The following is a 144,179-nucleotide window of genomic DNA, read 5'->3' as shown; positions in this document are numbered from 1 at the left end:
GAGCAGCCATGCAGCTGCAGCTCAACAGGTGGTCGAAAACTCATAACTAAAATGTCCAAATACTGGATTTACATTTTCACACCAATGGTTCAGTCAATTTATTTTATCTGTCACTTATGTCTTTATTGAATAAACTCTTGTACAACCACACCTGCCTATCATATCATGTTTTCTCAGTCTGTAAACAATTTTACACCTCAACAACAAACAAAATCTAAGAGCTACTCGTCTGGACACAACCATCAACTTGTATTGTATTTCCTTATTTATACACATGGCTGATAACACTTGCAACATAGCAAGTCATCTTAAAAAGAGCGCCCTGGTGATGTGATAGTAATTTCACAATTTTTTTTTTTATTTGGAGTGTGAAGCCAAAGACTTTACTGTACTAAAAACTTTTAAATGATGCAATATAAACAGCTTACAATAATGACATAATACAAAACAAAAATCTGTAAAGGGAATCTCTTTCCTCTCATTATATTTGATTAAAGGAAATGCTGGTGATATTTATATTATACATATATAGTTATCTATACATAAAATTTCATAGAAAGACCAAAACCAACAATGAATTGATCCTAGTAACAAGTATGGTAGCTAAAGTGTGAGATTGAGCACATCAGTGAGCCACACTGTTGCACTGGATGACATGTTCTTTTATTACCATGAACACACACACTGTAGTTTATTTTGAGTCAAGCTTTCATACACCGTCCTGCTTCTGCAAATACTGACAAGAGGACCAAATGTGTATTCATCCTCAGCTGAAAACAGTCACCACAAAAAACACTCAACAAAAACTAGTGTCCAGCTTTATGAAGATATTACTGAGCCTTTTCTTAAGTTTCTACAGAGGCCCTGAGAGGCAAGTGAGAAAAAAAAATTCTGGTGACCCATTTTCTAAGTCTTATCTAAATTGTTTTCTCTCCTGTATTTATGACTTGAGAAAATGTGAAAAAAGGTTTTGCCAGGATAAACCTGTTTTCACATATGAAAAAAAAAAGTTTTGACAGGCGAAAAATATTTTTTTGTGTTTTTTTTTCAAGTGTTTGTTGTTGTAATTCTCATTTCAGCCAGAAGAAGCTGAAGTGCACCACAACCCCAGTTTAGATAGGACTAAAAGCATTCATGTTTTTTTCCAGGCGATTTTTAATTTCTCCATTGCACTCGATTAAAGTTATGTACCATTACTGTCATATCTTTCTTTTAGCCAGAAATGTTTTTTAATTGGCAAAGGCATTATGCCAGAAATGCTCTCGGAAGTCAGGTGAGGTAGTATAAAGGGCAACAAAGTCCTCATATTGAGCAGGTCGTGGGGGATGAATAGGTTCAATACAGGAGACTGGGGTTCAAAGTCAAAAAATAAAACAGAGTTAGAAAACCAGTCTCCTGGATATGTGGACTTTGGCCCTTTTTATATTATCTCACCTGACTTCCTAAGGAGAAAAGAAAAGTAAATTAGAAAAATGATCCTGGTAAAAAAAAAGTTAACTTCAGAAAGATTATCCTTACAAAACCTTTTTTTCCCACGTGTTGTTAAGTCAAAAAAAAAAAAAAAGCAGAGAAAACAATTTAGATCAGACTTAGAAAATCGGTCAATGGAATTTTCTTTTCTCACTTGCCTATCAGGGCTTCTGTAGAAACTATTTATTTTTTACCTATATTTAAAAATTAAGTCCCTCTTAGGAACAAACGCTTGGTGTCACAGATAGTATAGGGAAGTCACAAAGACATGGAATACTGTATTGTTGGTATTTGGTCTTTTTATGAAATTTGTTTACAAAAAGAAAATTATAGAATTATACAGGATTTATCTTTTAAAATGATTAGGCTGCCTATAGTTAAACCTAAAACACATACATTTAAGACTGTAACTGATCAACTTGTGTATACTATGTATGGATTAAAAATTAAGTTTTTTTTTATACCAATTAAGAACAAAGATTACTTAATATAGCCAAATAATGTGAAATGCACACAGACACAGATAAATTAGCATACTGTATATAACATCACTGATCTTTATAATTATAGTTTTAAAAACTATGGTGGACAAATATCATGCAATCATTTGCCATTTTCTTTTTTTCTGTACCATGTTAATAAACCTGAGAAAAATTAAAATTGATTATTATTAAAATTCTATTTTGATAGCCATTTTTGTGTCATTTACCGAAAGCTAGCTGAAGTTAGTCATGTCAGTTCAAGATGCTTCACATCATAATAAAACAATAAAATAAAGACAAAAAAGGTCAAATGTGCACATACACACCGTACAATACATTCATAACATACACTCACATACACACATACAGGTATCTATATGTAAATACATATACACATACATATACATGCACATATACACACACATTTATATACATACATACAGACATACATACAAATATGTGTGTATTACTAGCTAGCTCACATAAGTTAGGCTTACATGAGCTAGGTAGGGAGAGCCAACAAGCTTCAGTTTCTCCAACATGGTAGCCTCTTGTTAAACCTGTATAGTCACACCACATAAAAATGAATCCAAAATTAGCTACTTTTTGTGTTAAATATGTGTAGAGGTTCATTAACAGGTGAAACAAACAGTGCTAGCTCAATTTAAAATGATTTGCCTGTACTAGTGTTAATACTGCCTTTTTACCTCTGCCAAGGAGGTTATGTTTTCACCTGTGTCTGTTTGTTGGTTTGTTTGTTGGTTTATTTGTCAGCAGGATTATGCAAAAAGTACTGAATCGACTTGCACCGAACTCAGTGGAGGGATGGAGCATGGGCCAGGTAAGAACCCATTAAATTTTGGGGCATAATTTTTTTCTCTGAAGTTTGGTGTATGTTGTTTGAAATTGGCGTTGGGAGAGGTATACTATCTACTGAGTGCCACAGGTAACTGCCAGCTGTGGTGGCTTTGCCATCAGATTTGTCATCAGATTTTGGACACAAAATTATTGCTCCTAAGCAGGAGATATCGTTGCTATCAGGAATTCCTGATATATCTGACTCTGATTTACAAATATGAGGCTGACATGAAAAGTTTATCCCACTTGGCATGATGCCTACAGGCAGCTTGGCCTTCTAGGAGAATATGTTGAATTTTCTTTTAGATGATTTTAATTGTATGCAAATTTGTACCTTACTGAATGTTGTGGCTATGATATTGCACTTTTCAGCAAGAGGGAAAGATTTGGCAACATGCTGTTTGTAAGTCACGGGTCTGAGTTTTAAAACACCAAATTCTTTTGTGGAGCATTTAAGCAAAGACCTATGCTACAGCAGCTGCTGCCATATAATGCAGAAGGCAAGGAGGACAGATGAAGGGTGGGATATTATATACTTTAACATGTGCAACCGCAATTAGTTTACAAAGTTAACGATGAAACATGACAGAGTTACTTTTACAAATACCATTTCCACATACTCCCAGCAACTGATGGACATGTTCTTAAAGCACGGTTGTTTCCTTCAGCCAGCACTCTGCTAAAGGAATAATAACAGAAAAGTGCCCACCACTCTGCTTTTCAGCTCACACTCTCAATGGCAGAAATTACATACAGGCCTGCTTCAGCTCTAGCTGTTGAGACTCAGCTGTAATGTGTACAGCCGCTTAGTCCCCCACCAAGGCCATTCGCCTCTGACTGAATTGGGAATGTGAGAGGGTAGTGAGGCAAGCTCAGGTGACCTCTTTTTAAACTCTTCCTTTGAGCATGGCCTCTTTTTCTTTGGGAAAAAATGGCAAAAAATAATTGTGTCCCTGTCTTCTTATCTTGTGCTGCTAACCTGAGTGAAGGGAAAGTTTGACCCTGTGGAGAGAATTGGGCATGTCCTGTTCATGATCAACACTCTCTCATGTTTGTTCACTGTTGTGCAACTGTTGCACACACACATAAATACACTCATAAACGCTATAGCCTCTGTTCTTATTTCTATCATGTTAAAGCCCAGTGAATGGGAAATACAAGAGAAAGTCAATAGCAGAAAAACAGAAAAAAACTGGGATGGGAAAATACTGAATTATAACTGTAATTGTGAAATGGCAATTTTCTGTTGTTTGCAGTGATCAAGAGAAAAGAATGGATAATTGAAAATTTTCACATTAGCCTACATAAGTATGTGCACACAAATGCAAAAGCAAAAACACACACGTACACCACAACCCACACACACACTGACATACAAGTGTACTGGCTGTTGCATTTTCACTATCCTTCCTTTCCCCCTGGTAACTCACATCTAAAATTATGCCTCACTTGAAGAAAATTGAAATTGAAAATGTGGGACATTTAGCAGGAGGGTTCCCTTATAACCAATTACACACAAGAACTAGAATATGGCTTCCCAAGGCTGAGGAATTATTTTCAGCTAAAATAAATAACAGGAGGTTTGAGAAAAGGTATATGATTAATTAAGAGACGTGTTTTTTTATGTGAGACTTAATTAAGCTTCACCAAAAAAAAAAAAGAAGATGCATGTACTGCTCACTCTTTTTTAACCAATCAGCAGTGGCATTTTTCATTCTTCTCACGACTTTTAAAGATTGATCATTTGACCAAATTATTCATGTTGAAATGACAAGGATAGAGACAAACAGTGGTGCAGCACAGTGTGTGTCAGCGTTTGTATGTCTGTGGTGTCCAGTGTGTATGTTTAACCTATGAACCTTTCTTGTGTGTAAATTATCCAAGTAACAGCACTTGTCTCTTATTCATGCTCTTGTCACACTTGGCCTGTGTCTCCCCACTTCATACACTGTCTGAAGGTAAATATATTCTGAGTGGTACCAAAGCTCTGGGCAGAAAACACATTTAAAATGCTGCTGGCTCAAATTTATAGTTGGATGTCAGTGAATGTGTCTTTTATCACATGCAGTTAAATATTTTTTCATAAACATGCCTTCTTCTTCAGCCAAGACACCAAAAGCGAATTATGAGATGTATTATACAAAAGCATGTATTGTAATTTATTTCTGTGTATTAATTCGTATGGATATGGGGATTTTTTTTTTTTTTTTTTTTTTTTACAGTAATAGTGCAAAATTGAAGGGCTGTTCAACCAATAATTTTCACTCACTCCCACACTCACATAAAGTGTGATGTGACAATAAGTATGTTTCTTTTAGATTTGATTTAATCCAGTAAGGTTTGATTTGATTCGATAGGGTCCAGAGCAGAAATGCCAAATGCCTCCTTCTTTATTTTAGAATGGGGTGGGTCCAAATCTCAATACTTGTATGCCATTTATAGGATTTTATTTGTTACAATTGAGGCTTTGTATTAAAACAAATAAAGAAGGGACTGCATCTCAGTAAAATCCTGTACAGAGCATACAAGTATTGAGATACATTAGTTCAAATTTGAGATACTTGTACCTGATGCCCATTTCATGCTACTTTATACTTACACTCCACTACCATTCAGATGGAAATATTGTACCTAATACTCTGCCGCATTTGTCTGACAGTTTTGCTCACTAGGTAGTACTAAGATTAAAAGTTTACATACAAAACATATGATCAGCTTATTAAATATAACGGATTCCCGTAGCTTACCTGACTATATGTAAAATACTTAAAATAAGTGGAAGCTCCACCAGTTACAACAGTAAAATGCAATTTACACATTAATACATCAGTAATAATAATCCAATAATATAATATGTAATAGTATAACACTCACAGGGCCATTGCATTTTGAGTCCTTTTAGTTTAGAAACTTTAAGTGCATTTTGCTAATTATACTTACATACATAAGTGATGTTTTTAAAGCAGGAGTTTTAGTGTAGTTTTTATATTCTATAATAATGTAGTGTATATTGCAGTATTTTTACTTTTCCTGAACTAAAGGATTTGAATGTTTCTTTCACCACTGTATAGAATGCATCAAATATTTAAATGTGAAAACACTTCAGTGGACTTCAAAATGGACAGTTGGGGTTTTTTTCTTGACACACATACACAAGACCTTGACGCTGTAACAGGAATATAAACATCGGAGGGTGTGACCAAGGGGTCTGCTGATCACTTAGGCCCCCGGGCCTTTACTGGGCTGGTCCAGGCATTAATCCATCTATGCAGGAGACAGACAAAGCTGCATCTTCCTCTCAACCTGTCTCTACCTGTCCACCTTTCTCACTGTCTGGTAGTTCTCACTTTGCAGCGCTGAGGAGACTGCAGCAAACTGGCCATAATGCATTTGTGATCACTGTAATTTCTCAGAAAAAAGCGGAAATCATTCACTGTCACAAAAGACACGAAAAGTTCAGCTACATAAGGATTGAAAAGTTACAGTGTTAAAATGTCCTATTGTACTCTGAAATTAGGCTGGATAGAAAAGTTAAAAGCTTTTGCTAAATGCCAAACACAAATGTCTGAGTAAAAAAGATGGAGGAAATGATAAAACAATGTATTTCTATTTGCTCTCCATGCTTTGAATAACCTTTTCTAAGTGCCTTTTATATAGGAGTTGTATCATGTCAATGAATTTGCTCTATACTTTTCATCCGGATGACCTTTAATGCAAATGCTCTTTTAGAAATTTCTGTTCGTTATAATGATGATAATAACAGCAATTGCAGACTTTGCGATCTGTTCAGCTCCATCAGTTACTGTTCCAAAACAGGGTGTTAGAGAGCCCTATACTCTTTCTCTCTCTGCATATTTTTTTCTTACATTTTCAATAATTGTCCAGTAGACTTGTTGCCACAGAAAGTCACTGCTTGCACTGGTTGCATTTTTTACCATTCTTTTTCCCTTGACCACTAAAAAGAGAACAATTTGAAGTTTTCAGGTAACTCCATTTTGGGGTAGGGTCATAGTGCCGAAAGCATGCAGTTAAGAGCAAAATTTCTGTGCTGTTTCACCTGGAGAAAGAGATGTGAACAAGAGCAAGAAGAATAGGCGCTGTCCACTTTGGGCTGTAAAAAGCCCAGAGGGATGAAAAAATGATCTTAAATAAGCACTGTGTCTTTGGGCCCATAGGCTAAAAAGTGTGTAAAAACACTCTGATGTACACTTTCCATCTCTTCTCTACTTCATGGGTTGATGCTAAAAGCTGAGGCGAGGGTCCTGTGTAGTGAGCGATTTATTAGAGGGAAAATAACAGAAGTAAAACTAGAGGATAGTACATAGTTTCTATTTTGAATTACTCCTGTGTAGGTTATTGTTGCAGCACACAAACACCTCTACGTGCTCACACATACATATACACATGCACAATTCTGAGGCAAAGGTTTGACACAAGAATACAGAAACCACTCAAACATATGCACTCATGCACACAAATATTACAAAGACACACACACACACACACACACACACACACACACACACACACACACACACACACACACACACACACACACACACACACACACACACACACACACACACACACACACACACACTTCTACATCATGAGGCACAGGTTTAATCAGACATAGTTGAAAAGGAAAATGCCATTAGATTTTAAAGTGGATAATTTCACATCCTTCTCTCCATTCATTTCTTCATTTTTCTTTTCAAACTGGCCTTTTATGCCTGCTACATGTGCTTTTATGGAAAATTACAACATTTAAACGACTCTTTGGTCAGGGATAATTGCACAAAGAACCATTAGCAGTCTTCCAAGACCAATGTACTGTAAGCATTTTTCTTTCTATAATGCTATTCTCAATCTGTAAGAACATGTCTCATAAGAAAGAGGACAATCATTATTTAACTAACTGTCATTATGGGGAGCAAAATGCTGGTCACCTTGGGTTCACTTATGCTGCATACTGTTATAAACAACTCAATTCAATGAAATAGGGTAAACAAACAAGATAGTTATATACACTGAGGGTAGAGTGGCCAAAGGTCTTTTGTTTTCCCCTGCCAATTTAGTTAAAGCAATTAGAATTACGTTCAATGTTTGCCGGAGCACTTGTGCTCCTCACCTGCAAACCCACCCACTGATCAGTAAATTGGCACCTCAGTGAAATCAGCAGGTGTACTTTTGGCTCATGTGTGGCCACCATAAGGGTTTCCTCAAATACAGTTTACTGCAATTACCTACTTAAAATTGTATTCAGCAAATTGGTACACTGAGATGCTCAAAAATATATTTATAGTATCTTATTTTCAATTACTTCTGGGGTACTAGTGTGAATAATAGAACACAACGGTTAGAAAACAATTTATAGTAACTGTATTATGACAAACTTTTAATTCTGTGAAGTTATTTCATTTCAATAATTTAAGTTTAAAAATTTCACAGTCTGTTGCTTCTAATGTATTGTGAGTAATCAAAAGGCATACATTAATCTATCTGAATACTCATGTAACATAAGTGCATGTGATTTTGGTAGCCTTTTCAGCTCTCACATCCATGTAGTTATTTGCTACAACTGATACAAACTTTGTATCATGTTGCAATACCATTTGTCACCTGAGGAGGGTGTGGAGGCGCTGTTTAAAACGACAGCATCTGTGCTCCACTTCAGTTCAACGTTGCTGTCTTCTTCTTCTGCGTTTCCTCCACGACTCAGTCACAACAAGAAGAGCTATTCTTGTATTCGATAATGCTTCAGGCGGTCCAATATCTGGAGAAAAGTGATAGGTTACAGTTACTTTCGCGCTTCGTGAAAAAAGTGAGGCTGGACGTTCCCGACAAACAAGAGGTACAACCTAACTTAAGTGGTGTTGCCACCACAAGCTGCTGAACTTGGAGTAACCAGAAAGCTTCCAGGTTGTGGGATAGTTGGGTTTTAATAGGAGCGAGTGAGTATCAGCATATTTTGTCAAATGTCTATTGATGTAACTGACGGTACCTGCTTTTCATTGTGGAGTTGGCTTATTGAGCTGGTGGTACACGTTTCAGATCAGGGGGACGGTTCTGTACTCTAGTTAAATCAAATCAGACTCATCTGGACAGAGCAGAAAAAAGTCCTGATGTGTCTGCAGCGCGTAGACTTACGTTAGCGCTTAAAGCTCACAAAGACTCCCACTGCTGTATGCTTCTGTCCTCTTAAAAGAATTTGGTTACCCCGCTGTATTATCTGTGTCTCGCTCAATGGCTTATAAAAAATGTGTGTGAGTGTCGTTTTAAGAGTACTTAGCAATGCTGAATTCACAAGGGCTGCATGAAAAAACTTGAATTACTGATGTACCTTTTAATTAGATTAAATTTACTCAATAATTGCATATAAATTTACAATTGTCAATATAATTTCTAGTTAGCAGAGCACAGACCCTCTGACTTAAAAGTACTACAGTAGCTTAGGCTGACCAGTAGCCACGAATCTCAAAATGTTTATTTTATTACAGTATTCAATGAAAAATGTACACATTTTTCATAAAATCCCTTCTTTGGTATCTGATTTTATTTACAGCCTGAAACTCACACATGCTCACAAATACAACTACAGTTTGGTGAATAATTAATGGAAAAACCAACATAAAGTGTCTTTGTAAGGTCTTGGGCCACCACAGAAAAACTTCCAGAACAACTTCAGTGTTCCTTGGCATCAGTGATGTGCAGAGCAGTTCTTTTCAATGTCCTGACTCACTAGAATCAGTTCATTAAAAAGATTTTATCACCAAATTGTAAAGTGCTTGACCAGAGCTCTGACTGCGTAGTCCAACCCACTGAACTGAAAGACAGCAGAACAGTGTATATTCCTAGTGATTTGTGGCCTCCAGAACAGGGAGGGCTGTGGCTTTGAAAAATATGCCAAACTCCATTTATAATTCTTGATTTTTAAAAGTTTCCTTGCTGACTATTGGAGTTGAAAGCTGGCTTTTAATGGCTTTAAGTCTTTTGAACTGATACAGTTCGACATTACTCTTGAACATGCTGGGCCTGATTCTGGCAGTTTGATCCACTATCACTCACAGCTCATGTTCACTGTGTTAGTAAGTTCAGTGAACAAATCACTGAGTGATAGTCAGCAGCTACTGAAACTTTATCAGATCCTTTTTACTGCGAGGGAACGGTGCATGTTCATTGATGTGCATTCAAAACAAAATGTTATAAATAAACAATTATTTTGCACTTGATTGTTATTACTTTTCATTTTTTTTTGCAGTTTTTTGCCCTGCTATTCATATTGTGTTCTGTCATTCATATATTAATTGACATGCATATATTTTACTGACGTATATTTATAATGAAATTACTTGAATCACTCATTCAGTGAGTGGCTGTACCCCGTGAACGAATCACGTTCGCTCGCAACTGATTGAGAGATCAACTGAACTGAGGAAGGAAGTGATTCAGTTCAGTTTGTTCACCCAAAAGTTATGTTCTTTTGAAGAAAATTATTCGCGAACAACACTACACTACTTGGCATAGATTCTACAAGTCTCTGGAACTCTAATGGAGGGATGGAACACCGTTCTTTGAAAAGATATAAGAGTAAGAAAAGATGGAGGTGGAGCGTGCTATGTAACAGATTTGTCCAAAATCTCCAATAGGTGTTCAATTGGGTTAAGATCTAGTGACTGTGAAGGCCATAGCATATGATTCACGTCATTTTTATACTCATTAAACCATTCAGTGCCCCCTTGCACCCAATGGATGGAGGCACTGTCATCCTGGAAGAGACCACTCCCATCCAGATAGAAATGTTTTATCATAGGATACAGGTGATCACTTGGAACAACTTTGTATTGATTTGCAGTGACCCTTTCCTCTAAGGGGGCAAGTGGACCCAAACCATGCCAACAAAATGCCCCCAACAGCATAACATAACTATCGGATCCTCTCACTCTTGGGGTCTAGCTTTCAAGCCTGTACCGTTCTCTTGGTGTACACCACACATGCACTCGCCCACTTGTGGAAAATATGGTGAAGAATGACTCATCTGACGATATCGCTTTTTTCGACATATCTGTAGACCGGTACTTATCGTTTTGCACCACTGGTCTATCAAATGTTCATTCATCTTTGTAATGAGGGGTTTATGCACTGTAACGCTACTATAATATCCTGCTCTGTGTAATTGTCAACAGACTTTTCTTGTTGACACAGTCTGATCATGTCCTGCATTGAGAGAGTTGCTCTTCTGTTTTTCCTTACATATCGCACTAATGCACAAGCATCAAAGTCATTAAATGGGTTCCTGTCGACCACAATTTCCAACCCTATTTAGAGTTCTCTTTCCCATAGATCTACTTGCAGATGTCACTTTAGTCACTGTTCCTATTGAAACACTAGCCAGCTGAGCAGTATTTGTGACTGAAGCTCCTGCCATCTGTGCCCCAACAATTAGCCCTATTTCAAAGGCACTTGGAACTTTTCCTCTTGCCATATTGATACAAAATCAAAATCGATATCTGTGTCTGTTGTTTGTTTTTTTTTGTTGTTGTTCATTACTTGTTTCCTATGTCCTCTTTACATTCTGCATTGACATTGAATTTACATTCATACTTGAATGTTTTCTTGATAGTCTCTTGTCCATGTAAATTTTAAAAAGTTAATTAATCGTCATTCAGTTGGATAATTGATTAAATTACTAATCATTTTATTACTGAAACCTGAAAATATTTCAATTTGAGCTTAGGTTTAGGGTGACGTACAACATTTGACTGAGCTCCCAAGAACAGACAATTGCTCATCTTTTCTTTCCCTTCTCACTTTTCCTTGAAAACACCAGGACTGTGCTTGTGATGTAGTCGTTTCACCATACTCACCGCCTGTTTAACTACCTACTGAGGAAGGGTTTGAGCTCATTCTCTGATCACAGCGATGGATGAGGACAGTCCAACGCTGAAACCTAGACGGATCCAGAATCAGAACGTTGTTCATCGTCTCGAGAGGCGCAGGATCTGCTCAGGCCGACCGGGCGCTCACTGGTACAGAGTGCGCTGCTTCCATCAGAACCTGTTCCCCAACTTCACTGTGGTCAATGTAGAGAAGCCCCCCTGCTTCCTTAGGAAGTTCTCACCAGATGGACGCTGCTTCATTGCCTTCTCCTCTGACCAGACTTCTCTGGAGGTAAGAGACACCTCACTTTTAACTTTGTGTCTTTTTCCCATATTTCCCCTCAAAACATTACAGTTGGACTCTTAAAATACCACATATTGTATGATTTTTATCTCCCATCTGTCAAAAGCACATGGCATAGACTGGAACAGACTTGGTTGATCTAACTACTCAGCTTACCCGAGACAAAAGGATGAAGGAAAAACTGTTCTCCAATTTTAATATTCCTCTTTCAGATATATGAATACCAAGGCTGCCAGGCAGCTCAGGACCTGCTGAGAGGACAAGAGGGAGAGACTCTTCTAACAGCCAATGACCAGCGCTCCCTTAACATTCGAGGACGTCTGTTTGAGCGATTTTTCTCCTTGCTCCATGTTACTAATGTGGCCTCAAATGGAGAACACCTAAACAGGGAATGCAGCCTCTTCACAGACGACTGCCGCTATGTCATTGTTGGGTCAGCTGTGTATGTCCCAGAGGAGCCGCCGCCTTACTTCTTTGAGGTAAAAACACCATCAAACTTACTAAAAATTTACAAGGGAACTCAAAGGAATTAAAACTACAAATTTACCTCTGTAGTTTGGCTCAGTCCTTAATCCATATTTTATCTCCCGCCAGGTGTATCGTAACAATGAATCTGTGACTCCCAATCCCCGGTCTCCTCTAGAAGACTACTCCCTCCACATTATTGACCTCCACACTGGCAGGCTGTGTGACACCAGGTCCTTCAAGTGTGACAAGATAATCCTGTCCCACAACCAGGGCCTCTACCTCTACAGGAATATCCTGGCTGTGCTGTCGGTCCAGCAGCAGACCATACACGTCTTTCAGGTGAGCAGACAGTGATTTCATGTGGATTTAAAATGTAAATCTACATGAAATCACTCTGCTGCTGTTGAAAAAACTGAGGAAAAATACCAGGTATCAACTTTTCATATCACCCCTAATCTCTTTTTTTCCCTCTCTCCTTTCCAACCAGGTGACTCCAGAGGGAACGTTTCTGGATGTGAGGACTATTGGGCGGTTCTGTTATGAGGACGACCTCCTGACTCTTTCAGCAGTTTACACGGAGGCCCAGGCTGAGAGCCAGCCCGGCTTCCCTCGCCTGTACACTGACAAAACCATCAACTCCCTGAAGCACAGGCTGCTGGTCTACCTGTGGAGGAGGGCCGAGCAGGATGGCAGTGCTACAGCCAAGAGGAGGTATGCAAGATTACTCTGCTCTTTTCATCTATTTTTTTTATTGCTGACTTACTTTGATCCATTCAGCCATTCTCTTCTGCTTATGCACTGGGATTCACTTACTTGCTAAACTTATTCCATGTTTCCCACAAGTTTGGAAATAACTACGGCATACTGTAGGACTGTATTGTCGGTTATTCATTAGTGGTGCTTTTACACATGTAGTTTGGTTCAATTGGTCTGGACCAGGATTTTTAAAAAATTGTTTCCTTTTAGTTCTGGTTGTGGTTCAGTTATTCCAAAGAAACTATGAGGAGCAGACAAGAATTCATACAGGGTAACAGGTAACTGTGACAGTTTTGGTGATCCTGAGTCATCAGCACTACATGGACCCACATTGGGAAATAAAATTCTGGTACCTGACAGCAGGTCATGCATCACTTTACTACACCTTATGCTGTATGTTAATTTCTCTTCTCCGGTGTCACAAAGAGTTCACAAGGAAATAACTGATGATTAGCATTATTGGTTGAAATAACAGCTTGGCTACGTATATCATAAATATTGACAAACTAGTGGTGACAGGACAAATAACAGGCATTTTGAGCTGTAATTTTATGAGAGTATAGTTGCTGTCTGGTCGCTTTGTTAAATTCGCTTTTTATTAAGGAACTGCTAAAATACACAAAAGTAGGACACAACACACCCCTTTTTAAACTGCTTTTCACTGTCTGACTCAAAAGTGAAAATTTCTGCACTCAAGTGGTGATGTGTATACCTGTAACCATGGTTACATAATGATCTTGTTTAAATATATGGTATAAATTGCTTGTACAGATCAGGAGATCACTTTCTCAGCAGTTCACAATCAGCAGATGAATGTAAGAGTAGTCCACCTTTTGACTTTATGCTAAAATCAAATATCTACATTCACACAGTCCTGTGGTTATTCAGTTTTGTTTTCACACCCAAATCAATCACACCACAGTCTGTTTGCAACCAGATATGGCAAATGCACCAGAGTTCAATTTAACGGAACCAAACAGGTTAGGTGTAAAAGCACCCTTAGAAATAACAGCAACTTGTATCAGTCATACCTTCAGATTCATCTCATACTCAAGCTAGCTGAACTGGGCTGTCTGTGTATGTCTGGAGAAGAGAGTTGAGCTGCAGCAATGTTGTTAATGTGAAGAGAACTTTTACTGCAGCTCAGTTTATTAAGTTTGGCCATTCATTATTTCACTCATTGTTAAAAGCAGGGAAAACTCATTAAGAGGTTTCTTTTTCTCTGTCTACGAGGCAGCTGTATCTGTCTCTATAAACAAAGCTACTCACACAGTGTGTTTATGAAAATGAAATAAATTGAAAATAAATGAGTTGGACTGTACACCATGTCGCTTCCCTACTTTAAAGGTCTTTCACTCCCATGAGGAAGTATTTTTAGCATGCTGTGAAATCATTAGAGTTGAAAGATATCACTATACATTAAATAATTTTCACAGTTGAATTCAATTTGTATATGCTTTTGTCTTATAAATAAAATTTGCTATGATACTTTGTAGTACTGAAAGTAATGATAATTTTCATATCAAACAGCAATGAAAATACCCAGTGTAATTTCCCCAATGATGAGTTTACTACCATTTAAACCACTACTAAATCCTCTAATCTGAGAAACTACAGCCAAGAGTTTTTACTCCTTTGGGTTGAAAAATGGTGATTAATCGATGATCAAATTAATTTTCTGTTAACTGACAAATCATTTTGTCTGTAATATTTTGTGTGAACTGTATTTTCTCTAAATTATTATTTTTTTTCACGTTTTGTTTGATTTAAATTAATTGTCGATTACCAAAGTCCGCTATTCAGTCCACTTCCACAAAGTCATGATGTTAGATATTCATGTATTGATCAGTTTAGTTCACCCAGCTATGGGTTTTAATTATATGATGCATGGTGTTGTCAGATTTTTCCAGTTTTTTGATCAGCTGAGGAGGCTGAGGATGTGGAAGATGCAGCTTCTGGATGAGCATCACCTCTTCATTAAATACACCAGTGAGGACGTGGTCACACTTAGAGTCACCGACCCCTCGCAGGTAGGAGCACACGCGTATGCACACACATCTGAATTCCTCCCCCTGTTCTCTTTGTTGCTGTCCCCTGCCTCTCTTGTGTCTTTTGTTGTTGATGCTGTATAAAAGGGATTCCTCTTTCGGGTCTCCAAGGACACGTTTCTCCTACAGATTCTGTTCAGTCCTGTGTCTCAATTAATGGTGACAACAAATAGATCTAATTAATGTTCATTTTATTTACATGAAATCTAAGTTCTCTGACATCCTTGCTGATTAGCTACTTTGATCTCAACAATAAAGAATGCACAATGTATAATTTTGTCATATTGGACCAACAGTGTATTAAACACATAGATGGAATCCAAAACCTGAAAATCCTAGTTAGAACAGATTAAATGTCTCAATTTCCTGACTGACCTTGGTTTTTTTTATTCTTGAAGACTAGGGAGGATTGTGTTATGGTTAGAGAAAACATACCCAGAAGAAGAAAATACTACAAAATATTTAGTCTTTGTTTTTTTTCTCCAAACCTTCACCGCACCCCCCTTTTCTCTCTCAGCCGTCGTTCTTTGTCGTGTACAACATGGTGTCTACAGAGGTGCTGGCTGTCTTTGAGAACACCTCCGACCAGCTGCTGGAACTGTTTGAGAATTTCTGCGACCTATTCAGAAATGCTACGCTACACAGCCAGGCCGTCCAGTTCCCCTGTTCCGCTTCATCCAACAACTACGCACGGCAGGTCCAGAGAAGGTACTGAGAGGAAAAACATGGGAGCGACATCCTGCGTACTGTAGATGAGTTTTATTGGATCAATATACCAAATATTTTCCTGCCAAAACTATATACAGTATATTCCGGTTCAACCATAATTGTGTTGGCAAACCACAAAGTAAGAGGTTGGTTTCTGAATGAAAGAAAAAACTGCACCTGATGTTGTAAAGCCAAATGTCAGGAAGGATTTGAAGAAGGTTGTTAGGAATAGGAAGCAGATAAGCAGTGATCACCTCGAGGAGGAGGAAGGAGGTTCAGGACTAAATCTAGATATAGAAGCAAGACATTAAGACAGTCAGCATGGCTGAAGGAGCTGTGATTGAATTTGGCATTTCAACTCACCAGAATAGGTAACAAAATCCTCAGTGTAGGGTGAGGAGGGAGGAGTGGAGAGAGGGGGGACTAAGGTAGGTCAAGAAGGATAGTTTGAGTGAGGAAAAGAGCTTAGAATTTGATTTTAGAGTGGGGAAAATTGATGAAGTAGGAGAGGAGAAACTGAAAGCTTGTGAGTATGTTCAGCAAACCAAATTCGTACCATTTACAGCTTCCTAAGAGTGAAGCCTTGTTCACAGAGAGAAAAAGGCAGGCCTATAAGACTGGAGATATTGTAGCACAGAACAAGATAAGAGGCCATTTGAAAAATATGGATGTAGAGTGTAAAGGACTGAAAAGTTAAGGGAGAACAGAGGCGGAAAAGTGAGATCATTGAGTCACTAATAAGTAATGGAAATGCGTAGTGAGACTTGAGAGACTATAATTTAGCCAGGATTTTCTCACAAAGGTTGCTTTGAACAAAACACAAATGTATTTTTCAGCTATTTTTAGATATCTATTAAAATTGAGGTTTTGAGCTTTACTCTCCACAGCAATCAGCTATAGTAGAAACTAGGCTTTTCACCCCTTTTTAGAATTTCAAATAAAACTAAGAGGAGTAATATTTTAGGATCATAGAAGCACTTTTGTGGGAAGTCTTGTAGCTTTATGAAAGCCACACTGCCAAATGAAATTGATTAGTCTCTAATGAGGATTCCTGTTGCTTTTTAATTTTGTTTTGCTGATATCCCCCTTGTCTGTCTGTGTGTCAGATTTAAGGACACCATAGTGAATGCCAAATATGGCGGCCATACTGAGGCAGTGCGGCGGCTGCTGGGTCAGCTGCCCATCAGTGCGCAGTCCTACAGCAGCAGCCCTTACCTCGACCTCTCCCTCTTCAGTTATGATGACAAGTGGGTGTCAGTAATGGAGAGGCCGAAGACCTGCGGAGACCACCCCATCAGGTATGGACGCCACCAAGGTGAATGAGCTTCTTAACCCTAGCAAATAATATAACAGAATCTCATTAAAAGTCCACGATTATGCTACTGACAGTACAATATGAGATGAGACTAGTAAATGTTTGCCAGTGTTTGGTGCCAATTTAGTCAGTCACCAGTATTGTTGTCCATTCATCTTCACATGATTGACTATTAACTAACACTGTAATTGGAGTAGCTAATGTAGCTTGCTGCTTTCAAAAGTCTCGTAACGGTAAAAGTTACAGACTTAAAGTTGTTGACAGATTAATCAGTAATGGAAATGTTTATTATTTGTTGCCTGAGTTTCATCTGTAGATATTTCTGACATCCACAGTCATGTAGCAACATCAACCACTTTCTCCTCAGGCAGGATAAAAGAATAGTAACATGGATATCTGTCAAAAAGCAGCCAAGGGCAATGTAGAGTTTAATTCAATTACTCTATCTATTTCTCTCTCACCCACCAGGTTCTATGCACGTGACTCTGGCCTGCTTAAGTTTAAGATCCAGGCAGGCCTGCTGGGACGGCCGGTAAATCACGCTGTACGACGCCTGGTTGCCTTCACCTTCCACCCCTTCGAACCCTTTGCCATTTCTGTCCAGCGCACCAATGCAGAGTATGTGGTCAACTTCCACATGAGGCACGTCTGTCCATGAGGACCTTGTGTGTGTGTCTGTGTGTGTCTGTGTGTGCGTGTGTGTGTGCGTGTGTGTGTGTGTGCGAGTGTGTGTGCGTGTGCATATGCGTGCATAGACAGCAGAGCCTGAGAGCCTCTCAGAGTCTGTGAATTCACACCTGGACACAAACCACAAGACTGTTGGGCTTCTGTTAGCAGCTATTGGTGACAATACAACAAACATGTTCTTCATCAGGAGGCACAAAAGAGTTTGTTCTGTTAGTCACCCTCTCTTCCTCGAGAGAAATCAGCAGTCCTTTCCTTGCATTCTCTTCCTGATGGAAACCACTCTTTACCCCTCCATCGCACAGTGGTGAGTCCACCTCTGCCCCCCCCCTCGTCAATAGGCAGCAATTCTGCCTTTTCCTATCACCTCCTCTTTCCCCCTTCCTCCACAGAACAAAGAGGGACCTGTAGGGAAGAGAGGCTGGAATAAGTGTAAATGGAGATGTAGAGAGAGTGATTGATGTGCAACAGAGGAGGGAGCCGTAGGTAGCCAGACCTCTTAGAAGAAACCAAAGGTGTTTTTTTTCTACCATGCACTGAAAGCTGCGCATTCATAACAGAATTGTTTATCCAGTTGGTCCATGACCATCTGTCCAAAGAACTTGCGTTTTTTTCACATGGATGTGGAAGAGATAATTTTATATATATTTTTATTTACACTTCTTTTTTTTTAACATTTTACTTTTTGTATATATTTTATGCCAATAAAATTGTCTAAATTTTGCTCGCCATGTTTGTTTTTGCTGAGCTTATAAGTTTTTAACCATATATAATAATACGTTAATACTGGACAGAGAAAAGCTTGGTGTGGCAAGAAACCTGAGGTAGAATCGGTATTGTTTCTGCTTGAAGTCTCTAAATATTGACTTGTGTCTTTTCTCCTATATGTAGGAGAAAGCATTTACTCATATACTTTGTGTGTGTGTGTGTGTGTGTGTGTGTGTGTGTGTGTGTGTGTGTGTGTGTGTGTGTGTGTGTGTGAGTGTGTGTGTGAGTGTGTGTGTGTGTGTGTGTGTGTGTGTGTGTGTGAGAGAGAGAGAGAGAGCTTGTGCATAAACAAGCATGGGAGTTTTTTATGCACATATAAGTGGGAAAATTCTGGAGTAGAAAAACAATTTTGTTGACATTGTTTCATCTGGATGAAATTATTTTATTTTATACAGCAGATGCAAAACAGACAAGACGCAGTGTAAGTGTCATCATATTTAATTTGAATACTGATCCCTGCAATCTGTTCTCCTGCAGTGTATAGGATCATTATGTTGCTATTTTATTTCATGTCCATCTGTTGTGCAGACTAAAGCGCCGAACATCTGTTTAGCTCAAATGTGTTATTAAAAACACGCAATCACTTATAAACAAATGTAATATAACTGCAAGCTGCAATATGCAGGTTCTAACCTTTTCAATCACATTCTTGTTTGATCATCACAACGTATACAAACAAAAAAAAAACTTCTGAATTCAACAATGTGTCCATGTAGTAAATAACATATCTTGTCTGCCATATAGTGAATGCACTTGGGAGCTCATTGATGAAAAAAGCACTACTTTAGTGCTGTTTAATATTTTACTCCAAAAAGGATTAACCAGAGTAAATGTCAGGCTTATGAAGAAGGAAAAAAGGTAATGTTATGGAAGGTGCTACTGTGATGCCAAGTGATTGCCCAGTTTCAGCTACAATAGATCCAAGGTGTGTGGTATATTTGATTAATCGTTATTTTCCAAGTGAATAATTTAAGGCGTATCGGTGTGTATGTTCAGGACACAGTATTGGATGTCAATACCGAATTTGATCAGATTTTCTCTAAAACAACTTGAGTTATGGCTAATTTCCTGCTAAGACCCACCCTCTTCGAAGTTACTTGATTGATGGCGGCCAGGTTTTTTGACCGATCTTGCCAATTTCTAATAGAATTTTGTATCTCAGTCCTGCTAGACTAGCTACCGAATTTGGTGTTGAAAGAGTTGGAATCCAAAAAGTAGATGTCACTTTATTGTTTTTCATACTATGCAAATTAGGTAAAAATCCATCATGGTGACCCTTATTGTCCAAGATGCTTTTTTGTAGATTATATTTAGTTGCAGATTTGAGTAAAATTTGAAGTCAGTAGGACAACGATGTTGGGGGGGGGGCAGACTTTCAAATTTTTTACTTGGACTGTTAATTATAGCGCCACCATAGGGCCGATTGGAATCATATTCTTTGTGAAGCATTTGCACATCATTTATAGTTATGGTGCCCAGTGTCATGTCTCTAGATAGTTCCAACTAACAGGAAAGCGAGCAAAGGCATAAAATAGCAAATAATGATGAATAGACCATGCCCAAATGCACCAATCAATATGGCATTTTAGATTTGCCCCTAGATCGTGTGCACTAAAATTGGGGGAATTTTGTACACCAGGTTTTGAGGTACACGTTTTTGGTATTTGTGGCAGCCCTTATTGGTACTGCTCAAAATGCTTTTGTTGGCCTATTCCCAAACATGGACTGAAATTATCTATAAAGATTTATGATAATTGGACAAATCATTAATGAGTTATGGCAAATTTCCAGCTAAGCCCTGCCCTTAGCAACATCATTTGAATAATAGTGGCCATGTTTTTGGACCGATCTTGCCCATTTATAATAGAATTGTGTATCTCAGTCCCGCAAGGCTGTATACCAAATTAAATGTTGATGTAGCCAAAATCCAAAAAGCAGATGCCACTTACTGTTTTTCACATTATGCAGATTAACAAAAAATCCATCATGGGGGACATTTTTTGGTCCAAGAGGCATTTTTGTAGAACACAATGAGCTGGACTTGTGTGTCAAATTTCACATTAAACGAACTTATGGTTTGAGGGTGTGGCCTTTCCAAAATTTTGTTTTTGGGCCATAATTACTGCGCCACCACCTTTCTGATTGGGCTGTTTCTTTGGAAGTATATACACATCATTTCCGGTTATTGGGCCAAGTTTCATGTTTCTAGTTCATTCCAGCTCACGGCAATTTGAGCCGCTGTGGCAGACAAAAAATAAGTCAAGTCCATGTTATTCATATAGCCCCAAATCTACAGAAGTTCTCATAACATGTCTGTGTAGCTCTTATAACTTAAAAGGTAAAAGGAAGTAGTCTGGTAACATAAATGATTTATTTGTGATTAAATTACAACTCTGTTTGTAATGTGGATTCAGCATTTTCTTCCACCACATCCAAATTATTATCTGGACCTGCAATAAACTGTACAAACTCAGAGATTTCAACGCAATAAATATGTCTGATTTTTTTTCCATCGAGAGCCATATATTATTTCCTGAGAAATTGATGAAAAATGCCCTATCTAGCAATTTTAAGGAAAGTGATTTAAAAAAAAAAAAAAAAAAATCCAGAATCTGCCCCTTTCACTGGATCCACACCAAAATTTAATGGGTTCTTCCTTGGCCAATGCCCCATCCATCCATCAAGTTTGGTGCAAATCGGTTCAGTACGTCTTGCATAATCCTTCTGACAAATAAACCAACAAACCAACAGACACCAGTGATTACATAACCTCCTTGGAGGAGGTAATAATAATAGGACTAATAATAAGACTAATAATATTGCTAATAAGAGTTATAATAATAATCATCATCATCATCCTAAGACAAATAATAATTGTAGCAGTGGCTGTTGAGTAGGATCATGGGGGCAATAGGTGGCTTGCAATCACAGATCCAGACTCTGCAGCTCCGGAGGCAGACATACCTGCAGAAAATGACAGGAGGAGAGAAGAGAGAGACAAGAAAGCAAAAAACTACAGGAGAGACAAGATTTCAAGTTTGTAACATGCAATAATGGGATCTGAATGCTTACAGATGGAGAGGGAGGGGAGGAGAAAGAAGCTTGGTACATCATGGGAAGTCCCAGGCCTATTGCAGCATAACTAGGCGATGGTTCAAGACAAGCCTGAGCCAGCCCTATCTATAAACTTTATCACAAAGGAAAGTTTTAAGCCTACTCTCAAACGTAGAGAGGCTGTCTGCCTCCCAGACCCAAACAAGAAGATGGTTCCACAGTAGAAGAGCCTGATAGTTCAAGGCTCTGCCTCCTAATCTACTTTTTTAGACTCTAGGAACCACAAGTAAGCCTGAATTTTGGGAGCGCAGTGTTCCAGTGGGGTAGTAGGGTACTCCGAGCTATTTAAGATATGATGGTTTCTGACCAATAAGGGCTCTGTAGGTGAAGATGAGGATTTTAAATTCTATTCTGGATTTTAAAGGAAGCCAGTGCAGAAAAGCTAATATGGGAGAAATATGATCTCTTTTCCTAGTTCCTATCATAGGCGTGTGCTTTTAAAAAAAACAATTAACCAGCACAAACACAGAAGGGTTCAACTCCTCTGGGGTTAGAACCCTAAAAAGTAACTACATTGATTAACACCCTGACAACATCCTGACATGAATGCAAAGTTGCTAATGCATATACATGTACACATGTATAATAAACAGACATAGAGGCAAAAAACACACACCCAGACAGCTGCAGAGAGGTCATGGTGGTATGGAAAGCAGGTGCTGAGGGATTAAGTGTTCTCCTAGCCTCTGCTTACTCACTAAACTGGACTTAGGAAGCGTGTGTGTGTGTGTGTGTGTGTGTGTGTGTTAGAGAGACAGACTAACATGGGTTTCAGGCAGAGAGGGAAGAAGGTATTTACAAATAAAAACGGTTGATGGAGAGATGAAAGAATTGGAGAACTGGTGAAAGGTGGGGGTTGACAAAACGGACAGATGGAGGTGGAGATGTGGGGATTTGCATTTGGTGTGAGTGCAGTGACTGTATTATGTACCTGCTCAGTTTTGCATAAGCACAGTAAATACTATCTTGTAGATCAAGGCTTAAGGAGGCCATGGTATGTCATTGTCCTTAAAGGGTGTTTTTGTAAGCTGGTGTGTGACAACATGCTGTGATAATCAGCTAATTACAGGAAGTGCACACAGCGGGCACAGACAGCCCTACATATAGAACACATTGTCTGTTTTCCTCATCCCACAGACATATTGCATATAGAAAATGTGCAGCTTTGTGTAAATTTGAGTGCTGGTAAGGAGGTGAATTAGTGCTTTCACATTTGTCCAGGGTTCTGTGTTTATTTCAACTCGTATTTTTACCATCTATACTGCCAGAAGTGACAAATTTTTTCAGTTTTCTGCAGCAAAAGTGAGCCTGAATTCCCTTCAAATCTAGACTACATAACTATCTAGCTATTCAATTTCCCTACAGATGTTTAAAAGCCAATAAGGATGCAGGAAATGTTGGATTCTGCTGGAGTCTTCAATGCAAATACAGAAAGTAGATTCTGCATGAACCTGATGCCTCCCAGTACTTAGTACAATAACAAATATATTGTATCTGTCCTATTCCGAAGATTCAGGTAAACGTAGAGCCTTTGTCCTGACCTTGGTTGCTATGGAAACGTAACCGCTCTCTGCTTGGTAACCTAGTCTTTTCTAATTGCTGTTGTCTTGGCAACAGCGCAACCAATGTAATGTAGAAAAGGCCACAATCCTAAGTGTTTCCTGTTGCAGTGCTCAGCTTCTTGGAGCAGTCACTAAACACACACAGACACATTTAATCATTTAGCCAACAGTCACCTATGAAAATCCAAGAACTGTGGTGCACATTGTGAGGTTTTGGGTTTGCACTTTTGTTTATTGGAAGACACATATGGCGGGGTTGATACTGAAATACACACAGATATATAGTAACAGCACCCATAAATCTGAAATGTAAAAACCTTTTATTGTTGCTTTATTTTAACAATTGAATTTAAATCTCAGACTTGACTTTCTATTTTCAGGTGATTTTATTTTGTTAGTTCATGGTCAAAGCATAATAATTCAAGCTATGTCTACTTTCTGAGAGAGAAAAACCGCGATTGAAACAACACACATATGGAATGAGCCTGACTGTATACACATTACTGATATTTTTGCTGGGTCACAAAATCTTCAAAAATAAGACAGACTTCTAAAACATTAGTTTCAATCACAAGTTCTAAACCAGAGATACTTGTGCCCTAGGGGTCATTCTGCAGTTGCCAAGGATTACTTGGAAAGATTGCAGGGTACCTCTGCTAATATGTAAAAGATTAAAAATATATGTCCACATGTTGAATCAACTGTGACATTGAAAACTATGTGCTGCAATTGAGAGTGAAAGCTAACTAGTTCTAAACAGGTAGTGAGAAGTAACAGTTCAAATAATTACCATGGATAAATGGTGGAAAAAGGTAGCTAAAAATAATTTAGTAAATGGTGAAATAGTAATGGATAAAGTTGAAGTAGCATAAAGTAACTGATACATGGTTGAAACAGTTAGTTAAAAGTAATGGATACATAGTTGAAATAGTTAGCTGAAAATAATGGATAAAATGTGATAATTCATTTCTGTTCAATATTATTCTGAGATATGGGGGTTGGGGGGGCAGTTTTTCTTACATCATGGTGAGGGTGTAAAGAAAATATTAAAAATACCGGGTCTTGCTTTATTCAATAACACATGAGATTGTGCCCCCCCTGCCCACTCTAGTAATTTTTGCACAGTCCCTAACTGACATGTTTCATTACAAAAGATTCAGCCATTGGGTTTCAAAATACATGTTAATGTCTTTGGGCTTGATTTAAGTCACTCTAGAGGAAAACTGTTTATATTTTGTACAGAATCAATTACTATGATGAAAATGACATGATTGTATGATGTGAAATGGCGGAAATGTTGTAATATTGCTACAATATTTGCTTGACTGCAAACTTTTGCCAGGGGCCCATAATCTCTAGAGGAAGCCTGAATCACCACAACAAAAAAAGTTATGTACTACTTCCAAACACACGCTCCTCTCCCAGCTGCTCATCCGCCCTGCCTTGACATAGAGCAAAAATGTTTCTGAAATGTTTCCAGAAAGCATCCTCTCCAACAGGACTGCTTGTTACTGTAGTTACAAAATCACTGCATCACCAACATCCCGATTTGATGAATTTAAGAGCTTCACTAAGAGTAGATTGGTGAGCGGGGCTTGTGGTTCAGTTTACCATTGAAATTGATGAAGAATAGCGAAGAACAGATAAACATATGGATACAGGGTTGTGGCTGAAAAAAGGTCAGAAATGATTTATCTGGGGGGATTTTATTATCCCCTGACGTAATGCATAAAAAGCAAACATAATGTCCACTGATGACTCAAGGGCCCAAGCTTTATTACTCTGAAGATGGCTCTCGTATGTTTTCTCTCTGTGTTTATCGTCATTGTCTTTTACCCAACTTTGTCCAATTGGACACTATTACTCCCATCTCTTTTGGTGAGTAAACTCACTTTGTGATTCCTTACACATGATACTGAATCATATAGTTACATTGTATATTAATAGATACCATAATGGAAACAAATAGATTGGTTCAATTCAAAATATACATTACAGAGTATAATAGTTAGCCCTCAAGCTAACTGCTAGCTTGTATTAAATCATAATAGAAACATGAGCATTTATTGTGAAGGTTTTTTGACACATACAGTAGAGAAATGTGCATGAGACATTCCAATAGTAAATTTCACCTAAGTTATAAAAAAAAAAAAAAAAATTTCTCAGTTGCCCCTAGTGGTAGCTAGCATTTATTCTTGTACAAGCTATCAGTGTTTTGCACAGAGATTTTGAAGTAAATGAAATTTTGTTTGTGCTCCTCACAGCACTGAAAAATTACATTTTATAACCTCACTTAATCTTTTCGGAAACAATGTCCAGTTTATTAAAGATAATCCAAAGACCTTACTTCATTGGGGATATCGCTTTGATGTAAAGTAGTTCCATCACAAAAAAAAAAAAAAAAAACGGTGCTAGGAGCACCACAACAAAAAAGCATTTTTTTAATTAGTGTGAACTGCGGCTAAATCTGTAAGGCTTAGTCTAAGAGGGTGTTCATAATAATTTGTATTCCTCTTATATTCATTGATGCATGCACAGTAGGAATTTTTCATACAGACTAAATACACACACACACACACACACACACACACACACACACCCAGCCTTCATTATCGCCCCCTTCATATCCCTCACCTGTTATTGTTATCGACCACACTAGTATTGTTCCTCCCTGTAACATATAACACTATACCAGTGTCAACATTTCATATCACACGGATTAGCACTTCAACCATCTGCACAGCTGACTGAGACCAGTTCTGCACTTGTGGAGCCTCCTGGTGAGAACCATGAAATCACAACACCACCACCTAATGAGTAGAGGGAGCAGGCAGAAGCACATTGAGGGGGGAAAGGAGAGGGTCTAAATATTGACAGCAAATATTTGATTCAAGGGCAGAGGTGTCCCCCGGCTCATAGTTGTGTACTCAGACACAGAATGCACACACACACATGCACACACAGTCCAAAACCCAGACTTACATTTTCATGGTTTATCAGAATCAACAGCTGTCTTTGACTTGAAAAGAGAGGGATGGATGTTTCATATATGCAACTACATACACAGCCCTTTGGGCCTGCAACATGCTGAGATTGATACACAGCTTGACTGTGGTAGAGGATACTGTATGTGTGTTTCTGTGTGTGCGGGTGTATGTGTGTGTGTGTGTGTGTGTGTGTGTGTGTGTGTGTGTGTGTGTGTGAGAGAGAGAGAGAGAGAGAGAGAAAGAGAGAGGGAGAGAGACTGTGTTAGCTACAGATCATTTCTAACTTAGTTATAATATCTGTCGGAGACTCAGCCAGTTGAGATACATGGCTGTGTCATTCATTTCGATTCGGAAAACAAACATAGACATGACCCTGGTATTGTCAGCATGTCTGCATCTGTCCTGCATCAGAAGCATTTCTTATTAAAAGTCAAACCGAGGTGAGACTTAAACTGATTTTTGCAATTTCACCATGAAGTAAAGGTAGTGGTTAGGTAGACCCTGGGCAGTGAATCAGGCTTTGCCCCCAGCTCTTGTTCCATAGACCAGCAATTTTCCCTGTGAAAATACAGATTAGCAGCAACAGGTGATCAGATTTCTCCACCTGCTGGATAAAAATAAGAACTGCATCTTCCTTTTAGCATACTTTCTAAGAACTATACAGCACCTACAACCTTGATGCCAATGAGCTGAGCTGAGAATTAGGTATATTTACCCAAGTGCTGGATTTAATTCCAGTTTAAATGTACTTTTACTTTTGAGTATTCATTTTGTGCCACTTCTACTATGCTACATCTCAGAGGAAAATACTGAATCTTTTATTCCACAGCATGTGGTCATATCTGTACTTGCTTTACAGATCTTTACATGAAAAAAATTTAATTGCCATAGAGTAAACTATCAACAGTATACAAAGTAGTCAAACTCATCTCCGGTCACTTAATACCAGGAGCAGCTACAACAATAAATTTCTGCATATACTAATTTCAGAAATTAACCAGTCAATTTAATGCTTTTTACTTGTTTAATTCTACTGTAGCTGAGTATTTTTCACTGTTTTCACTCTAGCTACTTTAAATAACTAAATGATTATTTCATGAGCCTTGCCATGAATTCAAGGATGCAGAGATTCAAGGCAAGTTGTATTAGATTGTCTGAGCTGATCTACTAAGTTGACACAACAACCTGATCAACATTTCTCAGTGACAAAGAATATGCAGTGTCTCCAGCCATTGTAAATGTGCTGGTCACTGTGTTTTAAGAACAGTTTTATACATAGTTTATTCATGGTCTAATACAACTTAAACAATCTGCACTTAAAACAATCTGTAATGTTAAAAAGACTTGTCACCCTTATATGTAAAGTCAAGTTGCAAAACATTCCCTTCCTCTTCTAATTGAGAGACTGTAGATTCCAATATATTTGGCAGAAATTCAAATTCTTGGCAAAATACCTGTCCACAGGAAGAAATTTACTTTAGGGTAAATGCAAGCTGTCTCCTAAACAGCAGTGACAACTGCCATTTGAAGACAGCAGTAAGCAGTACTGTATTTAGGTAATCAATAAGCCTATCTGGGCTTTCTCTCTCCCTGCATATTTATTCACATTGTTATTTGTGTATTTGTTTGATTTTAACCTGTGAAAATAAACTCAAACTCAAACTTAATAAAACCATTCAGACTATTACCTTCCAAATGGGGGAAAAAACACCAATTTAATTTCTTTGACTTGTCAATTAAACTGACTTTAGAGCATAAAATTCTAAATATTTTTTTATCCTACCTGTAATAATCAGTTTTGTCACACTTGATTTATTGCTTAAGTAATGATGCAGCATTTTTCGTTTATGTGAAGAGAAAAATTAGTTGCTCTCAAAAGGATAGACATTCAATAGAACCACTTAAATCTCTTCGATCCGATACAGAGATTTATTTATGTAACGTTCATGAAGTGTTTTTGTCTTAAATTGAATTTGACAGAAAGAGAGAGAGCAGGAAGGGAGGCAGGCGCATGACGTCAGAGGTCAGCTGACAAGTTTGTTTTGCTTGCTCGCGCTTGCTGGAGATAAAAACACAGCCAGAGGAAGGAAGCGACGACATCGAGCCACCTCTGAGCTAGTGCTCTTTAGTTTTATTTCACCAGTAAGCTTTCTGCACCGTAACCACGGACAGTTTTATATATCGTTTTTAGCTGTTCTGTTTTTGTGTTGATATAGCCGCTACCTCCGTTTTCATCTGCTGTCAACTGGTTGACTTTGACTCAATATGCCTTCAGAGAAAACCTTCAAACAAAGAAGGACATACGGTAGGTGTTATCATAGTTGGTTTTAACATTCTACACTCAACAGTGCTGCTTTATGTCTTTTATGTAATGCTGTAAGTTGGTAGCTGTAGCCCGAATTTTCTCGGGAACTGTACAGGAGGGAATTACAGCGTTAATGTGGATAGGCCAGGTAGCCCTTAGTTATTATCCCAGTGGCGAGTATTAGCGTCCATGGCTTCAGTGAACAGTTTAATAAACATAGAGGGGAGAGAGTGGAGGTTTGTTTCTGCACAGCTAATTAGAAGACCCAACCATATGAGGTCTGTAGACGTGTCGGCATATATAAAAGAAGATACAAGACAAATTGTTCCCATCTGTATACATACGGGTTTAAAAATGAGAAAATAATAGAATATAGAATAGGGCCTTTTTGCTGCAGGCCTCTATCTCCCCGAGTGTGTGCGTATGTGTGTTTATTTGTATCTGAGCGGTGGGAGAAAAACAAAGTGCTGGTGAAAATGCAGGGCAGAGGAAAAGAGAGCTGCAGGATTGGGGGATGGGACAGTTTTTGGAGGAGAAAAGAGGGAACAGAATCAAATTTTAACTGAAAGTGGAGTTTACCTTGTTTTTTTTTCATGTGTGAAGGGTAGGCCAAAGCTTGTATGAGAATTTTAGTCTGAGTTATAATTTCCCAGCCCTCATAGCTAAAGACAAAGCCTGCAGTGCTTTGTAAACACATTGTAACATAGTCGTTTATCCACTTAACTCTCTCACTAACACTCAGCAAGTAATTTGTGGTGTTTTCAGTAAGTTAATAAATAAGACAACATTAAAAAAATCTGTAGGTACATTTTTATAATTATACGAAATTCATTATTTTCATTAGGTTGATAAATTGGCCTTCGGTTTGTTTGTTTTTCTCAAGTGTTTAAATAGCTTGAACAAAGACGGGAACACGTTGCCCTGAGCTCTGGAAATACATTTCTTAGTATGACTAAAAGTAACCCACTTCCAGTTTAACATCACGTTATTGGTCCAAATTTGCACATCCAGTGCACGTGAGGGTCAGCCACCAAAGAGAAACCTCACGTCACATGCGTTGGACTGCCAAAGTGAATATAAGTTGATTTTTTTTTTTACTGGCATACTGCTCCAAACTTATTGAAACAGCTAACTGTTGGTGAGGGCTGTCCTGAATATATATGTTGCCAGTTTAGCAACAGTTTGTCTTTGTTAGTGGTGGTTGACCATGTCATATTGTTAACCAGCTTGTAGTCATAATTTAGCTAAGTTTTTATTTTACCTCTTTGTCACTGCCTTGTGTTAACATGATTATCTGAGCCCATGTGTTTAAATAAATACACTTTTAATGTTTCACAGTATTCATTACATTGTTTCTAGGCCTGTATGATTCACCAGGTCTAAACCTGAGTTCAAGTTCCACATGTGAAACAGTTCAAATAGCATATCTGTATATTCATCATCAAATGACTCAGGAAATCACAGCGAATCTTCCAGTTGTGTCAGGTGGTACTGACTAATTCCCATATTATAGACGGAACAGAAATATCTGTGTTTGTGTGTGTGTGTGTGTGTGTGGGGAGGCCACAGGCTTTTAGGTCAACTGCTTCCCATTTTGTGATTTTTCTATTTGACTGAAAACTGATGACTCAAAGGTTGTTTGTTGCTTGGACGGGTCATGAGAGACAGACAAGAGACATTGACACATACAGAGTTTCTCTGTTCCTTGGTGGTGACCTCATCCTAATTGAAATGTAATCACAGAACAATGCTCTACATTTCCTCAAGTTAAGCATGAAAGTGGCATCCTCAGGAAGCTAAACATTTGTCCTTTGGAATCAGTGTGTAATCAGTTGATTGAATTAGATATCCTAACAGTGGGCACACATTGTCCTCTTGGCAATCACACAAGACTGGATACCAGTAACTCAAAGCAACAGCTGATTGACAACTGACAGGGACCAGTGTAATACTTTTGATTGCTTGGCTCAAGAAAATCCGCTCTTACTTTGATTTTTATGTTTTCAACCAAAGGGTTCATTGAAAATCAGAGTTTAAAAACTAATTGAGATGATCATGATGATGATTTTTCCTCCCCCATTTTCAGGTTTGTTGACTGATCCCATTTTGACCATGAGACAGTATAGTTGTTAATGCTGTCAGTTCAAAGTGCAGTGAGCCCAAGGTGTTTTCCATTGCCTGTTTTCAAATCACTTAAAATGGGATTAAACCTCAAAAAGGAGGAGCCTGCTTTTCCCTAGGTCACGGATAAACAAGTGAACCATCCTGTCAACGACTCACCTGACCTCTTGAGTTAGCGCTGTGGAGGGAAAACCCAGTGATGAAATTTTTCAGCTGAGATTCCAAAAAACTAAGACATAGAAAACTCGAACATGATTTTCAGGGGGTGGAAATAAATGGTTAACATTGTAGAGGCTCTAGGATAACCCTTAATATATCAAATCTTCAGTGTATAAATATAGTAAGATATGTTAGTTTCATGTCGTACAAGCAGGTTTGTTGTGCGTTCAACATGCCTATCTATTTGTAAGGGATGCAAACCATACACACTTGTGAGCATGCATTGGACTAACTGAGTAGAGAGTGAGACGATCACAAAATTCTGTAATAATCTGCTAATCACTGTGGAGCAATGTGGTTAAACCATCTGTAATTTTTAGGAAAGTCCTTTATGTTTTCACTAAAGAGCATTAGTCCAATAAGTGTTCTGTTAAATAATGTACAGTGTTCCCAGATGTTTCTACTCTGTTTAATATTAAAACCTCAAGAACGGAATTATTTAATGTTTTTATTATAGATACTTATTTTAAGTAGATCAGGTAAAAATAGTAGAAGAATGCATACAGCTGCCACATTCCTTGGTTTAGATCTTACAAGGATGCGTGATATAAAACACCCATAAAAAACCTGTTGACATAGAGATTATAATAACAAACATATTGATTGCTGCTCCTCACATGATCACCAAATACCTAAATTTCCACAAAAGGATGATTTAAATACTAAATGCGAATTAGGGTTACTAAGAAGTTCTTTTAAAACCTGCCTTGCTGTTTGTTTATACTTGGATTAGATTTTCGGTTGCCTGTCCTGCTCTGTTCATGAGTTTGTATATGTGTCTACTTTGTCTATGATCTCAATTTAATTTTATCAGCTGATTCTCTTGACTTTCTAATCCTTCCATCTGACAGAGCACTTCCATTAACCTGTCTGTTTTTCTGGCCTGCAGAACAAAGAGTAGAAGATGTCAGACTGATCCGAGAGCAGCACCCTAACAAGATACCTGTGAGTTGAAATACACATTCAAAAGTCAGATGCGTATCGTGAACGCCAATGCCTAACATTATTCTCACATTGAGAATAATCTTAGTAAAACTATGAGGGCTGAAATTTATCAGCATGATATGCATAATGCAGGAGGGCACAAGTAAGAACGAGAAAACCCTGCTGCAATGGAAAATGTTACCACATGTTTTCTGGTTGTACACTGCATGTGACATTTTTAAATGTCTTTTTATGGCACACATTTCGACAAGTGCTCTGTGCTCGATGGAGAATTTTTTTTTTTTGTCTGGCTGGTGATCCATTAGTTTTAGTTTTAGTTTAAGCAATGTGGCTTGGCCGCTGTTGTTTCTGTCTGTACCTATGAGAAATGGGTGTGAATGCCTCTGCTAATAAGTCAGATGTCCAGTGGCTCCTAGCAGCCACATATGAACAAATGCACACCTCATGTTTCACCTGCTCGTTTTATCATTTTGAGGTAGAGTATCACAGCAGCCTTCCATCTGCTGCCCCATGTAAGGCCTTCTCATCTTGAAAGCACTGTGTGTGTGTGTGTGTGTGTGTGTGTGTGTGTGTGTGTGTGTGTGTGTGTGTGTGTGTGTGTGTTTGTGTGTTTGTGTGTTTGTGTGTGTGTGTGAGAGAGTGTTTCCTGTGTACTCTCCTGGGGTAATAAACTGCAATGTCATGGTAAGTGTTGATACCGAAGGCAGATGCGCTGTGTCACTGTAACATAACTCCATCTGGACAGCCAAAGTGGAGCCTGTAGGGGGTTGAGGAGCCTAGGACCGTATGACAGACTGGTTATAGATCTCCAAGCAAGCCCAGCCTCAGTGAACAATATATCTGCTTTCATTTATCCCTGCCAGGGGGCAATGCATTTCTAAATAACTGCTAAAATTTCAAAACATCAATTTATTTTTTTGTTTTCATCATTACTGTTATTTAAACAGGGAAAGATTTAAAGTTGCATTACAAGTTAAAAGAAAAGTTGAATAATTATTTAATTTAATGAAGTAAAACAGTTTTCAGCATGCTTGTTAAACAGAAAACAAATGAGACAATACATTACATATGGAGTAAGTAATCAACTGACATATTACAGATTAACATGAATTTACTTAAGAACTGTGCAATAAATCAATATAATATCAATATCCTATGAAGGATTGATTGTCTGAGACTTATTATCCACTTATTATATACCTATTAGCGGTATATATCTAAATTGTTGTCTTTTCCATGGCTGGTAACTCATGGGCACGTCACTAATTTTACACATTTAAAGATAAATTTTCGATCTCTGGTGTCGCCATGGAGAATATTTTATGAGTTTTATGCAAGGAAGCACATGCACGAGGGTGATGCAGAAAATACAGTTTTTTTAAAAAATCAACTTTGTCAATGTTTTATTACATAGAAAATGCATTTTTCATGTTTGTTAGACCTGAAGGATACACTCATTGCATTTAAATGAAAAACACTTAATGTAAACATAACGTTTGTTTACAAGAAAACTCCACAGGGAATCTTTCAGTCAAGTTACTAATTATGAGGACAACTTCAAAATGTCCTCTGTGGCTCTAAAGGTAAAGAAAATGACTGATGATGTCACCAGGGCTGTCTTATATTAATATATAAACAGCTAGGATGTGTTACAAACAGTAGATGTTGAGTTTCACAGATGTCGGCATTTACAAGGCGTGGAGGGTCTTATTAAGTTGCATAATGGGTAATGCAGGATTCAGTGTTTTTCTCACATACTAGTGACTAAAATTCAGGATATCTTGCTGTGATTTTGACCATTCCTCTTTAAATCTGTCTCTCACAACTCCCTCCCCTGCTACTGCCCAACCCTCTGATTGTTAATAATCTTTATTTATAGAGCACTTTTCTAAACCCATGTTACAAAGTACTTCAGACAGAGCAGCAAATTAAAACAAGCAGGTAATACAAGGCAACAGAGTTATAACAAGCAGATCATAGAGACAATTACAGTAAGAAGGAATACAGTGTCTCCAGCAAAAGGGCAACCAATGAAAATTAATAAAATCCATATAAAAATTCGATAAGGATCAAGTAATTTCGGCAGTCAATAAAATTAAGTTATGCAAGTTAGCAATGCAGAAGAGCAGCTTGGAAATGGCTTGGAAGTAACTGCTTGTTAACATGTAGTCCAAATGGGCCACGTTTCAGTAACAATTTCATACTTGGTCCGTTGTGTGACCACAGAAACAGAAAAACATGTAAATCAGAACATCTTTATTGGGAATTCGGCTGTATTAAATCACTGTGTTTATTTTAGCACAGAGAGTAGGTGAGAAGCAAACAGGTAAAGGGCTGAAACTGGCTTACACTAGGCAGTATGCAAGTATGATGCAGTGGTGTCATGAATATGCTAATTAGCATACTGTGTCATCTACCGACATTTAGTGACTTTCTGAATAGGCTTTAGCTACTTTCCATTGAAAGCAGTTGTTTACAGCAGTTCCACTACAGTTTTCAACTACGTCCTCAATTTCACACATTTATTATACACTGTCCAACCATATTCTATGTTTAACCACGTCTTGTTTGAAAGTGTTCCTGAAAGCACCAATAATGATCCCCACATTATGCATCAATATTTATTTTAAAATATCATAATATTTGAGTTTTTCACTATTGCCCTGTTCCAATCTGGTTATCTATACACATTTTCTCATTTGAATTTCCAGAAAATGTACTATTTGACAATGTATAGCGCTGTCATGATAACACATTACATATACCTTGATAGAATTTTTTATCCACCGTCAACCCAAACTTAAAAATAGAACATTAAAAAAAGGTTATCATAGTGTGTATAAAATCCTATTAAATATATCACTTAACATAGGCATTTATAGTTAAGACTTTAAGAAGGGCTGCTGCTGTTGCCGGAAGATGCACAAGTAATCTCTGGCAGCTCAGACAAGTAATGGACGGTGTTTTCTTTTGTATAAACTGAAGAGTCAGAGGACACCCTGTGGCTGCCAGCCTTAATGGATTAGTGTAACAGCAGATTTATGTCATTTGCACTTGTAGCCAGTGATTAAGTGGTTTATGTGCCTCTTTTTAAAGGCTTATTCAGAACGCATCTTAACTTGATTAAATGTCCTACTGAATGAAAGATTCAGTGTTCATAGCTCAAGTAAATCAGTATTGGTCCAGTGAGCATAGACTTAAAATTCACAAGAACAAGTCAGTAAGGCGGAGGGCCGTCTTCTGTTTTTACCACATCATCTGATTGTGTGCTGCTTCATCTCCCTTTTACATCTTACTATTGATCCCAGACACTGGGTCTCAGAACAGTTTCAGCTGCTAGGCTATCAGGTCTGAAAACAGCACAGGAAATACTGCATTCATGGAATTCCACCAGCCAGAATAATAATTGATTGATAATGTGTATGTCTCCTGCAGGTGATCATTGAGAGGTATAAAGGAGAAAAACAGCTTCCCATCCTGGACAAGACAAAGTTCCTGGTGCCAGACCACGTCAACATGAGTGAGCTCATCAAGATTATCAGGTAGACCAGAACTCCTCTCCTCTCACGTCCTCTTGTCTTCTTCCCTTTCCTTTTTCTTTCCTTTGCTTTCTTTTGTCTGTCTGTGCTCTTCCTGTTTTCATTTCCTTTGCTCTCCTCTTCTCTTTTTCCTTTCCCTTCATTTCTTTTGTTTAATTTCTCTCCTCCTTTCCTTTATCTTTTATGTCACCTCCTTTTCCTTTTCTTTCTTTCCTTTCATCTCTGTTGCTTTCCTCTCCTTTCCTTTCCTATCATGTCCTCTCATCTTCTCTCTTCCTTTGATCTTTTCCTTTCCTTTCCTCTCCCCTCTTCATTCCTTTTTTTCCCTTTGCCTTCCTCCCCTCTCCTCTCTTCTTTTTCTTTCCCTTGGTTTTTTTCCCTTCCTTTTCAATGTTTTAGTCTCTTGTAATTGTTTTTCCTTCCCTTTCCTTAATTCTTTTTTGCTTTTCTCTCCTTTTGTTCTTTGCTTCACTCTCATCTCCTCTCTTCCTATCATCCATTCCTTTCCTTTTCCCTCTTCTCCTCTCCTCTCCTTTCCTCTCCTCTCGTCCTCACATGTGTCATCTTTCTCTCTCCACCAGGAGGCGCCTCCAGCTAAATTCAAACCAGGCTTTTTTCCTGCTCGTCAACGGCCACAGCATGGTGTCAGTGTCGACTGCCATCTCCGAGGTGTATGAGCGAGAGCGGGACCAAGATGGCTTCCTCTACATGGTGTATGCCTCCCAGGAGACCTTTGGCTCTGCCACGACGTTCCAGTGAACCACCTTCCTTCTTCTTCCAACCAGCCGACAATTGGACAATTGTAGTTTTAACCCCCCCCCATGTTTCTTGCCACACACCTTTAGTCTTGACTGTAAGAACTAAAACAAAAACTACTAAATCTAAACACGGCGTAAAATCGTTTCTCAGCTCAAATTGGTTCAGGTTATGATCTCTATATTCTGACTGCAATGAGGAGATAAACTTTGTGTACCACCACACTCGCTCAGTAGCATAAAGCCACAAGGGTCGACCAGAACAGCAGAGTTTAAGTAGAGAAATTCCCAAATCTGACTATAACTCAGGCCACTAGAGTCTTCTACTGTGTGTCTCTGCTTCTGTATTGTCCCCTCTAGTGAATCATATTGTTATTGCAACATATCGCCTTTGACAGGAGTTATTTTCAGTGTTGTGCTCCTAGGCTCTATTTATGTTCATGTATATATACATATCAGGTAGTGACATTACATAAAAGTGGCAATGCTCCACCACTTATCTATATATACATTAGCCAATGAGTAAAGCCAACCTTAATTTTAAGGTTTTTGGAGACGGGCCCTATAAAAGGGTCTCTGGATTCACGTGTTATTTTTAATTAAGCTTTTTATCGCAGTCTGAGGTTAAAGTTAGGGATTTGTAGACATTCTGTCTATGGTCCTTCTTTGGTGTTTTAATCCCTCCCTGGCTTGCAGCCTAAAGCATCTTCTTCACTGCAACAAAAAGATGTTAGGAAACTGCTTTAGATTGATGATTGTAGTTTGCAAAAAAGATGCCTTGGTGAATAGATAATATTGACTTAATGGCTATGAATATAAAAGCAGTTCCGTTGGGAGTGTAACCAAGTTGAATTTGGACACACTACAAGGAGCATGGTCTAATTGCATGTGTGAATGGGGGAATGGTGTTTCTTTAAATGCTGATGAGGAGAGGGGTTTGCCATTTCCTTTCCCTTCTTATTTCCGCAAGTAATGAAAAGTGTAATATATGGATCTAATGGAGGAGGGTCCTGAAACCTGTGCAGGATGCTGAGCGTCATGTCTGACTGTCCATCTGTTTTGTTTTGTTTTCCTTTTGACCTACAGGGTTGATTTCCCAGAGCTGTAATTGTTGGTCTGTTTCACTTTACTGAAATACAACACGCACTGTCACTGTGGGAACTTCCACCTGCCCAGTGGGTTTTAAGAGCTGCACTCTACAAGAAAAACACATTTTGAATATCCATTTTGTCAATATATATGGTCCGTCACACACTTTTTATGCTGTTGTGCTTCTCCTCCTCCTCGTCACCATCTTTTTAACAGATCAGAGGGTTAGCTGCTTTTATATCGCAGTATTTTATCATTTTGGTTCTTTTTATTTAACGTGATTTTTATTTCATTGTTCAACATGTCTTGACTCTTCGCTGTCTATAGTATGTGAAGGTGACTTCTTCTTTCTGACTAGTGAAAGCCACTGTGTGTTTGTTACAGAGGGGTGGAGTATTTGCTTCATTGCTGTTTTCTCTGCCTGTTCCTCTGTTTCACACACACATCCACACACAGCAATATCACAAAGCCTCCTCTTATGTATGTATGTTGGTATTTTGTAAACAATAAAAAAAATGGGCAAAAAATAATAATTTGAGTGTCTTGTTATTCTCACCATAGATTAGAATTTAAAAAGCAATCAGTATAAAAAGCTTTAGTTTTAGAGCTGCAAATAAGGCTTTATTACATTATCAATGAATCTGTTGATCATTTTTTTTTTTTTTTTTTTTTTGCTTAAGCTCGAAAATGTCAGAAAATACTGGAAAATGCCTGTCACAAGTAGTCCAAGCACAAGGTGACATCTTTAAATGTTTTGTTTTGTCCGCCCAACAAGTTAAAATCAAAAATATTCATTTTACCCGCTGATTTTCTGCGATTAACCAGTTAATTATATCAGCCCTAAACAGCATATCTGCAGGTTTAAGACCTGCAACTGAATATAATGCCCATTTGAAAACCAAATGTAACCAACAATGTAACTTGGATATTCTTGAGCAACAATATGTTTTGTGTTTCAAAGCAGATGTGATGCATATTGTACTACAGACGGTATTAGACGAGGGTGAGAACACTGATAATAACGTGATTTAAGACATTTTTGTGCCTCAAATTAAAACCTAAATATCTTCAATTTACAATGAGATGAATTTGAGAAGCTAGAACCAAAGAATCTTCCACAATTTTGTGGAAGATTCTTAAATTCTTAAATGACTTTAAGTCCCCCTCCACTAAAAAATTCATGGCTTATCTTAACCTCACTGTGATGTACGAGCTTCACTGTGCAGAAAAAATGTATGTGCACGTTTGATGCTAGAAGGCAGCCTTCATATTGTATGCAGTGACATAACAAGTAGCCAATAATAGTCCAGTATCCAACTTACACAAGTGTGATGTGGGACCTGGAAACCTCCAGGTCAAATAAACTGGGGTGGACTTTTCAATGAAGTAAGAGACATCACGTGTCCAGACCTTACATATTGATAGATTCAGGATATCTTCCTGAGGGAGTATATGTAATTTTAATCATATTTAATTATGCAATTTAGGTTTTTCACAGGAAAAATATATAAAACACAAATAATAATTCAAAGCTGAGTATTTTTTAGAACATGTCTAGTGGGGATCTTTAAGCAATTGATTGATTATCAAAACTGTCTATTGACTACTCGAAAAATCATTCCTCACTAAGGAGTTTTTAAATGTTCATTAAGTTTGGGCTGTATTAGAAAGTGTTAACTGTCACATTCTTATTTCATATATTGATAGCCACAAAGTGAATAGGATGTGTGAAATTGTAACATAAAATATAACTATGGTGTGATGGTAAATGCCAGTAAACAGAACATCCAGCTTTACATTTCATCCCACCTTAATGGCCGGCTAGTGTGTGTCCAAGTTGAAGTTATGTAAAATTGACACAAAAAACTTACTAATTGTAGTGATTCGGTTATGAAGATTTGGTTATGCTGCATAACTTGTCCAGTGTCAGGCTTCTTGTGCCCTCCTTATGTCTGGATGAAATGATTTTTTTTGTTTGTAAACTGATAGCAAACAGCAAAAGTTAAGAAAATGATTAATAATCATTTCTTGTAACTCTAAAACCCTTCTGTTTTTCATATCATCCTGAAATATATATTCAAACATTTATAAAAATATGTCTATTCCACTGTGTTCTCTAATTTTCTATGGATGAGAATGATGTTTTATCCAGTACAAAGTGAGACCTGTAATCCCAGTGTTGCTCCACTGGCCAATTTTAACCCAGGTCCCACAGTTCACTGGTAAAGTTTCAAAATTTAGATCTGACTATTTAAACAGAAATTTTATGAACTATTATGTACAGGCAGATACTGACATTATCCAATGGCAAGAGTATATCTGTACCAAACTTATCCAGAAAAGTGGATGGGGATGTGGACAGATAGTTCGCACATTTTAAGAATTCGATTCAGTAGGCCTTTTTCACAGTAGACATCTTGCCATGTCACAGCAGGAAAAGCACAGGTGCAATTAATTAAATCAATGATGACTGAATTCTGTTTAGCTGCTTCAGTTTCAGAGTCATCATACTGTGCAGGTTGACTTACTTTCATACTGTCATGGGACACTAAAACAGGACAGAGCCATTTCTAACACCTGTGCTTCTAACTAGTCAAAATGTCTGTTATTAAAAAGGACTGTTGAATATGTATGTGAATTCTTAAAATGGCTGATAGTGCCCTTTAATAAATAAACCACATGGACAATGTGATAAAAGGCAGAATCAGAAAATATTTTATTATATTTTCTCCCTCAAAGTTCAATTAAAGCAATCAAGTTTTAAAACACAATAAGCAATATAAAATCTGTCCTATGAATGAACTGGATACTAATAAACTGTATTCAAACATTTGCACAAAATATTTGAAAAGCACATTTACTGAAGAAGCAGCAACATGCATGCTGTAGCATCAAGTTACGGTGAGAAATAAGGAGTCAAAAAAACCCCAAAAAACAAAAGGGAAAAAAAAACCTACAAAAGTGGAGCTATTTCTCAAAAAAAAACTGAAAAGAAAGCATTCTTTGGTATGATCTGTAAAAAATAATGAAATTTAAGTTCAAGACAATTTTCTCCTTCATTGTAACTGCTGAAAAAAGGTGTTTTTATGCAGCCATGTCCATCAAGACAGTAGCACTAGTTGAAATTTAAATAAACATTCAGCTGAACAGCTGACGGCTGGCTAGCTGATTTCTGAGCCCCACATTTCTGTGGACATAGTACAACCATATTTCATATTACAATACAAAAGCAAATTGTTGAATTATTATTCCAAACAATAGTCAGAAGATGTTATACATACTGAATGTTCAGTATTTACTATTTAAATAAACATCCCATGTCCCTGTACTGTGCCCTCCAGGGGTACAGGTAGAGTTTCATCTGAAGGACCAGCTGTCCTCGTGTCAAACTGGGTCCTGCCCAGCATCTCAATCACAGTCAGACACTTGAATACACTGTGAACTCCTACATTTTTACAACGGTCCTGGCTTTAATCTGGCATAAAAACTGTACACATTTACTACAAAAACAGGCAGCTGCATCTCTCCTGGAGTGAGAACAAGTTTAGAATTAACATTCAGTCAGCTCAATGTCATCAAACTTAACTGAAAGAAAATTGGAACTTTAGAAATGTTTATTCACCTTGAATGGCCACTGAAACACTGGTGTTTCAGTCTGCATTCTGATAGGAACACCATTTTTCCTCTCAGGTTGGCTCAGAGGTAGAGAAGCTGCAGATCATCCAAAAGTAATTGGTTCAGTCCCAGGCACTGTTGAAGGGGTAACATGGACAAGAAGGTGGCTAGGGCAGCTTCCATCTGTGGTTCTCGGGTGCCGAAGAGGGATTCCAGTTCCTAAGTGTGAGCTGTCCCCAAACACTTAAATGATGATGTTTATACTGTGTCCCAGCACATGGGATAAATACTCCAAGTCCAGATTTCTTGACCCAATATGTTCTTCCTGACACATGGCCAACATGGCCTGACTCATTTCAAACCTTCTTCCTGAGGACACACGTAGAGTGTCCTTTGCAATCTTTAGGGGCCCAAACACTACTGTCAATTGTTGAATGAGGCGTTCCGATGACCCTCATCAATAACTATGATGTTCTGGTGCTTGTTGATTATTGGTAAATATATATACAACAACCAAAAAGCTACTGTGAGTAACCCAGGAACTAACTCTCTAGTTCCCGTTAGCAGCCTGACATGTTGCTACCACAGGGCGTGACAGATATATTGGAGTTATATGAATATACTGTATTTACCAATAACCTGGTGCATTGTTTGCCAGTTGTCCGTCATATGCAGGACAGAAACTTCACAACTCACACTGTGAAAGCCAGTAATCATGGAGCTCACTGGAGTTTTTGATTGTTACTTGTTACACATCAGTCTTTTACAGGCAACATTGTAGTTGTCAACATTAAAGTAGCTGACAAGTTGACAAAAAAAACATCTGAATGCACTGTTAGTTGTGGTCACTTTAAGTCTAGAGCACATTATTTTTTGGGTGGAGCAGCAGGTTCAACAGAACCCCAGGTTCTCCAAAGGATAAACCATCATGAGTTGGTTTTCTTCAAAGGATCTGAACCAGATTAAAGTTGCCCTGTGGAGTCTTACTGTAATAAAAAAACGTGGTTTACTGTTTTTCACCAAAACACATTGTTTGTATCCTTGAGGTGTGATAAACACGTTGAGCGTTTTCCTTCCTAACAAAACATTTGCAAAGCTGATTGTTTAAATATTTTACACTGGTTTGTCCATGTTTACCAAGGGCCCACTCATCAAAACATCGCTCCATAGCAAAACTAGTGATCAAACAGTCTACAGGGTATCTTTAAAAGTGACTCATTTTTCTTGGACTTTTTTTCTTTTGCTCCTGTTAAAGGATGTTAAACAAAATGGTGATACAGTACAAATCCAAAAAACAGGACACAAATGTGCATTCCAACTTTGTGCTCAATCTCAAAAATCAAATCAGTGAAAGTGGTAAAAGGCAGTACACCAACAAAGCAAAGAATGCCTGTACAAAAATATTTAGTTTTACAGGCATTCTTTGCTTTGTTGGCGTGCCACCTTTTTCGCCATATGAAAACCTTATTTGTAACAGTTTAGTTGTGCCCTAAATCCATACTACAGTACATCCTAATTCTAAGCAGTTTTTGAGTCTGTAGTGTGTTCACACTGGAAAAGTGACAAAATAAAGTATACTCAAAACAGTATGTAGATTAAAAACACTTGATTTTTGAGTATGCCGTTGATGGACGCTAATCTTCCACAATGAAATGATCAAAAGAAATGACATGCAAAAATTACAATAATCCAGGAAAAGCCCAGAAAACAAAAAATTAAATAGCTTTGAAAAACTATTTGCTGTCTCTTTGAGAAGTTAAATTGGCAGTGGCATTCTAATGTTGCAGTTTGATCACTTTTGCAGTATTGCATCCTTTTCTGTTAGTATAAAATGTATATGTATAAGTATATTGCATTCTTGTATAGTAACTGTAAAAAAACATACAATACAAATTAGAATATAGTATATACTACTGTATATACAGTTAGTATGTAATTAGAATGTAGAACGTAATTGGGACACAGCTCTTTAAGTGAACTCTACATCTCATGCCATCCATCGACAGGAGTGAGCCAAACCTGATCATAAGACATACAAGAGAACCACTTTCATCAATCATTGAGGTTGTAAAGCTGAGTAGTACAAGAAGTTCTTTACCTGTAGATTCAGTCAAAGGGAAAATAACACTGGTGTTTCTTTTGTGCATTCAGAGATTTGGACATACAGTATATCCAAGGTATCCAGTCCGTCACAATAAGATCATGAGTTAATTGAACTGGGTTTTATGATTTAGAACAAGTTACATATGTACTTGACTGAGTGCCCAAGAGTTTATTAGAATACTGGAATGCTGTGCCTTTGGTTTATGAACCATCTAGAAGACTGTAAATGCTCAGTCACCTAGCTGAGACTCTCTGGTAATACCCCACTATAGGTAACGTGTCTGATTTGTAGTGTTTCTTCTGTGGATGAGGCAGAGTTCCAGTTAGATCTCCAAAATGAAGTGTGGCAGATTTTACAAATCCTACCTTTCCTTGGTTGTGTTTGTATATAAGGAGATCTGAGGAGGGATGAAAGTTAATCCAATGACATAGACTATGTCAACCATTTCTCTCTGTTTGTTTTCCAGCCTCGTCTCATCTCTCTTATCTGTTGTAAAAGAATTACAGAGGATAAAAGAGGTCTCTGCTTTCAGATCAGCAGTCTTTTAACAGACTCACGCTGCCTCGTTGCATCCAGACACAGGCTGTCTGAGTGCGGGGCCCTTTTCAGCTGTCTGGCTGCTGCCTGCTAGCTTCAGCAGGAATATGAGGTACAGTTGTGTCAGAAGTATAACAGTTCAAATCCAATGGTGTTTCTGCTGGTTAGTCCCCTGAGTCCTTACTGTCAGAGTGAGGAGTGTACTTCAGACGAAATGTCCCTGTGAAACGCAACAGAGAAATACAATTGCTGGGTTTAAGCTTTGCAATGCCCAAATAGTACAAGCTGGAGCCAAAGACAGAGTATATCTTTGTTTGATGAAAAAAAAAAATTCTCTTGAGTTTTTGGAATGCACATGTTTCAATTCCAGTTGAAAATCTGCTAAAAAAATTCTCTTGTTTTTTTGAATGCACATGTTTCAATTCCAGTTGAAAATCTGCTATTACTGCTGGAATTTCTGGTAAAAAAAACAAAACAAAAAAAACAGTTATGAATTAGAACCGATTTTAAATATGAAATGAAGTTATTTAAGTTATTTAGTTATTTAAGTTTTTATTTTATGTGTGAAGAGTTTTGTTTCATGTAATGCAAAGTTGAATAAAGTTTATTACACTGAACCTCAGTTTAATTGTTTTATACATGATTTTTGCATATATTGCGATAATGTGAAATGGTAAATCATATCTAAAAGTAATCTTCTGTTAATTAATTGTTGTGCATAAAACCCATTTGTTAGTTATAATTTTAGCATTTTTTGATGTAAGAATAAAAAAAGTTGAAAATTCAACTTCACAATCTTAAATTAATTGAACGGGCAAGTTTGTAGACCAATCAGAAGCAGAGCTGTGTAAAACGATCATGTGGATTTTCTATTCTTTGATCATTTAAATAAATATAAAGGCCTTTTGTGTTGTAACCTTCTCTTTTACACTAAGAATGGTAGTTCAATCAAACTGAGAATATTACCACTGACCACCTTGCAAAAAACATTACAATAACAGATCTATTTGTCACAGTCCTGTGACAAACAGATCCTTATCTCTTGACACGCAAATAACAATAAAGGTCTCTCTTGTAAAAGAGATAATTTATCGCAACAGACCTCCTGGTTAAATAAAGGCTAATCAAAGGTCCATTTAATCATTTATTTATGGAATCTGCATGCATTAAAACTGTCAATTAATAATCCTGTTTCCTTATTCTATATAAAAAAAAAAAAAAAAAAAATGAATTACATTGAATTGCAAAATGAATTCTAAAAATTTTTAAAATTTTACATTTTTTATCCCATTATGTTATCCCATTTAGAGATGTGTTCCTATGATATTCCATCTTACAATTCATTAGACTCCTGCTTAAATTGTACAGCCCTTTACTTTTGGTATCATTTTAAAGTAAATATATATAAGCAGTTTGCCACCTCAAAATGTAGGTTGGACCTCTTTATTTTTCAGGCGGCACAATCTTTACACGTCTTCTAAAAGGAGAGACGCCTTGACATTAAAGTGATCTCAAAATGGAAACTGTAGAAGAAAAATGAATTGTAACCCAAATGAAATGTAAAATAGATTACGGTAGGCAAACACATTTTAAAATGAGGGTAAAAAAAAGAAAAATGCCTTTGAAAATGTAATTTTGTGATTCCATTTAAAGACAGAATAAGCTAACAGAATTATTATTTGGCAAATGTAGTCACCTGTTTTTTAATGCATCTTTTACATGCAAATTTAAATGATTAATTTATAATTGATTTTTAAATCTGCTGATTATAATTAAACAAAAAAGTTGCTGTGGCACACTGTAGACTCATACTGATTTATCTTTTCACTTGTTCACTCACCCTGCTGTACTGAATCCATGGGCGGCTGTTTGCAGTCCTCTGCTCTGTGTCCGTTGGCACCACAGTTATAACATGACAGGCTCCCTGCTGCCCGTTTCTGGCCACCGTTTCCCATGATGCCATGGGACTGGTAGAAGCCAAAGCCCTGCTGCTGGTCATGTGAGACAGGGCTGTGGCGGTAGAGGGGCGGAGGCATCATCATTGGGTAGGAGAAGGGCGTGGCTCCAGTGCCAGTGGCGCTGGATGAGGCTAACAGGGGGCTGAGATGGAGCAGAGGACCCAAGGTAAAGAGGGAGGGGCCAGTTGAGAACGGCTGCAGGTAGCCAGCTGCAGCATATCCAGGCAACGCTCCATAGACGCCACAGTTCCCCCGACAACCGCAGGAGCTGCAAACACACATGGAGGGGGTGTGTCCTGGACTTTGATCCAATGAGGAGGCAGAGGATGGGGAAGGGGAGGGACTAGTGGTAGACTGGGGAGGGTAGTAAGTGTTGCCGGGTACTGCGGCTACAGGAACACTGCTGGCAGTTGCCATGGAAACAAAGCCACCTCCACCCCCACCACTGGAGCTCCCAGACTGTGAGCCAGACTTTGTGGAGGGACAGGAGGAGGAGAAAGATGAGAAGGACGATGACGAAGAGGAGGTTGGAGGGTAAGAGTAGTATCCAGATGGAGAAGGGGATGAAGAGGATGAGAGGTGGAAGTGGAGTGGGGGGTGGGAGACGTGGTGGAGGCTGTTTGAAGTGGAGGTCAGAGCGGAGCTGGTTTCCACCATCAGACCCACAGCACTTCCCGCCAGGCCACGACAAACCACGGCATCCTGGAGCGCAGAGGAGCCATCCATGGTCAGCCCAGGGAACAGGTTCTCCAGCCTCACCCCTATCCCCACACTGAGCCCTGGACTGAAGCCTGCAGCAGCTGCAGGCAGACCCGAGCCCAGCGGCTTTGTCCTGTCCTCTGTGCACAGTGGAGGGGGTCGGGGCTTGCGTGGGGAGGTCAGGATACGTGCTGGGTTTGAGACCGGGGAAAGTAGGGTCTGGGGGTAGCTGACCTGTGGCTGGTAGGGAGACTGCGGGAGACCAAAGGGGAGGTGGGAGGAGCAGGAGGAAGGGAGAAGTGGAACTGGATCAGTTTGGACGGGTAAGACCTGGGCTGTGGGGCGACTGGAGCCTGTGGGGCAGCTGGAGTTCAGGATGAAGAGGCAGGACCGGTCCTTCTCTGGACCCCCTCCTGCTACTTCTGGACCTGACACACATGAAACACAGTTACAGGGTGATTTCTTGAAAGCTAATGTAAATGCCTGTGCTGTGTAGGAATGCCCTTGTACAGTCACTCATAGGCAGAACAAAATGAGATTTAAATAAAAAGTACATAATATCTAAAATGTTTCATTAAGGATACATGGTATTTCATTTTTTCATTAATCATTTTTAATGAACCTGTTTGTTTTTGTTGTTACTGTTATTGAGCTTGTATAGGACAAATAGCATCCACTGGTGTTTTAGTACTCTGATACAGAGTTTTGCATTGATTTTATTTCTGTTCTGCTGTTGGTGGCATGCTAATATATGTATGTACTGTATATGTATATGTATATTAGGGATGCAGCTAATGGGATGTGATTATTGTCATTATTGATTATTATTATCAATCTACCAATTATTTATAAATGAATATTTCATTTTCTATGAAATGAAACCCCTAAAATGAATGTGGGATGGATCACAAAGAATTTTCCTTGCCTGCATAAGTACACATTGTTCATAGAGAGACTGAAGGTTGCAGTAATCCTTCTGCCTGATAACTTCCATGGTGGTCTGGACAACATGTATTAGCAGGATTATGAGAATTGGGCACCTCTCTTACATTGGTGCTACCATTGTAACAGCAATCTTATTTGCCACTTGTATCACAGCAGGAGTAACGAGCCTGTGAATGGGGAGGAAGAACAAGACGATGACCAGATTGTACAATACTGATTATTCACCTGGGTTGTGCTTATGGGATTTACATTTTTTAAATGTATTTCTTTAATTTGCATGTTGGGAAAAAAAGTGATACAAAAGGCTGCATGTGTGTTTTAATGAGTAAGGAACATTTTAACGCCAGGTCAGTCTATGCTACTGTAAAATTATTTTGTGTCAGAATGGGGGTAAACTGAGAGAGAATGGAGCATTAGGGAAAATACAAACCCCCCTTTCATGCTGCAACAGCCATAAATTCCAAAACTCATCTACCTTCTTTGCTTTTATCAAGTTTATCACTCATTATCACATAATAATTCAATAGTCCTGTTAGAAAAATTACGCCTGTGAATGTCTCTGCTCCTGTCGAAGGTGGAGTCACAGCAGAGTGGTGTTCGGGGGGAGCAGGAAGAGCTGGAGTAGCCTGAGGATGAGCTGCTGTCTGTGGATACGGGGTGATGGTGTGGCACAGCCTCCACCTCCACTCGCAGCTCTCCTGAAATACATTATAGCACACCACAAGTTTGGACTGTTTAAATCTTTTTGCAGCTGGCTGTTTCATAATCATAAAAATCCAACTATCACAATGGGAGCAGTCTCACACTGCTGGACACTCTTAATCTGCTCAGGAGTAGTAAAGGGATTTAGTGCCTTGCCCAAAGACACTTTACGGTCTTTCTTAAATCCAGACACAAAACACCTCATTACCAACTCATGTTGGACCATTTATAGCAAAAGATTTTGTATGATATTTCTCATATCTAAAAAAGAGGAGCTAGCCTGAGACAAACCAGTTTAGTTACCTGCAGTGGAGGTGGGGTGTGTTGAGGGTCCCATGTGACTCGACGACATCACCCTGGCAATGCCGCTGCAGGACCGCTTCTCCATCTTCATCTCCCTGCTGCGGACACACAGGCACACCACAAGGAAAATAGTCTGTACCAAACAGTTAGTTAAGAGAGAGGTTAAGAGATGTTTGATGCATGTTATGATTCATCTTATTTAGTGTACTTTATGTTTATCTGCAGAAGCAAATTTTAGGATAAAAATAGGGAGGCAGATGATTTTATAAGCTTAAATTTTACAATTTATATGAGAATTTCCTTTAATGACCACCAGGTGGAGGGACTGTCCACTCAACATTTTCCTCAGCATCCCAGTTGCTCCTCTACAAACACATCTTACAACCCAATGCATGGAAATCCACTGCAGGAACTTTCCATTTTCTGTGTCTTGTTTAAGCATGCACACACACACCCACATCCATGCGCACACACATCCACGCACACACGCACACACACACAAGTTTTGAGATCTGCCTAATGGAAACCTGTTGATACTGGGGATGGAAACATGATTGAGAGATAATTAGAGCAGCTTCACTTGTGAGGAATCCAGGTGTGTGTGCATGGGTGTGTGTGGGTGTGTTTGTGTGATTAAGAGATAAGCATAAGCTTGTATGTCCATTTTTTTGTGTTTTTGCATGTGTTTCTGGTGGTTATCTCCTCATAAGTACATCTTATCTCTCCAGCCCAACGAGAGCTGGTTAACCATTGACACCATATGGGCCGTTACTGCTCTATATTTACTGTGGAAATCAGCAGCCGATCAGTTTGTCTGTTAATTGTTAATAGGACAGAGCATCTGCTAACTTCACCATGCACTCTCTCACACAAGTTGAACCATAAACGGTAGTGAAAGTCAAACCAACAAGCAATAATTTCAATTGAAGTCACTTATATTAATGTTTTGAAAGCTTATTCTACAGTTGCAACTTATACATCACTCTTTATGTAGACCTGTCTTCCGTCAATGTAAAAGCAACACCATCATTTGCCAGTAGATTAGCCCTGTATCCCCACTGAACTTAGCACTACCAAAATATGAGAATATTTATATTATATATACACACACACACACACACACACACACACACACACACACACACACACACACACACACACACACACACACACACACACACACACACATATGGTCATTCTCAACCACCTTAGGAGGTGTCTTCCATCGTGACCTTGGGACCTCCAACCCATACTCAGTGCATACATATATACATATATATACATATATAAACACACACACACATATATATATATATATACATATTTTTATATATACATATATATACATATATACACACACACACACACACACATATATATATATATATATGTATATGTATATATATATATACATATATATACATATATATATATATAGAGAGAGAGATATGGAAAAAATATTCCATCTGTAATTTATCTGCTAGTCATGATTTGAGAGTGTACACGAACAGGCTTGTAAGTTCAGAACAATTTTTAGGAGCAATTTCTGAGTTATTTTGTGTGCCCTCAGTTCAAAATCTGCTCTCATGATTTTCTCCAGATGTTCCTAAAGATTCAGAGCACTTGAGAATCTGAGAGGATGTAGGGTAATCCAGTCTTGGCAAACATGCTTCAAAGGGACACATAGATGTTACTCATAAAAGCAGGGTCTAACAGGATGACACATCACTTCCAGATCAAATCCAAAAATGTTTTTTTCTCAGTGGAGTTTGCATATAAGGGATACTTTGAACACAGTGAGCAAAGGAAATCCTTTGCTCACTGTTGTTTATTTAATTGGGATTTGTTCTTGAACTTCCAGAAAAAATAAGTCACCTAAGGTCCATTCAGTTGACCAATGTCAGCAAAAGCTCAACTATTTGTATTCACTGGACATCCACTACTGGTCAAAGGTTTCAGAACACCCCAATTTTTCCAGTCTTGTATTGGACTATAAGCAGTTCATGTCAAGTAAATAACCTTAAATAGTACAAAAAGGTAAGCGGTATACTGCCCAATGTAAAATAAATAAATAAATAAAAGTTTAGCACAACAAAAACTGAAAAATCATGTAAATTTCATAGAAAACAGGCCTTTTTCAAGGATTAAGAAAGTGGTTAACTTAAAGCTTTCCTATAGCACTGAAAATAAATTAAGCCTTAAAAGTTCATGCAAAAAATTCTTACAGGTGACCCAACCTTTTTTGATTACGTACAAACCCTCTGTCTTTGCATAGGCAGTGTTGGAACAAACTGTGTGCTAGCTGTGTTACTACACCTTCCAATGCCTTATTAGGACAATACTGTGCTGCAGGAAGTAGTACTGTACATTGCTGTCAGAATGGTGAGAAAAAGTCAAGTAACAAAGGAAGACAGACTGGTTGGTCAGAAGTTCATCCTACAGCGAGATAATGACCCAAAACATTAGAAGAAAACAACTAGACGGTGGCTTCACATGATATAAGACCAGCACAGTCTCCAGACTTCTGTAAACCGTCATGTAACAGTTTTATGTACCGTAAGCTGTACTTCTCTGTTTCCCTGTTGATGTAAAAACAGTCGCTTGTGTGGGACTTATCCCTAATGAGGTAGCACAGAAATTTTATTTTGCTCAGTAATTTATAAATTATACCATGGCCATAGAGAACGATGTATTCTACTTGGCCAGAGTTTGCAGTTTTTAGATAACCATGCAGCTTTACTATAGAAACCTCATCACCACTTGTACTTTTTGGAGTAGTGAAAGGAATAGTTCAACAAAGTTGTTTGCTTTCTTATCAACAGTGAGGTGAGAAGATTGATACCACTCTCATTATTGAATGGAGCTATAGCTGTATGTAGGTAGATAGTTGAGCATACAGACTGGAAATAAGCAGAAAACAGCAAGCCTTGCTCTCTCCAAAGTTCAAACTTAAACCTACCAGCACTTCTAAAATTCTTACAGGTTAATTAACGTGTTTTTGTTCGTTTGATCCATATACAATCTGTGTGCAGATTAAACAAACTAGATACATGATGTTAATAAGTGAGTTTTAGAGGTGCTGACAGGCATGTTTTTGAACTTTGGACCAAGTCAGGCTAGCTTTTTTACCCTGTTTCCACTCTTCATGCTAAGCTAAGCTAACCGCCCCTTGGCCCTAGCTTCATATCTAGCGTACAAACATGCGACTGCTATCAATCCTCTCACCTAACTCAAGAAAAGAAAGCAATTAAGCGTACTTCCCAAAATATCAAAGAATTCCTTTAGGTAAATAATCATTATTCTAAGTTTGACATTGCATGAAAATTGTTAGTATTTCATCTTCTGAATATTGTGCATTATTTTTCAATAACATGACTCTGTGGATGGTTTGTGGATTCTCCCTTAATTATTAAACACTAATTACGATGCAATAACTTGTTTTTATGACTGTACAGAACCACATGTACACACACTTTCACACTGCCCACATCTGGCCAGAATAAAGTGAAACATCACCTCCCAGGGGAAAAGAAGTTTCAGACAAAAAAGAATAAGAAAAACTGGATTCATGCTGCTTACTCTACTGACTTTTGTAGCTCCAGCTGGGTCTTGAGTTTCTTCTTTGCTCCTTGGGTCAAGTCATACTTGTTTAAGTCCTCCTCTGTCAGCGCTAAAAACTGAATGTTATACAGGAAAACAGAATCAGAATGTGTACTAACAGGAAAAATTTAAGTATGTTAAATAGAAACAGACATACTGGTTAAATTTTAATGAGCTTTTGCATGAAAACAGCTGAAAGTACAGATTTAGTGGATGATTGAGTATACTTGTTTTCTGTAACATGTCTTGTATAAACAAATGACATGATAGAGCATGAAGCTGACCCACCTCTTCCATGGTGAGCTGTTTGAAGACAGGGTAATACTTATGGAGCCGAAGCTTGCGGAGCCAGTCTAGGATGCCATTCTGCTCTGTAGTGTTGGGTTGAGACTGAGATGGTGGCTGGGTGTGGGACTGGGAACGGGACTGGGCCTGGGACTGGGAGTATGAAAAGGACTGGGAATGTGAGTTGGACGTTGCATGGGAATGAGACAGGTGGAGGGACTGAGGCTGTGTACTGGACTGATGACTGCTGGTGTGTGGATTAAGGTGGTGCTGGGAGTGCTGCTGGGGCTGAGAGTATGAGTGTGCTTGACTCTGTTGGGGATGCGGCTGGGAGGAGCTATCGCCTCCGCCTGCCATGGAGCCCTGGCTGGGCAGGGATGGCACAGGGGGAGGGAGGGATGATAGCTGGGGGGAGTGCTGGGGAGGGGGACTGCAGGTAGGGAGAGGAGGAGGAAGAGGAGGAGGGAGGGAGGAGAGGTGAGGAGTGGAGCGAGTCAAGACAGAGCTGTGGGTGCTGACAACGGGCTGGATGCTTGCCACTCTATACACTGCCCTGAGAGAGTAGAGACAATCAGAGGGGGAACAAAAGATGATGATGAAGAATATAAAGGCACACAGAGAGTAAAGAATCTTACCTGTTGCCTCCTCTGTACTGAACCATACAGCCAAGATCTGTGAGAAAAACAAAGGACCTTCATCATTTTCTCTATCATCATCACCAGATTAGTGGCTGAGTGATTGAAATCCACATCATTTTGCAGCCTGCATAAAAAAAACTCCTGTCAGGGTGTATTAACCAACAACAACAATGTAAGTCCTATCATTTAATGCACAGTAACACATTAAAAGAAAAATCTTAATAAATGAGTAGAGAAACATAACAAATGTCAAAGTTTCCAAAGAGGGTAGACAGGCTCACTGAATGGTTTGATGAGTATCAAAATTATTTGAGTCAGTTCATCACATAAGGAAGACGTGTTAGACAACACTCTCCACCACAATCATCAAAATATCAAATGAGTGGTGCTCATTCCTCCAGTTGAAATCAGACCATTGTACAATCTACGACAGGGGGCACTAAAGCTCAACAACGCCGAAGTCCGCCATCATCCAAAGAACCATAAATTTATCCTAAGCAGAAGTTTTTAAGCAGATGGCAGCACCCCTTTAATCAGAATTACCTTAGTAATTGGTCAGCTGATCTGATGCAACAGTGAAATGAGTGGCCACCTGCTGTGAAAATTGTAATATTAATATGATGGCATAAATGTAATAGGGCCTATATATGGCCAACTTGTGAAAAATGGGACAACTCTAACATTGTATTCGTAAAATAAATATTTTTAGACGTGTGTATCACTCATGAATGAATCATAAAAACACACCTGCAACTTTATCAACTCTTCCTTCATTAGTCTAAAGGCTTCTCTTTTTAGCAAAAAAGAGGTCCAAATATTTGTACTAAACAGCTGGAAAGTCATGGTTATTCTTAGTGTATATTAGCATCAGCATCAGTACCACTCTCTATTTGTGTTATTTCTATCAGTCCCATTCTGTGACAACTTGACATTGCAATAAATCTATAATCATTATTACTGGAGCAAAAGTCCTCAGGCATTAATTTTTTTCTTAATTCATTAATTAATTACTTCTAAATATTATAGTTGAGACAGTTGAGATACTGCGCATCATACGTAGCCATCTCCTCAAAATAACACTGGAGTGAGGATGTCCTGTGTGTTTAATAAAGCAAATTGGGGACAGTGACAATACATTCATCCTCTGCTTTAATGCTTTTATAATTTCCTGAAGCCTTATTTATGCAAGCTACATTTTCAGTTTCAGGATATCAGTGTTTTGGTTATATCCAATCTGCTAGAAACAGATATAACTGTCTTTTTTGTGTAATTTAAATATAAAGATAAATAAAACATAATTTCAAGCTTCAGAAATACCTAACAAAGTTCTGGCACTCCATAGTCTTACTGAATGGTGTGTATGATAAGAAACTCCAAAAAATTCCACCTGATGAAGGTCTTAGGACCAACAATAAAGTGACTGACAGTGTAAGGTATCTTATGGTTTCTTCACACTCAAGCTTCAGAAATATCAAACGGCATTTTTGCTTTGCACAAAAATAAAAAATAAAGAGACAACCTATTAAAAGCTTTGTTCCTGTCTGACAGGAATCTGCTGTGTGTTTATTGAAATTAGCCCATTAACTACAAGCACACAAGCAGTCACCCATGTGTTCTTTGCAATAAATGTGATATTACAGCCTCATATTCAGCTTATGAAGGAAGGACTTTGATATACTGTGGTGGAGAGTAAAGGGCTGTATGTTTTTGGTTGTGCATTATAGCAGAGTTAGACATATTCATATTAGCCCCACTTACCGGTCTCCGGTGAGTCAGACACACACACACGAACACACACACAAACACACAAACAGGTATAAGCAAATACAAAAAGTACAAGCACACACAGAAACACACTGCACTGCTGGCTAAAAATACTCTCCGGGATGAAGTCAAACTCATAGAATCGAGCACACAAACACACACACACACACACACACACCAACATGAGGTCACCACACTCTAGGCTTCCCAACACAAACATGCCACGCTGAATTCCCACACCAGACCAAAATAGACCCCGTCCACTCCCTCCCACACCTACAAAACACAAACTGAAAATCCTGCCTGCAGTCTTACCTCTTCACTACCACCACAAAGACTCACAGCCCTGTCCTTTCCATTACCTGTTTTTTTATCTCCCCTCTCTCTCATCCCCAACATCAGAACCCAGACATGAAATCTTTTATCTTGCTCCTCTGCCTAGTCCCTTCTTGGCTCCTTCTCTTTCTGAATCTAAGAATAGGGATCTCCTGTTTTATATCCCTGTTGCCCTCTATAAAGACTCGCTGACTTTATAGATTCTGCTGCCTCACACTCATGACATCAGCAGTTCAAACCTATCTGATGATTTCTAGTACGTGTCAACTCCTATTGTTCTAGTTTTTTTTTTAAACAATGAAACAGAAATAAAAATCTAAATCAAATCATCATAAAAGAAATCGTTGACTATAAAAGAAAATAAAGACTTACTAGAGCTGGAGGTGAACGGGCAGGTTGGGGCTACAGGAGCTGTGGGAGGGGAGGAGGCAAGGGAGGGGGGACAATTGGGTGAGAGAGGCCTGGTGGAGTTGAAGAACAGCTGGATGCTGTGGTGCTGGAGGACATGGCAGGGCAGCGCTGTCAGACACCTGGGTGTAGGCAAAGAGACAAGACAGCAGGGAGTCAGATAGACACAGTGAGGCCACAAAAAGTCAACTGGATTTAAAAACTAAAGGAGGAGATGCCTTGACTTTGGATGAAAAGACTCCGCATTACATCTAACTGTATTACAGATGTGCACTGAAGAATTAGCTTTGTGTATTACATATTAACAACAGGCAAGAAAATAAGTTACGTCAACAATACTGTTTGTGGTGTAGATATAGATTTATTCAATAATATTCTCAGTAAAATGTATTTTAGTAAAAGTAATACTTTCTTATCCAGGTAACTAACTATTGTTGTCAAGACAATTCACTCAAAATCACAAATGTCAACAAGAGTGCTGGAGGAGTTTCTGACCACTAGTAGCACTATGGAGCAACATTTTTACGAGGAAATCCCATTTTTGTTTTTATCATGGGCATGAGGATGCACATGTATGTACAAAAGTGAATGGCGATGCAATACACATTCCGGCCAGGCTTCATGCTTTTTCACTGATTGACAGGTTAAGGCTGTAACGCCCCAAGAAATGTAGCAATGAGCTAACAATACAGGCAATGCTGATAGCACACAAACATGGATAGAAACACTGCAGGATTTTAATTATTCCGAAAACGGACTTTGCAAATATTTAATCTGGAAGAAAATTCATTTAACAAGTTTGTGGAGCATCAAGGATATACACAGTGCATTTTGATGGGGGAGTGTCAGGGTCCTGGAGTACACTTCAACATCACTTCAGCAAGGTGAAATTTAGTTGTTGTTAAGTTACTCTTGAAACATCCACCACATAATTGTTAAGTATCAGTGCTGACATTTTCCAGTCAAATAAGCAAAACAAAAACAGGTAAGTGATGTTTCTGTCATTCTGATGGGATCCAATGTACGGAGCTCCACTATGGTAACCAGTGGATGTGTATTTGTTAAAAAAAAATTATTTTCCATAACTAAAAATTTAAAGTAGCTAAAATTTCATTGTTCATCAAATGCTCTCCGCAGCTGGAACACATCACCATGAAAGAGAAACAACAAACTAAGTGACAAAAAAGACAGGTTAGGGTTATGGGTCTAACCTGGGGTCCAGTTCTATGGAATGAGGGAGGAACTTCTCCACTCCTTCATCAGGAAATGCTTGTGACAGCTTAGAGAGAAAAGGTCAACAAGTAAGAGATAAACACACACACAAACTAAACACATTGTGTCATTAGATTTCTATGCGGATGATACCGTGCTATACATCCCCATAAAACCTGACTTATCAAACAGTTTTGACAGTTTATGTAATTAAAACTGAGATTACTAACAAACCTGATTGTTGACAAGCCTCAGTGACTGAAATAGCTCTCCATCCCCAACTACATGTATTTTAACTGCTCATAGTCGACAACTCTGTTAGTGGGTGGCTCAAACCAAAAAACCCTCAAATAACAAACAGTATTATTGTTATTTATTCAGAAAGCACCAAGGAAAAATGTCTGTCTACCATAATTACATCATAAACAATAATTAATAATTCATTCATTCATAATTTTATAGACCCTTTACACTTGTGAAATGTCAATCTATAGAATAAACAGTACTGAAGACCTTTTACTATTCTCTGAACCTGAGTGTAGCCTGAAATTATTTCTATCAGGGAAAGTGTAATTCCATGGTCCTGACCTGGGACAGAAGCTCTGTCACCTCCTGTTGAGTTCGGACAACAGATAACACAAAACCATCTGACCAGCTCACCTAGAGGAGCACGGGACAATGGAGAGGAGGAGGAATGAGAAGGAGCAGAAGTAGGAGGTGATAGAGTAGAGGAAGAAAGAAACAGGTGGAAGGAAAGGGTAAAAACATGAAGAGATGAACAGAGAAAATTTGGAAAAGTAAGCAGGAGTCAATATGAATGTGTTTGCATATGTATTTGTATAGTCTATGTGTTGTTTACACTGTACTAACCTCGAACACATATTCATTGGTGTCTTCAGACTTGTGTGTCACTCCTCTCAGCACCACCCTCTCAATCACCACTGAAAGAAGAGTAGACTGTTACACAGATGATAAACCATACTTCACAACTTTACACATTCCAATAAAGCTTGGCAAACTGCTCTAAAACATCATACATTTTGAGGCAGTTGCTTTAATGCATCAGTCATTTAGGATTGATTAGTTGAAATGGCCAGGAGGAATTTAAACTTGTCCTACTATCAAACTAATAAATCATATGAAGACATAAACCAGAAGCTAGAAGTGAAGTAGTTTAATATGACATCAAGTGTAACACCATGACTCGACTTCACGGGAAGGTCAAAGGTCAAGGGCAGCTAATGTACAGTACTATAGAGCTGGTAGGGATTCAGTGTTTTGCTCAATGAAGCATCTTAATTTTAGCTGTCCCATAACACTAAATGAATTTAGTATACAGTATATGCAAGACATTGGTGGGATTGTTGACAAGCCTCAGTGATTCCATGTGGATTACTTCTCCAGGAGCTGAGATGTATTTCTTGTATTAAGCTGCGAAATAGCTCTGGGTTTTTTTTGTTATTATTATTATATACTGTATGCATTACCACAAAAATACTAAATAGCCCATGAAATAAGAAATAGTAATCCAACATTATTTATTATGCATCAATATTAATTATTATTATTAACTCTAGGACAAGGACATTAAACTTAGTGACAGTTTTGTAGTCTCTTTTTATCAGGTTATAAGTCATCTGTAAAGCTCTTTGAATTGCACTAACTATCTCTGTGTACAGCATTGACAATGCTTTGACACAATTACTTCTCAATATATAACCCAAATAAAGTTCATACCTCTAACAAACTTCTTCAACTTTCTTTCAGTAGCCTCAAATACTATTTACACCTCCCCATTTTCCTGCTAATTCATCACCACTTTTGCTGGACCTCTAGCTGTATATTCAAATACCAATGAGCTAAACTCATCTGTGAGATCTAAATATGAGAGCTTCTCTTGTCTTCTCTTTTCCATTCATCCATAAAGATATGAACTATCTGATACTCCTCGACACTCTCCCATGTATATATACAGTACACTCTAATTTCCCATCTGGACAGAAACTCTGTCTTGTCTGCACTGCCAAAGCCCTCCCCAAAGGGGCTACTGTACAATTCAATCAGGATGCTGCTCCCCACATGGAATTCAACTTCCCCAAATTCTGCTTTCTGTCCAGTCCCACCTGTGCACTACCCAAAGCTTGACTGTAGCTATTTGTATTTAAAACACTGGTGCTGACAGTCAAGGGTACTATGGTCAGGACCTCTTAATACTCATCCAGTCCTAAACACTGGTGCCCCCCCCCCCACACACACACACACACACACACACATACACCCACACACACACCCAACCCTACCCCCAGTTTTACTCCTAAACATCCAGTGTAGCCTAAAAACACATAGCACCCATCTCTCCCTTGCCTTTATACCTACAATAACATCCTCTCTTCCACATTGCATGTAAGTTTGTCTGCCTCAGGTGGAGAGGTAGGTTAGGGCTGCCCCACTGCCATTAGATCTATTTCATTAGATAGATAGTGAGTTGAAATGGTGGCAATGCTAAATATATGTGTGTGTGTGTGTGTGTGAGACTTCCAGGTATCAATTTAGACACATTAGACTCCACAATTCTATGTGAAACAACATCAGGCATGCAGGGACAAGCAGCAGAGGAGGGGAAGACATGAAGAGAAAGAGGAGATGAATAAAGAGAGGGATAAAAGGAGAGGAGTTACTCTCACTGCGCATGCACCCACACACACACTAAGACTCACTCTCACACACACACACACACACACACACACACACACACACACACACACACACACACACACACACACACACACACACACACACACACACACACCTCACCGCCTCGCTGTGTGCCTGTTGGGCAGCAGCTGTGGAAGGCTCAATATGTTGTCTGCCATTCACACTAATCTTGGCTGCCACACACACAGGCAGACACATACAGAACTGGACTCACACATTGTATTACGTCCAGCAGTGTGTGTACATGACATGCTGATGAGGTGATCAAAAGAAGAGTTTCAGTTATCGCCTAAAGAGATAATGCACTGATAAATATCCCTAAAGTTGCCTCTGTGGCTATTGCTTTACAACTACAATTACGATGTGAAAACATGTTGTAAGACCAACACATGAGGTGTAGCTCATTATGCCTGACCTGAGTTATCAAAAACTGTAAACACACACTGGGAAAAAGGTAGGGAATGGCATATAAACTTAATTGTGTATGTCAGTGAGAGTGTGTGTGTGTGTGCACACTTCTCTGCATACCTGTTTTATGCGTTTCTACATACTGAATACGTGTGTTGCGTGTGTGCACATTTTATGCTGTTGACAGCTATGCGGTGTGACCATAGCGAGATAGTTAAGTATTGTGTTACAGACAGAGGCGCGGGGTCAAGACAATAACAGAATGACCTGCGGAGGCTCGCCCCACCTTAAACCACATACCCCGAGACTGCAGCTGATCCTTGGGTGATTGATTTCATATGGTTAATAACAAAAGATTTCGTAGACGATCAATTTACCTTATGAAAATCAGTGAGTGTGATAATGACCTAGAATGGAGAGTAACACACTGCGGTCAACTTTGTTATAATATGTGTTTTATTTAAGACCCTAAATACTGTGATACACTCACACAAGTGTTTTCACTTTGCTGGATTAGACATCACCTCATTACTGTGTGGGTGTATACAGACAATGTTTGTTTAACATTTCCCTAACTGTCCTGGTAGCTCTGCCAAACTTTAACTTAAGCAGAAGTGTTTAATTCGTGTTTAAAGTTCTATTGATCCAAATTTTTATATTAACTGAATCAAATGACAAGCGACAGTTACGATTCCACAGAGAATTATGATTCAAGGCATTTTCAGTCTCTTTTACCTATAAATTTTGGTTTTACAGTCACAAATTTACTGTCTGGGTCAGTCTCACCACTCTCATCAACCTCGTCTTCTGCTTCAGAAGGATGACGTAAAAAATAAACTATAGACATGTTAGCTATTTAACGCAAAATAGCATGCAGACAAAGTTAGCAACTAACTGGAGAAAGAAGTTAAACATTTAGCAGCTAAAGTGCCAGATATTTTTCTAAGGAGTTGGTACAGACCATAACAGATCTAAAAGGAGAGTGAATATTAGACTTACGTTTGTAACACTGACAGAAACATAACTCCAGGAGAATTCTAATGTTGCTTCATGCTGGATGTGTAAATATGCTACCTATGTGATAACACATTAGCTTTAAAAACTGAAAACTTTAGCTAAAGACCCAGATATCTTTCTAAGGTGTCTGTACAGACCAAGCAGACCTAAAAGGAGAGTGCATACTAGACTTACATTCGTCAAGTAGATAAAAACGCAATGCTAAATGAATGCTAAGGTTTCTCCATGTCTGCTGGATGTGTAAATACACTATTTATTTGCTAACACGTCAGCCTACTTTTAAGAACTGCACTAATCATTATTTTATTACTGACAATCAAATAACTAAGCGTAACATGAGAGGGATCTAATTCACAAAAAATGTGAATGCGACTCTCAGTTCCCCTCAGTTTTATGGAGCATTTTAGAATCTTTTAGCTTTATGCTTTGGTATTATGGCTCACAACTTCACTCTTTGGTATGCTCTCACCCATTTTATTAGCATTGTTTCCAGCCAAGCAAGTAACAATTTTTAGCAAACAAGCTACGATAAACACACTGTAAAATAACCAGTTAGTTATCGCTTGAACCACCCCCTAGTTATGCTGCTATAGGCCTAGACTGCCTGGGGACTTCCCATGATGAGCCGAGCTCCTCTCTCCTCCTCTTCCCCTCCATCTGTATGCATTCATATCATATCAATGCTCGTTACTAACTTGACCTCTTCTCTCTCCCACAGTTTTGTGCTTTCTCGTCTCTGTCCTCTCTCCTACTGTCACTTTCTGCAGGTATTTTTGCCCGTGGTGCTAGAGATGCTGGATCTGCGACTGCAAACAACCCACTGCCCCCATGATCCAGCTCAACACCCACTGCTTCAACTATTATGATTATCATTACTATTATTACATTTAGTTTTGTTACTATTATTATTCACCCTATTATTATGATTATTAGTTTTATTATTAGTCTCATTGTTATTATACATCTTTATGTTGTACGTGTACTGTGCTATGCCCCCCCCCAACCCAGCCGGTCGAGGAAGATGGCCGCCAACCATGAGCCAGGCTCTGTTCAAGGTTTCTACCTGTTAAAAAGGAGTTTTTCCTTGCTGCTGTCGCCATGACTTACTCTCTAATATATATATATTTCTATAGAAAAGAGCGCTGTATGAATGTGTGTGTGAATGGGTGAATGTAACAGTAGTGTAAAGCACTTGGAGTGCTTGATAAGACTAGAAGTGAGATAACCTCTGTCATGATTTGGCGCTATATAAATAAAATTGAACTGAATTGTCCAAATGCTTATGTGTGTACATACTATATATTGAGATATATATATATATATATCAATATATATCAATGTATATATATCTATATATATATAGATATATATACACACACATATATATATATATATATATATATATCTGTGTGTGTGTATATATATGTGTGTATATATATATATATATATATATATATATATATATATATATATATATATATATATATTTATAAATTAATACACACACACACACACACACACACACACACACACACACACACACACACACACACACACACACACTCACTCACTCACTCACTCACGGTCAGATTGGTTTGGAGTTATTCTACCCAGTAGTGGCCAAAAATTGATTAACAAAGCTTTTTAGGGTAAAAAAAAAACATTTTTTTCTATATTTTACATATACACCTCTGAGATTTGTTCTGCTACTTAATACAACAGAGGGGGTGAACAGAATTTCATTTGTGGCATTCAAAGCATCGATGATTAAAACTGAAAAAATTATGTTTAATCTTTCTGAATTTAATATGAGAGATGCATGACTTTGAGTTCAAACTTCAGCAGCTTTTACTCAATCTATTGTACGCAAATATTGAGACAGATCCTAAAGTTTTATCACAATAGGGATTATTGATTTAAAAGGTTTGGTAATGATTGCTCTGACGAAATACCCTGAACCTGAAACCACCATGTTGGTCTTACTATAGTTGTGAGGACACTCATTGGCATAATGTTTTCCCTAGCCTCTTACCCTAACCTTAACCATGACAACTAAATGTTTAACCCCAACCCTTACCCTAACCTAAAGCTAATTCTAAGAATGGCCCTAAGACCACGTCTTAACCCTCAAACAACCATTTGAAGTTGTGGGGACCGGCTAAAATATCCTCACAACAATGGTTTCAAACCAAAATTTGTCCACACACACACACGCACGCACAAACACACAAACAGACAGACAGACAGACAGTCAGACAGACAGACAGACAGACAGACAGACAGACAGACAGACAGACAGACAGACAGACAGACAGACAGACAGACAGACACACACACACACACACACACACACACACACACACACACACACACACACTCCTAAGCCTTAGGGCATCATTCTTTAAACTTAGTTGTAGTGTTCGAATGTGCCAGCATGCCACATCTTGTTCAACTGGGCTTAACTGGGTGTGTAGCAAGACACACACACTTCATGCCAATATGCACAGAGGGAGGATGGGGGTGGAACAGTACATACATACATACATACATACATACATACATACAGTAAAACAGAGAGACAGAAAAGTAGGACGTAAGAAAATACAACAGCACAGTAGAAAATATTTCCATTACAGAGGCCCATATGTATTATAAATAGTTTGAAGTGTTCTTCCATGCGTGAAGCAACAATTTAGAAATGTAGCAGTCATATAAAAACAACTTCATTAAAGACTGCTCCAGTAGCTCACCTTTTCCTGCTTTCCCCTTGGTCTTTGTTGCTGTTACATCCAGGCCTTGCCCAGCAGGTAGAGAAAGGGGCTGATGAGGAGGTGGTGCAGGAGGGGGAGGAGGAGGAGGAGGAGGAGGAGGAGGGAGGTCTGGGAGAGGAGGGGTGAGGTCTTGGCTGCCCGTTTGGTCTCCTCGTCCCATGGAGACCCCTGTGCCCAGCCCTGAGACTGTGCCAATCTCTCTGGTCTGGCTCTGGAGTACAGGGGTGAGAGATCATTTATCAGAAGAGAGGTTAGGACCACAGAGCAAAGGTCAGGGATAACTAGATACAGCACAGGACATTACCTACTCAGCATTAAGTAGAGCTTGTTTGCCAATGGAGTGTGGTACCAATATAACAGTGACCTCAAGGTGCAGCCCTGAGGCAACTTTCAACGGAAAGTTTGTCCTTGTGTCATATTTATCATTCAATGTGAAATTTATCTCTGTGTACAGATGAGTCAACCGCAAAAAGGAAAATAGTGAATTCTGCTTTTGTAGAAACGGTCCTACACTTTTTTCCCCCTCTTCTCAAACAGTTGGCTTCACAGCCCCATATGGGCACAAAAACAGACACAAGGCGACATTCAACAACCATCTAGATGAATGTAATGCTTAAGCTCTGTGCTGTCACTGCTTGAACAAATTCGAAGACTATGCAATGCTTTCTCCAGGGTTGGCAAAGAGAGGAGAAAGATCTGGCAGCACAGAACAAACCAATATTTAACCAGGCTGAGAGGGCGCTCTTATTTATAGCAATGCCCTCGAGGAGCAGTTGAAGGGAGAGGGAGTTGATATCCAATCACACACTTAAACCTGGAGCTGCCTTTTACTGTTGGATGAACTGCTGCTTCAACTGAAATTGGGATTGATTTGCTTTGCTCAGGAGCATCTCAGGAACTGATCCCAAATCTCCAACCAAACCTTTTTAACAATGTTCAGGAACTGCAACTTGCCAACAATTATCATCCCCTTACAATTGGACTTCTGTCACATATGGAAAACTCCACTTTACGATACTCCTGTCATCAAAACAATCTTTTTGTTATTATTTAATTTCATTAGTGTGGAATCTTCATCCCTTTAACTTCTTTATTTCCCTGAACACCTTTCAAGAATCCCCAGAGATTAGGCGAGATATTATTGGTTTTAATCAAGGGATCTTTCCGTTTAAGAGTTTCTCTTTGATTCTAAAAGATCACCAAAAATCTCATCATTTATCTCTTGGTGTCAGAAAGATAATAGATTTTCTGCTGCCAAACTCAGTTGTAGCTGCACTGGATTTATATTGATATCGCATTGTATCATATACATGCGGGATTACTTAAAATACACCATAGAACAATAGCTATAGCCAGGTAACAATGCCAAAAGGAATTTTTTGTTTTAGGGTGGAATTTTCCTTTAATTTATTTGTCTACGCCTTTTATTAGTTAGGCTCTTTAAAGCTGCTGTATTCAATATGACCAATGGATCAAATGATTATGTATAATGTGAAAGGAGCTGCCTGTAATGAAAAACCCACAGAGAATTATCACCAACTCTGCAGTTCTTCTGAGCTCTACAGAGCTTTTCAGTGTCCTTCAGCTCATTGTTTTGGTTTGATGACCCATAACTTTACTTTTTTGGTTCACTCTCAATGCTCTCATCAGTCATTGCCAGTCACAGGCAGCTGTTTTCACAAAAAAGTTCTGAAAGATCTACAGGTCCAGCAACAAACGGCAGATACAACTAACATAGTGTAGCATTTAGCAGCTAAAGAGTCATGATTTTTTTCTTGGTAGACGGCAGAGACCAAAAGAGAGTCAAAGAGAGTGAATATTGGTCTTACATTAGTTAGTTGTCCAGAAACACAATTCCAAATGAATTCTCATGTTAATCTGTCTCTGCTGGATGTATAAATATACAACTGTTTGCTAACGCGTTCGTCATACCAACTTTAGAAGGTGTTAATATGCCAGTTGTGTTTATAGCTTGTGGTGCTGCCCTCAAGTGGCCAAAAAAATCAGTGAAAGCAGGTTTAGGTAGAAAACGGTCAAAGCAAAAAAACTTTATAGTTACAACTGATTTTATTTTAACCAATTTATCTTTCATGAAGTTAATGCATGTTTTACTGAAAGCAGAAGAGTAACATGTGGCAATCCTGTACCACAAACAGTCAGTCTCTAACACAAACAACACAGTTCGTAAATCCCTAAAGCCCACAAGATTATGAAATATTATCTCAACCCAAAGCCAGTGCTGTGAGCAATTTCTCACTATAATACACTGTTTATACATTTAATTACATATTATTCTTGACTTGTAAACGAAGCAGGAAATTCAGGGCCACTGGACATATTTGAGCCAGATATTTCTGTTTGTCATGGAAATTTAGCCACTGAAGTTAAACCAGAGTGATTAACTTGCCACTAAGTGAGTTTTATGTAAATAAGGGTAAAGATTTAATTAATCATGCACTGTATCTTACAACGTAACATGTTCTGTATAATGTATGGAATGTGGACTGAATGGGCCAGTGAACATTTTAAGTCACTATACTTACTGTAAATCATTGCTATGTTTAAAAACAGTTGGTAGATGTAGTGTGTTTTTGTATCTAACCTTGTTTAAATAAAGGCTATTAATTCTACTTTTTGATTTCTCTATGTCATACAGTTCAGCAGGAAAACCCCTCCAAATGCTGATTCATAGAATTAAAAATAAAATTATTACATTGGAGTTATGAGTGTTCAGCTGTTTCCTCCATCAGAGAAAAATCATATTGTAGAATAGTGCAGTAGATCTGAAAACAGTTAGGTGTGCTACTGCCACATCCGCATGTTACTCGCTCAACCTGCTAACTCTCTGCTCTGTCTGCTGTAAGTGAGAGGGGAGGAGATTCTAACTGTAAAACTGTAGGTCCATGAAGTAAAAACAGCACTCACGAGAACATGAATCAGTAGGAAGGATTATGAGCAAGAAACAGAAAAACAAGAAGTGTGGAAATGAAATAAAGATATGTTTCAGATACTTGGACAACATGTGAACCTCCCCGAACAGTACAGTAAAAACAATTGAAAACTGTAAAACCCAGACTGTGTGCTGACAGCAACTTCTCCTCCTTCTCCTACAAAAGTAAGCTTACTCTAATGTTTATTCCGACACTGGCATTTTTTATAGATATATAAAGCGCTCATATAATAGGGTGATTATGCAGGTCTGTACAGGCCCAACAGATGTGGCAAACATATTGTATGTGCTGTTCATACCACTGCACTTCGGTTGCTGGATCCCGATGGAGAAAACCAACTTCGACTATTTTTCTTCTGGAGTGACTCGGCATCCAGCTGTTTTGTGTTAAAATAAGCTTATGCGAGTTGACTTAAAAAACTGGACAAAAAACTTGCTACAGCAACCAGTCCACTAGTGCTTTGGTAGAAAGTAACCAAGCATATTTGATCAACTACCCTTTAAATACAGTTTTGAGGGACTTGGACTTGGATATTGTTATGTTACAGCCTTACTTATTCTGGTATGACCAGGAGCTTATGGTGGCTAATGTTAGCTAATGCTCGCAAACTTTAAATAGATATTGCTCTTGCCTACTTTTGCTACTGTTACACTATGCTTTATAATGTCACAGATAAATATTTTATTGAGTCAAGCAAGAATTAAATGCACAAGGAGAGGATGTTTGTTGTTTCCTGTTTGTGGCTCCATTCCACAACTACTGATGATGACCTTTAAAACTCAAGAGAATCATGGGAAATGAAGGGAAATTCAGTTTATCCTTTATTTGCCACCTGCGGCCACAGTGACAGCTGTTTCGAAAAATGTACATAGTTAAAACTGCATTAATTTATTTAATGGCCATCTGGGGCAGTAGAACTAGTTGTAAAGACAACATTGACATATTATGACCTTAAAAATTTGTTGTGGAAAATCTGTTTGCAAACATTTCCCATTCACACATACAGAGAATTATCAAAATCAGATTTATCAAAAGTTTTTTTCGCTTTGAAGTCGCTGCCTGATGTGTCTGATGAAAGCTGGGAGAGTAAACCAAACCATTAAAGCTGCAGGACATAAAACAAAAACAATAAATTACAAGACACTAAAGAAGCGTAGAGCTGAGAGACTATAGAGACGGATAATAGTTTTTGTTGGGTTCATTACTACGAGTGATCCCCTTCACATTGCTCATAGTCATTTGATTTATTGTAAATATAAAAATACTGATTAGTGCATTTTTAAGTGAAGGTTTTAAATACTTATTCCACCATTGATTATGTGAGACTTCAGTGATGGCTACTACTAGACCAGTAGTGAAAGCTTTCAGACTTATTTCTGTTACATTCCCCCCAGCCTCCTAGCACTTTGGCTAACATTAACCTGGTTGCAGTAGAGATACACACTGTTGCAGCCTTCAGCCTTCAGCTATTCTGTCAAATACATCTAAAGTAGGTGACGGTGGGCCCGGATAAAAGCTGCTCTACTGTAGATAATGAATGTGACTCCTCTGGTCTACAATGAAACTCCCTTCAGAGTTCCCTTCAGAGCACCAAGGGAAGGAAAGAGAGCCAGTGAGAGAGGGAGAGTAAGAGCATTTATAACTTCCTAAGGATTCACTGGAGACACACATACACATGCAGGCACTCACAGACACAGACACAGACACACACACACACACACACCACAGAGGGTTGATTTCAGCATAGAGAAATGTGCTGACCTGCACTTAGCAGGAGCCAAGGGCAACAAAACACTAAATACAAACGCTCCTCTCTGAGCTGGGTACTTTCCCTTCACCGCTCACACATGTTTAAACAGTGTGCCTGCCTATCTCTGTGTGAACATTAAAGTTTGTGTGTATGTCTTTGTGGAAGACAGGAACAAAATCACCAGTATTTTGCGTCTTTTCATCTCTCTTTATCTCACTTGCACTGATAAATAGTTTCTTTCTCTTCCAAATTTCTATCAGTCCTGATTCATGTCTAAATAATCCATCTTCAAATCTCTGCTGAATGATCCCAGATATTACTGTAATTATAGTTAATGTACCACTCATTTCCCTGCATCACTGGGAAATCCCCTCCTCTCCCTACCCGTGTGATTTCCACCTCTTATTACAACACTTTTAGGCAGAGGGACCACATTTGGTTGTAAACAACTGCAGTCTTTTTCCTCTGCCCTCTTTTATCATCAGTATTTTGATGTTTTATGGTTGACCACTGATGTTGTTGTTAGAGATAGTATTTTTTTTTTTTAAATAGAGTACATTTCTTCATATTTTTGAAAACATTTATCAAATGATAGGGGTTTGGCTCATCACCATAAAAAAGATGGAAGGTTTAAACTCCACATCCAGCCTCACTAGCTTAGACTACTGGTCATAAAAGACTGGTCATAAAAAAGATGGGAAGTCAAGAAATGAATTCCGTATAGGGGAATTCTGAACATCTGAGAAATGGAAACTGACAAGTAACGTAATTGTTTTTTTGTATAATCACATGTTCTTAAACCCCTTTTCATGCACCTGTATGTGCAGCCGCACATAGACACACTTACACAAATGCACAAATTATGAGGGTTAATGTATATAGTATGTGTTAATCTAAACAGTATGTGTTTCATGTATGACGGTTGTGCGGGACTAGGCTACAGTTAGTGTCCATACTAAATTCTTCTTTGGCCCCTCTCCTAATTTTCTTGATGGTTAGGTAATAATATGTCTATCACGTATCATATGTTTGGCTTGCGTTTCTCATATGTGTTTGCTCATTGATATGCAACAACCATTCAATCAGGAGCTATTTCATTAAATCTTTTACATTTCCAACTCAAAACACCTGGTTTGTGTTAGCTCTATATTGGCAAAAATCATCCAACAACAACAAGTGACTCTTTTTGTAGTAGATAGAAGAATAACTTAGTAGTTTGCAAGTGGATTTTTTTTAATTATTTGGAAAACCTGTGCTGATGCTTCTCTCCCTGTCTGTAGTCACCACTTTATGGTCTTGAGCAATATTCTTCCCACAGCACTATCTGATTGATTACATGTCACGAGTAATAGCCTATCAACACTGTAGGCTACTGGCACAGATGGGTACAGAGGAATGCATACGCAGACTGGATCAGCTTCAGTGAGCAAATGGAGCTGAGTGTCGAAGCTAAGACAGCAGATATTGCCGAAGTTGCAATAAACACCACAATCTTATGAATTAATTTATTTTAGTTTAAATGTATGTAATTAGATGCTGTAATGAAGAAAACAACAAAATGAGCTGGGTTGAGATAGAAAAGGAAAAAATGCTACCAGTAACACAATGCTGGCAACCAGAAATAAGACAATACACTTACTGCAGCACATTAGCACGTCACTACTGTTACTTAAAAGAAATTTTACTCAAATAGAAGTAAAATTACTTGTTTAAAAAGGTACTCAGATAAAAGTACAAAGTCAGTTAAAATTTACTAAACGTTACTGCGTTACATTTTGAAAAGGTGGAAGGGTTGGAGTAAATATGTTTATGGTGGTAACAATAATATATGATAAAACTGTTAAATTAAATAACATCTTGAGGTTACCAGGCATGTATGCATTGGTATTTGCATTGTCTAATACAACAGTCCTGCAATAAATCCTCCATTCATGAAGGCTATAAAATTCAGTTTTTATTACCAATGCCAAGGGAGTTATGTTTTCACCCTTGTTTGTTGGTTGGTTTGCTTGTTTGTTTATTTTTCAGCAGGAAAAAAGTACTGAACAGATTTGCACCAAACTTGGTAGAGCGACGGGGCATGGGCCAGGGAAGAACATATTAAATTTTGGTGCAGATCCAGTTAAAGGGGTAAATCCATGTTTTTTTTTTATCACTTTCCTTGACATTGCAAGATTTAACACTGCAGCATTTTTCAACATTTTCGTCAATTTCTCCAGAAATTATGTATGGATCTTCTTTTTTTGATCTAAACAATTCTTTTTTGACATTTTTATCAATATTTGACCTTGGCACTCTCCTGAGTGCCATTCTATTTAAAATTGTTATAAAGTGTATCAGCATTTTGAAGGATGTAGTGTGGTGCTGTTGAGCTGTACTGCAATCTACAGACACCACAGCAGGTGTCCATAGATTTAGCAGTAGTTTTGTGTCAGAAGTTTTGTTTTTCTTCATTTTGACGATCATTTTGAAGATTTTAATTTTTAACGCAAATGTATATTGGTTCCAAATATTGGTTATCAGTGTCCTTAACTACTAATAATTGGTATCAGCACTGAACAAACCATATTGGTTAACCCCTAGTTTAGACATACATGAACAGAAATTCAAGTTCTACACAAGCCATTATTTCAAACAATTTAACTTTAAAGAAGTTTCCAGTCTGTGGCAGCATCTTCTGGATGTATTAAACAACAAATTAAGAACCAAAAAATGTTGGTCTAATGTTGGTCCTTCCAATGAAAACTACACACTGTAGCATACACTACAAAAAAGTTTCTCCCTCTTCTGCATTCACTTAATACCAGAATCAACTGAAGACATAAACTGTCTTTAGCCAGTTAGCCTAACTCAAACTACCAAATATTAAAGAAATAGGATAAAACTACCAGAACTGCAGGTGGTAATGAAATCCTTTTTACCTCTACGTACATGTTTTATTTATTAAGGAACTGAAGCTTGCTCTATTGTTAAAGGTACATGAACACTAACAAAGCCAACAAACTGATTATCTTGCTGCCTACCCTGTGCCAGCAGGTGCAGTGCGTGTGGCAGGGTTGGCAGGCACACAGAGGTAGGTAAGCAGGCCTGGTGTTAGGCAGGGAGCAGGCAGAGGGGGACAACGAGGCAAGAGACAGGGACACGGTCTGATGGTCACAGTGGTCATGTGGATGAGTGTAACAAACGGCAGTTCGATCCCCATCAGGCCCTATTGCTTCAGCCTCTCCTGCTCCTCTGCTGCTCACCTGGAACAACCAACAGGTGCAGTAAGAGGCCGAAGAGTACAAATATGACTACCTGTAACACAGCTGGTAAAGATGTGGCAATACTTGTTTTTAATCTGTCCATGAAAAGAGATGAAAATGACTTTCGCTGTCTTCTGCCGACACGTGTCACTATAAAGCAGTGAAACCATATTAAATTTAAAAAGTATTAATGATTAATATTACAGTCATCACACTGAATCTTAAGTATTGCTCAACTTTTTGCCCAAACCTTTAGTGGCTATGACTCAGTTATTCTGGATGTGTTGTAGTTATTATGTCTTGTGTTACATCAAAATAAGCATAATATTGTTTAAAAACTGAAGCTTTGAGAGCCTTGAAGATATAGTTGGTACCAAAAGAGGAAATCTATCGTAGAAGCTATAAAGATGATGATGATAATGGATTTACCAGAAATCAGTATGTCTTTTTGTTAAATCAACTAAAAAGAATATCTTTTTAATCTTACCTCAGCTGTGTTCAACATTCTGAACTCCTGTTCACTGACAGTTTTCACTTACAACCATGTCATTTACTTTGTAGACCACTGAATAACACATGACTGAGGTCTGTTGTGTTAACAGGCAGCCTGTCATTGACTATGTCTCACCTGTAATTTTGGTGTATAGGTAACATGTGACTGTGCTGCATTCATTTGCTATATAGTTCCTGTGCTGGTTTCAGAAAAACCTAAAAATGTTGCTTGTGTTTCACTTGCTAGGATGACACTTTCATTTCCTCTGAGCAGGTGAAAACCTCACCTGTGTCCAGGGGCCTGGTGGATGGGAGGAGGTGGTGATAAATCAGAGCACACTGCACTGGATGGCAACACCCAGTCCCCTGAATTTATGACAGGGCACCTTCTCAGAGGGATGAGGATTCACAGCAGAGCAACAGCCTGCAGCATGTTCACTGTGTCACCTGCTTTATCAGCTCTTTGATCAAACTTTTTGTCAACATAAATCAGTCCTTCAAGAGGACCTTTACTTGTACTGAGTTTATACCCTTCACAAACCAACAAGACTACACAGGAGCTTTTTTAGAAATACTTTCACTTCCTCCCAGAGTGCCCACATTAAACACGCTGAAATTCTCTTCCTCTCTGTTGGACTTATTCCACCTGATACAGTCTATTTTTATATACTGTACATGCAAAGTGTTTATCATTGCACGGTTGTGTTGGTAACTAACACAGATAATTAAAGTTCATCTACCTTTGTTTAAAGGGAAGTTCTGTGTCTGAGCATCTAAATGTTGAGAAAGTTGCATTTCTGCTTAAAAAAGAATCCTAAAAAGGTACAGTATGTATTTGAACATTTTTGCCAATAGTTTCTTGACCTACTCCCCTATTTGCATAAAAAGTTGCCAAGTGATTAAATTTTATAGTCTGTAATGTGTTTTAAAGCACCATCTGCCACTGAGATTTTTCAATTTGTTTCCAAGTATTTTCTACTCTTCACTACACTAGTTCCAATAAAATTGTTTCCTAAAAGAATGTGATTTGCATGGAAAATAAGTGAAATTATTTCCCCTACTAACAGATTTGTAAGATTAAGTCTGAACTGAAGTTACAGCTGGTCCCAAGGCTCTCTACTCCTGGTAACCCCGGATATTCTATGTGAACATTCTAGTGGCTCTCCACTCTGAGCATCCCTCTCACCTGCAGGATGTCCTGGATCTGGCTTAGCTGCTGCCTCAGCACCTGCTTCTGGTGGAAGCTGAAGGCCGGGTGGTTAGAGGCCATGGTGAACAGCAACAGAAACTGCTCCTCTGTTCTTCCGTCGTTCAGCGCCAGTCCATAGTTATTGATCACCGTGTCTATGTGAGTCAGTGTCCGGTACAGGACCCCTGCCGCCTCGCGGCTGTCTGAGCCGAGCAGGGCGAGGGACACCAGCAGCTTGCTGCGCACCACTTCGTCGGTGATGTTGGTGAGGCCCGAAAGGTCTGCGGGGTTGTTGGCTTTGATCTCCGCATCCCGGAGGGAGTGGTAGTCCTTGCGGGCCAAATCCTCTAGGCAGGAGCCGAGGAAGCGGAGCTCGATGGGGACGCAGAGGTCCAGCAGCCCACACAGGAACTCAGCTCTCTGGGCTGAGGTGAGGGAGGAGAACCAGCGGTACACCCCCTCCCTCTGGACACAGCTCCGGCTCTCCACCATCCTCATACATCCACTTAAACGGGGCCCGAACTATTTTTGATTTGAAAACAACTAGAGTTAAAATGTCAGATTTTCAAATGAGAGTAAACTTGACAACAAAGGGAGCGCGTGTGTAGGTTATGTGTACGTGCGTAATTGCTCAGACGCGCGTGAGCAGCGCTACTCTCAAGTGGCCATAAAGTCGGAGCTTATTTGTCAACTTTCATTGTCAAGTCAGTGACTGAGGCTGTTTCTCACTTAACACCCTCACTGTTTGTTTCCACACACGGCGGCCACAGGAGTGAAATGAAAGAAGTAATAGTCGTTTCCTTTGTTGGCGGACCGGTGGCGACAGAGCAGCAGGCCTTTCTGAACCATAATCTCTCCAAAGTGGCCTCTTGTTTTTGTTCAGCACGCAGCACGGCAGTCAGGAGTCCCTCCGCCGTGTCCCCCTCCGCCGGTCCGACCGCAGCCCCCGTGGAGGTACAGAAACTGTTCTTGCAAAATGGTAGAGGAGATGAAAACACACCGCCCCATTCAAGGAGACTGGCACTCATACGGAGACTTTTTGATCGGAGCCGCCCCGCTCTGCTGTCCCGTACTGCACAAAAATCCCCTCATGCAGAGTTGCTCCTTCGTCCTCATGGTATTCCCAAAACTTCCAAGGAGCCGTCAGCAGAAGCCCAGCCGCCACCAAGTATCAACCGCTAGCAAGACTGTGCTGGGGTTAAAGTTTGAAATGAAAGCTAGTGTGGCCTAAAGCTGCTGCTGCCGCTGGAAATAACATTATAACATTTCCGAGACATTACCTATTCAGACAGTGCTTTGGAAAAAAATCTCACCGATGATACCAGAGGATTTGTTCAAATGTCCATGAATGAATTTAGTGGTAAACGTAGTTGTACCCTCCCTGCATTCAGCATGAGTCTTGAAGTCGAGAAAAACCAGCTGTGTTTAACATTATCGCAACTCTGGCAGCAAAAAACAGCCCACTATAGAGAAATGTCTGCTCAGATTGGCTGTGTCCCCTATCTGTAATCAGTATCTTTCTCGTGATTGGCCCAGAGGGATATCCGCTACCCTGCTATTTCACATCTTTTTCTCATGCGCTCATACATATCCTTGCTTAGTTACTGGAGCTTTAAAGTAACAGGTACACGTGTATATAATGCTTTTATGATCGTCTCACCAAAAGTCGAAAGTTAGTTTTTACATTCCCGACGACCAGCTATGAATTAAACCTTTTAGTCGTATTACCTTTTGGATCTAAGAAGGAAGCTTAACCGATATCACGCCAAACGTACTTAAGCTAAAAAAGAGGGAAATCGAATTAGAAAATAGCGTGAGGGTCGCAGTGTCCAAACACATTAAAGATTCTGGAATATTTTAGGAATACTCTTGTCGCTATTATTAGTTTTTAGAATACCAAAAATAAGACAAGTTAACCTTAAAGCCTCTGTGATGAGTATAAAAGGGTATCATTACCATGTAAGGATGATAGATGCGGTTTTGTAATTTCATGACAGTCCGTGCGGTGGTTCACTAAAGCCAGTGAATAGATTAATATATCTATATATATCTATATCTATATATCTATATATATGTGTGTGTGTGTGTGTGTGTGTGTGTGTGTGTGTGTGTATATATATATCAGCCACAACATTAAAACCAGCAACTAGTTTTAATGTTATGGTTAAGTCCTCAGTGTCCTATTGTGAAGCCCCTTAGTGTTGTTATTTTGTAGTTCATATCCGGGACCAGAAGATGGCGTCATATATTCATGCCATAGGCTATATATAAAGATGGTCCATGTTGATGCTGCAGCACACTTGCTGAAGTATGTGGTGTTGCATCCCTGATGACACCTGCCTATGCCTGCTCACAGATGATGAAGACGTCACTTACTAAAGATAATTTAAGATTGTTGGTTAAACATAGATTTAGATTTATTCTGTGTGATATGTGTTAACAATTTAATATTTGTTTTACCTCTACCTGCCCTTCTGTGTTATTCTTCTCTCTCTCTCATCTACATCAGTAAAGCTCTCACTCCCTCCAACTTCCCTGTCATTGAGAATGTTGGTCTCTAGAAGTAAACCCCGCCCCCAAAGACAGGCCACGCCCCACCACTGACATTTATTCATTTAATACCCCTCCCTCACATACTTTTACTTCTATCTTTGTGAGGACACTAATTGAAATAATGTATTCTGTGGCCCCTTATGCTAACTTAAACCATCAAGCAAAGGCTCTGTTCAGACAGCAGGCAAATCCGATTTGTTTCTCAAATCAGATCTTTAAGACAGACTGTCTGTACTGTTATTTGCAAGTGATCAGATCAAAGTTGTGTCTCCAGATATCATCAGCTTATGGGCTGCTGTGGTAACAACGTAGGTGTAGCTATGCTGGTGACGTGATTTTCTAACTCAGAAGCATAAGATATGGAGGTCCATCATCTCACCCTCCAAACAATCGCTCCATCAAGTTGTCCTCCATAGAGCCAAAAAACTATACTCTCTGATAGCATTCATGGATTCTGCTTTCTCCGTCGCTCTGGATTTAACGTGGTCACTGTGTGTTGCGTTGCAAGTGACGCAAAAGACCCATTGAAATCCAATTTGAGCAGTCAAAATGGATTTCAATGTTTGACCGAGATGCATATCTGTAAAGATCCGATTGGAATTGCCTTTCAAACCATTTCCAATATGGTTTGGATTCAATTTGCAAAAATTTGCATTTCATATGTTTTTTTGGCTGTCCAGACTTTCTAATATCAATCCGGATACAATTTGGATATGTCAAAAGGTGGATTTGGCCGGGCAGTCTGAAAATGTTCTTTATGCTTAACTCCAACCCTTAACCCTAACCCTAACCCTAAACTAAACCTAATTCTAGCAAAAAAACACCAAGTCCTTTAAAGTTGTTGGACCGGAAAAAATGTGCTCACTTTCCCAAAATATCTTCACTTCCAAGGTCTAAAACTCAAACTGGTCTTCACAAAGATAGAAGTACAAGCACACACACACACAAAGTATTAAAACAGAGAGATTAAAAACACAAGAGCCAAGAGTCATTTTCTTTCCAACACTTTCATTATTTTCTCCACATAACTCAAAAACAAAACAGTAATTCCCAGAAACATAAAGAAAGAAAGAAAGAAAGAAAGAAAGAGAAAGAAAGAAAGAAAGAAAGAAAGAAAGAAAGAAAGAAAGAAAGAAGAGTCAAACTATATAGAGAGAGCTTGGCATGCTGTAGCATGCTGCGGATTAACCGGGCGGCGCAGGGCATCATCACGGGGCTGATGGCATACAGCAGAGTTCTTAAACCTCTTTGTGTCTGGGACCCCAAATGAAATAAAAATATATTGTTCGGCCTCGCGGGGTGCAGGCACATTAGACTGAACTCTTGTAACAATGTGGGGAAACACCAGAAATGAACCTACTACTGAGTTTGAGTTCCAATCCATAGTTTGAGAAACGCTGTCAGACAGAAAAACAACAGCAATATACTCCCTGCCCCCCTTAAGCTGTTACCAATGGCAACAGGGTCAGGCATCCCTACCCATCACATGGAAGGAGGAAGATGCACACACATATTCACACACTCTGATGAGCATTCATGTGCACACATGCAAACAAACACAGATGCTGGTCTGCCAGATGGTTTGGGGGGACAGAAAAAAAAACATTTCAGTTGACTATAAAAATAGACAATTGTAACTGGTATTTCTGACTGTACTTTAGTCACTTAGGGTCTTGGATCGGTGGAGGAGAAGCTGAAGAATGGATGGAGTAAATCCTGTCCTTGATCTTGGCCACTGCTGCCTACTATGCTACAACAGACTGCATCATTTCACTAAAATTCTCTCAAAAAGTTTTTTCAGTTCTGCATGGAGTATCACTCCAGCCCCATATAGAGACTTCATCTGGTTTCTGGCATTTACTGTTTTACTCAGCATTTTGTGCCACATAAATTGTTCTCCAGACACTGCTCCTATCAAAACATAACATGTTGTGTGTGCTTCTGAGGCTTTTTGCTTTCAGAATAAATGCACAACTAAGATATTACAGTAAATATGCATGCATTGTTGTAGTTTTATCAATTTGCACTACAAAAGAAAGGCAGTTGGCGACTAGTATTTTTTTTCAGAAATCTTGCAAGAATAGTATAAAAGGTGTTTTCTTCAGGCTAAGTTCTGAGAGAAGCAGTCAGAGACACTGATTTATCAATTTCATTTTGTCTTTTAAGCTGTATTTGTGGTGTTACACACATTTATCTGAAGGCCGTATTTCCTCTAAATACTTCTGTTAGTGGTACAGTAGGCGCGCGGCTTTGCTAAGGACGGTCATCCTTGAACGACCACCAACTCAGAGGAAGCTCCCTCGCCTGACTGGTGCGTGGTAGAGGTGGGTGGGAGTAGAAGAAAGAGACTGAGAGAGCACAGCTGTCAGCTGATGCTAGTAGTCTAGATGTGGATGAGCAGTGACTGTGTCCTCATGAGATGCTCTTGTAAAGTTCATGAACAGCATGAAAGGCCACTGAGCTACTTGGAGACAATGCGCGCACACACATACATTAACATACACTGGTGGAAAAGACATCAAAGGTTGTTACAAATGCAAACAGGCTCACATTCTGCACAAAAACCCATTTACACACATGTGCACTGCCAATGTAATGTATGTACAGTATGCAGATATGCACATAAGCATGCACTTATTTGTTCACACGCGCACGCACGCGCACGCACACACACACACACACACACACACACACACACTCTTTCTCACTCCCTACACAAAATGAAGAATTAGAGGAAACGCACATCAGAGCAAATACGGATGAATGAGAGGGACAGAGTAGATGCGATGTGTGTGTGTATTTGTGGAAAGAGAGCCAACAACCATCCATGTATCCAGGCAGCACACACATGGCAGTTCAAGCAACATAGACACACACACACCTTGAACCATCAGTAACAACACTTGGGCAGGTGGAGGAACCAAAACGCAGGAGCTATTTAAAGAGGGGTGGAGGGTTAGAAAATAAAGAATATATCCATCAATGTATTGTACATGACAGAAAATGTTAATAAATAAATTAGAAGTTACAAATCTGTTGAAAACTATGATTTGAGGATGAAAAAGTCTGTCTCGTCAGTCCTGTCTGCAGACAATGGAAGCAGACATCTTGCTGTAATGCCAGCTGCATCTCTCATGGCCTGGGATTCAGACAGGTTCAGCCCACTTTAATCTATATGTGAACTGTTGAAGCTCACTTAAGTCCAGTTTCTGGACTATATTATCTCTCTCTGGTCCGGTTACATGGACTGGTTCACCCGTCTTTCATCCACGCCTTTGGGCTACCCACTTGAGCATCTCTTGCACGACAACTAGACCAAGTTTATCCAAGGTTATCCGGGGTTAGCCACCTTTAGCCCAAATGATGGTGGAGTCCTCCTTGGTCCTAGTCTTAGTTGAGCCAGTTTGCAGTCCTCTCACCAGGAACACAAAGGGACAGCAGATTTGTCATAATAATCATATGAATTTATAGTTGTTGTAGCATAGATAGGCTGACTCCGAAAGCAGTGCTGTCTTTAAATAAAAAAGTGGATAAACAAAATAGCCACTCCAATGTTGAGCAGAATCACCATGACAACCAGGATAGAGCTGTAGGCCTGCGTGGGAGAGAGAGAAAGAGAAAGAGAGAAAAGGGGACCATGTCAATATTAAATGAAAATAAAATAATAAATAAATAATAAATAATAATAAAAGGACACACACACAGAAAGCCATTTTCACACATACAATATATCTTACCTGCACAATACATACAAATGTACGCATAATAATTTATACTCATCCATTTACCTTTCAAAAAAAGCATGAAACAACAGCCAACACATTTGTATTCCCTCAGTGTGTCACCGATTCATCAACAAAAATGATATACAATACAAGAGGATTAATTGATGAGAAAGTAAATGGATGCACAAACTTCTAAACCAACCAGTGGTTATGTGTAGGTCGTGAGGTGCTTTGTTTTAATGCAATTTAAAAGAAAAAAAAACTGTTTTTGACTTAAAGGTCAATGACTCTTCTCTATTTTATCAACATATTCCTATTAAATTGTTACGTTCATTGGACCTTGCATAAATGTATGCGCATCAATCAGGGGAATTCTGGAAACTGTCACTTCAGCTGGAGGAGCCTCTTTTACTAGTTCAGAAAATCCTGCAGCCCTGAGGTTTATAAAACTTTTTAAAAAAAATAATGAATTCAAACACACAGGTGTCAAGTTAAATACAATTCTTTGACATTTTGAAGATCCAAGGATTTCACCTGACAGCCACAACATTCTCTTGTACTGAGGAAATGTTAATCTTGGTTATTTTGCTACTGTGGCGATGCTAAAGCTACTGACTCTGGGGCTTGTTAATAGTTGATTTCAGCCACAGTTTGGTTGATGTTCTCTTCAGAGGAAACCCATCTTTTTGGGTATGCTAACAACTCTGCCTATATTACTAATATACCATGCGTGGTCACTGTATTTGTCAGGGCCTGTATTTATCAAATTTCTTAGAAACTAAAGAATGAATGATAGAGTCAACTTAGAAGTTAAAAAAAATGTCACTTAGCATGAAGGATAAGGAATAAGGCACATATCAAGGGAAAGACTCCTATTTACAGTGAAGAGTAACTTTTAACAGCATCTTTCAAGTGATCGCATGATTAATCATATGTACAGTATGCTCAGAGCAGGAATAGCCAGTCAGAGATAGGTTCTACCCCTAAATCTGCCCCAATATTTTTCTGCAAAAACATATCTAATTTTAATTTTTCAGTTCATTTAATTTGTGACAAATTTTTCATATCTCCACCAGCAATTAACGTGAAAATAAAAACAATCTAACATATTTATAATGTAAAAATATATTAAGTAAATGACTAGTGATGAAATAATTGGATATTGGCTAAAATGGAAATAAATAGAAAAGCAAATTGGAGCAGGAAATGGCTGGTATACGAGGTGCATCAGAAAAATCATAAGAGATATCACAATAAGGAGAATTTAGTACCACACTGACACTGACAAATCAGTTCCAGCTTTATGTGTGTTGTTTGCACCCCTGATAAAATGATCATATGTACAAATCAAAAGCAAATAATAAGCCTATTCCGACTTATACACATATTGCTTCTATTAACACATTATTTATCGTGTGGAATGATATTTTGTGCAATCATTCCAAAAGATGTCTGACAATGTGTGTGATCACCTTTCTCTCAGATCTATTCTTAGCCAATTTAAGAGCAACAACCAATGAATTATTATTGTAATAATAACTCTAACGTAGTTTAAAATTTGAAAAAAAGTGCATGGAAAAGTACCCAGCAGCAAAGATGACACATATACACAGTGCATTGATGAAGGAGCAATTTGCATCTTAAGATAAAAAACACAAGCCTTTGTTGATCCCACAGGGAAGCCCACTCTCTCTGACAAGGTAACCTCAGAGGTCAAGCTTGGCTGTAGAACAGCAGCCTGGAGTTGGCAGGGAGTCCATGCTTGCTCACTGACACTTCAGCAGATGCTTGCTGACAACATGGGTCATGTTGGTGAAGGCCAGTTGTTCTGACCACCTGTCCAATCTGGGTAAATACTTGAAAGTGAATCTAGTATATTCACTGATATTATCATCGATGCAGCAGCTATTTTTAAAATACCATGTATCATTTTCCCCTTGCCTGAAAATCAACACTTTACTGTTATTAACATGGAGTTTATTTTGGTCTTAATAGAGGAGTAATCAAAAGAGGAGGCCTATGTTTTTAATTAAATCTACTTCTAAAATAATTTTAACAATAGCTGCAGTGGGAGAGGGAAAATGGGACTAACAATAACACTACACACTGATATTAAGCTGCATTAGTGGAACACTGTTGTAAATGAATCCGTCCAGAGTACCTGCTAACAAGGTTTCTGCTGATCAATCCGCTGATAGGCTTATCGCAGATCTCTGTCATACTGATTACCAGACCAGGTGGATGAGGTCCTACTATCATCTGCCTTTCCAACCTCTATTTAGTAAGAAAAATGTGTTCTTTTTTATGTAGCCACAAACTATGAATGTACTACTACTATGTAGTAGTATTCCTGACTTACAGATATTAATACTTACTTTCTGTGTTTTTTACAATGATAGTTTCTACCTTTCATAAGAGGTTGGTTGATTACTGAATAATAAAATTATTTTTTAATTATTTCATTTGTACCAAAAGAGCACAGTCATTCACAATTATTTTCAATGAGTAAATCATATGGAAAATCTCAGATCTTATGTGCTATTATCTGATATGCCTGTTAAAGGAATAGTTTGACATTTTTGAAAATTTTCTTATCTTCCCTCTTGCCCAGAGGCAGATTTTCTTACCTTTGGAAAGAGCCAGGCTAGCTGTTTCTATCTGCTTCCAGTCTTTATGCTAAGCTAAACTTAGCAACTGCTGGCTGTTGCCTCATAATTAGCATAGAGATATCACATTGGTATCATAAAGAAGCAAATATGACATATTTCCTGTTGCTTTAGGAATATTGAACAGCCCAGGATTCAAGTGAGTAAATTGAATTTTTTCCTGGAAAATATGCTCATTGAAACATGTTCCTGTGAAATGGGACTTCAACGTCAGGAAAAAACTTATATGAGACAAAAGTACATGGTATTCCCCTTATGTTAATTACATCTTTTTTGGGATGATAAAAGGAGGTGTGGTAGTTTATGTTGCTGCATTTTAAGCACATTTAAAATTGCCTTTATAAATCTGTAATTATAAATCTATTTCACTCTTTAGTTACTGGTACTGGTGTAGCGCTCTGAAATCTGCATTTTCTACAATTATTTCTTCAATCCTATAGTTTGACTAAGTGATTGCGGACTTGCTACTAAAAATGCTGAACATACTACTTATTTTTTTAATAACTGTTATTTACTTTTCTACAACAGAGCTGGTTTATTCTTAATCCTCCTGGTGTGTAAATCCTGAAAATGCACATAACATAGAGCAATACACCTCAGGGATAACAAAGATCAGGTTAAGTATAATCACAGTACAAAACATGTGAGCCCCCATTTGGTGTCCTTTTCCCCATCAAATACCTTTTATAACAGAATGCATATTATCCTGAAGATTAAGTGCTGGCATAGAACAAATAATTTTTCTGCTTATTGGCATCTTCCCTTGAGCACAGAGAACTGCCATTGTGAAACATCCCTTAAATAAAAGTGACTTAGACTCCTTTTCCAACATTTATAAAGTAAAATCATCAAAAAGACAGTTTTAACAGCTATAGTTTACTTTAATCAGTATGTTTTATATTAATAATGAATCAAATGACTATGTGTGATGTGAAAATTATCAGTCACGGAGACAAAACCAGAGAAAATTAGGGAGGGTGAATAATGGACTTACATTCTTCAGGTGGCCAACTGCAAACGAATGCTGTTGTTGCATTACGTATGCCCAATTTTTGGCTAACATGTTAGCCATAGCAACCTTTATAAGGATAATAATATGTCAGCCTCTGATGGTGTAAACTTGTTGTGGAATTTTCTGCCCCCAAGTGACTGAACCACAGTTTCATTCTGGCTTCTCATGCAAATCACAGCAGAGATACAGAAAAATGTACTGCTCTTGATACAATTAAGCATACTATACTTATTATCAGAGGAGGTATAGCAAAAGAGATGTTTGAGACAGTACAGTTTTAAATTGGTTTAAGTCTTATCTGTCTCGCAGAGACTAAGTTGTCTGCCCCCTTAATGGTCACTAATATTCACCTGTGGACATGAACCTCAGTCTCTAGCATGAAAGCAACAAGCTACACCACCATCTATCACCCCCACCTCCACACCCTAACTATCTGCCTCATTCTACTTCTTCCTGCATTGGCACTGTGTAACTACACTGGTCATGAAAGAGTCCACACTTCTTGCTGATGTCCATATTTACATTTATTCTTCCCTGAAGTCTCATGGAACAGACAAAACAGTTTCAAGAACAAAGCTACAAAACAACAAAGAAACAAATACTCTTCGTCTCTCATTTACTTACAAATCCAAGTATAACAGCACTTAGTAAGGTAACTTAATCAATTATTGCTGTGTTCGCCCAGTAGACCAGCATTAGAATAACAGACGGGAGCATACAATTTTGCTATTTTGCCTGCCATTTCTCTGGCCTTTCCTGAGCTTTACTCAAACATATGGGTCATAAGGCCATGTGACTTACAATAAAACTTGTTCATCATCATGAATATAACAAAGGCAACATAATAATGATTTTAACTCACAAACTACCTCAAAACAGCAGACAAGATGTATCATAATTGCAACAACAACAAAAAAACTACTTGACAAAAAAACTACTTGAGAAGTCACGTATGTTGGCTGCCAGTGTTGTCACGGCAACACGTAGTCACTGGTTTTATCAGTGTCAGCTCCATGCTGGCACTGGATGAAAGCCGTGACACTGATTACAAACTGGACGTGATGCAGACAAGCAAGCAAGCAAACAGCAGATTGTTTCAGTGTTTCTCAATGAAGATGTCCTAACCTGCTCTGTGCGTCAGCAAACAGGCTGAGCGACGTGTTGCTCGTTTGCCAAGACAAAACAACAGATTTGTGCAGTAAGCATATAAAATCTCTGATTTCTCCCCCACCCCCAACCTAATTTCTTATCATGTTTTAGATTTAAATCTATGAATTTAAACCTGACTAGTAGCTAAGTGCTAGCTAGATAATAAGATAACTCCGTTATTCTGAAAGTAGTCTACCTGACAGTAACTGACAGCTAATCAATATCACTTTATTACAGTTTATATAATGAACCTATATAAAATATAACAGTGTGTACACATCACAAAAAATAATCATTCTAGCTGAGGGAGTTATTAAAACTTACTCATTTTAAAAGGGAGAAATCACAAGCGGCACAAAAAAAGATCTCATCTCCTCCCCTCACGTCCCCTCATTGCCCTCATTGTTCATTCACTCACTGAATGTTAGAAAGAGGTGTGAGGTGCAGGATTGTCGTAGGGCTACTGGACTGAATATTCTGTATCACTCAGTGATGTCAGCCCTACTGGTAAAGTAGCTAAGTGTATTCATCATATTAACTTTTTTATGTCACAAACTTTTCTACAACCGTTTAAAGAATGAAATCCTAATAATTAGAGCACAGGCTTAGAGACAGATGTTATACAGTGACTTAAAATCCTTGACACAAAACATCAAGCCCCAAGCTAGTAACCTTGTTGTGCTTTCTGATCCTCATCTGAATTTTATCATTTTGGGAAATACTGCAAAAGTACAGCCATATCTCTCCCACACAGATACCGAGAGACCTGTGCATGTTTTTATCACTAGCAGGTTTGACAAAAGTGCTATAATGCTTTCTTTTGTGGCCTAACATGAAAGCTTTAGATAAACTGCAGAGCAGCCAAAATGAAGCAGCATGTGTGCTGACCAGTATGAGAGGACACATTATGTATACATGCACCTGTTTTAAAGTCTCTCTGGTAGCAAATTCTTCTTTGTACATTTTAAGATTCTGCTCTTGGTTTTGAAATAAATCACTGGACTAGTGATTACATGTCAAACATGATTTAAACATGTGTCCCTGTTAAGTCTGTTCATTCATCTGGAACTGGCCTTTCAGTTGTTCCATCATCTACCACTAAGACCAACTGAGAAACAGGCTTTAGTGTCAATGATCATCTGGAGCGAACGGCATCACAATCTTTTACCTTTTTCTCTTGAAATCTTAGAGTCACTGGTTTATCTGCTAATCCATTCCTCATATTTAAATGTAATTTTATTTCTTTACTTTTTAGAACTCTTTGTCACTATGTTAAGTTTTGTTATTGTGGGCCATGAAAGGTTTGGTCGTCTTCGGACACAGCTTCCTGTAAAAATGAGCCTTTAGGATGCACAGAGGTTCATTTCTGTGTTCAACGATCATGACTAGTTGATGTCTTTGAGTGGACACAGAGGTTCAGTGCTTTCAGTACAGTGGTTTCATGCTACACTGGATACAGTAATGATATTTTTATTGTTTCTGTATACTGCATAATCTTGCATGAAAGGCCCAATATAGATAAAGTTCAATTGATGGATTGATTTAGAGGACATGTGTCAGAGCAGCCCAATTGTTCCCATGGTGTTTGCAACGCTCCCTGTGTATATTTATCTGAGTGTGATAGTCAGGGTAACTCACAGGGATTTTGGGCCCCATGAAAAAATATCACATTGGGCCCCACCACCCCACCACCACAGGCCATACCAACCCTGAAAATATAACACTGTGCAGGCGTGCATGCAACATTCTTCATACAGTGGAATTCACTATTTGAACAAGACTGATACCCTCTATAAGAAACTCTATAAGACACGATATTTCAGTCTGCATGCAAGTCATGTAGACACACATTACCTTGGCAATATGACTTGAAGGTATTACTTTAATATTGGCTGTCACTTTAAATCAGACTGAGCCACTCAATGCTTCAAACTGTCAAGCATCCAATACTAGACGGCCTAGACTAAAGGCTGTTTTTCTGTTTCATATAATGATCATTATGTGTTTGAATTCTTATCATTGAAAAGGATTTAATAATTTTTCTTTTTTTCCCTATTAATAAAAAAGAAATTACCATGCCCCCCCCCCTGCATTTATGCCAACTGACATGTCAATCAACACAATGCTTCTCACCTCCTACTTCAGTTGGGAGTAGGGCTTGTTCATTGGTAGGGGTATGGGGATGGGGACACAGGGCTGCTGAACCTGAAGATGCATCTGCTGGGCATGGACAACAGATTTATTATGAAAAGCTAAAAGTTTGCCTGCATTGATTAAAAGTTGCCAAAAAGATGAGCACCATCTACCACTCCTTACTTGCAGTTCACTGCTAGCAAGTACCATTTGCGTCTGGTTCCTAACAACCCCCCCATACAACCTCTGTTGATATTATCAGTGTATCCTGTGAACCTGTCTTACACAAATCTGACTTGCTTCTCTGCAGCTGCAAACACACACACACAAGCACCCCACCTCCACCCACTCCCATCCCCCTGTCACTGGCACACACCCACTGATTGGCCACTGATGAAACAAGGCATAAACTGTTCCCTGGCAACAGAGCGCTGGTTAACCAATAGGGGGCCTTCAGTGAGGAAGGGGCTAGTTTGCCAATCTGCTGTTACTAAGGTGCTGAGAGGACCGCTGAGGTTCTCCCTTTCCGCCTGTATGTCTGTGTGTGTGTGTGTGTGTGTGTGTGTGTGTGTGTGTGTGTGTGTGTGTGTGTGTGTGTGTGTGTGTGTGTGTGTGTGTGTGTGTGTGTGTGTCTGTGTGTGTGTGCGTGTGCCTGTCTGTTTAAGACTTCATGTTTTCATTTAGCAGGTTGTAACAGCATCAACCAACTAAATAAGCAACTTAACTCAGTCATCACACTGTTTCAGACAAATATGTATTAAAGTGAGAAAGCTGTGCGAGAAGTGTGAAACTGTATTTAACAGTTTACATATAAATAGTGTGTGTGTGAGAGAGAGAGCTTGTATTATAATGTGTATCATAATGTGCTCGGTGTATGACTGTAGTGTACAATGTGTGGTTTGCACTCACTGCTGATTTTCCTGTTGGTTTCATTAGCTAATGTTGCAACCCTATTGAGTGAGTCAAGACATAGCGAAAAAAATCATATTAGTACAACGTAATCTCCCCCACTTGCTCATTGCACAAAAAATCTTTCTTTATTTCACAAGGTTGAAACCTTGTGACTCTCCCCCAGGATTATCTTAATATGTGGGATAACATTGTGTTATGTCACTGGGGATGGGATGTATCCTCATGAGAGCTGGCAACAAATCCTTTTAGTCAAATCAATGTGTGGCAGTGACATGACAAATAGGACAAATGCACCATATAGCTACTGTCCAGGGAGACATTAAGGTCAAACAAAGCCATGCAGAGGTTCAAACTACTAAAATTTAAAACTGCTATAATCAATGGGCCTTATTCACCAATATCTTCTTATGTTTTTTTTAAAAATTGTTCTTGAGAAAAGTCCTAAGAAATGTCTACGTCTGATTCATGACATGTTCTTAAACCGCAGAATTGTTTGTACGCGTTCTTATAATGATGATTCCCGTTATCCTCATAAATTGACAGTGCGTGACAGTTGTTCCTAATTAGCATAGGTAAACGCCCCACCAATCCCCATAAAAAATAAAAATGAGACTGCAGGCCATGTGCCCCACAGAAAATAACACAAAGAAAATTGAAAATAAAAATTGAGAAAGAAGTCAAGAAACCCCAAATGAAAATCTAAAGACGGTGGAGAATCGGACTCCAAACCCAAGAAAAACTTCAGTAGTTCTGAAATGGAGGTACTGTTGCAGGAAGTGAAAAAGCAAACGAGCGCTGTCATATTTAGCTCTGTCAATAGTGGATATAAAATAACAAAAACAAAAAAGAAAAGATGCATTGGATGCTAATACTTGTTCAGTGAACACTGTATCCGGAGAATGGCACTCAAATCTGAGGCAAAAAAATATATATTTCCAAACACAGAAGAGACACGCTCACCACTGGAGGGTGAAAGGCTTGCTCAGAGTTATCTGAGCTGGACCAGCACATCGGGGCCATTATTAGAAAGACAGGACTTTTTTTTTATTTTAAATCCTATAATATTATACAACTGTAGAATGAAAGAAAACACAATAACCAATAGTTTTGAACAAACATGTCAGCACTCAAAAGTGCATAAGTGTGCTCTTGAGAGTGCGTAGATTCTGTTCTTACCTAAGAACAAATCCCAAATAAGAAAAAAGCAGTGAATGTCAGAATCTTCGTGAAAACTAAGTAAGTAGGTTTTAAGAAGAAATTTCCTCTTAAGAATGGTTGGTGAATGAGGCCAAACACTTTTATATTAACAATGGATATAATGACTAAATGTAAAGGGAAATGAGTTGCTCATAGTGGTGAACCCACAGAAAATTATCAACTGACTCTGCAGTTCTTTTCAATTCTACAGAGCTTTATAGTGATTTTAACTCATTGTTTTGGATTTCATAGTCTGCAACTTTAATATTTTGGTTAACTCTCTGAGCTCTCATCAACCTTGTCTCCAGCAGCAGCTGTAAACCCACTGCCACTACCTAGCGCCAAATGTCAGACAAAGTTAGCAACTAGATGGTGAACATAGTGGAGAATTTAGCCACTAAAGAGCGAGATATTTCCCTTACTAAATAGTGAAAAGAGCCAAAAGTCGAGTACATATTGGACTTAGATTGATCAGGTTGCCAGAAACACGACTACAAATGAATACTAATGTAATTTTGTAAGATAATAATGCCATGTTGTACTTTTGGTCTAGGGCTGTTTTTCTTGGTTTTGACCAGCTTCTCTATTCTAGTGAGGGAAAATATCATTGCTACAGCATACAATGGTGAGCTAAATTAGTGTGCGTCCAACTTTGCGGCAACATTTTGGTGAAGGCTTTTTTTTTTTGTTTTAACATTACAATGCCCCCGTGCACAAAATATACCCATAAAGAAACGGGTTTTCTAGTTTGGTGTGGAAGAACTTGACTGACCTACACAAGAGCCCTGACCTCAACCCCATCCAACACATTAAGGATGAACTAGAATGCGAGCCAGGTGTTATCGCCCAACATCAGTAGCAGATTTTACTAATGCTCTTGAGGCTGAATGGAAGCAAATCCCTGAAGCCAGGTTCCAAAATCTGGTGGAAAGCCTTCCTAGAAAAGTGGAGGCTGTTACAGCAGCAAATTATTGCTCATGGTTTTGTAATAACATGTTCATCTGCATTAAATGGTTCAGTCATAAATGGTGTAATGTTCCATTGTCTAAATGCTTTAGGCCATATTGTGTGGCATGACCAGTAAAATGTTTACTTTTCATTAATTATTTCCAATGGCAGCATGTTGGCACTGTATTTATTAAAGAAAATATAATTTTTTAAATCCTACTAATTCTAATTTAGTAGGTCTAATTTTTTGTTTTGGCATTCATTCGTAACAGTTATTACCCATCAGGTTAATTGTGAAGATACTTTTTACAACGGTCAATTAGGATAAGCAACACAAACAATCAGACTGGTTTCAAACAAGTCCCCAGTTTAACTGTATCATAGAAACAGTAGAAAATTAAGCTGAACATTAACATTTTTTTTGCCCTAATGGACTAGAAGCGGCACATCCCCAGATTTTAACAATGAAACAGGTGTGTAAAATATTATCATAGCCAACACAAATGATGGCCAAATCTACAAAAACAACACCATAACAATATCTGTGCAGACACTTAGCCTTTCCCTTATTACTGTATGTCTACTGCTAAACCATAGCAAATTAAAAAACAAAGGAAATATGCTGACTGTGCCAGTCAACTTTGCAGCTGTTTTCCCCTGTGTGTGTCAAAACCGCTTTAAGTACAAATTTGTCAATATGACGCTGGATAGGATAAATCGTGGGGTTCATCACTGTCACTGAAACTCCTCTGATCAGGCACAGCTCATACTGTATATTCAACACATTATAACACACAGTGATGCTGATGCCCACTTGAGCTTTACATCTGTATTCACAATGGACAGTGCTTATGCTCTTGGGCTTTCAATCAGACCTCATGTACGTATGTATCAATTACTTCGATTTCATAAAGAATTTAAATTATACTTGACCATCAAAATGAAAAGTCTTATTTCAAAATGTTCTAGAAAAAACTTCGATGCGTTGAAGGCAAAAAAGGCTGAAAGACTTTGATTTTTATAAGCGACTGAATACTTAAACCTGCCATAATAAATTTTTTGAACAATTGGCAGCAGTGGAAGCTGTAAACACTGAAATATTATAAACTTTTAAGTTGAAATGGCAAACTTGTGGGAAACAGTTACGTCCAGCATATACAGAGCAATATTATCCTTCATTTGACGTCGTGTCTGTGTCAAATGTCAGTCCAATATGAACTCTCCTTTTAGTTCTGTTTTTGGTCTTCACCAACTTCTGAAAGAAATAACTGATTCATAAGCTGCTAAATGCTCCACCAGCTAGTCACTAACTTTATGTCTGCGATGTGGTGCTGAGCAGGTACAGTTGGTTTTTAGAGGGGTTTTCTGCTGGAAACAACTGCCATCTGTGTCCAAAAACGACACTGATGAGAAGTAAAGTGAGGAACGAATACCCAAAAAGTATTGAGATGAAAGACGCTAAAATTCTTTGTAGAGCTGAGGGGAACTATGAGTTTATTGAGTAAGGTGATCAATCTCTCTAGGAAACTCCCAGAGGGTCATTCCAAGTGTTGCAATTTCAAAGACTGGATTTTAACTATGTCGTCTTAAGGTTAACAAAGTCTGGTTTCAAAAATGTCCAGTATTCAAAATACTATACTTAACTATGCTTAGATTTAATTGGTCTAAAATTGATCCAAAAGATCAAGTCAAAGTTAAGTCAAAAAATCTAGCTAATCTAATCAAGCTAATTTGATTGGTTATATTCAGAACAGAGTTAAGATGAAAATTCAAACCTGAAAATATAGGCCACCAAGGATAAGCAAATGAGTCTTAATGGAACTGATCACACCTCTCTCTAATCAGGTTATGTTCTGACAGTCACATAATGCCAAGAGTGACTGAAAACTCTGTACATTTAAATTTTGTCTTTTCTGAGTTTGTGAACCCCTGTCAAAAGAAAAGGGTATTGAAATTATACAACTAGAAATTAAATTATGGACATTTCAAAGGGAATATTCAAATCACATGAATTAGTAATATTTAAGTTTCAACATTCAGTATTCAGTAATTATTAAATTTCACATTGTTATGTGATCAGTTGCTTACAAAATTCAATTTATTACGGTATTTGTGTGATTCCATGTATGTACTACTTTATATTATGCAATGTATGTCTGCTACACACATTACATTAGGCCTTAGTTTCACCTTTTAACCATGCTGAGGTGCCTTCTATGTAAGGGGCTATAGAATATATAGAACTAAGATTATTTTTAGCAAAAAAAAAAACCAATAGTCAAACTACAATATTTATTGACAGACCCTTATATTTTACATGGGATGAAAACATTACCACTGCAGTTGAAAATATATGATTTTTTTTTTTAACATATTTTGGTAGCTGTTTAAGAAATGTAAGAAATAAAATAACTTCACTGTGGAAAAACCTCTTGATCCTCAGAAAAATTTGACTCCTGGCCCTCTCCACAAGGAGGTCAGAGGTGAGATACAGCTATAGAACAGCAGCCCTGCAGCTGATAAGGATTCAGTGTCTTATTGAAGGACACTTCAGCAAAATGGAAGCTGTCTGGCTCTCTACTCATGCCATGCCACAGCATTACCCATAACAGTACACTAAAAAACTAAAAACTAATTAATCCTGTAGGTTTTGTTTTTAAACTTGGAAATATTCACAGGGCTTAGAGTTTTGTGTTGTCCTAGTTTGTGTCAACACACTCATAATTGTAACAGTTTTACACAGCACATTAACAGAGATTGAAAGCCACAAAAGCCAACTTTGTGAGTTGGTTAAGTGTTGTATTTGTATAGCAGAGTTGTATTAGTCAGTGCAGTATGAGTCTTACCGAGTTGCCTTTGCACTCTGTGAGGCTGTGGTCCTGCTGCTCCTGTGTGATGGGTGAGGACTTCAGAGGGGGGGAGAGGGTGAGGTCCCGGCGCAAAGGTCGTGAGTCCATCTTCTCCCCCGGTCTGTCCAGCTTGTGCACTGAGTCTTTACCCCCCTCTTTCCCCTCCCTTCCTTCCCTCACCTCCCTCCCGTCACGGTTCTTATGTCTCTGTCGCTGCAAAGCGTGTGAGCGCCCCTCTCCGTGAGTGTGACTGTGCCCATGCCTCTCCTCCCCATGCCCATGGGGCTTGTGGGTAGTGGAGTCTCTGGGCTGTAAAGGCTTCATCTCCATCTCGTAGTTGCTAATTTTCTCCTCGTCCTGCTCCAGCAGCCGACCTCCCCTGCCATGCACACCCCTGTGCCCAGACGTCCAAGAGGCAGACGAGGACGACTCTGTCCACCTGTACCCTCTGGCCTGTCTGTGATTAGATGAGCCATGCTCCCGTGACTTGTGATTGGAGGAGCTGTGTTTGTGTCCGTTGGTCCGACTCACTCCTCGCCCACTGACCTCACCTCCCCCTTTTGACAACATCCCTCTCCTCTTGTCCTCGCCCCAGCTGTTGGCACCCGGATACTCCCCCTTCCCTCCCCCTCCAATGCCTTCACCTCCTCCACTACCTCCCTCCATCAAGACTTGGATCTCTTTCTTCCCTCCTCCATCACCTTTCTCACTCCCTTCTCCTCCCTCCTTCCCCCTGTCTCCGTGGTCCACGGCGCTCTGCCGATGGAAGCGGGCACTCTTGCTGCGCTGGGACTGCCGGGCAGGGGGAGGCGGGGTGTGAGGAGGTGAGGAAGAAGGGGGGCTGAGGTCAGGGGTGGCGGCGTCGTTAGAGGGATCGTCAGAAGCTGCACTCTTCATGTAAAGATCAGGGCTATCGGCTGTGCCAGCGCTACTCGACAACCCCTCTCCCTCCACCTCACTGGACACCTGACGTTTGGGACGCTGCACCTCCATACCTGCAAAAGAGGGATGACATCAGAAAGACAACAGACATTTAGCGAAGGAGTGAGGCGAAGAGGCTATAAAGCTGCACAGTCATCACAGCTTATTCCTTGTTTGAAAGTCATGACAGCACAATAAGTGTCAGTACAAACACGATATTTACATACAAATAATCTCAGTTGACTGTATGAAAAAAAAAAAGCTGTACCATCCCAAAACATCAATAATGTTTGGAAAATCTACGACGGTGTATTATGGCCATTGTAGGTTAAAAAAAAATTAAAAGATTCTACAGATCTGGGGTAGGGGGGTAATATTCTGAGAAAAAACTCAGAATTTCCGAGATTGAAGTCGTATATTTACGAGAAAAAAAAATCTCAAATGTACGAAAAAAAACTTGAATATTCTCTGAATTTATAAAGTCAAACATTTGCAAGAAAAAGCGCAGATATTCTCTGAGATTAAACTCCGAAATTCACGACAAAAAACTCGTAGGGTTTGTCTGTTTGTCAAGGAATCACATTGCCTCACTTTGCAAGGTTTGGTCAACCTCACCACACCACAGACACTGCTGCTTGCCGTGTATTGTGCCTGCAGTGGATGACCTAATGAAATTATGCTTTGTAATCGGATTCAGCAATAAGGCAATACTCATGATTTTAGAACAAAATAGCTAGCCATATTATCATAAATATCCGGACTTTGAAGAGACGTTGCCGTGAACCAAGTCACTTCACGTAACCAAGTCACTTCTAGTAAGGATGCATGGTCAGACTGGCCATCGTGACTACAGGCACAAATCCGTGGGACCGTCAAAAAATCCATGAAGTTTTTACCAGCCGTGTCTGTTTCTTTTCCTCTCTGTGTGCCTGTACGATGATGGCGTGCTGCATGCGCGTTCTGGTACTGGGCCCAGAGGCCAATTACAACCATGTTTCAACCCTCAGTGACCGACCCGATGGTTCGGGTTGTCCTAGAGTAGGGATATCCAGTTTTCGCAAAAAATGTGGACGCAAAGTTGCTCCCAAAAGACACATTGAACATGTTCACCCATCTTCAGAAAAAAAAGTATGTTTCCCGTTTATGACTTTAATCACTGAAGAAAAAAGATGTGAACGTTTTAAACGTTGATCATAAAATGCGCTATCGAAATAATCCCCACTGTCTGATTTACAAACAGACACACACTGACCCCAATCAGACCCCGTAGAGAAATACACAAACGAGCTTTCCCGGCTACAGTGAACTGGCAACGATTTTGATAATCGTTTAGAGCATTTCTCACTATTTTCAGAATTTTTACAAAAAAAATAATCAATAGATTAATGGATAAAATAATATGCAGATTAATCCATAATAAACATATTTAGTAATAATGATCATTAGCTGCAGTTGGATACAAAATAGTTCAAAGGAGCTCTACCTCCACCAGCTACAACAGTAAAATCCTGCTTTTACATTAATGAATGAGTAATAATAATCTATTGATTTATTATTTAATAGTATAACAGTCACAGGGGACATTTCTGCACTGAGCACTTTTTTGTGATAATACTAACATACTTTTCTCAACATTTTCAATGCAGGACCTTTACTTGTAACAGAGTACTTTTACAGTGTGGTATTAGTAATTTTTACTAAAGGATGTGAATACTTCCTAGACCACTGGTGCTAACATGCAAACTAACATGCTTTAGCTAAAAAAACCCTTCTGTTATCATTTCTTTAAGGGTAATTGTAACTGATAATAATAATAATAATAATAATAATAATAATAATAATAATAATAATAATAACAATAATAATAGTGAAATACCAACCGTGATATTTTCTGAGACAGTTATCATACCCTGAAGATCTCATACCGTTGAGACCCTAAATGTAACCAGCGATATCCCTGCATCTGTCAATTGTGTCTTGGTTCCCGAAGCTATCAACTCATCCAAATCATTATATTGTTTTCTTCTGAATAGGCCCAACTCACGGCAATGTCTCTTCAAAGTCCTGAGATTAAAGTCGTAAATTTACGAGAAAAAAAGTTCCCCCCTAATAATTTTTTGTACAGTCCCTTAGTTTTTATCTGCAAACATATGCAAAGGAAACAGTAGAGTAGTAGGGTAGATGTTCAGGATATCAACAGAAATGTTGCAAAATGTCAACATTGATGCTTATTGACATAGATGTCCTCACAATAACAGGGACAAACAGCTGCTGAAAGCAGAAGAGATGGCAAAAGAACAATCACTGTCATTTCAGGTATGTATGTGTGGGAGCGTACAATAAGTGTCATGAAGTCAGTGTGTGTGCGTGTGTCACTGTTCTTGTTGGCTGGCTACCTGCAGTGCTGTACAGATGTGAGTGACAAAGGCAGAAACACAAAGCTGGAGGGTGGTGGCAATGACCTTTATCACCAACCCACACACATATACACCCACACACACGAATGTATTTTGTTTGTTCCCACACATGTACGCACACGCACTCGTCTATGAGTCTGCTTTGCTGTGTTGCCTTCGTAGGTTATGGACATCTACTGCATATGGGTATATATGTGTGTGCTGTGATTTTTGGTGAATGTTTGCGCTCACCATTTCCTGGGTGCTGGAAGGAAGGGGAGAACTGCTTGGCAGTAACCCTGGCCATACGACTCTCATCCTGGGCTTTCTGTGCTGCTCCTAGCGCTGCCTCTGCTTTACCTTGCGCATGGGCCGTCCTGACACACAGACAACAGGGAATAGAGTAGAACAAGTACAATAAATAAGGCAAACATTAACTTATAACATTTAAAATGAGAAAAGAATAGAAGCAGTATCATTGGCTGTGGTGTCCAAAACCAATATCTTTAAGAACAAAGTACAGCAGGTTGGAACAAGTTAAGGAACAGAACAGAATAGAAAACCATTGTCTAAAAATACCGTAGGTGAAAGAAAAAACAGGAACTGACCTTTGGAACAATAAAACTGCTTATAGTGAACCACAGTGTTTCACTTTTTCACTGATAGAGGAGTATTTTTGGTTGAACCCTGGTTTACTCAACATGCACAGGACCCTCAGAGCACAACCATTTCACCTGCATTAACTTTGTATTGGATTCTTGTGTTTGTTGCCCAAAGGGTGATGCAATACTTTGCAATGTTAACCCATTCCTTTGATGGTTGGAAGAAAAGTTGAAGTTCAGCTAACTGTACGCATATTGAGGAATCTGTTTGTTCTCACAAGTATACAAAAGGGCTCTTGGTTGGGACACTTTTGAAAACAAGGTGGTAACCTTCACTGTCTAACCCACAACCAATCAACTAGACAGGGTGGACTAGAGTTAGTGTCAGGCCACATTAAGCAAATTTGACAACTCATCTTTTTCTCTACATTTGGCCTTTCATCTACATTAAGCTGGCGTTTTTCTAACCCTGTTTCTTAAGACGATCTCAGGAGTTGGTCTGGGATAGTCTGGAATTGTGTGGCAATAGGGAAAATAGCTTTGTGTGTCCTCTAACTCACTCTGTGATCATTCGTTTTACATGTCAATCGAGCCAAACACAACAGAAGTTTGGCCCTTCAGCTTTATTTATGACTTATTTGATTTTTCCAGACAAATTTGCAACCATAAAGTAGTGATTAGATCAGCATTTAATAACAGGAGTGCAGCAGTTAATGTTTGCCTGGTTAACAGGTAGCTTCTAAAAACTGTAATTGAATCATTATCTAGTTGTCTGACAACACAGAAAACATGTATTAAGAACAACCAAATGATGAGTTCCGCTGTAATAAAGCACGATATAGCTGAAAGGTGTAGTGGATAAATGCAGGTTAGTAACCAGGCTGTCTGTCCGATTGCTGGAGGAGGAGGAAGAAGAAAGTTAGATGTTGTCTATATATTTGGGCATGCAGTGTAAATGGAGAATTTTATGTAAACCTGTTTGGACACACATAATTATCATACAGTGTTTTCAAATTTAATCAGCTTAGTGTGGATGTAGCCTAATAGTTAGATTGAATTGCTGTTTTGTTCAACTTCTTACACTCAGCCTGACATTGTGCTCACATTAGTCTATTTCTTATTGGGAGCAGAGGGGGCATTTTCATTTGACACAGAAGCTACAGTAGCAGTTGCTAGGGAAAATTGAACTTATCATTATTTATGTTTCAGTTTAGAACAACTTGTACAGCTATCTTGATCATATCCATGCTTGTAGCAACTTTTCTGTTGCCATTTTTTGTGAATGCTATGCCACAAGCCAGCTATGTGAAAAGATGACATTCTTAATCTCACCAACTACACTCTCAAACCAGCAGAAAAAAACCATCAGTGTGCATATCACCGGATTTATATGAATCACTGAACAAATCTGAGATGTGATCAGTGATTAAGAGGTTAAGAAGGCTAGTGTAGATGTGGATTTAATGTGAATACTGTATATTGCATTAAAGCAGGCTTGTATAGTATCTTTGCCATACATCGTTTGTATGTCACTATTCTTTTCTCATTCTCTTTGGTGGATAAAACTTTGGATAAAAACTTGGACACAATGTTTAGGTAATCACTGTAGACCCTAGTAAGACTCAGGACCTTTTCCTCCTGTGGTTATGGAACTTAAATAATACACTTACATAAAATCACATCACTGATGTGCCCATATGAAGCATTTATTTTTCGGTATTGTTATTAAAAGAAGATGCGGTATACACAGCTTCATTTATATTTGAGTTATCTGTTCTATTGTGTCTTGTTATGGCTGACTAATCTCAATATAAAAGACACCTGAGTCAGAGGTTTAGAAACACACACACACACACACACACACACACACACACACACACACACACACACACACACACACACACACACACACACACGCACAGTATGTAGGCATCTACATATTGCATTGTACCTCACACAGTGGCTACGTGAGGACAATTACTACAGCGTTGGAGGGTTTTTCACATCTCCATCTCTCTAACTGCTCCTTTACAGCCTCCTTTTCATATCTCTCTAACTCTTTCTTTTATTTCTGCCTCTCCCTAGTTGTCCCTTCCTTCTTTATCACAATCCCCTTTTCATCTGCCTCTTGTCCCAACCTCTCTTTCTTTCTCTGTGGTTATATCAAATAGATCTTTTCTCTCAATTACAACCCTCTTCTCACTTTAGTTTCTCTCTTTCAATTTGCCTATCTTTCTCTGTCTTTCGAAGGGCTCTCGACTCATGTACAATAGCCTCTCCAGCGCTCCCTCCCTCTCTTTCTCCCGCCCTCTCTTTTCTAGCTGGACAGTAACAGTCTTGATGCAGTGTTGCATGTCAATGGCTATTGATTTTTTCTTGTCTGCCTCTCTGTTTCTTTTTACCTCTCTCTGCACTTTTTGCCACCACTGCTATGCCAGGCCCACAATATACTCAACACCATAAATGTGTGTGAGTGCATGCCACTCACACACATTTATGGGTAAAGAGGGAAAGAAGACTGCCTTAGTTTTTCATTTGACACAATCACACAATCACATCACACAATCACATGTAAAATTTTATACAGAAATGCAATATTTACAAGGTTTACATGTCGAGAATAAATTGCTTCCCATGCAAACACACTCTTGCTAATCTGGCACAACCTGTTCTCACCTTGGTACTCACAACACAACACGAAAGACTCCTTTAATCTCTCTCTCTCTCTCTCTCTCTCTTTCATCCTTCCCTCCACAACTTCCTGTCCCACTCCTTTCTTCCCCAGGAACAACCTGTTTCTGGATGAATCAACTGCCTGGAGAAAGAAAAAAGCTCCCTGTTCAAATAGGGCTTGATTATACAACACAACATCCTGTCCAAAAGAAAAAAGAGGAAGAGTTTGCAGATGGGCAAGAAGAGAGAAAAGGAAAGAGAGATGGAGTGTGACAAAGGAGAGGTACAGAGGGTGAGTGTGCAATGGAGAAAGGAACAGGGAGAGACTGAAATGGACAAAAGAAGATACAGATAAAAGGTGTTACATATTCAACATCAATGAATGATTACCAGATTCATACAGAAGTAAACAAAGGCAGGTTTCTCATTTCTAGCTGATGACCGTGGCTTATGGCAGCTGAAGTGGCAATGTGTTGCTAGCAGTTTTTACAGTATAAGCATTATGTAATTAACTGATGCTAACTTCTTGAGTTGGCTGGAAACTATCTACAGACAACTTTTTTTTTTCTAGCTGATTTGCTTTAAAAGGAGAATCCTGTAAAAATATCTAGACAATGGCAATGTATTACATGATTTTGTCCTAAAAGGGTAGAGCCAGTTAGCCCTAGTATTATAGTACAGTATCAAAATAAAATCTGTAATTAATTGCACCCAGTTTGGATGCTTACTATAGCAAAAAATTATTGGACAAGCAACACAGAGGTTAAAATTTTGTTGTATTGTTTGTATTTTCAATTCATACAGTATGTTTCACTTTAACAAGGGAAAAGGTTTTGAGATTGAGGACTGATGATTTGGCAAAGGTGACACTATTTTGAGTAACATTAATCTAAACTCTGATAGCTCCTAAACTCTGGTAGCATCTAGTCTTTCATATGGATCTTCAAGTCCTGAAAAGGGAATTTGTCTAATGTAAGTCCCCCATAAAATAATCTAGTTAGCTAATGATATCCCTTTGGCTTTGAAAGTTAAGTTAAGTTACTAGTGTAGGTCGAAGCTAGTTGCCAGGCATGCTAACATTTGCAGCTTACTTTAGATCAGATAAATACACTGTTTATAATTCGATCTTGTGTATTTTTATGGCTACACATTGAGAGGGCCAGTTTGAGCTATAGACCATTGGGGTGAGGACATTTTGGTAAAGTGATGACATTTTGGCCTGTCTTCACTTTCTGACACACCTTCAAAGGGCTGTTTAAGGGTTAAGACTTGGTTTTAGGGTTCAGGTTAGAATAGGCTTAAGTTAGGGTTAAGGTAAGGGTTGAGGTTAAGCATTTAGTTGTGATGGTTAAGGTTAGGGTAAGGGACTAGGGAATGCATTATGCCAACGAGCGTCCTCACAAAAATAGAAGTACAAAACGTGTGTGTCTTCGTGTATGTGTGTGTGTGTGTGTGTGTGTGTGTGTGTGTGTGTGTGTGTGTGTGTGTGTGTGTGTGTGTGTGTGTGTGTGTGTGTGTTTGTGTGTGTGTGTGTGTGTGTGTATGTGTTTGTGTGTGCATGTTTGTGTGTTTAAGAATTCATGTTTTCAGGTAGCAGGTTGTAACAGCCATCAACCAAGAGAGAGTGTTTTGGGCTTTAGGCCTGCTGATGAAACGAGTTCACAGGATTGCAGTGAATGGCTCCATCTACAAAGCATAGTGAGTCACTGGTGTGTTTATCTAGTACTAACTAATCACAGGTAGCCTAATGCTACTTTAGTTACATCAGCACACATGACAACAGTGATCAAGGCACATCAGTCTGGTATCATACACACACATTCAAATCCGTGCTTTACTGTAACATCAGGTATGTGTATAGCTGACAAAGAACTTCAGGATAGAACTTCCAGGATTCTGCTCTGGAGGTGACCTTTGACCTCTGCCTCCTGGCATGGATCTCACAAATCATCTTTAAGAAGCTGGATGAATATTAAGAAACGTTTTTCGAAACACACACACTTCAGGAAGTTAGAGAAAGACCCACATCATCCTTGAAACACTCTGCCATTGGGCTTTCATTTAGCTCAGAGAAAGAATATCAGCAGCAATTATCCTGTAACAGTGTTTCACCTCTCAGGGCTTCTCCTGGTGTTCCACAAGGAAATACCCTGCTGTTCTGTTCTGGGACACACAGAGAGAAAGAGAGAGAGAGGCTCTCCTTTCCTGGGCTATGCTGCTGTCTAAATCTGGGTTAGACATTCTGTGTGTGTATGTGTGTGTGTGTGTGTGTGTAGAGTGTCAGAGCTGCTAAGAGCTGGTTTATAGGCCAGGCTTGAACTGTATGTACAGTAAAGTTAAGCTGTCCTGTGAAGTTGAATTTCTGCTATCATCCAAAAAAACAACAACCTGCATCAACTACCTGAACTGCTGTGTCAAATATTCAGAGCATCACCACTTTGTTACTCGCCAAATTCACCAAATGAATTCTTGCTGAGAAGATTCAGCAGTATGGTGAGCACCTAAAGCTGTTTCTGTTTCAAAGAATTGATCTTAGACACTGAAAAACATGCTATTACTTTTAAATCTATTATAAATGTTATGCTTTGACTATTTCTTAATGTACAGTAGGGAGATAATTGCAATCATTGTGCTTTATCTCATGCATAATAGAAAAGTCAGAGTATAACAGATGAAGCACAGATTGCCTATGTACTGTAAACTAAAGTCTTTTGGAATAGATCAGAGAATAGAGACATTTTATTCTTCTTATTCAAAATATTTTAACTTCTTTTATTTATTTGCCAGTTTACTTCCCTTTGTCAATAGGACAAGAACTGATTGCAAGGTGTTTTAACCTCAGTTCTAAGATTATTGGCAAAACACAAAAGATCCCTTGCACAGCTTAATCATTGACCCTACACATGCCCTCTAATTCTATTGTAAGCTGATTCCATCAGCTTAGAGGAATCTGTTAAAACAAATTTAAAACAAATAAAAGGGTGTTTGGTTTTATTTCCAGAGGCCATTAGACTTACGAACTGCCACAGTACAAGAAATTGCCGGTTTTCCCTGTGGATAAACTGATAAATATACTTGCACTGCAAGCTATAGATTATCCACTGCCATCAATTGCTTTATGTCTCAACTCCTTCAAACATTGTCATATTTGTTTTTTGAGAATGCCTTTATGTGTTTGAATAAATTTTTGAATATGAACATGTACTGTATTTATGTTTGCAAACTCGCTTGCCTCAAATTGTATTTATTGAAATGAATTGAAAGCAGCATGGCACAAAAAATAATTTTTTTAGTGGCCCTCTGGATCAATTGCGTGAGTCCAACTTCTTAGTGGAGTCACTGTTTTTGGCCATGCTAGCGGAACGGTTCAAGGAATGTTAGTGTTGGTCAGTTGGTTGGTCAGTCCATACTTTGGACAACTACAAGATGGATGGGATGAAATTTTGTACAGATATTCATGGTCCCCAGAGGATGAATCCTAATAACTTTGATGGTCCCCCTGACTTTTCTTCCTTTTCCTCTCCACCAGCAGGTTGACACTTTTACTGAAATGTCCAAAAAGTCCTCCAACTTAAACTACCGTATACTAGGTCCCATAGGAACATACGAGTGGCAGGCATAACAGACCTTCACTGTCATGGTAACAATATTACAACCCATAGGGGTGTTCCAGCAGCAGGCATACCAGATATTTGTTGTCATGTTAACAATAATAAACACATGGTTGTGGATCGGTCACAGTTTGGATAGTTTTAGGCACAAAATTTCTTGGTTAGGTTTAGGAAAAGATGGTGGTTTGTGTTAAATATGTGCTTTCTTAAGGTTAGATGAAAAAACACGGTTAGGGTTTGGAACCGTCATGGACAAAAGAATCAACAATGACAACATTCATCAGTTTCACACTGAGAAACAAACAGTTTCCCGTGTGAAAGTCCTGTGTTTCTTTTAACCCAACCAATCACCTCAATCTCCTCCTGAAGCAGACTTTGTTGTTCTATATACTACATCACCTGACTTCCTCCTTTGTTCCATCACAATTACTACAGCCACTAGAGGTCGCCTAACAATAAAACGTAACTATGGGTCATTATAAGCTGCTTGCACAGTCGACCTATGGGATAATTTTTTTACAGGAGGACAGTGTCAACATACCTCAATAACTATTGGACAGATTGCCATGAAAGTTGGTACAGACATTCATGACCCCTCAGGAAGAATTGTTATTACTGTGGGGAAACTTTTAACATTCCTCTAGTGTCAACGTCAGGTCAAAAACTTTATTTGTCCAATATTTTGGTTTTTGACCAAATACATGTTAAACTAATGACATTTCCATCACCCTGCTGTAGTTTGTGTTTAGTGCTAACGCTCAAACATTAAGATACTAACACAGTAAATTAGCATTTAACTCAATGCACCACTGTGCCAATAGCCTCACAGAGCCGCTAGCATGGCTATAGACTCTTTCTAATGGCCCCAGCCATATTTATCTTGTATATATTTAGTGTTTTAGAAATTTTTTTGGAGGAAAGTAAGAGCTCTCTTTTGTTGTGATGATATGGCAGGTACCAGTACCAATGCTAACTGGTCGCCCTCCAGTGAAGTGGCTGCTGCAGATCGGCTGGTCAACAGGTCAGTCTATTTAGTGTCCAAGTTCTCCAAGAACATGCTGAGGCTTGATGTTGACAGCAGTGCCTCGTTCCCCCTTCGTCCTCCAGTCTTTGAAATTGTTGTGAAAACTTTGTGAAATTTGTGTGTAAGTTCACTGAGCTACACAGCTATAGTTTGTTACTATTAGCTTTGCCTCCAGCGATAACGTTTTTTCGTACATCTTGCCTCGTATAGCCTTTGTTTGTGTTTTTACTTGCCGCTAGCGTTAATGCTGCCGCTACTTTGTACAGTTTGTAAATAGCTCAGATATAGCAAGAAGCAGTAGGGGTAAATTGCCATTTTTGTTTAAACACTGTTTTAGATTAGGAGGTCAGGCTTAGTAAATGTCCTTTTGTTTGTTTCTTTTGTTTATTTTGAGCTGAGGTAGAACACTGGCCGGGAAGCTAGTTTGGGATTTGTTTATTATTTGGCCTTTGGTTTACCCTGAAGTCAAGCTTCACTCACTGTATATAATGCTCCCTGGTACTCTGAATAACATTCACTGTGTAGCAATAAATTGCTATTACTGCATCCAATATCGCTTTCTTCTTCTGGTTCTTATCTTTGACTCATGCATGCCTAGGCCAGAGCGTAACAGTCTTAGCCTTGTTTTTCTCTCTGTTACTCCGATTGAACTCATTAAATAAGTTCATTCAAGTATTTTTTGTATTGAGATCTGGGTTTATCTGCTTTAAGCATGCATAAAGTGGCACCCTACTTTAAACAAGGACACTCTGTTCCTCCCCAAAAATAATTCAAGGCCCCCTTGTGCATGAGCTCCTACCCTACCCTTATCCAAGCATGATCCTCCGAAGCATAGATAAGCTTAAGTTTTGCAGCATTTACACCTGCCAGAGTGTCCTTTTTTCTGTCTCAACCCTGCCAAAATTATCTGTGGGTTCAATAAAAAATCATGTTTTTTAATGAAACACCCACACACCCACAGAACTATATTTTAAATTCTGGCAGAAACCCCAGAGTTTGTAAAGATAATATGTCAAGCTGAGTTTTGGTGAAATTCATATACATTTAACACAATTAAAGCATCAAATAGAATATTTCAATTTGATGGAATGCTACTGACAGAATTAGACAGAAAAAACAGAAAGAGCGAGAGACCACTAACCACTAAAGAGAGTCACCAAGGACCATGGACAGAGAAGGAAACAGCTTTATGGGCAAAGACATCAGCAGATAACAGAAACCAGGTAAAACTAATGAAGAATAGTCTTAAGAGTCTCATCATCAATAAATTGCTGGAATAGCATCAGATAATTTTACCGCAGAGTTTGTGGGAAATGTGGTTGTAAAATTGAGAAATACTCAATCTGATGTGAAATTAATTCTAGAGTTGACCTTTGGTTTACGATAATAATGCTGTACAGTACTGTATCATGATCAATTTGAAAATTAAATATTGAATACTTTGTAATTTTAAGTACAGTAATTTGCTCGTTTGCTGTTTTATTATAAAAGTATCAATATCAATTTCATCCCTGTGTATTCAGAAAAAGGTCCCAGCTTAGCACAAAGACAGGAAGCAGTGGGAAACAGCTATCCTCCATCAATACAGCGAACATATGTCCTCCAACAACTGGCATGTTTTACCTGTTAGCTAGCCAAGTAGTATTATATTTCCTAATATTTCTGAGTTGGATTTTGATCAGGGTTAGAAAAGTGAGGAAAAGCTGGAAAGCTAATAGTACAGCATGCAGTCAACAGGCTTGGCTGTTACTGACCAGTAAATGGAACCAGTGTGTTAAACCACATTGTCTACCTTACTGGATCTAAATGTGGCCTGTTAAATACACAAGAAACAATATGTAAATGCAGTAGGACAGCTTTGTTGTTGGAAGGTGGCTTGACATAGCTAGCAAGCATGTTTCCACTAGCTTCAAAAGTTTCTGCTAAGCTTAGGCTAAACATCTACACGACCTAACTTTGTAATGATTCACAGTGATTACAGATAAGTGGTTAGACAAATTATCTATGCCTACTGGTGGCTGCTTCCCATGCGAGCCAACTAACAAGGTCAGTGAAAATAAAAAACTTTCTCTCCTCAAGCTTCCAAAGAGGTCCCACTACTATACAAAGTCAAAAGAAACTAGAAAATCTAAAAGAAAATCTTGCCATGGGATTACACACACCACAACGGCTGTCAAGATATTGATGTTGCGACTAATGAGTACTCAGTAGTCATTACTACATTATTATGATTATTCAGTAATTATTGGTCAGACCAAGCTCATCCCCGAACTTGGCCTTCATGTTCATCTCCACCACACACCACTTACAGACTCACTAGGTGAAAATAATACCCTGTCGCGGCTGGTAAAATGGGAGCTGCTCTAGCAAGTTGAATTTAAGGTTCGTTACATGTTTGTTTGAGGCTTTGCATTCAAATAAAGTGATAAAGTATCCATAAGTCTCGTCTCTTAGTAATTGTCAGTACAACAGCCTGCACTCTAAAATGCTGTTTTAATGATGATTTTGCTCTGATCACTGCTCTACATTAAGGAGTAAATCAAAGACATCATATTAGCATGTTCATCCATTATATGGTGACAGCAGATAATCATGAGTTTACTCAAAACCAAAGCTGTGAAACTATTGTAAAAGCATAAAAAATAATAAACTTTTGCATTCAGGAGAATAGATGTCATCATAAATTTTTTGGGCAGAGACATGCTCATACCACAAACAAGCGCTTCATTAAGGGAAGAATTTGGTGTCTTAGTCGACCACAGGAATGGGGGGGCTGGACTAGGTGAGCCTATGTTCATGTTTGCCTACTAGTATCACCCATCCAACACACTGTAGCATAATCAGGGTTTCAAAGTTCACTGTGGTACCTGCATAGGCAATTTTTGCAATTTCTTTATGAAGCACTTAATTCAATAATGTACCATATGTCTATTCTCCTTTCTCTTGTATTGTCAGTGCAATAGTTTACAAAATGAATTCCTTACAACAGAATAAGTTGAATGAGTTGAATTTTACTGAAACATGGCAGTTAAGTCAGTCTCAGGTGATATGGACTTTTAGAAAATGTTTAACTGTGAAAGAACTAACATAACACAAAATGTGATTCAACATTCTACTGTGTTGTAGATACAACTTAAAGCAATAGTTCGAAATTTTGGCAAATATTCTTATTTTCTTTCTGGCTGAGATTTACACAAAACCACCATCATGTCTTTACTGTGACTGTAAGGCTATAGAAGCCGGTTAGCTAAGCTTAGCATAAAGACTGGAAATGGGAACAGCTAGCCTGGCTCAGTCCTAAGGTAAAAAAAAGTCTGTTATCTGTCTACTGGCAATTCTAGAGCTCACCAATCGATACATCATATTTTATTTGTTTTAATCTATATAAAAATCAGTGGTTTTATTCAAATTGAAAATCTATTTAAAAATCTCAAATAGATGCCTAGCAACTTAATGATGATGACTAGAGTTCAGGAAGTTACTGCTAGCAACCCAAAGTCCAGCATGTATTCCTCTGTAAAACTATAATTTATCGTTTTTACACTTAAGTTTTGGTATGGATTAAACAAAGAAATATAAAGTGTTAACCAAACAAAGTGCTAGCCATTCCCAGTCATTAGTGCTGTATAAACACACACTGTTTCTATTACAATTAGGATAAACATGTGACAAACATTTGGCCCACCCATCAGGTTATTTCTGTTTATGTTTAAGATTCCATTTAGTGATATATGACAATCTGTTCATTGTAGGTCTATTAGGCTGTTACAGTGGCTCTAGAACATACAAATCACTACTAGTGCAACTTGAAAATGTAGGATTATACAAGAGGAGAGAGACCCTTATCACCATAATATATGACAGCAGAGAAACTGATGTGTTCATTACCTTCCCTGCCTGTCTTCTTTCTCTTTTTTCTTTTTAGCGTGACTTATCAGCAGTGTGAGATGAGTTAGGTAAACAGCTGTGGCACTCATACTGTGATCATACTGCCCTCAGCAGAAGACTGTCATCAAGACTAATAGGATTGGTTCTTCACTGATTCAGCTCATGTATCCTCTTGCACGCATAATCTACAAACACAGGCATGTTTAGCAGCTCCATTCACATTGTACACAAGTAAGCTTATAAGCATATGAGGAGGAGCAGGTTTGTGTGTGTGTTTTTCCCTCTAGTTCAGCCTCCCTGCTCTCTCAGGCTGTCTGTCAGTATTGTTGGCATAATGCAGAAATCTCTCTCTCTCTCTCTCTCTCTCTCTCTCTCTCTCTGTCTCTCTCTCTCTCTCTCTCTCAGTCTCTCTCTCTCAGTCTCTCTCTCTCTGTGTGTGTGTGTGTGTGTGTGTGTGTGCCTCGCTCTCTCTCTTTCTCTTACTGTTTCTCTCACTTTATTTTTTTTCTCTTACTCCCATGTTATTCTCTTTTCTTCTCTTTCTCCATCGTCATCTCTTCATCTCACACCATTTCTTTGTCACTCTTGTGTTTTCTCTCTCCATCTTAACAAACTCAACCATCGCTGCCTTGACACTTGTAGAAAAACAGGTGATCTGCTCCAGAATATATGTTAACAGGATCCAAACCTCCCCTCCACACATTCACATTATACACATATACTGTACATAAATTACAGTTATTGACCATAATGTCAGTGTGCAACATCACTGATCTGTTCCAAGGTCAACTGTCAACAAGATACTTAACCTAACCTCTTTTCAGACAACTTCATTCACTGACTCAGAGACAGTAACCCACTCTCTGAGGCTGCTTTTTCTCTGCAGCCATTTATCACAATTGTTGCTCATATCTCTCTTTTTCAGCTTTGTGCCTGTTGTACAACATAACCCAGTAGAGGCAATGAAAAGTACCTTAAACAAATAGTTCAACATTTTGGGAAATAAATTTCTTCGCTTTGTTGCTGAAAGTTAGATGAAAAGATCAATATCATGTCTGTATGCTAATTATGAAACTACAGCCAGCAGGAGTAAAGACTGGAAACTGGGGGACACAGCTAGCTTGGCTCAGCCACATATAAGGCTCACAAATTAACAGGTTGTACCCTGTTTGTGTAATCTGTACATAAAGAGAAAAGTAAAGATTATAGGTATTGGTTTTACAGGGAATTAGCTGTTATCCCCTGCCTCCAGTGTAGCTAAACTAAGCTAACTGTCTCCTGGATCTAGTTGCATATGTATCATACAGACGTGAGAGTGATATCGATCTTCTCATGTAACTTTCATCAAGAAAGCAAATAAGTTTATTTCCCAAAATGCTGAACTATTTATTACAGGTATTTGCTATTGGCAGGTGTGTCATACAGTTTACAGCTCGAAGACAAATTCAACAAATCCTGAAAATTTTCCATTACAGACTATTTACAAGAAAACTATCCCGACTTCTCATCTAACTCTCAGCAAGAAAGTGAAGTATATTTCCCAAAATGCCAAACTGTTCCTTTAAATACATCTTTTAGGTATTTATCAGTTTTTTCATTGTTAATACTATCTTTGTGTACTGAACTTCATGTATTGTCTGATACTAATCACTGATTGAGCCCTGCTGCTCTTTACTTTCCCCATACAGATTTATCCTGCTGGGGATTAAACCAGCGACCTTTCAGTCAGAAGCCTGGTTCTCTAGCCTTAGGGCAGAAATTTTCTCACTTTTCTCCTATGGAATAGGATTCAGACAAATTGCCTTGCTCTGTTTGTTTCTCCAAACTGTTCACTTTGATACTTGTCACATTTTCTTATCTAAACCTTGCTGTACAACTTCAATGTACAAATGAAGTTTTAAAGACAGCAGCTACTGCCACAGAACTACTTTATCCATGGCCTTATAACCTCATTCCTTGAAACAACAAGGACCGGGACCAAAATGGGTCATAGCCCTAGTTCTGATGGGTCCCCACATGACAAGAGTACCAATATGTATCCGTGATCAAAGGTCCCAGGACAGCTAATTAATTTCCGCTTTGAGTTATGAACCAAAAAAACATAAAATTATGCTTTGTATTCCTGTCCGAAAGTTTCTTGCTGCTGTAAAGAAGGTCAGGGCATGCCCAATAACATCACAACCCCAACTGTGTTCATTGTTTTAGTTGAATGAGCAGAGTTATAATGAGAGCAGGCTCTCATTTCCATTCAGCAGAGCAGCCTCATCAGAGTCTTAACAGCTCCACACAGTCTCGCTTTGCTCGCTGTTTCACTTTACCGTAATTTTCTTAACCCTACTTTCCCCTCAATCTTAATCCTATTCTTAATCTGTCATTGATCTCAATTTTAATGTGGAATGGGGCCCATCCATGAGTGTTTACAGACAGAGCCAACTTCCCCAATGATTCAGACAAATACAGGCCATCAGTGGGGGCTGGACAGTGGTACAATACAAAGTCAGAGAGATAAGAGAGATAGAAAGAGATAGTGAGATGGAATGTGAGAGATGTGGAGAAAGGGGGAAGGGGATAATCATATGAACCAGAGTCTGTAAACCATGTGAAACTACAGTATTAATAGCATTAGTGAGACTCTCTCTTTGCAATACATCTGCATAAAATAACACGGTCACGAAAAATCTAACCCTAGCTAAAACTAAGAAATTTGCAAAAGTTGGGTTGTTGGGGCAAGAGGCAATCACAAACAGTAACAGATAATAAATGCCTTGATTGCTCATAATTACCAGTTATTGCAGAAAAGTGTTTGTTGACTGTTGAATATGTGGCAAGGAGGAGCATCTAATATACAGTATGACTAGACTTAACCAGTGCTTTGGAAGAATTAACAGGAGTACCTGTTATGGGGTTTAAAATTCCACAATCTTTAAAGGAATATAGTCAGAGTGCCAATATAACAAAGAAATATTCTGGTTTCAGACCTTTGAATTGATGCCTATATCTTTGATTTGTTTATTGATTCAGATAGGTCTGGTGTTATGCCCTTCATAGTCCTGGTTGAAATTATTGGATTACAGAATTATTTATTACAGAATTTAGAATATATTCAAAAATAAATGTAAATCAGCCAATTGTGTAAAATCAAAATATTTTGATAAAATGTCCAAGGTTACTGAACAGAAGATAATAATAAAACAAAACTTGCATAATAGTGAAATAATACAGACACAAAATGTACCCCAGACACAATTACTGGCACCTTTCACTATTATTTGGCAACAAAGACAGCCTCTAAATATTTTTTGTAGCCATCTAGAAACTTCCCACACATGTCTGCTTGTAGTTTCTGCCACTCTTCCATTGCTATGTGTTCAAGCTCTTTTAAGTTTGCAGGAGTCCTTTTTGCAACGTCAGATTTCCTCTCTCTCCAAAGGTTTTCAATGGAATTTAGTTCAGGACTCATTTGCTGGCCAGTTTAAAACGGTATTTTTCCTTTTCAACCATTCTTCTGTGCTGCTATATGTGTGCTTTGGGTCGTTGTCCACCATAAAGACCCAAGACCTTCGCCTCAAAACTAGTTTTCTAACACTGGGTAATACATTTCGCTCTAAAATGCCTTGGTAATCTTCTGATTTCATCATTCCTTTGATACATTCATTGACTCCAGTACCAAAGGCAACAAAGCAGTCCCACAGCATGATAGAACCTCCACCATGTTTTACTTTAAGTAGGGTGTTCTTTTCCTTATGGGCTTCATTTTGTTACTTATAAACAAATTAATACACTGCATTTCCAAAGAGCTCTACTTTGGTTTCATCTGTCTGATTTATCTATAAGTTTTTACAAACATTAGCCTTGCCTTTTTTTTGCCTTTCTCTTAATAGCGGTTTCCTCTTTGGCCTTCAACAATGGAGTCCTACTTGTTTTATTAGCGTATGGTATGGGCTGAAACTACCAGTCGAGATTGCTCCAGGGCAGCCTGAAGCTCTTTAGATGTCTTCTTCTGTGGTGTTTTTTCTGCAATCCGCACCAACCTTCACAGAATTCTTCTTCTTCGCAGATCTTCCACAATTTGCCCTTTACCCTTTGGAATTGTTATGTTATTTTGTAATAGCATTTCTGATGTTCTGAGAAAGCTCTCTTGTCTTCGCCATTGTGAAAAAGAAACTGGAACTGAAACCATCATTCGTTGGTTAATTCAGGTCATTTGAACACTTAAAACTGAGTTTTATTTGTATTTTGTTTTGTTTGAGGAATTAATTTAAATTAATCAAAGGGTGCCAATAATTGTGTCAGCTGAACATTTTATGTCTGCATGTCTGTAGTTTTTATTTCACTATAAAACTTATAAATTCTGTACTTAAAATTCAGTGGTGCCAACCAGGACTGTATTATCTGTTTTGTGCCGATTGAAGAAACAATCTGGCAATCATATATTTGTAAGTGGGATTAAGAAGGGGGTTACCATCTTCCTACCTTTAGAAGTACATCATATCAAGGGTATAGCTAGGTAGCTAGCTTGGTGGTTAGCTAGGTAGCTACCTAGCTATACCCAAAATAGCGATAGAAAAGTTAAGATGAGATTGACCTAGCTTCACAGGTTATTATTAGTTGACTTGAAAATATAGCAACACTTATATCAACCTATTTCTTTGATTGTCATGACAACATTAAAATGGCCATCACGAAGATTTTCATTTGAAAGAATGTCTGTTAAGTCACAATCTATTGCGGAATGAGGTAACTAAATGGTCACTGACCCTATGGCCCACTGATGAAAGTATTGCAATATTTATATATTTGCAGTATTATGACCTAGGTGTCTGCGGCAACATTCCTGGAAAAAAATGCTGTATTCAGTTACTGCTGAGGCATATCGAACATCTCCTACTGCTGAAAGAACAAAAGATAGACATACAGACTCATTCAAAAACCACCATAAAGCCACTACCTTGACAGAGCGATCTCGGCCTTCTGTTGGGCGATGTCGGAAGCTTTCTGTGCTCCCTCCACGGCCCGGTCCACCTTCTCTCTGATCTTACTGGCTCGCAGGGGGATCAGGTTCTTCCTCTTTCCGCTGACCAGGATGTTCTGCTTGTACTTCCCTTCCTCTTTCGTGCCATCAGGAAACGTGGTGCAGCCGTAGCCATGGCGCTTATTGCTGAGCCATTCCCCCTCGTACTGCAGACCATCGGACCGCCGACTCACACCGAATCCTGTCCGTTTGTCATTCTTCCACTCTCCGCAGTAGGTCTCTGTCGCTGTGGCATCCACATCGTCATCAGCAACAGCCAACTCTGCGTCCGCATCTCCAAGACTGGAAAGATGAAAGGTTACATTGTTTTGGTTGGTGTGTTCAGTCGAAAGTAAAGTAAGTATAAATATTTTTGAGTATTACAAGCTTTGAGAAGAACTAAAATAGGTTTGGCTGAGAAGTAAGTTATGAAGACTCTATTGCAATGTGACTGACAGATAATACATTTAATGTTGAGTAGTGCAGCTGGTGAACATACACTACACAAAAGTCTTATCTCAATTTACTCAACTGCAACATCTCAACAGTTTATCCATCTGCTCACTTCTGCTACAACTTCAACCAACTGCTACACTTCTGTGCAGCATCCACAGGTATAGTGTGGGATGCCAGATATGGTCGGTGAGTACAGGATTTCCTTTTGTCTTTATACAGGCACAATAGTATCCTCATTGGTTCACATAGATGTGGGATTGGTATCAATCTTCACTTGGACAAAAAAAGCAAATAAGGGAAAATTTCCCAAAATGTTGAATTATTCCTTTAATAATTCAAAAGAGCAAAACATCCGCAAATGAGAGAAAACAACTATTTCAATCAGAGTCATAATCAAATCCAAGAATTCCAACCTTCCGTTCTATATATTGAGAAAATACCAATCCTTTGTAGAACATTCCCTCACTGTCAGCCACAGTGCAGTTCCTCTGAAGCTGTTAGGGAATAATAGGTTTCTTGGTCAACTAGGATTCAACATTGACTTGTTTTCATCATGCCTCCGTGGAGCCCATTTATTAGATACTAAATGCTATTTTAGTATGTTTTCACTGGCCCACCGTGAAATGTATTACTATAACATGCTCATAATATGATATAATATATCAAATGATAATAATAACTAACAGAACAGTTAATATTTGATTAATTGAAATACATTAAATGAAAATGAATTATAAACGTATTTTATCTTGCATTCATACATGAGTGTTTAGAGAGGATTTTTCTGTTCAAGTTTACAGCAGCAGAAAGGAAAAAAACCTAGAAGTTTCTCTTCTTATCAGCCTCGTCAATAATTAATCAGACCTGTTAAGCTGCTGTCAGCCACTTTGCCAACAATCTGGTTAAGAGCAGCTGACACTTGTTGTCTAGTAAACGGTGCCTTTAAAAATAAACCACCTCAATCCAGCATGCATGGAATTTGACAACATGCGTTGCAATGGTACACAATTGATTGACCACATTCAATTCAAATAAGCTGTTAAAATGTTGAAAGAAACAGGCGTTTCATTTCTATATGTAAGTCAGAGGTCCCACCAGGACATCCACCTTCTGACTGACTCTGTTCTGGTGAGTCCAGTATGATGGTCAGATAATGTTAAAATGTGCAACAGCAGAGCAGAGAGACAAAGATAACAGGCTTATCACTGGGTGACACAATGTAAACCCAGTAACTTTTTACCAGGAACTGGGCCAGCTGACCAGTAAACCACTTTGGACAGCATGACAATCCATTTTAAAGACTCTTATGTAGATCATGTGCTTGTTGTTGCCTTGAATCTATGTCCGCCAGATGAAGGACAGTTCCCTTTCATAGTAAATAATCCCCCCTTGTCCTCTCACTCCACCTCTCTCACTACTTTCTTTCATTATATATATGACATACTTCTCTCCAAAATCTCTGAGTACATAACTAATTTGTTTTTTAGGCTTCTTTCACTCATTTTCAATGGGACAGTGTAAATAACGCCAAGTCAGCCAGGACAGTATTTAGGGTTTTAAAGTCCCATGAAATGGCCTTGAAACTGTATCATTTGTGCATGCTTTGACATGTTTCTGCATAAAACAAGATTCTGGCCCCTGAATCCTAAAGAATGTCTTAAAGAATGTCATATTGGACAATTCTGCAAAACCTGGTTTACGTTCAATGACACATTTTTTTTTATGTCCAAAGCTATCTTTTTTTTTTTTTTTTTTTAATTCTTGCTGTTTGTATTAGCTGCACATAGCAACTAATGTACAGTATGGTTACAGCTAGGGAGAGAAGGTGTTTATTGCAATTAAAATACTGTTAAGGTATAGTTAAGATTAGGTAACTAAAACACTTGGTTATTAATTTTGAAAAGATCATTGTTACAGCTGGTAAAAAGGCAAACATTAATTTTGGATTTGTGACAACACATCATGCATCAACTTCAGACTTGCTACACTTGATGCACTGGCACTGAGTGTTGGCATGTGTTAGAGACGTAAATTATAAAGTGCTGAATCATCCATGGACATAATTCCTAGGATACTGAGTTGGGATTCCCAACCAAAGCTCAAAAAATGCATTTTTTGAATTCATGATATACTGGGAATTTTCTACTAAACCATCAGTTTGAAGACAGCCTCACTTACTAGTGAACCATACAGCTACTTCATCTGGAGTAGAGCTTGCCCAACCCTACCCCTTTTGTTATTACCTGATAGTAGAGTTAATATCAGATGCAGCAGAGGAAACAGTGCTCATCCCAGCCTCGCTCCTGAATGAGCTCTGTTTAGATCTTTGTGAGGCCAGAGAGCTCCTGGACTCTGACTTCCTCAGCTTGAGCCCAGACAGGATTGACCTCCTGAAAAGCCCACCTTTCCTCTTCCCCTTCAGGAGGTCAGCCTCGCTGTGTGCCATTAACACAAAACCTCCACGAGACACTGCAGGGCTGCTGCCGCTGCTGCCTGTGCTGCACATGGAGACGCTGGTGGTCAAATTGCCAGGAACGGGAGGAGGACCAGGAACCACTGCCCCGGTCCGGTCCAGCAGAGCTGTACCATTGCTTTGCTCTGAACCAGAGCGGAGAGAGTTTATGGAGGTACGGAGCGGGGAGCGGATGACGGCCGCCATGCCATACGGGACGCTCTGACGAACTCCATAGCCATGCCGCATCCCGCCAACCCATTGACCCTGAAATGTTCCTAGAGAAAGAGAGGAACAAACTTAATGCAAATTGTACACATATACACATGATGACTACACAACTAGCTGAATTTGATATTACTTATTAATCATCCGCACAACTTCCCTGATTGGACACTTGAGAAAGTTACCAGCACTTTTATACGGATGAATAAATGCAAACTTTGTAATTTACACAGCTACAAAGAGAGGAGAAAAACTGCTGGTACACTGCTTTCTATGGGCTCAGACTTGAGGAAAGTTGCACTTGTAGCCACACCCCAATTGCTGATGTCATAAATGATAATACCTGCTGTAATATCAACTGTCAACTGGAAAAACACCTGTTGAGATATTGATTGTGGCATTATTTCCAGTACTTTTTATCGAGTAGACCTATTTTTGTAGTACTGCTTGAATGTTTAGTGGGAATTATTACACCCTATACATGTATAGTGGACCAAAGTTATCCCACAATGTATCCTAATAGGTAATGATCACTACCATGAGAGCTTACTACCATCCTGAACTGCACAGATAGGAAACAAAAGGTTTATTTAGATAATGGCTGGATGCAAAGCTGGATTACTAACCAAGCAAAATGAGCAACAGCCCAGTGGCCCTTGAACACCCTTGGTGCCAGGACCACCAGGTTCATAACATATTGCTTAGCTTTTTTGTAATTTGATTAATTGTAAATTTTGTTAGGGAATATTCACCATTAACATAAAATATCAACTCAGCATTATTAGGGCTGCCCTGGTGGCCTTGGGATGATGATGACCATTAACTGCAATGTCTCTGGTTCTTATCCAGCCAGGGACCTTTGCTGCATGTCATTCCCCATCTCTCTCTCCCCTCATTTCATATGTATGTTTTTAAGGGTCAAAAAGTGCCCAACAGCAATTTTTTGCCCTGGGGCCCACAATCAGGTTAATCCGGCCATGGCTGGATGAAAAAAATGACATGAGCAGTGTCTGATTTCCTATAGGTATAATGTGTCATTTTCTTCCCTCTTCAATTCAGTATCACTGAAGTATTCAGCCATTTATGATGTTTCCATTGTAAACTTCTTATGCATATAAGAAAAAAAGTCAATCTTACTGATTAGAGATTATGGTTTCTAACCTGAAAAGAACTTTGAGAAATATCCCAAAACTGCATAATAATTTAATATTAGAACATTAGCCCTGTGATGTGTATACAGTAATATTTGTAATAATTTCAGAAAGTAATAAGTCGAGAAGTAGTTCATAGGAGTGGCTTCCTCTTGTCAGTCCTTCCATTTCTATTCATTCACACCATGTCTCTGCACTATCGGAATTCACTGCTGTATAATAGTCCATACATTTCCATGTTGCTGAAAAGTAGGGAATCTGAGTGTGTGTGTTTCCGTCGTTCCTCTCCCTCCTGAAGTGTATGTTCCAATTGGAGTGCAAGTGATCCCGCCTGCCCGTACCGCTGATGTAACAGCACTCTGATTCATTCTGTAGCAAACGCACTCGCTCTAACGAAACTACATGACCATATAAGGACTGCAACCACATTCTCTGTCTCACAAACACACACAAACATTTCCCTAGTGGACTCAAGTGTCAGTGAAGTGGGAAGTGCTGAATGAAGCCAATCTTATAAGCCAAACGTATTCTTGCTTACGTTCTAAGACACATTCAAACACATTCACACAGGTACAACAAGCGCATACTGAACACATTGCTTTTAAAAAACTTGAGTGAGAAGTGATGTTTTTTCTGAACCTGCCCTCATCATTAGGATGATATGGTGCATCTTATCCTTCATACACACAAACATAAAAAACAACAACAGGGTCTGTGTCACAGACACCTGGCCAACACATCTGGCCAAGCCTTTGTTATTGTTTCAGCACACAGCTGTAAGACCATATGAAAGACAGATCAAAGAACACACATAAACACAGGTAAACAAACACCCGTGTAACAGCGTTGTGAGATTACCATATCATTAAATGGCTGCCAGAATGTTTGAGCAAGAGACTGAGACACAGGAAAACAGAAGACGAGAGACAGTCCTGAGTATCCAGAGACAGATAGAGCATTACCTGTGTTTCTGTATGAGATTGTTTGTGCTGATAGTGTAGAGAGGTAAAATCAGAAAGAAAAAGATCATCTGACTGCTACAAGTCACATTTCTGGTGATGACATTACTGAAGAATGCTCTTATTAAATGCAATAAAACCAAAACAATAGTTGTGTGCCAAATCTATAGTACGGAATAATTCTAGCAAGGTTTGAGTATGTTCTAGGGTGCTTATGATGTACACTACTCTCCCACAATGCAGTGCATAACAGAAATGGAAGAGCTGCTCATAGCTCGAAACAATGACACAAAAACTGAACTATGAATTGTGGAGAAACAGCTACAGAAAAAACTGTGAAAGTAAAAATAATAATAAAATCTTGGGGAAAAACATTTTGCTGTCTCTTTGTGAAGTTTCATTAGCAGTTCTTAGAGTAATTGTTTAACATTTTGGGAAATAAACTTATTTACTTTCTTGAGTTAAAGAGAAGACTGATACCACTCCTCACAGCTATACAGTAAATATGAAGCTGGAGCTACGAGACAGTTAGCTTATCTTAGCATAAAGACTGAAACTTTTTTAACTTGATATGATAACAATACATTTGTTACATTTGTTACCTTACCGATACCCATACTGATTATTTCTTAAATGGTTATGTGATTTTTTCAAAAATAATGGTCATTTTTAGAAAATAAAAAAGATCATTAAACTTAAAGGCAAATCACATGACAAGTATTGGCCATTAATGACAAATTTATTACGAAAGTGAATATGACTACAATTAAACAAGAATAGTATGTGTGTGCTTATAAGTGTAAAAAATAGTCCAGTATTTTACAGAAATACCATGACTAAATAATAAAAAATAAATAAATTAATTAAATGTAAATAAAACAAATTTAAATACCAACAGCATAAAACATGCATATTTGCACTTTCTTAAGGATTTCTTAATCCTCCTAAAGAGACCATTATTTTTCCAGAGCAACGTCTACTTTCTACAGATTCAACTATTTAGGCTTCCTGGTATCAGTGTTCAGAAAAAAAAAAACAAATTAATTTTCTTGCATTCTGACATTTCTTCAGGAATCCAAACAGAAGGATCTTGGCATTTTATTTACTTCATTTTGATTATTCATTAAGATTTCCTAATCTTCTGAACCCTACATGAAAAAGCATTTTACTTTTTTACATGATGAGGTACACTTTGTGAGGAACATTTAACACTTCCTAGTAGCAGTGTTTGGGGGAAAAGTTACATTTTCCTACATTCTCACATTTCTTTAGTACTCCCAAGAAATATACAGCTATATCTTGGCATTTTAGTCAACTTTTAGATTGGTGGTCAGGAAAAGTAAAATGTTTAGCGCCCTGATTAATTGTCTCTTCTGCCTTCGAAAACAGCCTCTCTCCTGGAACAGATGTTGGAAGTGAGGTTGCAGCAGTTCAAAAGAGCTTTCAACAGGCATCCTTTTGCCACATTGCTGAGCACTGGAAATGTGCTCTCATTTTTTTTCCACCAAAGCAAAGAGTCCTCACTCGTTGAGATCAAGTATCTGCAATTTCAGTGTATGCATCAGTGTTTGCTGTGCAATTTCCCTGAAAAGCCATTACATTTGTGTCAAACTCTTGCCATAATCCTCCCTTTGATGTACCATTTCTTTCACTTTTTGCAGCTGCCCAGTTCTTACATCTCATTGATGAGCCACAATTTAATTGTTTCAACATTACCAGTATCACAAACACTATGTCTTTGTACCTTATGTCCAAAAGGGTGCAAGGGGTCTCCAAGAGTAAAGTTGTGCAAAATGTTTTGCATTGCATTGCAAGCTGTAAGGCCAGAGACTGCCCAGCAGACTGTTGCTCTCTGGAGAATCCAGACCAGAGGTATGACTTTAGTAATGGTGACATACTGTTTTGCTAAAACTTCCTTATTGGCCTCTTCAAAGGGCTTGAGGGCTTCAATGCCTTTGCTGATATGAGACCATTCCCCCTCATTAAAGCACAAGGTGTTTCTTCCAAGAAGCCAAAGTGCTGTTATAACCACTTGTCGTAGTTCATACAGTTTTACCAGCATATACAATATTGAATTCCATTCTGTCCCGACTGCTTGGATTAGTCTGTGCTCTGGCAATTGCAACTGAATTTGTACTTCTTTGAACTTGTCAGATGCTTTGGTGCTATGGTGGAAGAACTGAACGATAGCACCACATTTCTCCGGGATGGACACCAAACTTATGTCAGCCTTAATGGAGTCCCTCACAACTAAATTGAGGGTGTGTGAAAAACAGGGAATGTGTTTCGAGTGGGTTTTTTGCACAGCTGAGACCATATTAGCTCAATTTTTCCGTAATAAAAGCATAGACTTGTTTGTAATGTCCCAGTCATCTGATATTTTTGTGAGGAGTTCAGATATATTGTTTAGTGAGGACACCCCTCCTTTTCATCACAAATACCACAAAGAAACAAATAATGGGTTATGATTCAAGTTTTGCTTACTTTCTGGAACCACTAACTAACTTTATCACCTTTTTTTAATAAACTCTTACACACATACACACACACACACACATTAACAGCGAGAGCTCTCTACTAAGAGAGCCTCAACAGGCACATCATAAATTACCAGAAAGATACACAGATGACATTCTACAGTTTTTTTCTATGTTTAAAGTACATGTCTGAAATTAATATGAATCTCTTGCTTAACTATTCAGTTAATATATATATATATATATACACACACATATATATATATATATATATATATATATATATATATATATATATATATATATATATATATATATATATATATATATATATATATATATATATATATATCTGTGTGTGTGTGTGTGTGTGTATTTAAACACACCAAAATCACAGTGGACTACTATTCATTAAAGGCTACACAGAGAACATTGCATCAAATTCTACATTTTCTACAAATTCTACATATATATATATATATATATATATATATATATATATATATATATATAATGTACTCCACAAATTTTTTTATGAAAATTGTTTTTCTATGCTGTATATATATGTGTGTGTGTGTGTGTGTGTGTGTGTGTGTGTGTGTGTGTGTGTGTGTGTGTGTGTGCGTGTGTATACACAATATATAGTCATTACACTAGATTAAATTGTTAATCAAATAGTTCTTTTTTAACCCTTGTTCCTCTCTTAAGAGTATTGAAGATCATTTTGACACTTAACTTGTTTTATACTATTCTGAATAATCTCCCTACTGCACTGTGATTATTTATATGCTCTTCTTCCTGTTCTATGCAATATGCTCTCCCATACATATCTTATCTTTATATCTTTATCATTACTGAGCATAGTGAAAAGCTGAACTGTTTGACCTCTGCGCATACAACTTCACTTTAGGTAATCTCCTATAGTAAGCTATTTCAAAATCAGCTCCTCCTCCCCCTCTCTTCAGACAAAGAAGAAGGACCTTCATTGGAGGAAAGTTACAAGTCCTACAAGCGCAAATATCCAGTTGGTAAAAGGAACTGCTCTCTACACCTGGGTGAGGTCCCCTGGCAAATTAGGTACGTCTGGTACCTGAACTCTTTGCAGTTCTGTCTTTGGTTGACTTTATCTTTAGCTCATTTTAGATTTTTCCTTTTTGCTTTTTGTCCTGCAAGATTTTCTTAGAGCTGCTTACCAAACCTCATCTCCAGTCATTTTACCTCTTCTAGAGTTGCATTTCTGCAATGTTTTTCAAAAATTCTTTATTAAGCTGCATGCACATTTTGATGTTTATCTGAAACCAGCCTCAGTTTGCAACTTACTACTAAACTAAGTGAACCAAAGTTTTATAGTCTGTTTTTGTACATTAATAAGTGTCATTTGATAGTATTTTGAAAGTTTTGTCGCCCGGCCAGTGAAAGTACTTTCAAGACTATTTAAATCAGAGTTTATCCGACACCAACTTCAACGGATCAAGGAACTTGCAGAGAGAATGCATCTTCCAGAACATCTGCCTGGTTGGCAAAGAACAAGCCTTAGCCTCAACATCTGTTCCATCAGGTGGAACAAGGTTGTCAGCTGAGCAGCCCTGCTTCCAGACACTTGCTGCTTGACAACTGCTCAGAGAGCATTGTAGCGCTGGAAAGCTGCCACTGGAGTCAGCACCAAACCACTTTAGATACAACTGAAAGGGGGCAGCTCTGACTCTAAACCACAGAATAGACTGAACTTTTCTTCTGCTGCCTATAATAAGAGTTGAATTCGGATAGTGCTCTGAATTATTAATTTTTATGCCCTAGAGAAATTATTCATTCCCCTAGCGTTATCTCTGATAATCCTAATTCACACACTTTATTTCACTATTGCCAAACTAAGTGATCAGTTCATCTTATCCTTCAAAGATCAATTTTATTCATCTGATTCTGACTTCATTACTCTTTACTCATTACTAATGCTGCATTTATTCAGTTGCTCATTTACATTTAGTTACAATAAATATTTTCATTTATTGTCAAGCCTTGTCTGGCATGTTGTTTCCAGAAAGTGGAGATACCTAAAGTAAGAGCTTTTGACTTTTTCGTGCCTGACCACAAGTGTATTATTTTTGATACTGTCTTCAATGCTGACACCAAATCCATTAAATGCACGCCGCACTCTTGCACTCTCAACAGCCACTCTGTGGACAAATTCAACTCTGTCTTTGCAGAGTAAGGATAGTAAGGATATGACTTTCCCTGCCCAGACCAATGACTTAGACTCCTTTTTTTGCTTTCCCTTGGAAGTGCAGCTTCCAACACTGTTGACCACTCTATTCTCCTCAGTAGGCTTCGGCAGTGGGTGGGTGGGTGGGTATAACAAGGACTGCCCTTGACTGGTTTGCCTCCTTTGTCAGACAGGACTTTTCCTGTGGCCATTGATCATTACTTCTCCTCACCTGCTCGGCTGACGTGTGGTGTAACGTTCTGTTCTTGGTCCTATTCTTTTCTCCCTCTACATGTTCCCCCATGGTCTCTTAATTAGTCAATAAGTTAAGTGTGTTTCTTATCATTGTTATGCAGACAATACACAGTTATACTTTCTTTCAATTCGAAGAACCTTACTAAACTCTCCACCAAGCAAGACTGCCTAACAGCTATCAAGGACTGAATGTTGGATAAGTTCCTCCAGATTAGCCATGACAAAACAGAAGCCCTCATCTTAGACCCTGAGAGCATTTTTGTTCAGTGTTTGGACTGTACAGCACCTTGTGACTCTGGTTTCGAAAGGCACTTCATAAGTAAAATTGATTTATTATTATTATTATTATTAACTACTTCTGATTATAACATGTGTCATCTGTCTCAAGAATGCAAGCCTGCATCTGCCAAATCTGGTCAATAAAATGTCCTGACACAGTCAAATAAGCTTCAGTTGTTTTTGCAGATTTTATGGAGTCTTTCAATGTTGTTGTAAGTGCTCATATAGCTTTGGAATTTCACTAGACATCAAGAATTTCCTGCAAGGGATTTTGTGTCAGGGATCAACTACCTTCATAAAATTAAGAAACCTGCATACTAAACCACTGAAACCGATTGCAATTCGGTAACAATCATCTTGGCTGATGTCTGTGGTTCTTTGTGAATCATCTGGAAAGGATTAATGTTTCCCATTACAGGGAGCTATGCGAACTAGAACTCAGCTTCCCATTACAGGGAAGCTGAATTCTAATCATCATTATATAAGTATATTATATAAACTTATATTATTATTATTATTATTATTATTATTATTATTATTATTATTATTATTATTATATACCTACATTACAATAAAAATATAAATATATTTTTCTTTTATTAAACTCATGTAACAACAAAATTTAAAATGACATTGAGATGATGATGTTTAGGAATTTAGGGTGCACAGACAGACACAGCAAAAACTTAACCTCTGCCACTTACTTGGCAGAGTTTATAACTAATAACTGCTACCTGAAGCTGGATTTGCTTGGCCTCCCTGAAAACTCTCCTGCAACATCTTTTGCCAGGGTTGTACAGGAGACTTGGATGTATGGGCATCTTCTAGTTTTTGCTGAGCCTCCTTATCATTTTCAGGGTGTGTTATTTTTGGCTGGACTGCAACAATGGGGCCAGCCCTACAAATTTGAATGTCTGACTGACTTACTGACTGATGAAGTTACACCAGGCAGTGTTGCCAACTGATTGCTTTTGTAGCTAGATTTATCGACTTTTCAGACCCCTTTAGCGTCTTTTTTTCAAAAAAGCATTTACCAACAAATATAGTGACTTTTTGGACTAACCTTAGCTACTTTCTGTAGAGGAGAGTCGCCAGTATTGCTTCAGGAGCTTGAGGTCGGGTTTTCCCTCCACAGGCACACCTCTCTATGCGTCTCATTCAACTGATCGCACGGCAGCTGACATAGGCATGAATGAGATTCTAACTTTCTTTCTGAGTGATGAAATGTTAACAGAGGTTCGTGTTGCTGCTAGCCCTTCCCTGTCACAAATACTGCATCTTGTTGTATTTTTATCTACAGGTGAAAAGTAGCACCACACCACACTAAACTTCCTTTCTGCCATTCTCTATCTCTCATGTATTATGCGAATTGCAGAAGTGTGTGCGAATGTGCGTGGCTCCGCAGTCATATGATACAGACCAGCTAAATATATCAGGGCTGTTTTGGCACAAACATTATACAAAAGTACTGAAAATGTTTGGAAGTGATGCAGCCACCGACCTTTCATATTTATATATTTTTATCATTTACATCTTTTTTAAAGGAATCAATACCAAATAAGTAGCTTGTGAATAACTAAGTATTGATTCGGTAATATCAATCCACAAACTCTCACAGCTAGCCTGACTTCGTCCACATGGAACCTCCCTGCAGCTCAAAAGCTCATTACACCTTGTCATAGCCATTTTACAGGAGGTTTCTGGGACTATTTTCTGAAGTCTTTTCATCATTTTGAGGTTGCCAGTCAACCAGTGGAGACTCAAGGAAGTCATTGCTCTTGGCACAGAAATAGTCAGGCAAGTAACCCCCATATATTATCCAAAGTGTTGTAAGCTTTGAACAGAGCAAGGCTAGCTGTTTTCCCCTTGTTTCCAGTCTTTATGCTAAACTAAGCTAACCAATTCCTGGCTAGCTTTGTTTCTACCATACAGCCATGAGAGTGGTATCAGTGTTGTCATGTAACTCTCCGCAAGAGAACAAATATGCATATTTTTTCACACTCTGATATGTTGTAGTATTGTATCATTTCATGCTACTACAAAACTGTCAAGTCTGTGGATTTCCTGTATCCTAGCTGCAAAAACGATATAGTATAATGATCAGTATGTATTATATACTGCATGCAGTATATATCTGAAGAAAAAATTGAATACACTTTGGAATTACCTAGTTGTCTGTGTTAATTGTTCATGAAATGTGATATAATATTCATCTAAGTCACAAGTATAGACAAAGACATCATTCCAAAAGGTGAATTTTCTTTGTTTGAAGTCATTTTGTAGCACATTTACTTCCATGTTTAGGGTCATTGTCCAGCAGACGGACACCCTGACATTATCTTGTTAGATACCTTGATAAACCTGGGAATTAGTTTCCTCTCTATGATGGCAAGCTGTCCAGGCCCAGAGGCAGCAAAACAGCCCCAACTCATGATGCTGCCTCCACTGTACCTTGCCTTTGGGATGACATTTTCATGTTGTAATGCAGAGCTTCTTTTATGCCATATGATGTGCTGTGTGCTCTTCCTAAACAATTCAACCTTAATTTAATCAGTCAACAAAACGTTTTCCCAGTAGCATCATGGTCTGTCAAGGTGCTCTTTGGCAAACTTTTTTTTGGAGAGCAGCAGGTTCCTCCATGATGTCCTGCCATGAACACCATGCTCCACGCAACCAAGCACCATGATTTGTGTATGGTAGACTAATGAATTAAGATGAAGATATAGATCCATGGAGAGTAGCTACAGAACTAAATCGTCTCTATTTATAGACAGTTTGTCTAACTGTGAACTGATGAAAATCTAAATTCTTTGAGATAAGGTTGTAACCCTTTCTAGCATTATTCAAATCAGCAATTCTTGATCATAAGTCTTCGAAGACCTCATCACCAGATGCCTCTTGTGAATAGCAAACTCAAAATGTTTGATTGCTTGTTATAACTCAAAGTAGCTCTAACCCACACCTCAAATCTGGTTTCATTGACTGGACTCCAGGTGTACTAACTCCTGACTCCAATTAGCTTTTGTTGATGTCATTAGCCAAAGGATTCACATAGTTTTTCCAACCTACACTGTGAATGTTTGAAGGTTGTATTCAGTATGGATAAGAACAATATAATGATTTGTGTATTATTAGTTAAAATAGAGTTTATTCATAGCTGTACCTTAGATGAAGATCTTACCATATTTTAAGACAAATCTATACATACATCCAGGTAATTCCAAAATGTTGCCTAAGTATTATTAAAAACTGTTTCTAATATTTCCTCCTCTCCATTTAAATACTGTAAATTCTACTGTAGAAAAACTTCTCAGTACAACACAATATGGTTCAACAGCAGCCTAAACTGCAGCCTCTAAAATGACCATAAAGTTGAATCAACACCTCTCTAAAACACTTTCAACAAACAACGAACATTGCAACCTTCAGGAATGCAAGATTTATTGCAGGGCTGTTAGTAAAATGTACCTAAGAAACTGGAAACTAAGTGTGTAAGTGAATGAATATATGTGAAGCAGTGTGGGTTTTTGCTTTTTCATGATTTCATGGAGGTGTACACCACCCTCAATCAGTAATGCCTCGGTAAATAAAATATTAAGTGGGGCATTATGATGCATGGATAGCAACTGCCTGTTGCTATCCATGGTGCTGAAAAATACAGTTTGCAAAGCAGGCATTTGATAGTGATTTTCCTTCAAAATCAAACCCATATACAGTTGTTATGTGAAATCAGTTCATGACATTGGTACTCTAACATAAGCATCAGCCAGAGTGAGGCTGACAGACTTTATATAGTCAGAAAAAAACACTTACTCTCTGACAGGAGAGACATGCAACAGTAGATCGGGTTATCCCCCTCTCATTATCTTCACTATGAATCACAGTTTTATTGCAAAAAAAAAGACTTCTGGATATATAAAGGCCTCAACCCCAGGCCTACAGTTGTGAGGAGAATCCGCTTCACAACTCGCATGCCAAAACGATTTCACTGACTCTGCCTGGAGGCCAACAGGAAGTGCTCTCAAATCATATCGGCCTGTAACCCTGGCCAAGGCTACTGCAGTCACGAGGCGGCTGCATGGAAAGAGTTTACGTGAAGAGATCAAAGCTGCGGAAATATCACAGAGGCACAGCGATTTGATCATGCACTAATCCCCAGGCTGAATTAATAATTGTCTCTTTAACAAATGCGTCCATCTGTTTTCTGTCTCTAGGTTAAAAACCATCCGTCATTTAGGGTCTGTATTTCATTCTAAGGATACAGAACTGAATGACACTTTTCGAAATCTGTAAATTCTGCTTGTTTGTTTGAAATGTACTGCTCTTTTTCTCTTAAGAGTATGTTTTTTTTTAAAAACTAGAATACTATTCATACCTTTTATTCTGATGACAAGGCTTCAGAATTCAGTCAGTAGTTCTGAAGGAGTCAAAGTTTGTAGTTCACGTGCTTCTACATTTTTGCATAGTAGCCTAGGCTACTACTTTACACCTGAAAATATTCATCTGTAAGGCACAGCAGTAAAAAAGAGAAGGCAGGGAGCAAGACTGGCTGTGAAAGAGTTGAAATTTGCTATTTTGATGTTGGTGTTTTAGTTGGTTTTAGTTGGTGTTATTTCACCATGTCAGCACTTTCATGTTTGAGGAATGTCTATCTTTGTGTATATGAGAGATATGGGGAGGGAGGAGTAACATTAGACAAGATAAAGCCAAGTTTTTCTTTATGTCTCAGAGCATTTGTGCCAATGGTGGTTTCAGTGGTAGCAATTTTAATTCCCCAGTTCCCATCCAATGCTCCATTACCACAGCTAAGATATATGTAGTTATTACAATAATAATAAAAATAATAATAATGAATAAAGGACTGTACAAAATTATTGGGGTATGGATGTTGGCTGAACAGTATGTCACACTTTTTTATTCTAGTTGGACCCTCCTCTTGACTTATAAATAAAACTACAAAACCCCTCCCCCAGTATCTCAAAACAATTTAACAGTACTGGTACAACAATGCAGCATTACTAACTAAAAGAGGCAAACCAAAAATAATTTAATGTGGCATACCCTACCACCAACGTTTATTTATACTTTTTTATTTATTTATTTAACCTTTATTTGACCAGGCAAGTCATTAAGAACAAATTCATACTCACAATGGCAGCCTGGCAACAGACAAAGCCTTTTGAGGAAAGTAGGGGCTAAAAAAGAATATTAAAATTTAAAAGGACAGCAGCACACATCCAAAAAATGTTTCAACGCCCCCATTACTAAAGCACAATCACAACAAGCATAATATGTGACAACAAGCATTACATAAATTACATGCCAGCTATCACACATCATCAGCCAGGTAGCTAACAACAACAGCATAAGACAATACAACAACAGAACAAGAGTAGCATGCACAACCAGCAAGAAAAATAGGCTAAGTAAAAGCAGCAACAGTAAGACAACAACAATAGAAGAGTATGCATGGGTCAAACAGTAGCATTAGACAGACAAGAAAGTTTGGAGATATTAGTGGGTTGAGAAACCGAGACTGTTCATAATAGAGTCCTTAAAGGCTGACAGAATTTTCCAGTTTTAGTGTTTTTTGCAGGTCGTTCCAGTCTTTGGTTGCAGCAGCCTGGAATGATGACAGACCAAATACTTTCAACAGAATAAGATGAGCAGCATGGGTGTTGTAGGCAGCTTGTGTAGTTTGCAACATGCAATACAGGTTAGGGGGGGAAAGACCAAGGATGGTATCGTAAATAAAAATGAACCAATGAATATTACAAAGGTTGTGTGAGGATGGCCAATTAACAGAAGAATAAAGAGTGCAGTGGTGTTTTTTAAGGAGGGCATTTGTAGCAAACCGAATAGCAGAATAATAAAGAACATCAAGCTTCTGGAGTGTGCCTTTGCATGCATTTAACCTTGCATTTAACCATACTATGTTAACAAAATAGTAATTTCCATTATTTCATAATTAATCTGCAAATGAAAATTGAAATAAAGATTATAACATTGGGGTGAGAAAACATTAAAAGACCCTCCCCATCTCTCCTAAAAAAAAGGAAAAATACACTATATAATCCTCCCCCTTTTTAACCTTCCTTTGCTGGTATTAATTTTCATACATTCTCTAGTAATCAAGAGTTTTAGAAAAGTTGCAGTACTATGCTATTCCAAGTGCTTCCCAGACAAACACTCTCATTAGTATGTCTAGTTAGTACTGTGTCAGCAGTGGGGCAAGGCAGATGTCCAAGATAGATATTTTAGAGTTTTGATGTTTCAGACAGCACCACTAATCCTCACTACAAACATCAAACCACTCCCATTACATAAACTAAAGCCTGCAGTGGAGTTGGTTGTGGTGGTGGAGGAGGGGCGTATTTGCAGTGGCCCTGAAAAAAAACACACCAAGGCACAGTGCCAGTGTCACCTCTGAATACTTTCTTTGCTGTACAATTGGAGCACATCCATAGGAAATCACTTTTTTCTGCACAGAAGCATGGGTATAATGTGAAATCCTTTCAGAAAACAGAGGTCAGTCTAGTCAACTACATGTGCATGTGTTTTGGATTTATATTATTTAACACTTGTGAAGTGATGCATACTGTAGCGTAAGAAATAAGAGACAGACCCTTTTCTGTCTGAGAAAAAAATTTGCTGGGATAGCCCAGAGGATCAGGTAACCCAGATACATCAGCTGGGGAGAAAAGCAACAATTACACAGACATAAGGAAACACAGATGGTAACTAAAGACAGGTACACAAGACAAGTGATAGCCAACAAACCATACGGACAGGCAGGATAAACAGGTAGGCAGACACATAGCAGATATGCTGGAAAGGCATGCCTACAGACAACCTAAACTATGGTCAAATCACTGAACACAAAGCAAGGAAAGTCAGTTCACAGCTAAACCTCAGCCCTGCATAAATCACTGTGTGGGACCGTTATCCGTTTAAGAGATTTTGCTTTGGCCCCTTTTATGTCTGAGTCTTTCAGTTTGCCATTTGAGGATTATTTATCTGCTAAACAATGTCATGAGATAGACCCATGATAACACATGGACCCATGACATTTCAAAATGTCCACACTTCTTTGTCATTTTGTAACCGATGTTTTTTCTGTTATGTAGTTCAGTAGTATCAGCTAGTATTTGTAAAAACAAAGAGTTTTGTCCAATTACAATTGGGTTGTCTTCCTTTAAGAGTTCTTGACTCTGCGATAAAGTACCTGTATTTAAATGATGAAAACTAAATCTAAAAAAGGCACCTAGGATATCAAGTGGGAGGAAAGGATAACTCCAGTTCTCTCAATAAAAATCATGTGCATGAAAACAAATTCCTCATACACCTTATAAAGTTAGGTACATAAGTATTTGAACAGTGACACAATTTTCGTAATTTTGTCTCTGCACACCACCACAGTGGATTTGAAACGAAGCCATCAAGATGTGATTTAAATGTACACTTTCAGGTTTAATTCAAGGGGTTTAACAAAAATATTGCAATAATTGTGAACTACAGTTACTACTTACTGTGAATTACAGCCTTTTTTTTTTTACACAGTCCGTCATTTTAAGAGGCTCAAAAGTAATTGGACAATTGACTGACAATCAGTTTCATGGCCAGGTCTGCTCCCTCGTTACTTCATGACAAATCAAGCAGATAAAAGGTCTGGAGTATAGTCCAAGTGTTAAATATGCATTTGGCAGCTGTTCATGGGAACTCTCAATATGTGGTCCAAAGAGGCTCAATGCAAATGAAGTAGGGTATCATTAGGATGAAATAACAAAATAAACCTATCACACAGATGGAAGAAACTTTATGAGTGGCCAAATCAACAATTTGGTGCATTCTTAAAAAGAAGGAATGCATTGACAAGCTCAGCAACACCAAAAAGACTGGATACCATGGAGGACGACTGAATTGGATGATCGCAGAATTCTTTCCTTGGTGAAGAAAAACCCTTCACAACATCTAGCCAGGTCCAGAACACTATCAAGGAGGTGGGTGTATCATCGTCAAAGCCTACAATCAAGAGAGCCTACATTCATGATTCTTCATGAATGTAAATACAGAGGGTTTACCGCAAGGTGCAAACCACTGGTAACACTCAAGAACAGAGACGCCAGATTAGACTTTGCCAGAAAACATCTTAAAAAAGCCTGCCCAGTTCTGGAACAAGATTCTTTGGACAAATTAAACCAAGATTAACTTGTACCAGAATGATGGGAAGAGAAGAGTATGGAGAAAGAAAGGAAACGCCCATGATTCAAAGCGTACCACATCATCTGTCATACATGGTGGAAGCAGTGTTAGGGCATGGGCATGTATGGCAGCCAATGGAACTGGGTCACTGGTGTTTATTGTTGATGTGACTTCTAACACTTCCAAGCCATTTCCAAGCTGATACCTGATTCTATAACAACGCTGTCTTCTGACAAAATCACCATAAACATAAGTTAAAAACAATGGCTGTGCTGTGATTTTGGCTATAATTAGTTGTAAATTGATAACTAGAGAGAAAAGAGCACGGCTGAGTTGGAAACTCCAACACTCGGCCGGCCCACGAGTGGTGTAACTTCATCACTCAATCACTCAGTCAGCGACATTTGAGTTTAAAGGGCTGGCCTCCCTGTTGCGGTCCAGCCAAACAATGAGGCCAGTAGGTCAGTAAAGAAGACCATCAATAAAAGACAGGCATAATTACACTGACAGCCTGGTAGTCAAATTTAAATTTGCAGCATGGCAGAGTAACATGGCTGCTAAGAAAAATCAAGCAAGTAAAAGAAGCTGAAAGACCAGTTAAGGACAACGAATTGAAGTTGACAAACATCAAAGGTAATAAACCAACCAATAACAAATATGGAAAGACAGCAGGACCGGCCAACATCTCTACTTTAACACCGCAGTGTAGATGCTCAATGATTTCTTTCAGATCAAAATTCCAATACAAGGCAACTTCAGCATCTGCACAAACTATGGAGGGATCACACTCCTATACCAGGCAAAGTGCTTAACAGGATCATCTGGAAGAGAATAACGGAATTAGTCAGCATTCAGCTACAGGAGCGGCTCACTGGATTTCACAGAAACAGATCTTGTACTGTGTATTATGATTGAGCAATGATGCGCCCTGTGCAGCATGGACAGAAGACTGTTTGGAATATTCTTCAACATTATGACATGTCAATCAAGTTTGTCAACATAATCAAAAACATGTAAAGTTATGAAGCAATGACCTGCAAAGTAGTTCATAAAGGACAACTCACAAATGATTTTACTATCAAATGACTTAGCATTACTGTCACATACTCATTAACAGATATATTAAAAGATCAGTAATGCCACAACAATCTCTACACCAGCCAGGAAAGAACAACAAATCAACCAATGCGGTTATATTATTGGTGTATTAATTTGAGGAAGGTTACAGTCTACTCCTTGGTCCATACAGACCTCACTTTGTCTTCTGCTGCAATTTTTGTCTCTTCAGTAGAGTAAAACTTGAGTTATGCTTAAGTCACATGATTCATGAACATCATAATCTATTCCCAAGTCTTGTTGCATTTTGTTTTTTATCAATACTCCAATGTTTCCACCTCAGCCAAACATAAAATCTTATTTTTTTAAATTTTTACTTTTTTATGTACAAACTGAAAATGTGCATAAAACAGGTGGTTGAAAACACTCTTTTAGTTAGGTGAAGGTTTGGAAGAGGTAGAAGCCTTCACGTACCCCAGCAGTGTCATTGACAACCAGGACTGTACAGATACTAACATAAAAGTAGGAAGTGGCAAATCAAAAGCAGCATTACTGCAGTTGAACACCAAGAAACTACCCTTGCAGACCAGGATTCGGCTTCCTAACAACAATATCAAGTCAGTCCTGCTTAATATCAGGACCTAGGTACATACCGTCACGCAAAGGACACTTCAGCAGTACTCATGTTTCCTGATTGGGGGACTTGAAGCCCGGCCCACTGGTCTGTAAGGGAATCTCATCTTGTATCTTGCTCTTGTCTAAAATAATTTTGTCTTGAAAGTCATAAGTATGGCACAATGGTGATAATGTATACAGTATTGAATGACTTGAAAAGCTACTTAAAAATAATGGTCCTCAACACTTCCAATCTGGACATAAACCAACCACATGGCTGAGTGATCCAGAGAAACATGTCTTAGTTAGAGGATGACAGAAAACAGAGTGGCACTGTTAGCTGAAGAGCTTCCTCCCAAACACGCAATGAGGCTGAAAATATATTCTTTCATATACAGTCCAGGGGAAGCAGGTTTTCAACTTAATTTGGCTTCTCACTTCTTTAATGATTCATGTAGTTGCTGTGTGTATTTCAACATGAGAAATGAATTTATTATGTCAGCTTACATAAATTGGTCAGAGCTGGAATAATTACTGCATTGATAACAGTAATATGATATATGCTTATGTGGGACTATTAAAATGTTGTTGTAGCGTATTTGCCAACAGCCGGTGGACAGGAGGGCGGTTCCAGGTTACTTCTGAGCTGTCCAAAGCCTTATGTAATAAAGCATCTGTGATTGGATGTGACTTGATATAAATGCCACCACACTATTTCTTTTCTTTATAACATTTTTAATTTACATAGGGTGGAACATGGGATTTTCAAGTCAGTTTCTGTGTGTTTGCATTAGCTAGTCAGACACAGCAACCACTACTGGTGTAATCTCTAGCTGTTACCACTGTTGTACATAGTAACAGTTGTAATCTCTGCCTCCCCCTTTGCGATTTAATTCATTTCTCACTAAAATGATTACTTGCTCTCTCTCTCTCTTTTTTTGTGAGTGTGTTTGGTTTATAATCAGTCAGCTTAGCTCTTCATCTCCGTAAACAATTAGCCCAGAAGGCCATTCCAACCAATAAGAGCCCAGTAGACCCGTATGGGCAGCCAATAGCAGTAAGGAACACTCAGTTCCCCTGTGACATGCTGACCTGCTGCATGTCTGTGAGCGTTGCTATGGAAACCCTACTGTACAGAGCGGCTCTGTGATAATGCAGTGAGGTGAGGTAGGAAAGAGAGAGGTGGGAGGAGAGGAGAGAGGGATGTTAGCAAACGTATGAAAGGAACAGAAAGCTAAAAAGCAGCAATAAGAGGAGGAGTGTTTCCAAGAAATGTGGCATCAGGTGTAGTTGGACAGGAGAGTGGGACAACTTTAGACCTGACCGTGGGAAATGTACAGGAGCTGGCTCTAAAACTCACAGCACGTTCCAAAGGTATGTAGGCAGCAGAGCATCTTTGAATATTTTGGCTCCTTACTCTTATTGCTTCGGATATGAGAGAGCCCTGAGGTTGCAAAAGTAGACTGTCACCTTTAATCTGAGAGTAACCTGTGTTCAGCCATATCGCAGGACCACTTAAAGAACTATGACCTTTTCATGGCAGAGTTTTTTATTTTACATGCCTAAGGGATTTTAGACATATTAACATCTCATTCAACAATTTTGTCAATTAAATTAACAATCAAACAGTCTTAAAATGTGATGATCAGTCCACACAATGAATGCCCATCTTTATGCCTTATTTAGTAAAATCTAAATTATTTAATTTAAAACTATTTAACCACTTATACGTTGCACTGTCGTATTACTACTGTATTCCTAAATTTAAATTTCAGTGCACAAGGAACATCCAATAAATCCAAAGCACTGACATGCGAGTCTCATTGTGTTTCTAGGTTGCAATCACTTTGTTCATTAAGAACTGGTTAAGCTTATAGTTTCAAGGTCATTACTGTGTCTCAAAGCAAATTTCTGTTGAATTATTTCAGAGTTCAGTTTAACTGTATTAATTACAAGGCTTTCATGACCCTTACCTACACATGACAAATGTACAGTATTAGTGGCATGGGTGAGGAGCAGACAAAATGCTTTTCTATGGTAAATCTTAAATTACTGAATAATGAAAATATAATTTGGCCATTTATATTTGCAAATCAACCACTGTCTGCTAGCTGCCCAACGAGGTAGCATACAAAGTTAACAACTAAAATGAAGAAACTTAACCATCTAGCAACGAGCAGTATATTTTTCTGAGTAGTTGATTGTGAAACAGAGCTAAAAAAAAATTTCCTCACTGCTCAGAGCAAGGTAGCAGACAGAGCTAGAAATGAGCTAATGATGAAATCTGAAATGTAGCAGCTAAAGTGCCAGATATTTTTCTGAACTTAACTTACTTAACTTTACTAAACTTGCATTTGTCAGGTGCCCAGAAACACAACTCCAAGTGAATCCTATTGATGCTCTATGTCTGCTGAATGTTTAAAAGCATTAGTTTGCTAACATGTTAGCCGTAATAAATTTTTGAGGCAATAAAAAGTTTGGGCAGTAAGTTTGTTACCTAATTTTGGAGTTACTCTGCATCCTACTGGCCAGAAGTTATTTACTCTAGCTTTAAATATATTAATTGCTTCTTCAAAATCAAGTCGAATAAAACCCTTGCTACAACAGGTCTAATCTGTTGAATCTGAAATGTACTCTTCCTAATTAATGTGGCAACTAGGAAGAGGATTCTGCCAAAAAAAACCTCTTGATCGCAGTGTTTAGCTGTTTGAGTTTGGATCAACATTGAAGTTTATGTATTTTAAATTTGGACATGTCTTCGTCTTCACATCATCTGTGTATGAACACCTCAGAGACCACTATTGTGATGTAGTGTGTAGCTTGCCATATGAAGAATGAATACAGTTCTAGAAATTTATTTTATTATTATTATTATTATTATTATTTAAGAGATTATTTTATTATTTTTGGTTATTTCTTACTATCTTGTGTTGTCATGTTCCACCTTTTAGTTTGACATACATTTTTACTACCTTATAAATGTATGTAAAAAACAAATGCATGCTGTTATAATAAGGACACTGTGTACTGTTTGAGCTAAATAAACACTCATAACTAGGCCAATCTATGCTGCATTTACAGTCTGTGAGCTCAAATACTTCACAGAGCTACAATGTTTATATCTACCATACATCACTCTCTGGGAGGTTTTCTTACCATTTTTTTTTCTTTTTTTCTGCTGTCCAATATCCTCACTCATCTCCTGATTAGAGAGTATCTCTCATAGTAATCATGATAATCCTTCATTCAGCCAGCCATCTTTCAATTATCAGTACATCATTTAACTGATAAATCCATCCATCAATCTGTATATCTGTCGTTCCATCTTTCCCTCCCTCCGTTTGTCCATCCATCCCATCTTTCTGGTTATCTATCAAGCCGACTTCTTCTTCTTTGTCCTGATTCAACCCCTCAAACAACTCTGGTCTGCAGATTTTATCGGGCTGCTCAGGACTATGGGTGTATGGTCCAAACTGGCATTGTAAAACAGCCTGCTAGTTGTAGAGTCATGTAACAAGGCTTTAACTGCATGTATGCTCCTGTCAGCTCTGTTGCTCAACTAATACACATACTGCCAGATTTCATGAGTGTGCATTTTTTGCATGCACATTGTGTATGCATTGGTGTGTGTATGTGTTTTTCTATTTTTAAGCAGGAATCCATATGGTGTGTATCTCATTATCAGTGACTGAACTGATCTCATTTGGAGTGAAAGAATAATTGAAAATTAGCCTGCTACACTGCCACATAAATGGGGATCTTTTGTTCTGTACTGTATTTGATAAAATGTTACAGTATACAAGAGTAATACAACATAATACAGTAAGGACTACCATCATAAGTGGTGAAATCAACAGTGAAGTTAAACCATTAAAACATTGTAATCTGTTTTCTAAAACTCTTTATTTTCTTGGGACTTGTTACTTGGGAGCTGCTGTCCTCTTCAGTCCCTCTAACCCTTTACACATCCCTTAAGACTGCACGGCCTGAATTGAAGGCCTTCAAATACACATTGTTTCCTCATGCAGCTGAATTAAGCGGTTAAGATTGGAAGAAAGAGAAGAAGAGGAGAAAAAAGAGAAAGGACGTCTCAGTAATAGAAAATTAGATACTGAGAATCATTTTCAAAGCCTGTCCTCATGCAACCCCCTACTTCTGCATGAATGTGTGTGTGTGTGTTTGTGTTGACAGGGTAGGAGTCCTCTAGAAGAAGACCGGAGAAGACCTCTAGACAAACTCCTCCTATTGTACTTCTGTCACCTCTGTAACTGTCACCAGCCTGTCAATCGCTCTCCTGTAACAATTCGTTTTCACAGAGGACAGTTGTCAGTCACTCTTAATATCGCTCTTTGACAGGCACTGTTTGGTTTACACATCCCCCCATACTCTGTCACACACTATCAAACCGACTTCCAAAACACCCACAATGCATCTGCCTGTGTGTCTCTCCACACCCCCTTACCTCCATCTGAGTACGTCTCTGTTCCATATCCGTCTTGCAGCCCGTTGTTCCATGTCCCCTCGTACTTCCCACTTGTCCCGGTGCTCTCCCGTACACCATAGCGTCCCTTAAAACCATGCGTCCACTCGCCCTTGTACACCCAGCGGCCTTTATTCTCAACACCAACTCCATGTCTCTTGCCCTGAGCCCAGGTGCCCTGGTAGGTGTTACCGCTGGGCCATGTGTAGACGCCCAGCAGCTCGAAGCCATGGGCCCAGGACCCGCAGTACTCGCCCTGGCCTTTGGGTCCTGTGCAGATCCCATGGCCATGTGCCTTGCCCTCCTCCCACCCTCCGCAGTATGACCCCCCATCGTCAAAGTTGAACCTGCCGCCAGTGGACATGCATGAAACAGGTCTTGGCAATTTCCCTGAAGCCTCAACGAAAAGAAAAAGAAAAGAAAAAGAAAACAAAGGGAGAAAAAAGAAGGACAGGTTGGTGCTAGAACCAATCCATGGAGCTGAATTTAGAGTTTGGTGAGATAAGGGGTGAGGAGAAGGAGAAAGTTGGGAGGGGGAGGGAGAGAACTCCCATACAAATCAAGAAATGCCAGCCTCTGTTTTCAGCTCGCTTGGAGAAAAGAGAAAGGAGAAACAAGGTAAATAACAAAACTTAGCCCCTCACAGGAGTGTTGGGGGTCTCCCAGTGTTTTCGGAAAGGGCAGCGTTTTGCTGTTCACACCATCCTCTTGGTGGGCTCTTTGTAGCTTTGGCTAGCACTTTCCAGGTTCACTGTGGCAAATGCAGGTGAGAGAGGAGGAGAATGTGCCCAGAGCTGCCATTATCCTCTCTCAGCAGGAGATGAAACCATCAGGCAGCTCCAGCGTCCCACCATCAGCCTGCCTACACAGTCTGTGACACAAATGCAGAACTCTTACTCCTACTCCTCTCCTGATTTCCACTCAGGCCCACTCGTTCTGCCACCTCCTACGTGATGATGCCTCCACCTCTCTGGGGTGTAGAGCCTCGCAGTCTCCAAGTGGCAGCCCTTCAAACCTCCAAGCTTTGAGCATAGGAGTCACCCTGATCAGTGCTGAGGCACCAACTGGAGCTGTGACATATTGTGTGATGAAGAAAAAAGAAAAACATTCTCCTCTCAAGAAAATGTTTTTTCTTTGAGTCCACTCCTAATGATCAGACAGAAAAATGTTTTAAGTCGGACTATGAGGTTTCACCATCCTCTTCTTATTCTCAGCCTTCACACACACAGATACACACACTGGCCTGATTGCTCAGCAAAGGAACACACATGCATAGAGAGAGGGAGAGACAGAAAAATGGGGGAAAACACATAGGGTAATCTGCTTGGCTGCTTTTTTTGTTTGTCCTGTGTTGTTGGAGAGCAGCAATTCAGTCTCGTGCCTTATGCACGTACACACTATATGCAAGCACACACACACTTTCTGACAGCAAATGCGCACACACAGACCATGAAAATAAACAACTGAATTGATTAATTTCTCTTCTTCTATTCCCCCTCTCCCTCTCAGCCTGTTTGTAGGTCTTTAATCCACTGCGTCCATAAGTAGTTTATCCTCTGCGTGGGTTGCCTTCAGGTTGCCTGCTTGATAAAATAACATCCATCTATATGATCCTGTTATGATGTGTTCTATCCTCTTCAGCATCTCCTGCTTGTCTCCATGTTTCCCAATGGAGCACCGGCTGACGCACAGCCTGCCTGCTGTCTTGGTCTTACAATCTCTTCTCCTCCTATGGCTGGATCGCTCTGTCTCTCTCTCGCTCTCTCCTGCTCTCTCTTTGTGTATGTCTCTCTCTCTCTCTCTCAGAAAATCTGCTCATTAGAGAGGACTGTTCCAATGCAGCCAACCAACCCCCCCCCCCTTGCTCAATAGCACACTCCAGCTCTTAAAGAGACACACACTCCACCCAGACACAAGCTTCTCTCTTCCTCCCTCACCTGTAGCTTTTATTATTTACTCAGCCTTTGTCTGTCTTTCTGCATCTTGCCTCAGTCTCAGCTTGTTTGTCTGATCAGAGTCTAAAGATGACTGTAGTGGTAGTAATACATATTTTCAGTCACCATACAGGTGAATATTCAACATTTGAAATTTTTAGAAGTACACTTGTTTGCTTTCGTGCCAAAAATTAGACAAACAGATCAATGGCACTCTCATGTCTGTATTCATTGTATTGTTCTTGTTCATATTAATTGCATCATCAATTAATGAAACAAGATTGGAGGTGTGAGTTTAGAACTACTTTGACCTTTAAAAAACTCTCGAATATTATCGACTGACGTGAGCCGTGCCTCACAAAAAAGGGATCTCAGGCGACCTATCATCAAGAATTGCTGATTTGCATAAAGCTGGAAAGGGTTACAAAGTAAGCTCAGAGAGTTTAGATATTAATCAGTTCCCAGTTAGACAAACTGTCTATAAATGGAGACATGTTAGTACTGTGGCTACTCTCCCTAGAAGTGGGCACTCACCTAAGATGACTCCAAAGACACAAAGCAGAATGTTCAATGAAGTAATGACTCTTGGTGCATGGATCACGGTGTCCATGGCAGGAAACCACAGAAGAAGCCGCCGCTCTCCAAACAAAAACATCAGTGTGTGACTGAAGTTAGCCAAACAGCATCTTGACACTCCACAACACTACTGTGAAAATGTTTTCTGAACTGTTGAAACTAGGTTTGAATTGTTTGGGAGGAACACACAGCACTTCCTATGGCATAAAAAGGGCACTGCATACTAAAAGTGAAATATGACAGGAGCATCATGATTTGGTGTTGCTTTGCTGCCTTTGGACTGGTCAGCTTGCCATCACTGAGGGGCAAATGAATTCCCAAGTTTATCTTGGTATCTTACATGAAAATATAAGGGTAGCTGTCCACCAGCTGAAAGTCAGTAGAAGTTGGGTGATGCAGCAGGAAAATGACCCTAAACACTGAAGTAAATCTACTCAGAATGACTTCAAACAAAGAAAATCTATTCTAGCACAAAGACTGGAAATATGGGGAAAAAGCTATCTTGTCAGTCCAAAGGTAACAAAATCTGTCTACCATCACCTTTTAAGTGCACTAGTTAACATGTTATGTGACAACCAGCATCCAGAAAGTTACTGCTTCTGGCCAAGAAATTGTCTGGCACATTACCCCCTTAAAATCTGCAATTTGTCATTTTTTATATACAGGTTTTTGCACAAATTAAACAAACAAGACATAATGTGTTAGCTATAGTGACTTTTACAGGTGCTGGTAGACAGAAAAAAAATTTTTGTATTCTTTGGGCAGAGCCATGCTGGCTGTTTCCCCATTTCCAGTCTTTATGCTAAGCTAAGATAACTGGCTTCTGGCTGTAGCTTCACCATACAGAAAGAAGAGCAGTATGAATCTTCTCATTTATATCTCAGCAAGAGAGCGATTAAGCATATTTCCAAAAATATTGAACTATTCCATTAAACAGTAACATATCACCAAATCTTAGTATTATATGTATTCATTTTACCATACAACATCAGTTGATACTGGTCCCAGTTTACTGTATGATGTTCACTCCAACAGCATTTCTATGTCTTTTTATAAAGAAAACTGATCAGTTCTGTCTTCAAGACCAAACAAAATCACTGAAAAATCTGTGACATTGGTCTGTAATCCACAGGCAACATCACGTTCACTAAGATCTAGGCAATTCCCCTTTTTCAAGTCATACATCTAACATATATACATATATATATATATATATATATATATATATATATACACACTTATATGTATGTGTATATGCATGCATTTATACATATATATATTCATAATAATATATACAAATATATACACTTATATGTATATATAAGTATATATGTATGTATACATGTATATATGTATGTATACATGTATACATATATATACATATATACAAACATGTATATATACACATATATACATGTATACATATATATATATACATGCATACACACACACACACAAACACACATATATATATATACACAAATATACATGTATATATATGTACATATATATGCAAATATACACATATACATATATACAGATATATACACATATATACATATATACATACATACATATATATATACATGTATACATACATATATACACATGTATACACATATATATATACACACATGTATACACATATTTATACACACATGTATACACATATATATACATGTGTATACACATTTATATACACATGTATACACATTTATATATACACATGTATATACACACGTATATATACACATGTATATACATATATACATGTAAATATATACAAATATATACATGTTTATATATATATATATACCCACATATATACACATATATACATACACATACATATACATACATATACACATACATATACATATATATACACATACATACATACATATATACATATACATACATATATATACATACATACATATATACATATACATACATATATATACATACACACATATATACATATACATACATATATATACATACACACATATATACGTACACACATATATACATATATATACACACATACATATACATGTGTATATATATATGTATATATATATATATATACACATACATGTGTATACATATATACGTATATATACACACATATATACATATACCTATATATACACGTGTATATATACACATATATACATATACCTATATATATGTATATATACACACATATATACATGTATATATGCACATATACATTTATACATATACATACATATACATATACATATATATACATATACATATATGTATATGCACATATATGTATATATACATATATATACATATACATACATATATATACATATATATACATATATGTATATATACACACATATATAGATATACATATATATACACATATATGTATATATACACATATATAGATATACATATATATACATATACGTGTATATATAGATATACATATACATATATATACATACATATATACATATACATATATACATATACATATACATATATACATATACATATACATATATATATATATATATATATATATATATATATATATATATATATATATAAAAATATATATATATATATATTGTCGTTGTTGTATTAGCAACCTTTTTGCTGGAAAAAAAAAAATAGAGGCCACTTGGGCTGAATTTTGTAGTAATTTTTATTCACACGTGCTCCCAAATACATTTTACAGTGTGCACACCTCTATTTTGAGTCGCAAAAGCGAGTGCAACACTCCCACTGTCAAGCCCTGAGTTGGGTCAATGAATTCATGGTGTTGATGCCAAATTTTGATCATCTGTGTGCCTCAGCAGAAATTGAGGTTCATCAAACCAGGTTACTTTTTCCAGTCTTTAACTGTCCAGTTTTGGTGATGCCCACTGCAGTCTCACATTTCTGCTCGTCTGACAAGAGTGGAACCCAACATGGTCTTCTGCTGTTGTAGCTCATCCACCTCAAGGTTTGATGTGTTGTACATTCTGAGATGCTTTTCTGCTCACCACAGTTGTAAAGAGTGTTTATCTGAGTTGCTGTAACCTTTCTGTCAGCTCCAACCAGTCTTGCCAGCAAAAGTGAAACCTAGTTGCCACACAACCCTGTTCTGCATTAGCACTCCTGCAGCGCTGATGGGCTGGCTATATTCAAATGAATGCAAGGCTACTGTCTGGGCTGTTCCTCGGGGAGTGGGTCAAGCATGTTGTACCTGTACAGCTATGATAGCAAATACACTGCACTCAATTTACTTGTTTTGGCATTTGGCCATTTGTTTCGTAGAATAGCAGTGGGGACACCATTTTAAACAGAGTGCAAGCGGCTCATGAGGCAACATTATAATGTTGAATCTCTGCCGGCTGATGATCAAACAGCAGCAGGTAATGGAGATGCTGTGGTAAATTTTAATTTAATCTTTTCAAAACTTTCAAAGGCTGGCAGAGCCAGTACAGTTTTCTTCCATTTAGATTCTGCCGTGACAAACCATTTGAAATATATATTTATTTGACAGTATTGATCACTGATGTTGCTGTTGGTACATGTGGTATTTTGTTTGCTTGCTGGCACAGTGATGGTCAGGTTTTGGAGCAGCATTTTTCTGCCTTGTGTGATTTATTGTGGATTATCTTTAAAAGTGCCTTGTTCAGGGCCTTTCAGGAGTGTTTGAGGAAGGAAACGTGACTTAACACCCTAACTCTCTATCGTAGACCTAATTTGAGGATTTCTGCCAATGTGGATCACTTAACTGATGTTTAGATGTCAGGATCGTCAGAAAGGAAACAAAAGATGATACAAATTATACTAAATTACCCTCTGATGTGGTTAACTGCCCTTCAAACCACTCTTTTCCCTTCTGCCTCTCCCTGACTGTACCTGCTTCTTCCTCCTCACATCACAAAGTGCCTCTCTCTCTCCTTGTCCTCCTTTTCCTGTTCAGCTCCTCCCTGCAGCTGTCCTGTTGCTGCTTGTTGTCCTTGTCCTTCTGTCTGCCAGTGTCTGTGAGAGCTAAGCCAATTCCAGCCCAGATTACAGTAATAAAATCACTGTGAGGCTGGGGATTAAGGCTTAGGCCTCTAACTGGTAGTAGAGAGAGAGAGAAAGAGAGGGGGAGGGAATTGGAGAAGGCAGATAGAGAGAAGGTGAGCAGGTGAAAAAGTGGGCAAGCAGGAGGAGGCATGGTTGGTGTGATTTCCTGACCACAACAAAGGGATTAGCACTTAGAGAAATTAGTAACACAAGTGTGCACACTCACAAAACCAAGCATCATGTAAATCGAATCAATTAGCATTAAGACAGCTCTGACACAATCAGGGATACTGATTGACTGGGTCATTAGAGATGTTATTAAATTGCAAAGAGCAGGACACAGGTGTAATTACATAGATGTACGAGGCACCTTACAAGTCTCAATTCAAAATTTAATTCAAAAACAAAAGTAAAGATTGGTAAAAAATAATAGTTCTGTAGCATTTTGAAAGTCATTTCACTGTAGATTTGTGTACATTAAAGAGGGACTGTAACTTTTGCTGAGCAGCAGCAACAGCAACCTCT

At 38.6% G+C, this 144,179-nt stretch overlaps 4 protein-coding genes across 8 annotated transcripts; 2 read left to right on the top strand and 2 right to left on the bottom strand.

Moving 5' to 3' along the window:
* The first annotated feature begins 8,505 nt into the window (after nt 1–8,505).
* Nucleotides 8,506–18,906, top strand: det1 (DET1 partner of COP1 E3 ubiquitin ligase). Of its 4 annotated transcripts, none has more exons than XM_040134283.1 (9): nt 8,506–8,664; nt 11,731–11,981; nt 12,206–12,472; nt 12,588–12,800; nt 12,949–13,172; nt 15,118–15,247; nt 15,783–15,973; nt 17,080–17,271; nt 17,757–18,906. In XM_040134283.1, exons 2-9 carry the CDS (start codon nt 11,733–11,735, stop codon nt 17,944–17,946), a joined length of 1,656 nt encoding a protein of 551 aa, XP_039990217.1. In that variant the 5' UTR covers nt 8,506–8,664; nt 11,731–11,732; the 3' UTR covers nt 17,947–18,906. The 4 variants fall into 4 exon arrangements, with proteins under 4 accessions (XP_039990217.1, XP_039990216.1, XP_039990215.1 ...); XM_040134282.1 differs by having other exon boundaries at nt 11,641–11,981; nt 17,757–18,905; XM_040134281.1 differs by having other exon boundaries at nt 8,506–8,764; nt 11,641–11,981; nt 17,757–18,905.
* A 9,557-nt stretch (nt 18,907–28,463) lies between these two features.
* Nucleotides 28,464–37,891, top strand: map1lc3b (microtubule-associated protein 1 light chain 3 beta). Its single transcript, XM_040133182.1, has 4 exons — nt 28,464–28,708; nt 31,938–31,993; nt 35,429–35,535; nt 36,114–37,891. The coding sequence occupies exons 1-4, from the start codon at nt 28,669–28,671 to the stop codon at nt 36,289–36,291; spliced, it is 381 nt and encodes a 126-aa protein (XP_039989116.1). The 5' UTR covers nt 28,464–28,668; the 3' UTR covers nt 36,292–37,891.
* Nucleotides 37,892–42,799: 4,908 nt separating this feature from the next.
* On the bottom strand, nt 42,800–74,428 carry zcchc14 (zinc finger, CCHC domain containing 14). Its single transcript, XM_040132200.1, has 14 exons — nt 73,018–74,428; nt 71,118–71,339; nt 63,373–63,604; nt 57,353–57,423; nt 57,071–57,142; nt 56,482–56,549; nt 55,235–55,392; nt 52,760–52,796; nt 52,128–52,677; nt 51,819–51,916; nt 48,240–48,337; nt 47,780–47,932; nt 45,473–46,717; nt 42,800–43,852 (listed from the first exon to the last, which is right to left on the bottom strand). The coding sequence occupies exons 1-14, from the start codon at nt 73,510–73,512 to the stop codon at nt 43,797–43,799; spliced, it is 3,555 nt and encodes a 1,184-aa protein (XP_039988134.1). The 5' UTR covers nt 73,513–74,428; the 3' UTR covers nt 42,800–43,796.
* Nucleotides 74,429–78,351: 3,923 nt separating this feature from the next.
* Nucleotides 78,352–137,461, bottom strand: jph3b (junctophilin 3b). Of its 2 annotated transcripts, XM_040132766.1 has the most exons (7): nt 137,080–137,461; nt 115,294–115,476; nt 114,990–115,239; nt 112,228–112,593; nt 95,734–95,858; nt 92,162–93,159; nt 78,352–79,168 (listed from the first exon to the last, which is right to left on the bottom strand). In XM_040132766.1, exons 1-7 carry the CDS (start codon nt 137,459–137,461, stop codon nt 79,088–79,090), a joined length of 2,385 nt encoding a protein of 794 aa, XP_039988700.1. In that variant the 3' UTR covers nt 78,352–79,087. The 2 variants fall into 2 exon arrangements, with proteins under 2 accessions (XP_039988700.1, XP_039988699.1); XM_040132765.1 differs by having other exon boundaries at nt 114,990–115,476.
* Between the last annotated feature and the right edge of the window lie 6,718 nt (nt 137,462–144,179).

Source organism: Xiphias gladius, chromosome 8 (assembly GCF_016859285.1).
Source record: "Xiphias gladius isolate SHS-SW01 ecotype Sanya breed wild chromosome 8, ASM1685928v1, whole genome shotgun sequence".
In the NCBI taxonomy this organism is placed as follows: Eukaryota; Metazoa; Chordata; class Actinopteri; order Istiophoriformes; family Xiphiidae; genus Xiphias; species Xiphias gladius.
The sequence above is the reverse complement of the archived record's forward strand: the minus strand, read 5'-3'. Positions and strand labels throughout refer to the sequence as shown.

Coding starts and splice junctions, on each gene's coding strand:
- det1 (XM_040134283.1), top strand. CDS start 11,733: ATGGATGAGGACAGTCCAACGCTGAAACCTAGACGGATCCAGAATCAG. Junction 13,173..15,117: donor AGTGCTACAGCCAAGAGGAG/GTATGCAAGATT, acceptor TGGTGTTGTCAG/ATTTTTCCAGTTTTTTGATC. Junction 15,974..17,079: donor GCACGGCAGGTCCAGAGAAG/GTACTGAGAGGA, acceptor TCTGTGTGTCAG/ATTTAAGGACACCATAGTGA.
- map1lc3b (XM_040133182.1), top strand. CDS start 28,669: ATGCCTTCAGAGAAAACCTTCAAACAAAGAAGGACATACG. Junction 31,994..35,428: donor AGCACCCTAACAAGATACCT/GTGAGTTGAAAT, acceptor TGTCTCCTGCAG/GTGATCATTGAGAGGTATAA. Junction 35,536..36,113: donor GAGCTCATCAAGATTATCAG/GTAGACCAGAAC, acceptor TCTCTCCACCAG/GAGGCGCCTCCAGCTAAATT.
- zcchc14 (XM_040132200.1), bottom strand. CDS start 73,512: ATGGTGGAGAGCCGGAGCTGTGTCCAGAGGGAGGGGGTGTACCGCTGG. Junction 57,143..57,352: donor CCAATGAATATGTGTTCGAG/GTTAGTACAGTG, acceptor GTGCTCCTCTAG/GTGAGCTGGTCAGATGGTTT. Junction 48,338..51,818: donor GAGCTACAAAAGTCAGTAGA/GTAAGCAGCATG, acceptor GTGTGTCCGCAG/CAGGGAGATGAAGATGGAGA.
- jph3b (XM_040132765.1), bottom strand. CDS start 137,461: ATGTCCACTGGCGGCAGGTTCAACTTTGACGATGGGGGGTCATACTGC. Junction 95,859..112,227: donor GCCGAGATCGCTCTGTCAAG/GTAGTGGCTTTA, acceptor TCTGTGTGTCAG/GACGGCCCATGCGCAAGGTA. Junction 79,169..92,161: donor CAGAGTGCAAAGGCAACTCG/GTAAGACTCATA, acceptor TCTCCCACGCAG/GCCTACAGCTCTATCCTGGT.